The sequence below is a fragment of the Heteronotia binoei genome, chromosome 5, assembly GCF_032191835.1.
Source record: "Heteronotia binoei isolate CCM8104 ecotype False Entrance Well chromosome 5, APGP_CSIRO_Hbin_v1, whole genome shotgun sequence".
NCBI lineage: Eukaryota > Metazoa > Chordata > Lepidosauria > Squamata > Gekkonidae > Heteronotia > Heteronotia binoei.
Genome location: NC_083227.1, coordinates 92,969,203 through 93,113,381, shown reverse-complemented (window position 1 = coordinate 93,113,381; position 144,179 = coordinate 92,969,203). Strand labels below are relative to the sequence as shown.

Genomic DNA, 144,179 nt, shown 5'->3' with positions numbered 1-144,179 from the left:
AAACATCAATGGTGAGAGAATAGCTCTCAGTGGCACACCACACTCAAGTGGGTGTTGCATAGAGATCTCACTAAGGGCCACCCTTTGTTCCCGACCACGGAGAAAGGAGGAAAACCCCTGTAAGGCATTGGATGATCTCCCCCTATTGGGGGATAAGTTCCCCCCAACCAGCCAGCTGATCAGTGGAAAGGCAGTAGGGCCTGGCACCAGGGCACCCCCACGTCCACTGGGATGTCTGGCAACCCTATGTAAGGACCATATTATTCCAGTCTAGGCTCATCTACACTGGCTCAAAATTTCTTTTGGGTGTAATTCAATGTGCTGGTTTTTATCTTTAAAGCTCTCTATATGGTTCAGGACCACCATCCTGAAGGACCATCTGCTCTCTTATGAACCTGCGGTCACATTTAGCAGCCCTGCTCTGGGTGCCCCTGCCTTCTGAGATTATGCAGGTGGCAACCCAGTCAAGGGCCTTCTTGGTTGTTGCATCAAAGCTCTGGAACTCTCTCCCCAGGGAGATTTGTCTCTCCCCTTCTGTTGCCATCTTCCACTGGTAGGTGAAGACTTTTTTATTTTGTTTGGCATGCCTTCAGTAATCCTTTTTGCATGACCAATGCTTTAACTGCTGCCTATGTGCACATTTTAGTTCTGTTTTAAAAATGGGGGGGGGGGGGTTGGGGGGGATTTTAATGGTTTTAAAATGTCATTTTATCATTTATGTTCTACTTTGTTAGCTGTCTTGGCAGGCCTTGTGAGGGCAGAAAGGCAGGATATAAATTTTGTAAAATAAAGATGAAAATTTTTTAAAAAATAAAATTAGTATAGAACTGACTATAGCTGTTTGTCCATGCAGGTCCAGGGAAAATTCCAATTCCCAAAGCAAGAGCACTGCACACTTTGCCATATCAGTCCACTTGGACTGTTGAACCCAAAGGTCAGCAAAAAAAAAATGAATCTGATTCTTTTATCTTTCTAAAGTTTTATGCTGGCTTTTGATAATAAAACCGCCATAAAAACACATTTGATAATAAAAACACGTTTTTAGGCAGACAAAATAATCAGATTCAGTCTCTTTGTTCACATTTGCTCACTTTCCAGTTCCAGCAAACTGATATGGCAAAGTGCATTGATTGATTCATGTGTGATGGCATTGTTTTGGACAGTGAAAAGAACAAGGCCCAGAAAACCTTGAAACCATGAAATAACGGGGTGGGGGGGGGAGCTCTTATATATATGCCACACAATCAGCATCCCTGAAAATTCAGTGCTGTCAGCCATACAACATAAGAAAATATTTGGAATAATAATATTGTAATGGATCATACATGCTGTAGTAGTCATCAGTCAATCACAAACCTGCCACAGTAGCTCCTTTCCAAAACCCATACTAATGAATGCACAAAAGTGTAAGCAAATAGCTTTAATAGTGGGGCCAAGGGAAATCACACTGCCGCTACAAGCTGTCTACTTTCAAGTCACTGAGATGGTGCAAGCGAATGCTGAGCACAAAGCTGTCAAGTGGAACAATTGTGTTTAGCCTAGAGTCTCTTCCCATTGGACAATAAGAGAGTGATGATGAGCTGGGAGTTTTTTCCCTTTAACTTTCCAAAGCCCCACCCTCTGCCTGCTGCCTGGGGAAATGAATACAGACAATGAGTACTAGAATAAATGGTCAGATCAGAAATAACCCTGTTCAGATTCAGAGCACACACTGCATTTATGAACAGGTGTTGTTTGAGTCAGATCTTCAATTAGCAATTTCCAGTTGCACATCTTGATGATTTAGTTGAATAGGCCAATTAATTATAGAAGCCAAAATAATCATATAAAAACATAACTCAACCAATTAACCACTGTTTAATTTTATTTATCTATAAAGTAATTCTGTTGTCACCTTTAGGATTATTGTACCTTTTTTACATATTAAAAAAGGTTAAAGCCACCTGAGCTGAAGCTCATGAAGGGAAGGGAAGGACTCAAAAATTCTCTTAGCTAATATGTATTGCTCCTCTCTTTGAAAATGTTTCATTCATTCACTATGGTTTGTCTAGAAGTGTTGAGAGCCAAGTCTTTCTGCCAGTGTCACCAAGCGCTCTTTGCTCCCTGCCTCTTTGAAAATTCCCAAGAATTGGCAGCAGCACTTTACTAAGAAAGAGTAACAAACTCATTCGGGCTACATTCAGTTTCTGAACAAGAGGGAGAAAAACTGCAGAAGAATAGGAGGGAGGATGTTGTTTACTCTAAATAGTTGGGTTAAAAGAGTGCATTCTTACCCCTTTCATTTGCACACTGAAGCCAGCATATAAAAAGATATTTTCTCAGATTCAAAGGAGATACTGGGTATTGAGTGGAAGTTTGGGAAAACCCAGCTTATTTACATTCAACAAAGATTGGAGATGGCAAACAAAAGTAGTCAGTTCTGATGCAAAATTGCTTATCCTTCACCATTGCACAGCATAAGAAACAGTCAACCATTTGGCCATCCCTCTGCAAGGCTCAATTTTTTTTTCTGTTGCAGATACGGTTGCCAGGTCTAACTCAGAAAATACCTGGAGACTTTGGGGATTGAGCCAGAAGACTTTGAGGGTGGAGCCAGAAGTTTCCCCCCAAGTGCTAAAGTGTCCCCTCTCCACAATGTGGCCAATGCAATAACATCACTTCCAGGTGATGTCATCATGCTGGGCACATCACAGCACTCTGGTGCTGTTTGGGGACCAGGCTCTCCTCACTGGCCAGTTCCATGATGGCGGGTTGGAGGAGGCCACAAAATTAAGGGAAAACCCATTCCTGGTGGGAGGCTGGGAACCCTACTTCAGATTCCAGTTTGATGCTAGCTCTGTGCACATACATTCTGCATATATATATATATATATATATATGCATGCTGTTGTGTCTGGCATTCATCCTGGAAAGTACAGCACAGCGCACTTGTGGGCGGTGCCTGGAAGGGACGAACACAGCCCACCTATGACGATCAGCGGCAGGAAGTTTAACTGGCCAGGATTGGACCTGACTAAGAAGAAGGTTGTTCCGGGAAATGTATATAACAGGGGACTCGGCCCCACCAAGTTGTCTGTGTGATGTACTCGCTAATAAAGCACCCGACACTGACGAGTTCTGCTGCCCCCTTTGAGAGGTTCTCCGCCATTTCCAGAATGCAGGTCTCAAGGTGAAGCGGGAGAAGTGCTTGCTTGGGGTGCCAAGGGTGGAGTTCCTGGGGTTTGCGGTGGACGCTGCAGGAATTCACCCAATGGCCAACAAGACGAGGGCGATAGTACAGGTCCTGGCCCCCACGTGCAAGGTGGAGCCACAAAGTTTTTTTGGGGCTCCTGAACTTTTACCACTCATTCTTGCCCCACAAAGCAGCCCTGGCCAAACCCCTACACAGACTCCTAGATAAGGGCACCCCATGGGTCTGGAGAAAAAAGCAGGCTGCGGCCTTCCAGGCGGTCAAGGACATCTTGGTTTCAAATGAGGTACTCCACCATTTTGACAAGTCCCTCTTTGTGATTTTAGCATGTGATGCTTCCTCTTAAGGAGTGGTGATTTTAGCATGCAATGCTTCCCAACTCCTGGACGGGAGAGAGGTTCCCTTGGCTTATTACTCTCGCACTTTGACCCAGGCTGAGCACAACTACGCTCAAATAGATAAGGAGGCATTGGCAATCGTGGCGGGTATATACAAATTCAATGACTACCTATATGGTAGGTGCTTCACAATTGCCACAGACCACAAGCCATTGCTCGGCCTACTCACCCCAGACCGCCAGACACCACAGATCCTGTTGCAGCAGGTCCTGCGGTGGAACGAGTTCCTCAACTCATACACCTACAAACTTGTCTACTGTCCCAGCAAGGCAATGGGCCACGCAGACGCCCTCAGCCACCTTTTGCTACCGGAGGTGAACCCAGATCCGGCCCCAGCCCACCACGTGATGCTCCTGGAGTCTCTACCAGAGTGGCCCCTCCATGCAGCGGAGGTAGCCAGGTCCACCTTGCACGCGTTTCGGACTGGGTGGGGAGGGGTTGGCCCATGGGCAAATTGGATGCTGAATTCAGACTGTTTCCCACTGGAAAGATCTCTCCTTACACAAAGGGTGTATTCTTTGAGGCAGCAAGGTGGTGGTCCCTCCCCCACTCCAGAAGCAAGTGCTTGAAGCCTTGCATGAGACACACCCGGGGATAGTGCATATGTATGGTGACCGGGAATGGATGACGAGATAGAGGGGTGGGTTAGGAGGTGCCTGCCCTGCCAAGAGTCCCGGCCAAATCCGCCCGGCACCCCCATTCACCGCTGGGAATCCAATCGGGTGCCGTGGTCCTGGCTACACTTAGACTTTGTGGGACCATACCAGGGGCAAATATTCTTTATCTTGGTGGATGCTTACACGAAGTGGCTGGAGGTCATCCCAGTTGCTTCCACCTCCACTGTGGCCGCAATCAGAGCCTTACGGAGGGTTTTTTGCACCCACGGAATCCCAGACACCGTAATGATGGACAACGGCACCGCGTTTACCTCCCGGGAGTTCCAGGAATTCCTGAATAGGTATCTCATCCGCCACATACGGTCCGCTCCCTTTCACCCGGCCACTAACAGCCAAGCAGAGCACATGGTTCACACAACCAAGGAGGTCCTGGGTCGCATAGTCCAAGGGGATTGGGACCACTGACTGCCCGCCTTCCTGTTTGGGAACAGGATCAACCCCAACCCAGCTACGGGCATAAGCCCTGCTGAGTTACTCATGGGCAGGCAGTTAACCACCCAGCTTGATAGATTACATCCCGATCGGGCCCTGGACCTCTGCAGCTCCCCCAAGACCAGGGAGGCCACTAGGGGGTTCTTTCTGGGGGATCCGGTCTATGCCAAGGACTTTGCGAGCGGGCCGGAGTGGATACCAGCTCGGGTGCTGCGGCTCACTGGGTCCTGCTCATACGAGGTCTCGTCAGAAGGGGGGAAGCTCCTCCACAGACACATAGACCAACTCCACTGCCGGACCCTGCCAGAGGAACCAGCAGGGCCAGGGGGAGTGGGGAACGGGGAGATCATGGGGTCGTTGCAAGAAGCAACCCTGCCGAGCTTGCCGGGTTTACTGGCGGAGGAGCAGTACAGGGCAGGGGAGATACCTCCACAGGCTCGAGACTACGCTCTGCTGACCGCAGCCCAAAGCAAAGCCTAAAGCGAGGAACCAGCAGTTACAGAACCCCAGGCCACCTGCTCATTTGAAAGACTATGTATCTTGAACTAGGGGGGAAGGAGTGTTGTGTCTGGCATTTGTCCCTGAAAGTACAGCACAGCGCACCTGTGGGCAGTGCCTGGAAGGGCTGAACGCAGCCCGCCTATGACAATCAGCAGCGGGAAGTTTAACTGGCCAGGATTGGCCCTGACTAGGAAGAAGGTTGTTCCGGGAAATGTATATAACAGGGGATCCGGCCCCGCCATGTTGTCTTTGTGATGTACTTGCTAATAAAGCATGTTGCCATCTGAACATATCCAACTTCAGTACATTACACATGCTCATAAGAAAGTGTCAATACATGTTCACTTTGCTGTAGAAAGCCAGGCCTGTGCATTTATTTTTGATTATTTATTCAAATATTTATACCTTGCTTTTCTTTGGGGCTCACAGTGGTATTGTATGTAACATAAGAATTTACAATGTGTATATATATATACACACACACAACATACATGTCTGGCATGAACCAAATAAACATACAAAAGACTGTTGTAAGCAGTATTATTGTTTACTAAAATGCACTTTAATATATAGACAGCTGGTTGATTCAGACACGTTCTGTATTCTTCAGAGCTTTTAGAGATATTTACTGTATCCATGTATAGCGCTTTCTCATATGCTCACTGCACAATAGTAGCACACTACTAGCATTTAATTTTTTTATTTAAAATATTTAGATGCTCTCTCTGGAAATATGCACCCTAGATGGTTTATTATATATCTAGAATACAACCTATTAACCAAATTAAAAGTGAATCCAAGCAATCCTCAAAACTAATAATAACCATATAAGCCACAAATACAGCACATCAACCATGTAAAACAGCAATGGCAGTTTACTGCAAGCAACAAATAAAATAGTTTATGTTTCCTTTGGATTGGATTAATTTTCCGTCATCAGAACAGGGTGGCTCAATAAGGTTTGGAATTGGTGTCTGAGAAGCAATTGAGAGAAGAAGGATGAGTTCTTGATGTTGCCTTGGCTTTAGAAAGGCACAACAGCAGGGCTTAAAAGGCTAAGGATGGCTCATCTAATTGCAATGAATTTATCTTCCAACTCAAATCACATTGAGCAGTCATTTAACATTCACATGCCTTACTTTGCCAAGCAACCTTTCAAAATCCAACCTCATTTTAATTTTCTTGGTAAATTTTTGGATCTCTACACAAATCGCCTGTCAGCTGCCGCATCATTGGCTGCAGTGATTCACACTGCAGCATTTACCCCTGCCAACAAAAACACGACAATAAAACTCACTTCCTGTTTGGCCATTAAATCTTTCAGACGTGATAGTCTGTATCTTGAGGTTTTGGTGATGGTCAGTGACATTAACAGTGGTTGTCTCATCTTGGGACAATAAATGGTATGACGTTTGCCTGATTAATATATTGTTAACAATCAAGGTGGATTTTCCCAATGGAATGTATTGTTAGTAATCTCTATAAGGCTGTGCCACATTTTCTCCAGTGAAGTTTTGTTAGTTGGGCAAACAGATGGGGTAGGTAAGAGAGGGCTACAAAACTTTTTAAAAGCTTTCAAATATAATTTTTGTTCAGGAGTATCACAACTACTACATTCCCCTCTGTGCTGCTCCCAGAGGTGGCTTGTTGCTTACAGTGAAATTTGGCCAGTCATCAGGGACCATGTTGTGAAAATCTATAGCACATGTATCCAATCAGATTTGGTTGTATGGTGACATGACTGAGAGCAAGAGAGCATTTACCATTATTCTAAAGGAATGAACAGAGATCTAGACTATCTCCTTTGCTGAGGCAGTAGGGACATATTTTCTCCTGTTACCTCACGTAATGGATTTCCACTATCTTCTTCTATGAACTTCTGCTTAAAACATGTCCAAAGGGTGAGTGAAAAATATGCATAAGACAACTCTTATTTACTCATAGTGTTGTCAGCTGCCAGCTGGGAAATGCCTGGAGATATTGGGGGTGGAAGGTGCGGTTTGGGAACAGGAGGGTCTTCAGTGGGGTGTAACACCATAGAATACACCTTCAAAAGTAGCCATTTTCTGCAGGTGAACTGATCTCTGTCATCTAGAGATTAGTTGTAATCCCAGGAGATATCCAGCTACCACATGGAGGTTGGCAACCCAACAATATCATTCTGGCTCAGAATTAATTGTAACTCTTTACATTTCTATCTATAGAGGAATCTGAAGCACTAAGTTTTTGGGCAGGCAATTTCCATATTTATAATGTGCCGCTAATGCTTATTCTAAACAAGTTCCATTGGAGCCAATGAAACCATAACCAACTAAAAGTGTATTTTTTCCATTTATCTTGATGGCAGATCAGGCTGACTTTGATTTTGTTGCTCTGGTTCTTGGGAAAGACTTGTATGTACTGTGTTCAGATCATTTTGAACTAGGGTTGCCAGCCTCCAGATGGGGTCTGGAGATATCCTGTTTTTACAACTGATCTCAAGCTGGCAGAGTCAGCTCCCTGGAGAAAATGGCTGTTTTGAAGGGTGGACTCTGTGGCATTGTACCATGTTGAGGCCCCTCCCCTCCCCAAACCCCACCCTCTCCAAGATCCACCCCCAAAGTTTCCAGGTATTTTCTAACACAGATCTGGCAACCCTATTTTGAACTGGCACTAAACATTCCTATCATGACATTACAAGGAATCCAACATACAGAGAAAGAGGGATTTCCTGTGGTAGAGATCTTAAAGCATGAATGCAGGTTTGACAGCCTGGAAACAGAAGGCAGATTCATTCATTTGAAGTATCCTCTTGACTTCTGGCAGACTCAATTGCAGCCCCAACAGCATCAGTACCTAGGGTTGTCAATTCCCAGGTGGAGGCACGGGATCCCCCAGTTTAGAGGCCCTCCTCCCACTTCAGGATCATCAGAAAGTGAGAGGAGGGGAAGGAAATGTCTGCTGTGCACTCCATTATTCCCTATGGAGACCGATTCCCATAGGGTATAATGAAGAATTGATCTGCGGGTATCTGGGGCTTGGAGAGCTGTTTTTTTAGGTAGGGGCACCAAAATTCCAGCATAGCATCCAGTGCCTCTCTCCAAAACACCCTCCAAGTTTCAAAAAGATTGTACCAGGGGTTCCAATTCAATGAGCCCCAAAAGAAGGTGCCCCTATCCTTCATTGTTTCCAATGGAGGGAAGGCATTTAAAAGGTGTGTGGTTCCTTTAAATGTGATGGCCTGAACTCCCTTTGGAGTTCAGTTATGCTTGTCACAACCTTGCTCCTGGCTCCACCCCAATGTCTCCTGGCTCCACCCCCAAAGTCTCCAGGAGTTTCTTGAGTTGAACTTAGCAATCCTATCAGTAGTTGGCTTAAACCAGGCCCAGCATCAGCACTTGACATGGTCAGCCATCCACTGGGACCTGATTGGCAGGTATTGAAACATTTTTTTTAAATGGAGACACTAAGGAAAACTTTGTCTTCTCTTCCTCTCCAGGCTTTCTCCCTCTCTCCAGCCTGGATATTAAGAGACTTTCAGCGACCATGGAAGTGTGGCCTTGTTGGCTTGGCAATCAAGCTGAGACTTTGGCTGTATCACAGCCACTCCTTCTGGCTCTCCCTTGCAGGAGCACAGAAGCATGTCCCTATCACCACAACAACTGAGCCACTACCCTCCACCCCACCACAAATGCCTCTTCCTTCTCAACAGCCACAGAAGAATGCATCCTATTGCTATGGCGACCAGACTGTTCCTACTGACTTGGCTGCCTAGCAACAGTTCACCTTTCTCCTCCTGGAATGGTTCAGCCCAGAAAGTTTGACCAGTGTTCTTGTGGCACTGGAGTTTTACACTGCAAAGGCAAGGATAATTTGAACAGGGGCCCATAAAAGTATGGAACTGGCCCTGCTCTGAGCCAGTCAATTCCAGTGATTGTTAAGGATAAGGCCTTTCATTTAAAAACAGCCCTGCTGATTTTAGTAAGTTGTTTCATCCCGGAAAATGTTTTTTTGGAGTGAGGTTTACTTAAATTTGATTATGCATCTATCCTGTTTTTTTCTACCCTGCAACCCAAGTTAGTCAACAGAAGAAAGTTCCTAAACAGCCTTCCACAGACTAGATCCATGTGCCGCTAGATCCATTCTAGTCAGTAATGCATCTTAAGGGCAGGTCTATTTTCCAACCATACTTGAGGAGCCAAATCTGCTTAAAGCCAAATAATTGGACTCCATGGCATTGTGGCAAGCTTGCCATGACTCTGACAAGGGAAAATCTGGCAACAGTTTGCATGGTAGAAAGCTATAGTTTTAATATATCATTCAGTTATGAAAGCAAGGTCCCAATTCACCACAGCTGTCTATGCAGTTAAAGCCATCTAGTGCAATATTTAATCAGATTAAAGAGAAACAGCCACTTGTTTCCATGTTATGTTAGTAATCTTCAGTTCAATACATTTGCATTTGAGAAGTGCTGAAAATCCAAAGGTGTAAGCATTTGTATTCAGCATTTTATCTCCATTATTCTTTCATACATAGCAACATTCATACACACCCTACCCAAACTACTCCTTAAATCCTATGCATTAATGACTAGAAGGTTGTTTGTGGATAACTTTTGGGCCCTTTAAATAAAGCTATTTTGTTTAATTTATATGTTTATTTAGGTACCCAGCCTTCTGTTCTCTAAGATTCAGTGCTCAAAAAATTCAAATGCAGATATATAATTTATATCATTAAACATTCATATAAAGAAGTCCCACACTCTTTTTAGAGGATGCTCACATTAAGTCTCAGATGGTGATGATTTGTCCAAGGTAGGGTTGCCAGGTCTGTGTTGGAAAATACCTGGAGACTTTGGATGTGGATCCGGGAGAGGGCAGGGTTTGAGGAGGGGAAAGGCCTCAGCATAGTACAATGCCATGGAGTCCACCCTTCAAAGCAGCCATTTTCTCCAAGAGAGCTGACTCTGCCAGCTGGAGATCAGTTGTAAAAGTAGGAGATCTCCAGGCCCCACCTGGAGGTTGGCAACCCTAGTTCAAGATGTCTACTGATGTCACCAGAATGTTGTTGTCCATATCATGGACATATCATATAGGAGGGAGGAGCAGCTAACTAAACTTCTGATAAATTACTTGAGTCAAGCAAGCACATGGAAGCCAACTTGAGAGGGTAGATGAATTGTGAATCCTTTGAGACACCCATTCTTTGGCACAATAAACTTTAATACCATCTAGTTTACTAAAAGATACATTTTACAGTATGATCTCTTCAACGTATTCATAATAAATAAGTTAGTAAATTAAAAATAAATCACAAAACTTTCATTTTTCAAAGATAAATTTGAATAGTAAGATTACTCTGTGATTTTCAGAGCTCATGGTTTGAAATGCCTCTGTAATACAACACTTTATCAATGTTGATATACAAGCCTTGAAATATAAGCATGATGCCATTTCAATTTAACTGCAGTTTCTGTCATCTGGAAATACAGAACCTATGAGTTACAGGAAGTATGGCTTTTTCTGAGCAGGAATGCAGTTCCAGCTGGCTTGGCATCAGGGAGTGTGGCCTAATACGCAAATGGGTTCTTGCTGGGCTTTTTCTACAAGAAAGCCCTGTGTGAAACAATGGTGATGTCAGGGTATGTGGTCTAACATGCAAATGAGTTCCTGCTGGGCTTTTTCTACCAACAAAAAAAAGCCTTGGCAAAAAGACCTTAAAAAGATAAAGGTAGTTCCCTGTGCAAGCACCAGTCGTTTCCGACTCTGGGGTGACATTGCTTTCACAATGTTTTCACTGCAGACTTTTTACAGGGTGGTTTGCCATTGCCTTCCCCAGTCATCTACACTTCCCCCCCAGCAAGCTGGGTACTCATTTTACCGACCTCGGAAGGATGGAAGGCTGAGTCAACCTGGAGCCACTACCTGAACCCAGCTTCCGCCGTGATTGAACTCAGGTCGTGAGCAGAGCCTAGGACTGCAGCTTTACCACTGTGCGCCATCTTAGACCTTAGATGCCAGCAAACTGGCATTCCAGACCTATGTTTGGCATACAGAGAAGGGCAAACCAGTCAAGCCCTCTAAAAAGAATTCAACTGAGTGACAACAGGTGAAGAATTCACTCCTAGCTTAGGATCTAACTGACATTTGTTGTCGTATTCTGGCCCAGTTTTATGTTGCCAACTTACTCGTTGTGGCACCCCTCTGATCACATGGGGGGGGGGCGATGAGGCTCAACTCTACCACTTTGGCGGGGCCTGGGCTGATTCTAAGTTATTTGAATAGCATGCTGAAGGAGGCTTCTCCCCCCACCCCTTCACTTCCAGAGGTGAGGGAGTGGGCGAAACTCTTCCTCCTCCAGCCTGCTCTTCACACAACTTAGAATCAGCCCGGTTCCTGCCGAAGTGGGTAGGGGTGGCTCCGAGCCTCCTCCATGTGGGTGGGAGAGGGGAGGCGAAACACAGTGCGGCGCTGGGGAAGAGGGGAGGGGCACGCTAGGGTTGCCAATCCCCAGGTGGGGCAGGGAACAAGGTATAAACCTCCACGAAAAACCAGCCTCAATATATATATATATATATATATATATATATATATATATATATATATATATATATATATATATATAACAAATGATCAAAATGTTTATAAATATCTATGTATAGAGACAAAGCATATAAAGAGAAATTAATCATGAAATAGACAAAAAACACATTCACACTCAAGTTCCTTTATGAGCCAAGAAGATGAGAAGAGTAGTCCAAGTCGTGGCAAAGGTAGGTTCTTCTAGGGAATCCAGTGCTCCAGGACGTCTTCATGAATTTTAAAGATGAAATAATCCAGTGCAGCAGGGCACAAGAAACGCAACAGGGCCGTACTTGATCCCCTGTTTCACTAGCAAGCTTCTACAAGCTTTGGAAAACCATCATACATTTTACAATAGAGCAGAGCTTCATAAATCTTAACAACAATGTTAAGATTGTTTGTCATGACTTGGACTACTCTTATCTTCTTGGCGTTAATTTGGTTATAAAGGGACATGAGTGTGAACGTGGTCTTTGTCTATTTCATAACTAATTTCACTTTATATGCTTTGTCTCTATACTTGGATATTTATAAACATTTGTATCATTTTATATATATATATATATATATATATATATATATATATATATATATATATAGAGAGAGAGAGAGAGAGAGAGAGAGAGAGAGAGAGAGAGAGAGAGAGAGAGAGAGAGAGAGAGAGAGGGGCTGGTTTTATACGGAGGTTTATACCTTGTTCCCTGCTCCATTTTTCCATGAGTCTCTGTTGGTTGACTAATCCGCAGTTGGAGGCAGGGGATCCCCCAGATTGGAGGCCCTCCCCCACTTCAGGGTCATCAGAAAGCGGGGGGAGGGGAGGGAAATGTCTGCTGGGAACTCTATTATTCCCTGTGGAGACTTATTCCCATAGGGAATAATGGAGAATTGATCTGCGGGTATCTGGGGCTCTGGAGAGACTGTAGTTTGAGGTAGAGGAACCAAGATTGCAGCATAGTATCCACTGCCTCACCCCAAAATACCCGCCAAGTTTCAAAAAGATTGGACCAGAGGGTCCAATTCTATAAGCCTCAAAAGAAGGTGCCCCTATCCTTCATTATTTCCTATGGAAGGAAGGCATTTAAAAAAGTGTGCAGTCCCTTTAAATGTGATGGCCAGAACTCCCTTTGGAGTTCAATTATGCTTGTCACACCCTTGCTCCTGGCTTCTCCCCCAAAGTCTCCTAGCTCCACCCCCAAAGTCCACAGATATTTCTTGAATTGGACTTGGTAACCCTAGGGCGGGCCGTGGCGGCGGCAGTAGCAGCAAAACCGGTCCCTGGTGCTAAAAAGGTTGGGGACTACTGATGTGGTCTCTCAGAAATGCCATTACAACCCTCAGGAAATCTGTAGAACTCTGGTTAAGTGCCTTTATGGTTAAGTGCCTGTAGAACTCTGGTTAAGTGCCTTTATGACTTGTTAGGGAGCCCATGCTTCAAAAGTGGCGCCAACCTGAACTAGTGCCTAAAGTGTCAAAGGGCATCCAAGGAACTAAAAAAATAAATTCATTTCAGAACCCTGCCTCATCCACCCCGACAAAAACAAAAGGTTTGTTGTGCAATGTGACGTAAGCAATATGGCCCAAGCAGCCGTGTTGCTTCAAGGGGGGGGGAACTCCACCTATGTGCTTATCTGTCAAAGAAATTCACCCCCACAGAGCGGAATTGGCCAGTGTGGTAAAAGAAGTCTCCGCCATTAAATTAGCTTTAGAAAAGTGGCAGCACTATCTCGAGGGGGCTCGAGAACCATTAGAGCTATGGACAGATCATAAAAATCTTGTGTCACTAATTGCCACCTGGAAACTTACTGACAAACAAGTAAGGTGGGCAGGGTTTTTCCACAGATTCAATTTCACACTGAGGCATATCCCAGGGAGGTTGAATTTCCTGGCTGACGTCATCCCTGAGCCACTGCGAGCGGAAGTTATGCAACGAGCACACGACTCTAAATTGGAGCATTTTGGTTTTGTAAAAACCATCCACCTCATACAACAGCAATTCTGGTGGCTAGGACTCCACAAAGACATAGCGCAATATGTCTCTAGCTGCCCAACCTGCATCATGGCCAAGAAAAGAGTGGGCCTATGCCCCCCCCCCCCGAACATCTGCAGCCATTGGCCCCGGCCTCCCCACCCTGGGAATGCATTTCCATGGATTTTATAACAGATCTTCCCCCCTCTCACAGGAAGATGGTGGTGTGGGTGGTTGTGGACATGTTTTCAAAGCAAGCCCACTTTGTCCCGTGTAAACAATTACCAACAGCAAAAAAGTTAGTTTAGTTGTTTATACAGCATGTCTTTCGACTACATGCTTTTCCACGTAAGGTAATTTCCAACCGCAGCCCACAATTTCTGCCAACTTCTGGGCACATCTATGCATCTTGACAGGAATGGAACAGGGTCTTAGTTCAGCCTACCACCCCCAGACAGACGGATAGACAGAACACACTAACATGGTCCTCAAACAGTTTCTAAGATGCTATACTTCATTCCAACAGGACAATTGGGTGTCCCTCCTGCCTTTCGCAGAGTATGCTTATAACAACAGCTTTTACAGTGTGACTAATGCTAGCCCCTTCCTCATGGTAAACAGTTATGAGGGAAAACCCTTCCCGGAACTTCGATCACCTCCCACCTCCCCAGTAGACTTTACAGACTGGTGGACGTGAATCTCCAAGGGTTGGGAAGCTATACAAAAGCAATTGTTCAGAGCCCAAGAAGCATACAAAAAACATTATAATAAAAACATTCTAAGCTATGGGACCTCAAGTGGGGGACGTGGTGTATATCTCCACAAAACACTTCCCCAATGCACAGAACTGTAAAAAATTGGGCATGAAATATTTTGGACCATTTCCCATAAAGCAGATCATAAACAATGTAACTGTTGAACTTGACTTGCCTAAGAACTTAAAATATGTGCATCCTTGTTTCCACGCTAGCTATCTCAAGTGCAACCCTGGACCCTCTGCCTGGCACCCCCAGCAACAGCCTCCAGCTCTGACTCTGGTTCGTGGTCAGATTCATCATGAAGTGCAAGAGATCCTTGATGCCAAGACCAAGTGTGGGAAACTGTACTATCTCATCAAATGGACTCATTTCCCAATCAGCCAAGCAGAATGAGTCCGCATATCCGATACTAACTGTCAGAAGCTCATCAAGGACTTTTATCAGAAATACCCGTGGAAGCCGGGGGGAAAGAGAGCTTGGGGGGGGGGGGCAGAATGTCAAGAGTTATCCTCTCTGTATCCCTCTTGCCATAGTTCTTTGCTGTAACGTTATCATCTGGCTTGAATGCATTCCTGCTTAGCTCATCCTGCTCTCTGCATGCTTATCTGAGGAACTTATTATTGAAGCTGTTTCTACCAACCAAGGTCAGTCACTAACGAAGCACAGATAACCACCTGGACTCTAATACTTGGAGGGGAGTGGGTCCTGCCAAAAGTCGCAGTTGCTTTGCCACGCTTTGCACCTGAATTATAACAGTTGGGGCGAGGAGTTAAATAGAGAGTCACTGAGCTAAGACGTCAGTCTTAGGGCGTTTTCGCACTGACCTTAATCAGCAGCGACCCCCTCTTCACCGCGCAGGATCGGCGCGGATTTCGCACTAATTGCCGCGGAGCACCCGGAAGAGCCGGAAAGTCCCGCGGCTTTTGCGTCGCAAATGGAAACTGGTTTTTGGAGGTTTCCGTTTGCGCCGCAAAAGCCACGGGACTTTCCGGCTCTTCCGGGTGCTCCGCGGCAATTAGTGCGAAATCCGCGCCGATCCTGCGCGGTGAAGAGGGACGTCGCTGCTGATTAAGGTCAGTGCGAAAACAGCCTTAGCAAAGATGCTGTACTGCCGTATGATACCTGGAATAAACTGCTGAATTATTGGACTGTGTTATTCCTTGACTCGAGGTCCTGACAGTTTGGACAGGGCCCTTGGCCTTCACAAGAGATATACAATGAAATATATAGGATATGCCTTAAAAATTGAAATGGTGTGGGCTAGTTTTCAAGCTCCCAATGACAAGTAATTTTAATAGCTGTTGAGCAAATAATGGAAAGCAGAGAGTATAGCACACTCTGTATGTAAGAATCTCAGTCTGATACTACATTACAGCTGTTGTTAGAACCCAGCAAGTATTAATTCTTCATAAAAAGAATTCTTTAAGAAACATCACAACCAGTGATATAATGGAATGTTGACTCAAGGAAGTAATTACATATTATGCGGAAAAAGTAAGTTTAAGTGCTAAGTAATGTACTTAAGTGGTTCGCTTGACTTATGTGTTGTCTTGACCCAACAGGGCATAGTAGCAGACACTAACTTATGGTATAGCTCCAACAAAAACAGCCATCATCTATGTCCAACATAAATCATTAACTACTGTCTCATTCCAGGTGTACACAGGTTCTGGAAGAAATAGGTGATAAAATTTATGTTAGTAAACATAACTCTGTCAAAACTAATCCTGTTACTGGCAGATTAAGATGTTATCCATGGCAGGCTAGTAAGGGAATACACATATTTTCAAGAAATAATGCACCAAGTATATAATTAGTTTTAAATGGCAAAGTTACAGAATGCTGTGTTCACCATAATTGACATCTTCCACTCATCCAAATAACAGAAGACCTCAGTACTTCTGGAGGTCAGGAACACAGAGAAAGAAAGGATGTTGGCAGGCATCCTCTTCTAGAAAGGCACTAGGAGTTTCTACCAAACACCACTTGTCCTTTTATCCTTAACTTTGTGGTGGCAACCTTTTAGATGTTGTTGAAACTCTTAGCATATTGTATACTTTAAGAAACAGACTTAAATTTGTTGTCATAGAAACATCTAATAAATGCCAGCCTCTTCTAACTACTGCACCCACAATATGGGAAACCCTTTTGATTTTGAAAATAGAGTCTATGAATAAACTTAATTGCTCGAGTAAGTGAGGAAATTGAACTACTGTGCTTTGAAAATACATGTCTAGTTTCACTGTCACACAAATATAAAGCAGACTAACTACAGTAGGAAACGAGGGGGGGTTGCATAGATGTAACTGATGCATAATTTTGGGCAGATGAGAATGTTATCATCATTGAGTTAAACCAGTGGTTCCCAGACTTTGGTGGGGGAAGCTACCACCCCCTTAGTTCCATAAACCCATTGCCAGTATTCTCTACCTGACTGTATAAAAAATATTATTCAGAATAGTGCCCCTCTAAGGAAGATAACAGCAATATAATTTAAAACAGTAACAATTTATTGCACAGAACAAAGTTGGAGTCCAGTGACGTCTTTAAGACCAACTAAGTTTTATTCAAGGTATAAACTTTTCTGTGCATGTATGCTTCTTCAGATACACACAAAAGCTTATACCTAGAATAAAACTTTGTTGGTCTTTAAAGGTGCTACTGGACTCCAACTATGTTCTGCTGCTTCAGACCAACACAGCTACCCACCTGAATTAATTACACATTTATTCAAACAGTCTGAATCAAACTCCAATTAAAACGTCTTAGTGTAATTTATTCAATAAAACTGATGATCCATGGAAACCAGCTTTTCAAAGTTAGCATTTAGTCATTTAGCAAGCATTTAGCAAGCATCTTAGGCATCACATTTAGTAACTACTTCACTGTTCAGTAAATTCTTAATACAATTCTTAATAAAATGATACCAGTTTCCCAATTTAAAGTTGCTCAGCAGGAGCCTTAAATCACCATGTTCACCAATTTGGAGTAGATTTCTTTTCTTGGACAGAAGTTGAACAACACTAAAACCACATCCCACCAAATATGGTGCTGGAAATGCGGCAAGGAACTTCTTAACAACTGTCCAGAGTTCTGGATCGTGGTCAGAAATTTCCTTCTGTAACTAAAACTCTTGATATGATTTCTTAAACTTTGGATTCAGTTCAATGTCATTTTGGAACTCGATTGGTTCTTTCTCCACTACCCCAACTTCTTCAGTATCTGAAAATGAATTTATCATCCAATCTGGAATTTCCATTGAGAGAAGATTGTCAAATCACTCAGACATATCTTCACATAGCATATCCAAATGGTCACAAAAAAACCCTTGCAGGTCATCATCTTGTATCCCATCTTTCTCCTCTAGCTCAGACAGGTTTAGAAACTGGTATAGTTTGTGAAGGCCTATACTGTGCAACTGCAAAATCATTTCATTGAACTTTGCAAATCATTCTGATAAATAAGCAGTGTCATGCTTGATCTCTTGGAGTTCATCACTGAACAAAGTGTTCGCGTCTTCAGAAAACTCCACAGTTTCCTTTTGAAAGCCAATAAACCTCAGTATGAAGCAGCAAATACTCAGAATCTTCATCATTCTCAACACAGAGCTCCAGAATATTTCATCGTTGAGAGCGTGGGCTTTAATTTTATTAACTGAAGTAATGACAGTAAGTAATGACTTTTGCAGGTGATCACTGAAGGGTTTTTTTGCAATCAGATGTTGGCGATGAATGACACTGTGAATGGTAAAGACATTTAGCACTGCTTTTTTCAAGTAAGCAACACATCCACAGTAGCAACTAGTCATGGATGGAACATAAGTTGTACAAGGAAGTATGTTAGAAAGCAGAATTTCCTTGTCTTTGAGGAACTTTTCAAAAACATGAGAGATTGACTCCCCTTTAGTATCTGTTCTTAGTTGCCCTGCAAATAATTGCTTTTGAACCAAACTTTCATATTTTGTAAAGCACATATAAGCAAGAAGCAAAGATTCATTGTCTGGCAAGTTGACTCATTCAGCTATAATGCAAATTTCATTGTCCGTCGTATGCTACACAATGTTTCTTCACATTTTCAGCCATTTCTTCTATGCATCTTTGCACTAAATTGTTGCTGAGAGAAATTGCCTTAATTATATCATGTGCTGACATGCATAACAGTACTCAGAACTTCTCATAGGATGAGTTCTTCACCAACTGTATGTGGCTTTTCAGACTCAGCAAAACAATGAAATATTGTATGATGCGCATAAAACCATCAGTGTTTTGTTATGAGGCATCACAAAACATGCTTGACAGTGCCTGATACTTTTGAAATTTGTCACAGTGATTTTAAAAAGTTCTTGCCTGTTTTGTCAGGATATGCCTTCTTCAAATGTTCAATCAGTCTGGAAGGCTTCTGTGGGGAACCGGTCAGGGTCAGCTATGGAGGGTGACCACTAAGAATTTTTCCAGTCACCTTCCCTCCAGTACTCCAGGCACCCACACAGAAATCCTGTTGGAAGTATAAAAAATAGGCACCAAACGTTTTTACATTTCAAAAACCACAAAAGAATATTTATTGCTTCACAAAAGGCAAGAGAGAAGGATAAAGAATATTAATTAGTTGTATTAAAAACAAATCAGTTGGCAGACATGTGGTTGGCAAAATAATCAATCACTTAACACTAGAGGTTTGTCAGGCTGAGATACTAATATTATTATAAACAGGCAGGCTTTAAAACTATACAATAACTTTGGACAGGCAGGTAGTGCCTTCTTGGCACTAGGAACACTTTTGCAGAGTTGATGGTCTAGCCCTATTCGCAGGCTTCACAAATCATAAAAATAATAAACTGACATTCACTCTTTTCCACACACAATGAGGACTCCTGACTTGTGCCAGATAACTTTTTCCTCACAGACATACACACTAGCAGGGAACATTTTGTAGAAAAATACGTGGTGGGGCTCATTCAGGGATTGTTATGCAGCTGCACCTACTCTTCAATGGACAAGAAGGTGGAACTCTCAGAAGGAGGAGGTGGAACTTTCAGAAAGGTTCAGGAGCTGTGCTCCTGTGAGCTCCCACTGAATCTGAGGCCTGCACACTAGCATACAGGATTCACACCTTTGAGAGCTAATTTCCAGCCCCTCACTCCTGTGTGACCCACCCAGCTAGATTCCTAGTCTGAATCTTGGGATTCCCAGTCCTCCTTTCAGAGTGTTTGCGTGTTCTCATTTTAAGATAGGAGTCTGCCCTGTTGTGCTGACAGAACCCACAGAGAGTTTTGCCTCACAGAAGGTGCCTGGCTATAGCCCACTTCTGACCAGAAACTCTCTCACTGATTGAAGGTTTTATTTACTTCTCTCTCCCAAGGAACTCAGCCCCACTGGCTGTTCTCAGCTCCTCGTCCAGTTGCTTCACACAGCAACACTTCAGCTTCAGTATCCAGTCTCTACTCCATTGTTCAGTATACAAGCTCCAACTTCAAAACTCAAACTCTGAGGTGTTTTTCTTCTGCAAGCCTCTTCAATTTGCTACATTTTAGTTACCATGGCTGTATCCCAGCCAATTGTTAAAAGGCTGTTCCCAACTTCCAGGTTAAGTGCCTGAGTCCATTATAGCTTCATTGCTTCATTTAAAAATATCATTTCATGTATTATGCACATTGGCAGCTGCTGGTTTGTTGCCACTGGTATAAACTCATACTTCAGATATTACAAACTATATTGTCTTAATTTCTTCTTTGATTTTCTGCTTCTCTGAAACAAATACCAATTTTGCACTAGGCTTGTTCCAGGTGGAGAGCCCTTTTGCTCCCAGCTCTTTTCTCCATTTTTGTACAAGCTGCCCTGGAGCTGCGAGTTGGCGCACTGCTTTTCTGCAGTAAGCGAGATCCTCTTACAAGCGGTTTCTGCTTGCTGCGGAAAAGTGGTGCCCCAACTTGCAGCACGGTGGCAGTTTGTGCAATAATGGAGAGAAGTGCTGGAGGCAAAAATGCTCTCAACCTGGAACAAGCCCTAGTGCAAAATCAGTCAAAGAATATATTGATTAAAATTTAATGAACTTATGATGAAGTGAGTGTATATACATCATTAGCATCGCAACTTAAAAGTAAATAAACACTAAAATCAAGATAAATCTGGAGGACATTTTTTATGAAGACAAAACTTACACAGTTGTTGGCTTCTAAAGAAATCTTTGAACTGTTATGCAGTAAACTGATAGTTAAATGGGAAAATTTTGAAGATTTTCATGAAGTATTTGAATTTATTAATTACTTAGGTAAAAATTTTAATCAGAATGAGAGCTATGGTGCGTTTTCACCATCAACAAGTAATCGTTTGAAAAGATTGCAGCTCCTCCTCTGCAGCTTGCTGCTGGAGGGCAGAGGCAAACTTTAAGTTTTGTAATATTGGCATGGGTAGAGTCAGCCATTTTAAAGGCCTATACAAGGTTCAGATAATTTGTTGGATTTTAATTCCATTTATAATAATAATTTGTCTTCATACTAGAGATAAGTGATGCTCTTAAAAGATATGAAATGTTGATTTGATACCTTAGTAGGATTAAAATCAAGGCCATAGTAAAGAAATATGTTATAATTGCAATAAGGCAGCCTTTATGGAACTTTTACAATGTAATATGCTGTTGTGAAAAATTTGCTAAAGGGAAGAAGCACATTCATGCATTATGAACATTTAAAACAGAAGGTATTTTACCAAGGGAAAATGCTATTACTTAGGAGGAAGTAAAAGGTCCTGGAAGACTGGGGGGTGGAAGAAAAATAATGGCTTGAACATAAAGAGATAAAGAAGAATATCTTCATTTTACTTTCTTTTAATACTTTTTTCTTTCATTTTATTACTGCAATTCTGAAAAAAGATAATGTGTTTCATTTTCTTTATAAATGTCTATTTATATTTTTGCAAAAAAAATATTCATAACTTCCCCCAATATTTATATATATTACCATATTTTTTTCTCTTATTACCAGCATTTTTACCCTAAATTTCCCCAATTTTTTTTCCTTCTACTCCCTAAATTTCTCCTTAAATTCATTTTTCCCCCTTTTTGAAAACATTGAGAAATTTCAAATCACTATGTAATCCCACTTTTGGCCACCAACCCCAGTTGAGGGAATTATGGGACTTGGATGTGTTAATGGAAAGGGGGGTGGCAAAAAGAAAGCATATGTGCCTCTAGCTCATTGGGCTCCATTTCCTAACAAGAGTGAGGCCCAGTAGGCAAAAAAAAATTAATTAAAAAATCAAATGCAGCTCCCAAAGGCTCCAGTGACCTATACCCATACACAAGTAGATAGATCCAGGTGGGCAGCTGTGTTGGTCTGAAGCAGTAGAACAAAGTAGGAGTCAAATAATACCTTTAAGACCAACAAAGTTTTTTTCAGATTGTAAGCTTTCATATGCATGCATACTTCTACACAAGTAGAATTTAAATTAGAATTAGGGTTTAATTCAACAAAGTGGGATGGGGAATCAAAGAAGGAACTTAACAAAATTTACAACACAATTGGAACCAAAAGGTGATTAGAGTTTTCTAGGGCCTCTCTGGGGCTTTCTGCAGGTCTTTTACACTCTGTCTGATGTGTGCAGGCCTCAGATTCAGCAGGAGCTCACAGGAGCACAGCTCCTGAACCTCTCTGATGGCCCCCCTTCTTCCTCCCTGCCTACCTTGTCCATTGAATAGTAGGTGCAGCTGTATAACAATCCCTGGATTAGGAGAGTGAACAGCCAGCCAGCCACCAGGGGCCTTGCCACACCTCCAGCAGCCCTCATTAACCTCTGGAGAAGCTCCGGCCACCCTTTCTCCATTTCTTATGTGATTTTGACTGGCAGGTGGCTTGCTGGCCTTTTGACTGGGGGGGGGGCAGGAGAGCCCCAGGCAAGTGAGGCCTGCTTGGGTTGGCTGATCTCTAGCCAGCCCAAGCAGGCCTCACTCGCCCAGGGCTCTCGTTTCTTGCATTGGGTTGCTTTTGGCTGGAGGGGGAGTGGCATATGCTAATAAGCTTTGCCACCTATTTTTCTACAAAACAACCCCTGCTGACATGGTTGGGATGGCTCTCTGTAGTTTGTGGTGTTACCACACCCCCACAAACACATGAGCATACATTCAGATTAACATGGATTATCAGTTTGCATATTTGTGGAGGAAAGCTATAAATTGGGATCCTCTACCTGAAGAGGTTGCTGGGAGTAGCACATTTTAGCAGAGAAAAGTTGACAAGAGAGTCAGTTTTAAATACTTTAAAAAGAATATGGAGTTTATTAAGAGATTTGGTACAATAGTTGGGGGAACACCCTAAGCAAATAATAGCAGTACTAAATCAAAGCGCTGGCAAAGAACACATTATTTATTCTAACTAACAATAATGCAACAACCAAACATTCAGCAGGGCTATTCCAATTTGGAGCCAGAATTACTCTTGAGCTAAAGGTGTAGATGTAGGGAAATGGAGAATAGGACAAAGGAGAAGTGAAATCTTTTGGGACAAAAGTGGTCAGTCTTCCATATGTAAATCCTAAATAGCAGAGAGGAGCAAAGTGCCAACTCTCTGTGTGGTGCAAGAGTGGTTTAGAAAATAAAGGGAGACAGATCAAGCCAAGAAGCAAAGAAGAAATCAGATGAAAGAAGGAAGCATGCAGTATGTTGGGAACTTCTCTTGCAGTTGAGTTTGTAGTCCAAGTCAGACTCCCATCACTAGTTATGTTGTTTTGCCCACAACATAATCCTTACCCCCTGGAATCAAAAGATTATGACAGAAGATAAAGGAGTACGGTACTTGAGAAAAGGGCAATTTATCAGCAGAAAACTATAGAACTGACTAAATGGCACAGGGGAAGAGAAACAGGAAGAGAAGATTTGGATTGAATAATTCAGGATTACAAAACTGGAGACATGAAGCTGTGTCATATATTCAGCAGAAACTTAGGGACAATGGGAAGAGCTGAATTGGAGGTTCCAGACTGTCACAGGGCACTTAGCGGCCAAATTGTGTTAATGGTCAGTGATCACATATAATGTGCAGGAAGATGTATCTCTGTCTTTCAGCCTTGTGTGGTTTAATTGCTTTTGTCCTAATTGGCACTCCCTCATTTCTCCCAAAAAGGCCTCCTTGAAAGCATTTACAGTGGTCATTGCTGTAAAAAAAATCCACTCTTGTGTTCACCACTGCAAGATTCTCTATGAGACAAAAATTGGTGGTTGCTCCCCATGTTCTATGGATGCCTCATGGGGGGCTTGCTCATGATGCAATACAGTAGCAGACTGGCAAGTTGGCCCCGTTAAACATTACACATTACACAATATGTTAAAGATTAATGACCTTTTAGTAGCTTGAAAATATAATAGAAGTTCCAATATTATTACTGTAATGCAACTAAAATTTACATTGTATTACTATTTACGTTGTATAATTCTGATTTGGGTTATTATTTATTTATTTTAGTATATTTCTATTCTGCCAATTCCCCGTAGGGCTCAGGGCAGAGTACAACATATGATAAAACAATAAAATACAATAAAAACATTTTATAAACAGACAGCTCAACAGCACTCAGAAAACTTTATCATATCATCACATATTGCCCAGCCTGGTCATGTCACATCATGATATCTCATAGAGATGGCAGATTTTAGTCCATTTTATAGCACAGGTGACAGTGCCAGTATCTATAGGGGAGGCCAACCAGATCAAGAATAGACACCCGCAGCCTCAACTAAAAGCCTGGTGGAACAGCTCCGTTTTACAGGACCTACGGAAGGCTAATAAGCCAGGTAGGGCCCAGATCTCTGTAGGGAGCTGATTCCACCATATCGGGGCCAGGACTGAAAAGGCCCTGGCCCTAGTTGAGGCAAGGCGGGCGTCTCTTGGGCCAGGGATGGCCAACAGATGTTGGGAGGCTGAACGTAATGACCTCCTGGGCATATATGGAAGGAGACGGTCCTGCAGGTATGTTGGTCTCAGGTCGCGTAAGGCTTTAAACGTTAAAACTAAAACCTTGAAGCGGATCCAGTACTCAATGGGTAGCCAGTGCAGACTGCGGAGTGCCAGCCGAATGCCCACCCGTAAAGGTGGTGCAGTCAGCATAGAGCGAGTTACAGTAGTCTAGTCTGGAAGTGACTATTGCATGGATCACTGTAGCCAGGTCCTGGGGGGATAGATATGGTGCTAGCTGCCTGATCTGCCGAAGATAACAAAAGGCAGACCTGGCAACCATCGTGATCTGGACCTCCATGGAAAGGGAGGCATCCAAGGTCACTCCCAAGCTCTTCACCTATTGGGCTGGCACCAACGTGGAACCGCCCAAAGCTGGGAGCTGGATGCCCATACCCACCCCACCCCAACTCTGGTACAGGACCTCAGCTGGATTCAGCTTCAGTTGGCTCTGTTGTAACCACCCAGCCACATGAGGTCACATATGTGAGGTCAACACATATGTTATATAGGCTTGGATCTTTATGATTGCGACAATACAATGAAGCTTAGCTGGGAATCCCACCCTGAAATCGTGACATGTATTACATCATCTTAAGGCTAAGAAATTCACTGTCTGAGGAGAACTTGGAATCATACATGTTGCTATCCATTGAAAAGGAGTTGTTAGATGAATTGGATACGTCTGTCCACTCAGTCCCGGTTCTGGCTACCACAGACTGCAGATACCTCTCTTGTCCACTCTGATAACTATAAGTATTTTAAATTGGATGCAGAAGCAATTATTGACAGATTTGCACAACCATCTAGTGAATTCAAATGATTGCTCATAATATAATGGACTGCATGAAATATGCTTTTGAACTACCTGTTAATGTGTAAAATGTTCAGTACAAGCAAACTATTTAAAAATATCCACCATTTATTTAAAATTTCAAAAAAATAAAAACAATTATAACAATCTATATTTACATTTAGTATCTACTGTATGCTGCCAGTAATATGTACAATATATGTACACTGTAATTACTAAAAACATACATTTATTTCGCAAAAGTTTTAATTGTACCTTTTTTCAATTTATGTATTTTTTGAAAATTTTATTTATTTCTTATAAAAATTAAATGATAGCCTTATTGTTGTGGGTGGGCCCAGGCCTAGTGCTAGGGCCTCAGGTGTCCCAGGCCAGCACCTACCCTGTGCCCCACCACCCACAGCTGCTCTGCCAATGCACCCTTGCCCATGGAGAGGGGAGGCGCAGCAGGGGAGAGTTGAGGGAAGGCTGGGTGGGCAGTCTCGGAGCACCTCCAAGAGCTCACTGCTGAGGCATAGGTCACCTGCAACCCCCACTCAGCCTTCTCAGGCAGACCCAAGAAGACTAGGCTGCGGGCAAGCCGCGCTGACACTCCACCCAGCTGCTCTCACCTTCAAGACTAGAGCAGCCGGGCGGTGTGCATTCTCCTCTGAATCTGGCTTCCCTTACAAGGGAAGCCAAGCTTGGAGAATAACATGCTGACACCCTACCTGGCTGCTTTCACCTTCAAGGTGAGAGCAGCCAGAAGAAGAAGATATTGGATTTATATCCCGCCTTCCAAATCTCAGAGTCTCAGAGCAGCTCACAATCTCCTTTTCCTTCCTCCCCCACAACAGACACCCTGTGAGGTGGGTGGGGCTGAGAGAGTTCAAACAGAAGCTGCCCTTTTAAGGACAACTCTTGCAAGAGCTATGGCTGACCCAAGGCCATTCCAGAAGCTGCAAGTGGAGGAGTGGGGAATCAAGCCCAGTTCTCCCAGATAAGAGAGCCACTACACCAAACTGGCTCTCAGGCAGCACACATTCTCCTCTGAGCCTGGCTTCTCTTGCAAGCGATGCCAAGCTCAGAGGAGAATGCACTGATGCCCCACCCAGCTGCTTTTGCCTTCAAGACAAGAGCAGCTGGGCGGGGTGCATTCTTGTGCGAGCCTGGCTTCCCTTGCAAGGGAAGCCAGTTTCAGAGGAGAGCACACACTAATGCACCATCCTGCCACTCTCAGCTTCCCAGGTTGCAGACCCAGGGAGGGGATGTTTAGTGGCACCCCCATAGGCAAAGTGGCACCCTAGGTAGCCACTTACCTCACCTACTACCTACTCCTACATACCAGCCATGGGTGGGACTCCTTTGTCTCCTGACAACCAATATTTTTGGACCCAGTCTGCCACTGGTGCAGTATGTATACTAAGACTGGGAGGGAGGGGTGTGCTAGTGAAGGGGGGAAACCTGGCATCAGTAGTGGTGCTGCTCTTCATGCTTTTTGTGTTGATGTAGCTCTCTGGAGGTTGTATCTCTCTTGAGGCTCTTTCTCAACTCACTCTGTTCTCTGCTCTCAAACCCAGATGGCTTCTGTTGCCCTTTTTCTCCCAAAAAACTTCTCTTTTACCTTAGGACTCTATTACTTCCTCTTAGGGCTGCTTCAACTTCAGCATTTTTCAGGAACAAGATACCTTTCCCCACCAAACTCCAATAGATGGCCAAAACCACAGGGTTACACTTGTATAACTGAAAAATATTAATATTGGTTGGGCTGTGACAAAAATAACATTTCTATAGCTAAAAAGTGCACTTCATAATCAATAGGTCTAGTTATCAGAGAATATGGAAAAATAAATACTACACTCAATGCTATTATGTTAAGGTCTTCCCTGAAAAACTTGAAAAAACACACATGGTGACAATAGTTTCTCAAAATGCAGTGGAGTATCTAGCGAATGCACATACTGTTGGGAACTGTGGTAAAGCTTGGTGGTGGCAGCTGTGAGGGACCCTGGTAGGGATGAGCTGCACAGGGCTTGCTGCCACTGTCAGGAAGGAAAGAAGCCTAGTGGCTGGGAGCCGCAAAGGGCTCACTGCCATTGCCACTGTTGTGGGGGGGAGACGTCTTGGTGGACCCAGTGGCTGGGAGCCACACAGGGCTCACTGCCACCATAGTTATTGATGGGGGGGGGGATCATGATGACCTCAGCAGTCAGGGGGTTGCATGTGGCTTGCCACCATTGATGGTGGGAGACGAGGGGCAAGACTCATGATGACCCCAAGGAGACAAATTACCCCCTATGAGTATTGTGGGTCCCCACTTGTTTACTACAAGTTCCAATAGGTTCCATCAGATTTCAACATTATACAGAGACAGAAATTTGAAGTGCCAATTGCCAGCATCTTGGCTCCAACCTGATCAAGCATAAATAAGTGAACAATGTGGTCCGGTGCACCCCTGTTGCCCTTTGCCTCTTAGCACCCCCCCATTAATCCCCCAGGGGAACCACCTACTTTGGAACCACTGAGTTAAACTAAAGTCACTATCTGCTGTGCTGCCTGTATTTTATAGTTGGAAGATGTGGACATTGCATTTTGATTGTTGTTGACAACATGCCAACAAATAAAATATATGGCTTGGATACCAAATGCTCCCCATAGTGGTAGTCAATTTCCACTGCTTCTCTTCTACTCATTTAGTCTACAGCAGCCACACAGTATGCTGTTCTGCAGAGCCACTCCTCAGTGACTGTTCATGGAGATAAGAGGTAAACAGAAAGGGGGTACTAATGTCAGAGTGTATGCATGGAATATATGTCATTATTTGGATCCATGGGTTGATTTCCATAAGGTCCTTGTGAAAGTAGAAAGGCAGGATATATATATTTTTTAAAAAAAAAAAAATAATAAAGTTCCCTCTAAGCTGCAGAGTCTTGTGAGCAAAAATTCTACTTTGTGAGCTACTGGCATTAAAGTTGTGAGCTACTGGCATTAAAGTAGTGAGCTGCTGCATAAATTATTGTGCTCTGGGACCATTTTTTCCTGAGCTAAGACAAAAAGGTGTGAGCTGGAGGCTAAAAATCAGTGAGCTAGCTCATGCTAACTCAGCTTAGAGAGAACACTGATACACACTGTTGCCCATGAAAGGAGATATTTGGCCCGTTACAAGTCCTTATGTGGACTTCTACAACTGGTCAAGTAATTCCCACCCCCACCACATCCCTGCTGCTAGTCAGAACAGACAATGCTGAACTAGTGTGTATAATGTTCTTATATGCTTTGTTGTTGTTCAGTCACACAGTCGAGTTCGACTCTTACATGCTTAGTCCCAATCATTTATTAATGCTTGAAGACCAGCAGGTTGTAAGCGTACAAAAGGATTAAATTAATAAAGAGACCATAAATATAGAAAACATAGATACAAAATTTTACATTAGGAAATACTATTAAATGCCATAGACAAAAATTTTGCATCTGCTTAGTTGTTTGAAAGGAAGGGCATTCTGTGGGAAATGTCTATCCTTCCTATTAGAGTAGACCAGGCATTGTTCTATAGTACCATACATAATGTTGCTCACATAACCTTTGTCAAGTTACCAAATCTAAAATTGTTAAAAAGGTTAGCAATCAAAGGACTGCAAAACAAGTTCCCAGTGAACATGGAGGGCAGTGTACATGGCCTCATGCTACAGACTACAAGCTGCTCACTGGAAGCGTTATTTGTTCTCTCTGTTTTAATCTCCTTATATCTTTTCTTTTCTCTCCTGACCTTCCTAATGAATTCTTGGGGGAGGGGTATTTTTGAATCATGGTGATATCATGGGTTAACCCCCCTCTCTTTTGCTTTTTGAATGTAAATTCTTTTTTGACATTCTTACTTATTGCCCGGCATTGACTCCTTTTTGACAACAAAACCAAATGCTCTTTGGTTATGCATAGTTAACATTTTGCTAATGGGAAGCCAAGATTCTCTCAGCAGCTCAACAACATTTTCTAAAGCACACTGACGTTGTTGTAGCAACTGGTGGCTGATCTGTGAATAAAGCAGATGTCATTGTGGCAGGATAAAGAGAGAACAATCTATCACCCAGATACTGCCACTCCTCCTGCCCAAACAAGTCATCAAAATGACAACGTTGGTGCCACAGCCATCAATTAGGGTCTGTGCATCACCTTTACTCTTCTCGTTATGAAATAAATTGATGTTATGCTACTAATGTGAAGAATGCATCAGCCCACCACCAGTGGTTTTCCCATGGAGGAGGCTAAGGCACGGAATCTTTGCCAGCTCCTTTTAAGGCTTTGATTGATTTTGTACTTTCATCCAAATGGGCCTGGCCTAAATAAACACAATGTATATTTTCAGAAGTTTTTTCTCCCTCTCTTTCCAGAATTAAATTGAACATGCAATTAGAGATGGCAAGCTCTAAAATATTCTGATAATTTCCATAGTTAGTACAAAGTCAGTGAAAGAGCTGGATAAGGTGCCTTCTAACTTTTTGAAAAACCTCCATCTATCTGGGCATTCTCTTGTTCTGAGTACCTCACCTCTTGCTTTTAAAGTGTGCATAGCAGGTCATCATGACAGAATGTATCCTGTTTTCATATCTTAAAGGGTTTCCATTCGTGTACTGTGTTTGAACAATATGGAAATGTATTCCTCAGAACACACCTCTGCATGGAGATTTTGAAAACTCTTGTTGAAGGTTCCCTCTGTAAGAGAAGACAAAGGTAGGATACCTATTTTGTGTATATAAAAAATGAAATACAATCTATGTGCCTTGGGTTGTTGACTGTTTCCACTTCAAGAGGCTACTGATTCATTTTTTCTCCAGACAGCAGAAATTCTGCCTCAGAGCAGTTCTTAAAGGCAGTTCACAAATGGAATTCTTTTGTGGGTCACTTTTACCTACAACCATCTTGTCACAATCCCCAGCTGTCATTAACTTCATCTTTTACTGGGTGCCATCAGCTGTTGATGTTACATCCTGAAATGGCAGGAACACATGATAGATAGTATCCAGACAGGAGATACAAGTGAAAGGATTTGTTTATCATCTGTAAAGAATTAAACAGCATCCCTCTGGTATAATATCTCCAATAGCTCTACAGGACATGATGCTCTTAGAAGTATTGAACTGCTGCTTCAACTTTCATTTGGATTTCACTCTTTCATCCTCTACCCTCTGTATCTATCTTTTCTTTATTTCCCTTCTTCCACACCTGCCTGTCTCTTTATTTTCTTCTCTGCCCACCCTCTTTGTCGCTCCTGCCCTCTGTGCTTTCTTTTTCTTATGTGCACTTGTCATTCTCTCTGCTGGCCTCCACTGCTTCCTTAGTTTCTCTTTCTTTCCATCAGTTACTACCATTCCTTAGCTTCCTTCCAGTCCTTTACACTCTGTCCCCATGAGTGCATCATGTACCATTCTCACTGGCTCTCCCAATGGGCAGGGAGACTACTCCTGGGCGCTGGGTTATTGACGGTGTCAGAGTAGTCCACGTTTGGTGCCACTATACAAAGCATTAAAGGGGGGGGGAATTCAAAGCTTTAGGCTTCCTGTCCCAGTGTCTGCTTCTCTTTACATCTCATGTCAAATTCACTCTATGCTGATGATCTCCCGCACTTTATTTTGTTTGCATACAGCACTGAAATCTTTTTTTTCCTTTTCTTTTTTGCACTGAAGACATGCCGTTGGCCTCCTCTCTGATCCCCTTTTCAAATCAATACCGGTAGGGAACTAAACCTGGTGCAACTCCTTTTAAACTCCCCCCCCCCTTGTTATTCAGTGATCTGAGACTAGAGATAGTCTTAGATTAATAGATTCATGTCCTTGTAAAAAAAAATAAAAAATTGAAAACTGGGGGAAATAGAGCTCTTACACAAATGAAGGGGGGAGGATAGTGGAAGGTGCAGAGTGGGTGGAACAACCTTGATGTGGGTAGGGGATTGACCTTTGAGGGGTGGCGAAAGGGCAGGTGGAATATCTGAGGGAATCTGTACACTTTTTAATGACCTTCAGCTTGGAACTGAAACAAGGGAAAAATTGGCACAAAAGCACACTCAGAAACCCTAGAGAAACAGCAACCAAAAAATGAAGGGAAGAAAATCAATGCAGAATGACAACAGACATGCACTGTGTAAGTGATGGAAAACGCTTGTGCATAATAGCTCAGAGGCAGGCAATGGCAAAACCGTCTCTGAACATTTCTTGCTTTGAAAACAGTGGGGTTGCTATAAGTTGGCTGTGACTTGAAGGCATTTTCCATCACCACCACACACACAATTCATGTGTTTCAACCATCTAAGTGCATGTGTTTCAACCATCTAAGTCTGTCCTCTGTCTTCACCCTGCCTCCACCACTGAAACATATTTTGAAAAATGCATAGACTATAAACGGAATGTTTTTAAAAGCAAGCTTTTTTTCTTAAGCAGAATTATGTTCCATTTTCATGAAACAGCAGTATTTGCATAGTCCAAGTTGTTGAAAACACTGCAAGGAAAAAAAGCTGACCTCACCAAGGATTTACATGCAAGTGCTTCTTATCCAGGCTTTTCATGTCATTGCATACTTCAAGTATTTCTTATTACGTGTTCAAATGAATGGGGACAGTACATAAAATCAAAGATGACAAATGGATTTATACAGATTCATACAGCCCATGCAGTTAACCAACTAGATACTAGAACAGATTATTCAATTTTTGCAAATAGAGCATCTAAAAAGTGAATTGACCTTAGTTTGGATCCACCAGAGATTTCTGTCCATGGAGTTACTAGGGATGGTTTTAGTGTTGTCTGATTAGTTTTATCAAATTATTTGAAGTATTGCTTTTAAAAATATATTATTTTTAAAAATGTATTGTTTATCATTTTATTTCCTTATGTTAGCTGCCACAAGCAGATCTTAAAGTGACAGGGTATACAGGAAAACAACCTTGTGACTGAAGTAAGAAAGACAGAGCACTATTCTGAATATGCAGGTGTGGAACTATAACTAAAAATCTAAATTGTAACTTTAAAAACCTAAAAAGATATAACTGATGAAAGCAGAATTTACAAGACATCTGCAAATAGAAAACAGAAAACTTCTACAAATGGGGAAAGGTTAGAATTATAGACATTAAAACTTGAAAACATTCATACAGTTCCCATGATGATAGATATTAACCTAGACAGAGTCCTAAAGATTACTTATTGGTATAATTCTTTGATTTAGATCATTTTCCATGATGGTTACAGACATGTGGCTGCTTCAGGGTAAGGAAGCAGGAAGTTCAGTCATGTTTACTGAACCCTCCAAAGGGCTCTGAGAACATTTCTAGTGTTTATTTATAAATACACACACACTGCCTTTTCCACTGACCATGGTGATTCAAAGCAGTTGACAAATGTTTGACCAGCAGGCAACAGGTAGTAAAAACCAAACAATTAAATAAACTGAACAATTATCACCATACAGACCAGATTATTATTCACCAAAAATCCATATTAGAAGGACAACTTTCTTCCTTTTTTGAAAGGAGGATAACCTGGGCATTCTCAATATGACCTTAGTAAAGGCAGGCCTCAGATTTAGTGGGAGCTCACAGGAGCACAGTTCCTGAACCTTTCTCAGCATTCCTCCTCCTCCTCCTGAGAGTTCTACCTCCTTGTCCATTGAATAGTATGTGCAGCTGCATAACAATCCCTGGATGAGCTCCACCACCTATTTTTCTACAAAATGACCCCTGAGTAAAGGTATTCTATAAAGCTTGAGCTACCACATACAAAAAGTGGGCCCGAGCAGTGGTCAGCCATAGAATCTGAGCAATGTGCTCAGCCAATAAAAGGCTCTAGGAGGATCTCCAAACATGTCTGTTCAAACCACTGAACAAAGCAGAAATGCTACTTTAAAAACATGGGAACTCCTTGGTAAGAGAGCAAGCCAAGCATCCAATGAGATGTGGAGTATACAAACAAGATGCAGAAAAATGTGACTTTTAAGTAAGCATGTGAGAATTCTCGGGCCATTATATCGTTAGGCTCAGGCTATTGGCCACTTAATACCTGGGAGTGACCTATTAGGAAAGGGAAGTTCTACCCGTAAACTTAAGACCAAACTACTTGTGATGTCATCCTTGTGATTGCCACAAGGATGATGCTGCTATTTTAAACTAATTTCAAAATACTATGAGGGTATTAGGCCTGCAGTGCAGTGGGGTGAAGTTTTTGTCTATTTCCCATGGCTATTTTGGCACTTGAAAAGTTGGTGGGGGGAAATCAGAGCACCTGCTGCAGGCCAAATCAGGATTCAGTCCCCATGGCATTTGTAAATGACTTTTAAAAGGTATTGTCATCCTCATGGTGGTGGATGTACAGGAGCTGGGCTGTAAGCACAGCTTTGGAATGGCAGAGGAGGGTGATTGGTGCTGCCTGAACTTGGGAGGCAGTCCAAGGTGAGTGGCAGCCTGAAGGGCTATTTTGTGGGCCTTGCAGGAGGAGTCAGAATGGTGTTGACAGTGGAGGCCTCAATGATAGGGTTGCCAAGTCCAATTAAAGAAAAATCTGGGGACTTTGGGGGCGGAGCCAGGAGACATTGGGGGTGGAGCCAGGAACAAGGATGTGACAAGCATAATTGAACTCCAAGGGAGTTCTGGCCATCACATTTAAAGAGACAGCTCACCTTTTTAAATGCCTTTCTTTCATAGGAAATAATTAAGGATAGGGGCACCATCTTTTGGGGCTCATAGAATTGGACCCTCTGGTCCAATCGTTTTGAAACTTGGGGGGTATTTTGGGGAGAGGCACTAGATGCTATACTAAAAATTTGATGCCTCTACCTCAAAAATAGCCCCCCCAGAGCCCCCAATACCCACGGATCAATTCCTTATTATTCCCTATGGGAATTGTTCTCCATAGGGAATAATAGAGTGCCTAGTAGACATTTCCCCCCCCCCACGCTTTCTAAATGGGGGGGAGGGCCTCCATACCAGGGAATGCCCCCTCCCTCTCTCACACACACAAATACTTACTTGGTCTTCTTCCCTCTGCCTGCTGTGAAAACGAAAGCAAAGAAAGGGAGGGGCCATTCTCCGAAGCCCTTCCTGTTTCCTCCTTCCTGCCCAGCCTTAAAGGGGCAGACATTTTACAAACTGCTCAGGACAGACATTTTACAAACTGCTACACCAACATGAACCCTACAGCTATGTTCTCCCCCCCCTCCACCCCCCACCCCCCCGCTTCCTGATTTCTGGAGACCGGGGGATGAAGCTGCGAACCCAGAAGTCTCCCGCCAAAGCGGGGGGGGGGGTGGGAAGCCTACTCAATGACCTTGTATAGTTTGCAACAGAGTGGCAGGGCCCTGTGTGAAGTCTGCTAAGGGCATTTGTGTGAGAGAGAGGGGCTGGGTGCTGTTGTCGGCTACCTGTGTGGGCCATTTAGGGGCCAGCCAAGGTACTCACTGGACTGGAGGCTATTTGTGAGGATGCAGGATAGCAGTAGGCCATTAGTGAAAGGGGGGCTGTGCACTGTTGTTGGCTGGCAGAACCACATAGGTGTTGGTGACATGGAGGCACTTCTGGAGGATGCAGGACAGCGGGAGCCATTTGTGAGGGCTTTAGGGTTGCCAGGTCCAGTTCAAGAAATGCATGGAAACCTTGGGAGTGGAGCCAGGAGCAAGGTTATGACAAGCACAACTGAACTCCAAAGGGAGGTCTGGGCATCGCATTTAAAAGGGTTAAAATGTGTTCCCTCCATTGGAAATAATGAAGGATGGGGGCACCTTCTTTTGGGGCTCATAGAATTGGACCTCCTAGTCCAATCCTTTTGAAACTTGGAGGGCCATTTGAGGAGAGGCATTGAATGCTATGCTGAAAATTTGGTGCCTCTACCTCAAAAACCAGCCCTGCCAGAGCCCCAGATACCCATGGATCAATTCTCCATTATACCCATGGATCAGTTCTTCATTATACCATATGGGAATCTGTCTCCATAAGGAATAATGGAGTGCCCATCAGACATTTCCCTCCCCCCCACCACTTTCTGATGACCCTAATGTGGGGGGAAGACCTCCAAACCAGGAGATCCCCTGCCCCCAACTGGGGATTGGCAACCCTAGAGGGCTTCTGTGGGAGAATAGCTGCCAAAGTGTCTGAGATGTAAGCCTCAGAAACAAGAGTGTATGTGAGGGTTTTGGCAGTTGTTTCCAACATTCTGGGGCTAATGTGGGTGGGGGACAGGGAAATGAGCCAATAGGTGTGCAGAGGTGCAGGGTGATGGGTAATAAGCCAATGGTTATTGGAGCTCAGGTTTCAACCAATAGGAGAACTCTATTTTGCCAATACCATTACAGTTTTACTATTAAGGATATATATATAGTGGCTGCAGAATAAATACACTGGAGGAAAAAGAATGGTGTGTAAGGTGGCCACAGAATCCGAAGTCAAAATTTAAGGCTTACTACTCTGGAAATCTGCAATAAGATGCATGTGCATAATGGGCCTCTAAGTCACAACCCTGTATTCTTTGGAGGTCTCCCATCCAAATACTAGACAGGGCCAATCCTGCTTAATATCCAAGATCTGATGAGATTAGGCTACCTTGTGTATGTATGTGTGTGTGTGTAAAATATTTAAAAGTTATGTTCTAAAAAGCAGAAAAATCAAGAATGAATTTGATAATTTTGAGAAAGCTCAGTGCTTACCATTCTTTCTGCTTTTTCCAGACAGAATTCATGCTCTTTTGAACTATTGTTTGAGAATGTCAAGCTGTCATTTTGTAAGACATTTCAAATCTTCCTAATGTAGCTTAAGCAATTGGATAAATAACTTTCTTCAGTACAGACACACTCTATTTAAAATATGGTCTCCAGACATAAGCAGAATGACTACGTGAATTCAGCCTCAAATAAATTCAAATGTTCAGGAGGGGAGGAAATGCTAGATGTTTGGCTGTGCCCTCTCTGTTTTCTCTTCTTCTAGCAAGATATATATTTTGCCACACTGCCTAAGTTAACTGATCCCTGGCTACATTTTTGCCCATTAGGATCTTTTCTATTAGAAGTATAAGAGTTTCTGTACTAGTCTGCCTTCAGGAAGGTCAGTCTTGAGTGTGAGAGTTTAAAAAATGGACTATGTCCTTTGGTAGAATACCACTGAATATTTTCCCTGTCGCATACTATGGTGGTTATGAAGCCTATTTTTTTCCACACATCTTTTGCCTCACAACATTTCACCTTGGGCCTCATCCAAGAGTACACAGAGTACAAAGACTTCTGTTTTTCTCGAAGCTGCCTGCAAGTTGCATTGGAAAGCATAAACTTTCTGGTATACAAAAATTGTCTCTGGAATGATAAGGGTGAGAGAACTGGCAAACTGTGTGGCTTTGGCAACTTAGCTAGGAAACACAAGGCCCCCCCTCTTAGCGCAAACAAAACCATCTCTTAGTTACACTGAGGCTAATTTGCTGCAAGCCATTAACCTTTGTTTCCTGAATGTTCTGCTTTTTCAGCTTTAATATTATATTCATTAAAACAAGTGCATCCTATACAAGGGCTTGAAGGAAAACATTCCTTAATAGCTAATTAGGAATCCCTCTGTTGTGAAAATTGCTCCAAAGAAAGAGAAAATCTTTTAGACAAAATCTGTGCCAAGAAGGTCATAATGCCTGATGAAGCCCAAGCACTGGGTTAAATACTGTGAGCTACATGTTGGCATGTGCTGCATATAAATGTTCACTGGTAAACCTCTGGCCAGCAAAAGAAGTACAGTGTAAAATTTGTTTTGTGCTCAAGGTACGCTTACTTGTAATTAGTTCTTTTCATAACATCAGTAGGTTTTTAAATATATTCCTAGGCACCATGAAAGATACATTTTGGTAGCATCTACCTACTGCAAACTTGCAATGTTACATTCTTCCAAATAAATGACTATTCAGTTTCAAGTTTTTAATTTCATTACTTGTTTTAGGTTCAGTGTCAAAGTGCACACATTTTAGAATACAGCTGCTAGTTGAATAGCATTTATAAAATGGTTCAAGGTTAATTATATTATCTTTAGCGTGCCTTTCACAGGGCTATCTTATACTGACTGAATCAAACAATTGGTTGATCCAAGTCAGTACAGTCTATTCAGACTGGCAATGGCTTTTTGGCATCTCAAGGGGATGTCTTTCATATCACCTGCCACCTGAACCTTTTAGCTGGAGATGCCATGGACTGAACCTGAGACCTTCTGCATACAAGACAGATGCTCTACTACTGGGCCTGACACCCCTCTCTTCTGTCCATTAAGGAGCTCTAGGTGGTATATATTAGGTTCCTAGGAAATCTCCTCCACTTTCAGCTGCTGGAATGGCTTTGGGTCAGCCATAGCTATCACAGAGCTGTCCTTGAAAGGGCAGCTTCTGGGAGAGCTTCTCTCAGCCCCACCTACCTTATAGGGTGTCTGTTATGGGGGAGGAAGATAAAGGAGATTGTGAGCTGCTCTGAGACCCTGAGATTCAGAGTGAAGGGCAGGACATAAATCCAATATCATCTTCATTCTTTAAACTAAAACTGCAATCCCTTGCATGTGTAGAAAGTAAGTGCCACAGTGCTCACTGTAGATTACTTCCGAGTAACCATGGGGAGCAAGCCCAATGAGGACAGGCTAAGGGACTTGGGGATATTCAGTCTGGAGAAGAGGAGGTTGAGGGGGAAGACATGATTGCTCTTTTGAAGTATTAGAAGGGCTGCCACTTAGAGGAGGGCAGGGAGCTGTTTCTGCTGGCAGCAGAGGAGAAGACTGCCATAGGAAAAAATTTTAACAGTAAGAGTTGTTCAGGAGTGTAATCGACCACCTCACCTGGAGTCTTTAAGCAGTGGCTGGACAAACAGTTGTCAGGGATACTCTGGAAAACCAGAACAGCAGTGCAACAGTTCAAAAACAGCTAATCAACAATTTGCCTTATAGTCCCTGAAGCTTGAAAGAGCTCTGCTCAGATACTGCTATCAGAAGCATCGTATTTGAAAGCTAGGAAGCCTGCAGTTCCCCCCTTTCCACTCCTAAACCAGAGGTGATCCCGGCCGCTGTTTCTGCCAGATTACTGGGATCCAACATTTCCTGTAATAAACCCACATTCCTTCAAAAACACATGCTTGATTCAAGATTGTGATCTCTCCTCCCCCCTCCCCACACACCCATGTTATCTTCCCTTTGGCTTGGACCGTGCCACAACAGTTTTGAAATATGAAATGCAATCAGGTCTTGGCCACATGAAAACATGAAGCTGCCTTATACCCATCTCTCTACTGCAGGGGTGGCCAAACTGTGGCTCGGGAGCCACATGTGGCTCTTTCACACACATCGTGTGGCTCTTGAAGCCCCCACCAAAGAAGGCATTTGTCTCTTTAAATCACTTCTTCAAGCCAAGCCAGCCAGTGGCTTGGAGAATGTAATTAAAGTTCAAATTGCTTTCTTTCTATCTCTCCCTCCCACCATCTATTTTCCTTCCTTCCTTCTCTCAGACATCTGACATTCGTGTCTGGTGGCTCTCATACATCTGACATGTATTCTATGTAGCTCTTATACTAAGCAAGTTTGGCCACCCCTGCCCTAGTGGGTCCCATCTAACATCCTCCCTAAAACTGCAGGAACACCTGCAAGGAATTTTCCTCTTTGTGTTGTGCTTGGGAGCTGCATTATGGTTGCACCCTCCCCCCTGTCAGAATTCCAAAGGTGCCCACAAGCTCAAAAAAGTTGGAGTGCCCTGTTGTCTCTCTGAAGGAGGCCCAGTTAGCTTGCCAGGTTTGGGTTGGGAAATACCTGGAGATTTGGGGGAAGGAGTCTGAGTTTGGGGAGAGAAGGAGCTTTAATGAGATATGACTCCAGAATCCATCTTCCAAAGCAGCCATCTTCTCCAGGAAAACTGATCTCTTATCACCTGGAGATTCGTTGTAATCCCAGGTTTCCAGCCACCACCTGGGGGTTGGCAACCCTGTTTTGCACCCATGCTCAGAAGGGTATCATGCCACAGGGTCCATCTTCCAAAGCAGATATTTTCTCCAGACAAACTGATCTCCGTCACCTGGAGATCAGTTGTAAAAGCCAGCAACCTCCAGCTACCAACTGGAGCAGGGGTGGCCAAACCGTGACTCGGGAGCTACAGATGATTCTTTCGCAACTATTGTGTGGCTCTCGAAGCCCCCACTGCCCCATTGACCAGCTTGGAGAAGGCATTTTTTTTAAAAAAATACCTCTCCAAACCGAACCACTCAGAGCCCTCTCTGTGGGCACACATGCTCCCTCCCCCCCCCCCGCACATGAGGTTCGGCTCCCCCCTGCAGCTCCCCTGCGACCGCCCACTGCCTTCGCTTCCTCCCCAAAGCTGCAATGCAGCCGTGCTCCATGGCCCCCTTCCTCCTAAGTGGTGTGCCGCGCTGTGCCAAAGCTGGACCCTACCAGCTTCCATACGGCCGGCACACCTTCTAACTCTTTGAAGCCAAAAGTGAGGGGGAGCAAAGCCTTCTCCCATGCAGGCTTCAAAGAGTTAGAAGGCACACCGGCCACATCAAAGCCAGTAGGGTCCAGCTTTGGCGCAGCGCGTCTTGCCGCGTCTCTGAGGAGGTGGGTCATGGAGCGTGGCTGCATTGCAGCTCCGAGAAGGCAGGGGCAGCTGCAAGGGGGCCGCGGGGGGAGCCAAGCCTTGTGTGCAGGGGGAGCAAGCATGCCCACAGAAAGGGCTCTGAGTGTCGCCTCTGGCACCGTGCCATAGGTTCGCCACCACTGTTATATGGCAAGGATACAACTTGAATTGCTTTTCATTGCTTATAGTGGTTTTCTTTTGTAGCTTTGTTAACGTGAAGTTTTAATGTTTCTTACTATCGATATTGTAAGGCTGCTACAGAACAAAGTTTCTTCCTCTTCTTGCTCCCTTTACAGTTCCCATTATTCCATCCATCTATCTATCTATCCAGGGCTTTTTTTGCAGCAGGAACTCCTTTGAATATTAGGCAACACACCCCTGATGTAGCTAGTCCTCCAAGAGCTTACAGTAGGCCCTGCAAGAAGAGCCCTGTAGGTTCTTGGAGGATTGGCTACATCAAGGGTGTGTGGCCTAATATGCAAAGGAGTTCATGCTACAAAAAAGACATCATCTATCTATCTAGTACTGCTCATATGAATATCACCTTAAGCAGAAGTCAGAACCAAAAATTATTATAAAAGCCCTTTTTCAGTATTATTTTTCTTATTTTTGATTTTTGCTTCCATGAATTTTGCCACATTTCATATTATGATGCCTAACTCCTTATCTCTGTCAGAGGTTCAGTGGCCATGTTTCCAAAATACAGCTCAGCTTACAATACCAGTAAGCAAAACAGCACTGAAAACAAAAAGGGTTAACATAAGAACTTAAGAGAAGCCATGTTGGATCAGGCCAATGGACAAAACCCAGGTGCTATTAGGAGGTCTACCAATGGGGCCAGAACTCCAGAAGCCCTCCCACTGTTGCCCCACCACCACCACCAAGAGTACAGAGCATCACTGCCCCAAACACAGTGTTTCATCTATACATTATTCTTTGTTGAGTCTCTGTAAAGATTGGTGGTAGAAAGTGCCATCAGGTCACAGCCAATTTATGGTGACCCACCCCATAGGGTTTTCAAGGCAAGAGATGTTCAGAGGTGGTTTCCTATTGCCCAGCTCTGTGTAGTGACCTACTATTACTTGGTGGTTTCCCATGCAAATACTGGCCAGGAGCAACCCTGCTTAGCTTCCAAGATGTAATGAAGCTAGCCCAAGCCAGGCCATCCAGGTGTGGTCTAATATACAGGGCATCTGTAAAGATTAGGCTACTTGTTACTTTTGTCATATGGAAGGAAGTAGAATATCATATGATTATTTTGCTTGCCTGGAGTGTTTTCCTGACAGTTGTTACTGGTAATGATACTGGAGTAAGATTTTGCTGTTGTAATTAAAATAATCTTTTGATCTGTTTCTGGATATTAGGCAAGAAGCCATAATAAGGAGGTCATTTCCATTTCATCCACACGTTGAAAGTAAGTGTAAACTATTCTAGAATGAATGCTAAGAGAAGAACAGGTGGTACATGATCCATAACAGACCCTATATATTTTAATTATGATAGTTTTCAGTAAACAATAACAATCCAAAATGTGTGTGCCCAACTACCAAACATGCATCAAAATTGTATAGTATAATGGTTAGAACACCCAATAAGGAGTAGGAGATCTAGATTGGAATCCCCATTTTGCCATGAAGCTCACTGGGTGGTTTTGGATTAATTCCTCTCAGTCTCAGCTACTTCAAAGGATTTTTCTGAGGATAAAGTGTTAGAGTCACACAGTTGGAAGAAGGATTGTAGGTTATCTAGTCTAATGCCCTATTCAGTGCAGGGAATACAAAGCTGAAGCATTCCTGACAGGTTGACAGCCCAGGCTATTCTTGAAAATTTCTAGTGAGAGACAAGTCACCATCTCTTATGTAACTGGTTTCATTGTTGATCTGCTCATACTATTAGGAAGTTTCCTCCAATGTTCAGCTGAATTCTACTCTGCTACCACTTAACTGGTTTAATCTTCTTTTGCTTTGTGAAACATAGGTGGTGCCCTCAGTTCCCTGGAGAGAAGGTAGGTTAAAAATCTAACAAAACAATTCAATCTTAATTCCAGTATAGTTGTTCTTTCTTTGCAGCATGTTGTGGATTAACCGGTTAGGGTCAAACTAGGCATGGCAGCATCTTCGGGCCTGCCACATGGACACTGCCTCCATTTTAAAGTATTTCAAAAATGCCACAAGAGCCCAGTCCTGATTGGACCCACAATGCAGCATGCTGAGGCACTCGTGTCCTCCTTCCCATATGCCTTTTCAAGTGCCAAAACATGCAGGGAGGAAACAAGAGTGCCTCAGCCTACCATGCTTTGACCTAATAAGGACTTGGTCCTCACAGCGTTTTTAAATTACTTTAAAATGGCAGCAGGGTCCCTGAGGCAAACACAAGGACTTCATCACATCTAGTCTGGCCCTTAGAGCCTTCTATGGGAAAAATGTGAGAGAGCTCAGATTACCTTTCGTTTCATTTCAGTGCTTAATGGTTCTATGATTGCATGGCTACCAGTAGAGCCACTTGACCAGAATATGAGCATCAAGGCAAAATTAGGTGTTTAGAATCCCAAACCAGCATCATTATCCCAGTTTGTGAAAATAACAAGTTATCTAAATGCCCAAATTAATGCTTAATTCTCTTGTACTGATTTGCTGCCATAAAAACTCTCATCCTGTGAGCTGTTTGTACATGAGGTCAAAAGGCTGTAGAATAGGCAAAAATACCTTATGATCTAGTACACACAGAAGGAAAGGGTTGGTTTTTATACCCCACATTTCTCTACCTTAAGGAGCCTCAAAGCAACTTACAATCACCTTCCCTTCCTTGCCCCACAACAAGCACCTTGTGAGGTAGGTGGAACTGAGAGAGTGACAGAAACTGTCACTGACCCAAAGTCATCTAGCAGGCTTCATGTAGAGGAGTGGGGAATCAAACCTGGTTCTCCAGATTACAGTCCACCATTCATAACCACTATACCACGCTGGCTCACATCTCTCCTATGCCACATGAATGTTATCTGAATCCTGATAGGCACTGCTGGCTCTGGTAACATTGATCACCTGAAGAATGGGTGAGGAAGAAACAAGTATTTGACTTTGACTGGACACTCTCTTCTATATTGCTGGGATAGGAACAGAGCAGAATGGGAATAATTCTGACTCACCCACATGCATGTACCTGATCAGCAATACTATCAGGTGTCCACAACAATCTTCTCTGTTACATTTGTGGATTCTTGGACCAAACGTCCAAGACCAGACGGGGCACTAGGATCCAAGACCATATGGGGCACTGGAGCACTGGGACACTTTGGATCAAGAGCTTTGAAATACCATAATTATCTTCATATGAAACTAAGATGGTGTGAGCTACTTCATGTGTCATTGTAACCATGAGTATTTTTTTGGATGAGCTGGTCTACGATTTTCATATTCCTTTCCTCCTGTTTATTTGTTTGAATGGAAGTTTGTTTTCAGAATATCTACAAAGTTGCTCATGTGACATTCATTCAGCAATTCATTCAGCTGGCAAAATGTTGGAAAAAATATTTTCCTATGATACTGTGATTGTATGTATTTCAATTCATGTTGACCCTACTTAAAGAAGCCCAGAGAAACAAAGAACAATTAGTCTGACTCCACAGAAAGAATCCTAATGGTCTCTTTTTCTGTATATTTTTCAAGCTATCCAGGCGCATTTAGAATCAGTTCCTTCCCATATGCTTGCTGAGAGACCAGATTTCTTCATATGAGAAGATGTAGCCTGACTACCATCTCCTCATTGCTTAACTCATAAACCAGTTGGTTTTTAGACAATATGCCTGGCTTGAAATTCTGCTTCTTAGCAAGAGAGGAGATGGTTGGAAGCATCATAAGTACACATTATAAGATCCATTTTTTTATAAAGTTTAAGTTAAAACACAAAACTTCTGTAGCGACCTATTCAGTTTTCCTTAGGTCACTATGAGGTTCTTTAAAACTGCTTTTTTTAAAACATCCACTTCTTTATTATTGTAAATAAAACTATTTAAAGGAAACAGACGTTTAGGAATTACTGTGCTAGTGATACACTGGGTATCAACAACATACCGAAATATACAAAGAGCAGCAATTTTACAGAATGTTATCCAAGAATAAAAACATGCTGCAAACATAACACTTGTTTGTAACTGCCTGTAATCAATAAACATCAGATTTCCAAATGGGATGTATGTGAATTTCATTGTACAATCAACCCTCTTATAATCAAAAGTTTGTGTCATGAAGCCATATTAGCTGCTTCACAATAGCTTTTTCTAGTAGGGGGTCTGTGGAATACGTCTACAGTTCAGTTAAATTTGAGCATCAATTTTCCAACAAGCCAGAGTTATACATCATGGTTTGTTGATGATTCATCTAACGTTTTATAAGCAGCTACGTAAACATGTCATTCACCTGCATGGTCCTCTGTAACTTCTCCATTCCAGAGCTTTGTGACCTACATTTGAAAACTATAGCCAATAAAGTAAATATAAATGGTAGATGTTGTACAGCAACACTGTAGACCCAATCTGCACTACATCTCTGTAATTAGAAGGTTGCATCAGTGGAATTTCTGCATTAGCATTAGTGTCCACCCAATGATGATGACCATCCTGCCTTCTGCCCCTTAAAATCTATGAGGTACTTCACTATTCAGTTTTCCAGCCACTACAAAGTATAATAAGAAAAACTGGTCTTCCTTGAGTTCTTATAATATCAAAAGTCCTACCTGTCTAGGACCATTGTCACCCCTGCCCATGGCCCACACTTTCTTTCCCCTGCCCCTACACAGTTGTTACCTCCAATATGTGCCTTTACCCCTTGATTTAATACAAGGCCCAATTCATAAATAACCTGGGTAGTAAAGCTGTCATCAAGAAGTAAAACCATGTGATTCATAAATGGATATGTTGATTGTATACATAGCAGCCCATGCAATTCAAGCAATTTTCAGCCAGGGAAACACTATATATGACTCCATAAAGCTTGTTTCCCCGTGTTCATTTTTTTTTTCATTGCTAATATCACACATGTAATCCTTATAATGGATCATGTAAAAACAATTGTGAATTTGGTTCACACTGACGAGCAAACCTGTGTTTCTTGTGAATGTGTTTGTATTCTTTTCCACATAAATTATTTGTATTGCAAAGAGCTACCGAAGAGAACAAGCTATTAGATATGTATGCACTTCTGTCATTCTAACCCTAAACATATTTACTTAGAAGTAAATGTCATTTATTTTGATGGATTAGGGAATAAGCATCACATAGTTCTCACATGTGAAAAGCTAAAATTTGTAATGCAATACTTTAAAAAAAAAATTCTGCTCTCCTTCCTCCAAACCCTTGAGTGAGGCATGACAATTAATATCTATAGGCTAAAGTTCATATTTCATTGGATATCTATAGTTGGATCACCTGTGTTTTTAACAAGGGGTACAAGTTGGATAAGGGGCACAGTACTGAATAAGGGACAGTGTTAACTATTTCTTCTGGATGGATCTTCTAATGAGTTTTTTGACCCTGGAAAGCAAACACAGTGAGAACTCAGATCTGAACTGTGGCACTGGGCAAGAGCAGGTTTATCTCTTAAACTTGGCTCTTTTCTTGATCAAAACTAGCCCTCACTTTCGGGGTGGGTGGGGTGGGCTTCAGTTAGTCCAAGTAGTGAAAGAAGACAGGAGAAGACATGGTGTTATGGATGCCAGGTCTTTCACTATGGCGAGAAATTACCCAGCAACTCCCTTCATTGTCCAGTGTAGCTTCGAGAGGGGTGGGGGTGGGGGAGGATGAGAGAAAATGCAGTGGATATGCTAACTACTTGACTTCTGCTGAAAATGAGAAGTGATGTTATGACACCAGAGGTGATGCTCTAAAATTTCCCAAAAACTCTATGGTTTAACCATAGAGATATAGTGAATCCTAGAGCATCACCTCTGACATCATTCCATCATTTCAGGGGGGGGGGGGTTGTTGAAAGTGATGTCACATGCTGTCTGCAATTTCCAAATCGTTCCAGGATGCTAGGCAGAGCATAACTACATAGTGCCTGTTTCCCAACTGGAGCTATTCAGCATAGTGTAGACATTATAGCACTAGTATCTGGGAGACGTAGGTGCAAATACCTACTGTACTTAGGGTTGCCAAGTCCAAATCAAGAAATATCTGGGGACTTTGGGGGTGGAGCCAGGAACAAGGGTGTGACAAGCATAATTGAACTCCCAGGGAGTTCTAGCCATCACATTTAAAGGGAGTTCTGGCCATCACTTTTTAAATGCCTTCCTTCCATAGGAAATAATGAAGGATAGGGGCACCTTCTTTTGGGGCTCATAGAATTGGACCCCCTGGTCCAATCCTTTTGAAACTTGGAAGGTATTTTGGGGAGAGGCACTAGATGCTATACTGAAAATTTGGCACCTCTACCTAAAAAGACAGCCTCCCTAGAGCCCCCGATACCCATGGATCAATTCCCCATCATTCCCTATGGGAATCGTTCATGGAGGTGCATGATGGCTGTGGGGGAAAGGGGCTTCCCCCACCAGCCAGCTGGCTGGGGGAGGGGGGAAGTCTGTAAAACCGGGGGATCCCCCTCTGGGACCTGGAGATTGGGAAGCCTAACTGTACTGTGCAAGTTTGCTCAGTGACCTTGGGGCAGTCACACACCCTCTAAAGAGAACAGTGAAGCTGCTTTTGGTCTCCACTGTAGAAAAAGGTGGGTTATAAATAATCTTTTAAAAAAAATATGCAGCCTAATGTGAGGATCAAGAAACCAGTAAGGGTTAAGAGCAGGGCCTTTTTTGAGCAGGAGCGCACAGGAATGCAGTTCGGGCTGGCTTGGTGTCAGGGGGTATGGCCTAATTTGCAAATGAGTTCCTGTGTGAAGCAATTGTGATATCAGCAGGTGCGGCCTAATATGCAAATGAGCTCCTGTTGGCTTTTTCTACAAAAAAAGCCCTGGTTAAGAGTGTTTCATTTTTAAAACCTTTATCATTACTATGTCCCCAATGTGATCTGTTCTCGCTGTAGATGCTCTTTAGGATCAAAAGTCCACTGTGAGACCAATCACAGGTCTCCAATGCATAGCATATGTTTTGGCACTAACTTCCAGGTCCTGGCATGGATCCTCTGGAACCTTTCTATAGATGGAATGATTTCTGTCCATGAAGTGTGACTGTCTCACATATGCCTTTACACCAAATAACTAAATGCTGCTCCATCTGTGGAAACACTCTGGTGAATGCAAGCCCCTGTATTTTCAGCAATTAAGTCTTAGAACAAAGTTTGAGTCCAGTGGCCTAATTTAAAAAAGTTTAATTCAGTTTCTTCAGATAAGTGTGAATGTACATGAAAGCTTATACCCAAATTAAACTTTGTAGGTCTTAAAGGTGCCTCTGGACTCAAACTTTGTTCTTTTTCTTCAGATCAACATAGCTGCCCACCTGAATAAATCTTAAATGATTTATCTAAAATGCAGAAAACAGCACATTTATCACTTTGCATGGCTCCCAAAACTGCTCTTGAAAAGTAGTTGGCCTTCCAGAGTAACATTTGATGTGGCATGTGAAACTACAATCAGAGGGGGAAATCGGTAATCCATCCATGTGTCCACTGAAGGCACACATATGAATACATTGGGTGCTGTGGATCCCAGCCATTGCCCATAATCCAGAGGATTCTATCCTCAAGATAAAAAAATGCTCTTGCTTTTCCATGCAAAAGGCCTTGCAGGAGCACTTGGGCAGCATTCATGTAGCTGTGAGAAACAGTTCATGCAAGCAGAACACATTCATTAGGTGCAGGTGGATTTTTTGCAAAGTTTGGGTGAAGGATTTAGCCCATTGATTTTGACTAAGTATCAGGTTACGAGATAGGCAGCAATGCTAGTGGAGATCAAATCCTTAATGATCCTGGCAGGAAGGATGATCAGAATAACGCCAAAGAAGAAACTATTTAATTGAACATAATTGCAGGAGAAAATCTTAGGGATAAAAAAGGAAATGCCAAAGCATAGAAACCAATTGACACAAAATGAAGTAGGGGAAAAAATGGATAATTGAAAGCTAGTCTAAATGCAACTTGATCTTTTTCAGCTAAGAACTTTTGGGGAAGCAAACAGTAAGGTAAATGCCAAAAACCAGTTGGACAAAACCCGTAAGCTTTGTGTCTTATCTATGAGAATCAGACTATGCGTGTCATGCTAGTTTTTACAGTCATAGTCTACAGTCTTCCACTGATAAAATCAAATTTGACAGTAGCACAATATAGAGGTTTAACTGACAGCATACACAGCACATTTGCTAGTCATAACGCCACAGTTTAATGACTGATGCATCTGGGAAGCTAATTCAGATTTTTTTTTCTGAATGGGATAAAGGAGCATCCAGTTAATACCAACCATGAATTCAACCCATGTGACAAAACTGATGCTACATACCCTGTTCTTGTTCTGCACATTCTGCAAATTGAACTGCAGTAAAAAGCCACTTTGTACATACATCCGGAGAGAAAAAATCATTCTGTATTTTGAACATTCACCAGTGGTGGGTGAATGTGTCCCGAGTGCTACTTTCATGTCAACAAAGTAATCAGCCGTTATCTGTTAAATAGCCTAAGAATTACAAATTGTGTGCCTGTTTTGAGAAAAAGTACAGGTTATAGAATTATACAAGCAGACATAGTATAAATAAAATATTCATATAAAAATAGTCTCTTACAAAATATACTCTCTTATCCTATGGTTCATTTTCCAGTGATGGAAACTTGTCTGGACTTTTGCATTTATATGAGATGTATTGTTCCAACTGGATGTTTGTAATGCTCCTTTGTTTTTTAAACTTGAAAAAGGTTAGGTACTGGTAACTACGTGAAAATGACAATCGGTTTGAGATTCCAGACAACTAGCAGCAAACAGCCAAAAAAAATTATAAAAGATGCCTGCTTTTGTACTTAATATCTATTATTGCAGAAAAAATATTCCGCAATCAAACTAGTAGAAATATCTGAGTAAAGAATAATATATACAGCTCAAGGGGGTTTTTTTGCTGTTGTTCCCTTGCCATATCTACAAAATTATTCCACAAAAAGCAGGCTATCTACTTTAATTGCAGAATGGTTCCCAAAATGTTGGCAGAGTTCTTTTTTAATTAAATAAATTAATATTAGTTTTATCTGGATAAATTGTTAAATATTGCTATTATTATTATGCCCAGGTGTCCCAAATCCCTGTGCTAAAATCTGCAGCACGACAAAAGGCAGATAAACCAGTGTCTACATGGAAAACATCAACAATTCTACTTGCTGTAGCACATTGTCTGAAAAAAATGGAAAGACAGAAACAACCAGCAGAAGCTTTTCTCAAGTGTAGAAATCCCTAAATCTGCATAATCCACACTCTTAAATTGAAATTCACACTGGTGCATTGTTACCCCATCCTGTGCAAAGACCATGTTAAAGCAAAGTTTTGTTCCTCTGACCCTCCCTTTCTGCATGGTGGCTTATGTATTTCAAGATCTCTCTCATCCAGTCCCGGGGGCACATTGCCATGGTCTCAACAGGTATTTTTTTTCCCTTTAAGGCAGTCAATAAATTATGTTGTGAAGGCGCAGATTATTTGAAACCATTTTTTCCCTCTGCTTATTTTTTGGATCTTGTTTGTTTTTGCTTCCTTTTCAGAAAGTTGCTGTTGGTTTTGGCTTATTTCTATATGTTTTTGAAGAATATCCATGAAACGCTGATGTGTCAGAGGGAAAGACAGGATCCGCTTGTTAGCTTTTCTTTTGGAATCAGCATAGGTCTTTGCTACAGTCTTATATAGGTACACTGAGCTTATGTGCAAAAAAAATGTGTTTATTCCAGGGCCACAGATTCCCTCTCCCAAGCCACACTTTCATTTACAGGTGTACACTTCTGTTCGTTCACTGCATGTATTACATTTAACATAACAGCACCAATGAAATTTACAGTTGCACTGCCACACTCTTGAATACTGGTGAGTATTATAACCTCGTCCACAGCACATCAGATCACAGCCATTGGTCTGCTGGGCTGTTTTGTTGCACATTCTGCCTTGTGTTCCCACACTACCAGTAACAGGGTCCTCTTCACAGTAGTTAGGTGATTTCTCTATATACACCAGATCTGTATCCATGGGTTTACGGTAGGAAAGAGGTTTCTTTATCTTTAGGAAAGTTGGACGCTTATTACGACTTGCCCTTACTGGTTCAACCTGAACAGCTTCATTGTATTTGTCTTTAAGGATGTAGCCCAGCTCCCTGAATTTAGGTAGAGTTGTCCAGCAGGTTTTAGTAGTACATGATCCTGACACCCCATGGCACTTGCATTCCAATTTCATGTTCTCTTCAAGGATCTAGATGGAAAGAAAGAGAGAATGTTACACTTCAGACAAGAGAGGATAGGAAACAGTGTGTTGCTCTTACATTATATTAAGAACTAGTGATCTGGTATAGTTGTTCTAAAACCAAATACGCTGTGTATTTGTCCACAACTTGGTGGGAACTGGTGTGTCTTAAGAACTATTCATAAATAGATATGGTGCATGGTGGAAGTCTAGCAGGTGAATGGGCAGAACAGCTGTCTTGCAGGTGAAGTTAGAAGTGTCTTTGTCAATACTGCTAACATTATGCTATTCATATTTCAGCTAAAGAAACACAGTTATGCATTGATCAAAACAATATTTTATGAGAAACCTGTCTCCATCCCCTCCCCCCCTTAATCCCAGCTAAACATAATTTTATCTGCCTTTTTCTCACATGCTGACAAAAACTACTCTCCATTTAGTAAACTAGTTATCCAGGTTGCCAGCCTCCAGGTGGTCGCTGGAGATCTCACAGGATTTCAGGATTGTATGGCCCCACTAAGGTCCCTCCCCTCCCCAAACCCCACACTCCCCAGGCTCAGTTCCCAAAATCTCCAGATATTTTTCAACCCAGAGCTGGCAATCCTAAGGGGAACATCAGTAACAGTACATTTACTGTTACTGCATATCTCAGCTACCTGTTATCATATTGGATTATGGAAACAACATATCAAGGAGGCTTAATAGCTAGCTGTTCAAGTAACCAATGCAATAACTTGCTATTTTTTCAAAGGAGGTCAATATATACCCGTGGCACTCTCAATGTATAATTCTAATGTGGGAGCTCTGTTGCTACATGGTGCCCCAATCTGGATTTCTGGTTGCCACAATCAGCTTGATACCTTTTCTGCTAGATTCAAAGAATCATGGGAGTTCCATACTGTGTAGCAGGAACCATATTGAGAGCTGAAGTAGGTGTGCACGCCTTAGACGCAAGGGCCTGGGGATTGAGATTTTGGCTCAAGCTAACTTTTGCCTCCTCAGAAACAAGTGGTTTTAAAAAAAAAAATAAAAAACAGGATTGATGCCTTTAAAACAACCTGGAAGAAATTGGTAACCTCCCGCTTGGATTGTCTGGGATTTCCCCTAACAATGTAAATTGCCCCAGCCTGACCTCTATTAGAAACTTGATTTTTGAGACACCTTTATGCTTTGCATAAGTTTACCACCAGAATCCAGGCCCGTAGAGTTTGTTCTCCTCTCTACTTGTGAATGGTATATCAAAAATCTAGCCCAGCATATCCTGACTATCTAACGGTTCCTAAATATCAACAAGCCTTTATGTTGGCTTATTTTAATTAAATCTCACTGGCAGAACTTTCTGGCCATTTTGGAAGATTTTCATTAGCTGACAGACTTTGTTGCTGTGACATAGGGAGTCTACATACCTTGTTCTATTGTCTATTGGATTGTGCAAAATTCCAAAGGTATAGGTCCATGTTTGTGTCTTCCTTTTCAAAGGATCTGGTTTGTCTCCCAGTCCATTCAAAGTTACAGATTCTTTTGGCTGGAAGTGATCATAATATCACTCTTGAAGTTGCCCCCCCGCCTGTAATCAAATCTAATGAACAAACTTTTGTTGTTCTTAAAGGTGCCACTGGACTCAAAATCTGTTCTAGTATTTCAGACAAACACAGCTGCCCACCTGGATCTATCAAATCTAATAGACAGTCAGATCTGGACAACTTGGTGCTCTAGTTGATACGATGTATTTGTCACCAGTTGGGCATTATCAATGACAACTTGTTCAAATTCTTAAAGATGTCTTTTTCCCCCAAAGTTTGCCTTACTAAAACATTTGCAGGACCAGTGAAAATAGAGGTCAACTTGATGTACATTCCTTTGAAGTCTACATTTAAGATGGTATAAATTAAAACAAAATGTAAACACAAACATACACTGAGCTTTATATTGCAGATATCCTTATGACTTTGTTCAGAGCAGTCCACTCTTTAGAATGCTCAAGTTCCAGTTCAGTTCATGTACAGACAGTGACCATAGAGGGAATAAACAGCTCCATTGGAAAGTGCTGAGTAAGCTGCTGCAATGGATCAGCATGTGAAAGGATTCATGACATGTGTTGAGCTTGCTGTTCTCAGTTAAATATCTTTCTTGATGCCAGCTGGAACCAGTTTAGGGACCTTTCTTGTCCAAATCAGGGCTGGGCATGAGTTGGAGTGGGAGAAAACATCCAACAAGACACATTGATTCTTTCTCTCTCACTTTTTATAAAAGATCCTCCCTGCATTTTCTGTGAATGGCCACACATGAAAGAACAGATCCGATACCCTCCCCCATCAAGTCTAGTCTGGCCCTTAGAGGGCCTCAGATTACATTTATCAGGTTGTTGTTGTTCAGTTGCACAATCTGACTCTTTGCGACCCTATGGACAAAGTCACGCCAGGCCTTCCTGTCTTCCACCATCCTCCAAAGTGTGCTCAAATTCGTGTTTGTTACATCAGTAATGCTGTTCAGCCATCTCATCTTTTGCCGTCCCCTTCTTCTTTTGCCTTCTGTCTTTCTCAGCATCAGGATCTTCTCCAGTGAGTGCTCCCTTCTCATTTGGTGGCCAAAGTATTTGAGCTTCAGCTTCAGCATCTGACCTTCCAGGGAACAATCTGGGTTGATTTCCCTTAGGACTGACTGATTTGATCTTCTTGCAGTCCAAGGAACTCTCAAGAGTCTTCTCCAGCACCATAGCTCAAAAGCATCTATTCTTCTGCACTCGGCTTTCCTTATGGTCCAGCTCTCACAGCCATACATTACTACTGGGAATACCATCACTTTGACTATACAGACTTTTGTTGGCAGGGTGATGTCTCTACTTTTTATTATACTGCTCAGGTTTGCCATAGCTGTCCTCCCAAGGAGCAAACATCTTTTAATTTCATGGCTACAGTCACCATCTGCAGTGATCTTGGATCCCAGAAATGTGAAATTGTTGCTATATTAACAAATGCAGGGAAATGGTTGTTCTACTAACATGTGTAGCAAAAAAGAAAAGAAAAGAAAGGTTGGATGGATGGATGGATGGATGGATGGATGGATGGATGGATGGATGGATGGATGGATGGATGGAGAGCCAGTTTGGTGTAGTGGTTAAGTGTACAGACTCTTATCTGGGAGAACCGGGTTTGATTCCCCAGTCCTCCACTTGCAGCTGCTGGAATGGCCTTGGGTTAGCCATAGCTATTGCAGGAGTTGTTCTTGAAAGGGCAGCTACTGTGAGAGCCCTCTCAGCCCCACCCACCTCACATGGTGTCTGTTGTGGGGGAAGAAGATATAGGAGATTGTAAGCCGCTCTGAGTCTCTGATTCAGAGAGAAGGGTGATGTATAAATCTGCAGTCATGGATAATAGCAAATGTTCTTGCAATGGATGGAAGGGAACAGTAGAATCCCACAAGGATCTGAATTGCGGCTGGTGTTATTTAATCATTTGGAATTGGGGTGATCAATGTAGTAGCTAAGTTTGAAGACCATACTAAATTACTCAAGATGGTGAAAACCAGGACAGATTGTGAAGAACTATAGAGGGGTCTTTCTAAATCGGATTAGTGGGCAACAATGTAGCAAATGAAGTTCAACATGGTAAATGTCCAGTGATGCATATTGGAACAAAAATCCTAATTTTAAATATATACTGATGGGGAATGAATTGATGGAGACTGTGATTGAAAGAGATCTTGGGGTTGTAATGGAAAGTTCAATGAAAATGTTAACCCTGTGTGCAGCAGTGGTAAAAAAAAGCAAACTCCACGTTACAAATTATTAGGAAGGTGAGTGAAAATAAAACAACCAATATTGCAGTGCCCTTAGGATAGAGCTGTTAATTGATCTACATACTCATAAAAGTATATTTTATATCTCCCCTGGATTGTACCATTTCAGGATGAAGGTGGTAGATTGCTTGATATTTCCATATATACATATTTGTTTCAAAACTCTCTGCACATAGGAAACTTAGCATGTTTGTGAAGTCCTTATCTGAAATTAAATTTAATAGTTGATTATAGCGGTTGATAAATCATAGTGACAAAGATTACAGTGTATTATGAAACCTGAGAACTTTTCTAAAGATATAAGAATTCAAGTTGGGCTGATTAAACAAAACTCTGTAGCAGAAGGTTTATTTTAGGTGATTTTTACTGAATTATCCCAATAATCTCCTGACTTTGTATACTTAAGCATAACATATAGACAATATCATTAAAAGCACATTTGTGTTGCTTTGTAAAGTTTGGAGTTTTACATTCTTAAGAACTAGCCATTTAAACTGTCTGTTCCATGATATTTAAATCATGTATTTGTGGGAAAGTATGTAGGGAAGATAAGGTTTAACAAAATCTCAGATTCAGGAGATTCAGATTACAGCTGCACATAATATGTACACATTAGAGGTTGCCCAATGTTAGCCCCTCTAACCCTACTTTCAGTAGACCTATAAACAGCTGTAATTGACTTCCTGGAATGTTCTCAAACAGCCTAAGTATCCAGCAGGAAAATATTCACTTAAGAATGTTCATGAATAATGCAGCATCTGTAAGATTAGTGAAACCAAAGTTGAGAATAAAGCGGGAAGGACTGTGGATAAACCTCACACAGTCATTGGGACAGAAAAGGGTTGTTCAATTATAGAATAAGATTAAATCACCAAGAGGCTTTGGAAATGAAAGCCAAAGAAGCAATGAGGTGAATTTTATCTTCCAACTAATTTGAAAAGAAAGGCCAGCATGCCGGAGGCACTAGGGAATAGGAACAGTTTATCATAGTCAGGGCTTTTTTTTAGAAAAAAACCAGCAGGAACTTATTTGCATATTAGGCCATATCCTCTTACATCACCATTGTTTCATGCAGGGCTTTTTGGTAGGTAAAGCCCAACAGGAACTTGGAGCACTATCCTAAGGGGGGATAGGCGGAAAGTTTTTTGGGAGCAGACGATCCACTACATTGGCACAAGTAGCATTTGCGCCGGCGTAAATCCAGCTCTGCCATGGTGAAGGGGACTTACGTCGGTGTGGGGCCACCGGAGCGCCGCCCTGCCTGAAAGCAGTGGCCCCTGAGGGCTGCAACCGAGCGTGGCGGAAGTGCGGCGGAGCGAGGTGCTCCGGCGCAAGAGAGGGAGGAGTCAGGGCGTGGCCAGGTTTAGGCGGCTCCCTAAGTAGTTCAGGCCATGACACCCCCCCCCCCCGAGAAGCGTAAAGTTACATCTGCAAAAACAGCGGCGTATCCTATACACACTCACTGAAACAAAAAACAAAGGTTGCCCTCTTGCCCCGGGAGCTCGCAAACCCCTTAGGAAGAGGTGTAATTGCTGCACCAATCCCCTCGTGCCCCCTCTCCAGCAGCCAATCACTGTTCCCCACTCCTAGAAATATTTCCGCTCTGGCCTTGCACAACTCAGTTGTTAGGGACAGCCATGCGTGGCGAGGGGCTCTGCTGGGGAGCTCCCTGCCATGCAGACTTAGAGCGAGGGACAGGCATGTTGGTGACGGGCTCTTCACTGCGTGATTGCTTTGACAGTATCTTTGACTTGCGAGGGGGAGAGCAAAGTCTCTCCCCTGGGGCTAACTGCTCTTGTTTCCAGGTCTCCACAGGTTCCCAGCTCCCAGAGGCTCAACATGCGAGGACTGTCGCCCATGGCTGGGTAAGTGCAACTGTACACCCCCGCTGTCCTCCCCCTCCCCTCGCTCAAGACTGGGTGGTGTGCAAGCGTCTCCAGCACTTGAACCAGGCAGTGGGCTCAGGAAGGGGGCATTTGCTGGCCCCGCTCCCCTGTGCTGCTGCCTGCTCCTTTTCCTTGGTCTGTCCTCTGCCACGTTTCCACCCCAGCAGGGCATGGGGGGGCAGCTGCCCTGATGCGGGGAGGTAGGTCGGAAACTGTCCCTTTAAGAGAGCACCGGGCTGAAATGCAGCCCACTCCTCCAGCTGCCGCCCCTGCAGGTGCTCTTGATCTCTGTCTCTGTTTTGCAGGTGGGAATCCAAGAGACTTCCATGTGTGGTGCCCCACCCCCCCTCCACTCCCTCAGCTGTTCCTGCCTGCCGCTCTGAATGGAGGCCCTCCCCTGGTGAGACTGCCCAATGTGCACCGGGGAAACCATTGCACTCTGTTCTGGAAAAATAAAGTCTGAGTTGTGCCCTCTGTTGTCTCTCCTGCTTGGCATCTGTTGCACGTTCCCTGGGTGCCTCCCCCTTGCCACTTTGTCACTGGCCTCTCCGAGAGAATGCCTGTGAGGGTGGGCACACTTGGTTCTTGGGGGTGGGTGGGGAGAGGGCTATGAGCCGCCATGCTGCCCCCATGTGGCTGGACAGGGCAGGGAGGGTTGCCGCCCCTCAGCCTGGCTGGGCTGACGGCCTACCCAACCCCACAGGGTTGTTGTGCACAGGGCACAAAAGGGGGGGTCTGGTGAAGTGGATGAATGCCCAGCGGCTCAAGCTCTGAGTTGTGCAGCCCCTGGGGGAGGTGTTCCATACAGATGGCAGGGGGTGTCAGGGCAACACAGGGGGTCTTTGGGGGGGTGTCTGTTGGACTTGGTGATCTGCTCACTCCCTGAGACACATTCCAGCCACTGTCTATTGCAGCGAACTCCTGCACTATGTGCTTCCTGTATGTCTGTGCATGCCTCTGCCCGTCTGCCTGCCATTGGCAGAGTCTCTGACAGTGGAAGGATGTAAGGGGCTTGACAGCCTCTCAGACACAGGCTTTCCACCCCCTCTTCTGGTCACGTGCAAAGGGCTGACCAATTCCGTGGTCCCGCGCAACCCTGTCCCTCCTCCACCACCGCCTCAGCAGCGGGCCAGTAGCGTGGCATGGGCAGAATCACCATGGTGATGGCTTCTCTCCCACTTATCCACCCATGCTACCCCTCCCCGCCGGGCATAATGTCTCCCCTTTGGGAGCTGACTGCAGCCGCCTATGCTAGTTCTACGCTCGAGCACAGCTACACAGCAGTTCTCAGGATTGGGCTGTTATTTGCATATTAGGCCACACCCCTGACACCAAGCCAGCTGGAACTGCATTCCGGTGCGTTTCTGCTTAAAAAAAAAAGCCCTGGTCATAGTGCTGGTTGACTTGTGGAATGCAGAGATGACCTGGTGATAGTACATAAGTGGAGCTGAGCCCTCTCTTCCCTTCTGCAGAGCCTGGAATTTATTCAGGTTTATTGAGGAGCTTGATGAAATGGTTGGGTGATGGTTAGAGTGGAGGTAGAAGAAAACTTGAAGTGAATGCAACAGAACACAAGTAAGAACACATTATAATTTCTACTCCATGGTGATGATGGCAGTGAAGTTAGCTAATTTCTCTGCCATTATTGCATCTGCACAGTGTTATCCAGCATTGCTTTTTCAGATGGGAAGGGTACTCTTATTGAACTAAAAAGGCTGACCAAGAAAACATCCAGGCCCCACTGTGACTCCATGCAATGTAGTTTGTTGATAAAATTGCCCACATCCATGGCAACTTAGATGCCACAGCCAATTCAGCTATATCAGAAAATGGTACTGCACCACAGCCTGATCTTAGTTTTTGTTGTTGTTCAGTCGCACAATCAAGTCCGACTCTTTGCGACCGCATGGACAAAGACATGCCAGGTCCTCCTGTCTTCCACCATCCTCTGAAGTCTGCTCAAATTCATGTTTGTTACATCAGTAATGCTGTCTAGCCATCTCATCTTTTGCCGTCCCCTTCTTTTGCCTTCTGTCTTTCCCAGCATCAGGGTCTTCTCCAGTGAGTGCTCCCTTCTCATTTGGAGGCCAAAGTATTTGAGCTTCAGCTTTAGCATCTGACCTTCCAGGGAACAATCTGGGTTTATTTCCCTTAGGACTGACTGATTTGATCTTCTTGCAGTCCAAGGAACTCTCAAGAGTCTTCTCCAGCACCATAGCTCAAAAGCATCTATTCTTCTGCACTCGGCCTTCCTTATGGTCTAGCTCTCACAGCCATACATTACTACTGGGAATACCATCACTTTGACTATATAGACTTTTGTTGGCAGAGTGATGTCTCTACTTTTTATTATACTGCCCAGGTTCACCATAGCTGTCCTCCCAAGGAGCAAACGCCTTTTAATTTCATGGCTACAGTCACCATCTGCAGTGATCTTAAATCCCAGAAACGTGAAGTCTGTCACTACTTCCATGTCTTCCCCTTCTATTTGCCAAGGTGTGATGGGGCTGGATGCCATTATCTTAGTTTTTTTGATGTTGAGTTTCAAGCCTACTTTTGTGCTCTCCTCTTTCACTCTCAACAAGAGGTTCTTTCGGTCCTCTTCACTTTCTGCCATTAGAGTGGTATCATCTGCATATCTGAGGCTGTTGATGTTTTTCCCAGCAATCTTAATTTGGCTTGTGTTTCATCCAGGCCAGCATTCCGCATGATGTACTCTGCATATAAATTAAATAAGCAGGGTGACAATATACATTCTTGTCGAACTCCTTTTCCTATTCTAAACCAATCAGTTGTTCCATTCTGACAGTTGCTTCTTGACCCTTTTACAGGTTTCTCAGGAGACATGTGAGGTGATCTGGTACTCCCATCTCTTTAAGGACTTGCCACAGTTTGTTGTGATCCACACAATCAAAGACTTTAATGCGGTCAGCGAAACAGAAATAGACATTTTTCTGATACTCCCGTGCTTTCTCCATAATCCAGCAAATGTTGGCAATTTGATCTCTAGTTCCTCTACCTCTCTGAAACCCAGCTTGAACTTCTGATAGTTCCCAATCTACATACTGCTGAAGCCTAGCTTGTAGGATCTTTAACATGACCTTGCTGGCATGTGAAATGAGTGCAATGGTGCAACAGTTTGAACATTCTTTGGCATTACCTTTCTTTGGCATTGGAATATAAACTGACCTTTTCCAATCCTGTGGCCATTGTTGCATTTTCCAAATTTGTTGACATAATGTGTGCATCACTTTAACAGCATCGTCTTTTAGGACTTTGAATAGCTCAACTGAGATACCGTCATCTCCACTCACTTTGTTGTTAGTAATGCTTTCTAAAGCCCATTTGACTTCACACTCCAAGATGCCTGGCTTAAGGTCAGCGATTTCACCGTCATGGTTGTCAAGGACATTGAGATCCTTCTTGTATAATTCTTCTGTGTATTCCTACCACCTCTTCCTGATCTCTTCTGCTTCTGTTAGGTCCCTACCATTTTTGTCCTTTATCATGGCCATCTTTGCATGAAATGTTCCCTTGATTTCTCCAAATTTCTTGAATAGATCTCTTGTCCTTCCCATTCTGTTATTTTTCTCTATTGCTTTGCATCTTAGTTACATAGATGAATTTCAGTTCATGAGTCTTGAAAGTGGACAAGCTGCTTAGAAATGTGCAGCCCATCATATATAGACACAACTTTTTCATGCCTGTTGGTGTCAAGCTGGACTGGATTGGCTGAATGGGTCCAGAAGGTAATAAATGCCTTTCTTTGGAATATAGTTCTAGTCAGGGCTTTTTTTGAGCAGGAACACACAGGAATGCAGTTCCAGCTGGCTTCATGCCAGGGATATGGCCTAAAATGCAAATGAGTTCCTGCTGGGCTTTTTCTACAGAAAAAACCCTGGTTCTTGCTGCTTTTTTATTTAAAAAGCTGCAGCCGCTCACAAGGTCTTACATTTTCCTCCAAAGGAATCCAGTAGGCCTACAGTGGGGGATAAGCAATGGTATGTATCATGGTGCCTTAATCTCTTGTATAAAACTTCAACCTTCTGAACACATGAAAGAGCTGAAAGCCCAGAAAGAGCTAGGACAAGATGCCACAGCTTCATATAAATTGAAAGTAGAGGACAGCCAGAGTGAAGACATGGTCTTGCAAATTACAATTAGTGTGCAGACCAGTGTTCATATCACTTAATGTGATTTCCCTCTATTCATGCTGGGCTTTTGAAGAGATTTTCTGTCGAGTATAAAAAAGCAAGAGCCCAGTAACACCTTAAAGACTAACAAAATTTGTGGCAGGGTACAAACTTGTGAGTCACAGCTCACTTCTTCAGAGCAAATTTTGTTAGTCTTTAAGGTGCTACTGGACTCTTGCCCTTTTCTGCTGCTACAGACAAACACAGCTATTCATCTTGATCTGCCAAGTATTGTATAGTTTTGTTTTGTTTTTAAAGTAGAACAAGCATTACATACATCTTTGATCCTGTCAAATGGAAATTAAGTACCCAGGATTTCTGCATTTATCATTTGGGATGTTTGCACATGCATAGTACTGTCAAGTGATAGCAGAAATACTTAGCTCTTGTCAGATTGTCAGGGAGTTCTCAGGATGTGTTAACTTTGTTTTCATCCAGCACCCAAAGCTATTTAATATCCCACCTAATAATGTAGCATTCAGATGTTACAACCAACCAGTTTTTCAGGACAGGCAAAAAACCTAGCTTGCATGCTTCCCTCCTTCCTCCCGACACATACTGTTTCCATCATCAACAAATTTACTAAATATTTTTATGTCTTGCTGCAGAGTAGGGTAGAGGTTAACTGGTAAAATGATTAATAGAAGGCTAATAAGATATCATTGTTGCAAAACATTTTTTAAAAGGTATTTATGACTTGTTCACTATTCATCCATCTCACCCCCACCCCGCTGTCACTAGCAGGACAATTAGAACAATATTATCAACACTAATCTTCAGTTGTAGCCACAAATATTCCCATAGAACATGCAATGTGGTTGCAACCACTGCAATGTTATGACAGTCCATGGTACTTTAGTAACCACATCAAAAAGCTCTAGTGCATGGGTGTCAAACCCATTTGTTATGAGGGCCAAATCTGACATAAATGAGACCTTGTCGGGCCGGGCCGTGTGTGCACTTATTTAAGATTAGGTAGCAAAGATATAAACTTTATAAAGGACACAGACAAACACAAAGATTTTTTTAAAAATGTAAAACATTAGCACTTGGTCTTAAAGGTGCTTTCTTTGTATTTCTCCCATGGGATTCAGGGAACTGGGCAAAGGAAACTCTGGCTCTTTCCTCCCTTCCCCAGGGAACCAGGAGGGGGAAAAGTCTCAGCCAATAGAAGGAAGAGAGACTTGGCTCAGTAGCTCTGCTGTGCGATTGAGAGAGCCTGGCAAAGCAAGCTCTGCCCCCCTCCTCCCTGAGGGAGGAGCCTCAGCCAATGAACAAAATAGAGGTTTTGCTCTGTAGCTCCTGTGTGATTAAGCAAGCCTTGCAAAGCAAATTGTAATGCAGAAGGAAGCAAGAAAGAGGGAGAAGGAAGCAGATGACAGCCAGTTGCTTGAGGGCCTGATAGGAGCCCTCTGGGGGCCTGATTCAGCCCCTGGGCTGCATGGTTGACACCCCTGCTCTAATGAAGAAGAAAAAGAATTACAGATTTATATCCCGCCCTTCTCTCTGAATCAGAGACTCAGAGCGGCTTACAATCTCCTATATCTTCTCCCCCCACAACAGACACCCTGTGAGGTGGGTGGGGCTGAGAGGGCTCTCACAGCAGCTGCCCTTTCAAGGACAACCCCTGCCAGAGCTCTGGCTGACCCAAGGCCATTCCAGAAGGTGCAAGTGGAGGAGTGGGGAATCAAACCTGGTTCTCCCAGATAAGAGTCCATGCACTTAACCACTACACCAAACTGGCTCTCATTCAGCCACTGTTGCCACATTTGAGAAACCATGGCACAGAATATTGTTTAGATCGTTAGAAGATGCTTTGACAGAATATTGTTTAGATCGTTAGAAGATGCTTTGTCAGGAAAAATTTTTCACGTGCTCACAGAGATTCTGATATATAGTCTTTTTTCTTGACATGTACAAATTTCTGAAAGGTTTTTTCCAGCAAGCCCATACTAAATGTTTTTTGGGTTGAGAAAGCTATGAAAAGGCAGGCTAACATACCTTCTCAATTTTGAAAATTTAGATAGGTTTTTTGTGTGTGTGTAAATATTTTTGAAGTACTAGTAGCTACCATGACTGCATTGACTCTGGAGCTGTGACACTTTCCCAACTATTAAGAGGAAACATTATGGCACTAACTAGATGAGCTATCAGCTACTTACTCTGTGGATTCAGGTCCTGAGTGTGATTTATCTGGCCTTTTTTGGACGCAGGGGTGGAATTCTAGCAGGAGCTCCTTTGCATATTAGGCCACACACCCCTAATGTAACCAATCCTCCAAGAGCTTACAAGGCTACATCAGGGGTGTGTGGCCTAATATGCAAAGGAGCTCCTGCTAGAATTCCACCCCTGTTTGGATGTATCTGATCAGTTTACGGCTATTATGAAGTAGGTGGTGGTGATGGTGATGATGACGACAACAACACTGTAAATCCTTTCAAGCCTTCAAATTCTATTGATGATGATGATGATGACACTATAAATTCCTTCTAGCCTTCAAATTCTATTAACATGGGACAATTCTGGAGTTCTGCGCATGCTTCACTTAGAATAGACACCTCATACAACCCCTCCAAGGAAACTGGAGAGATAAAACTTAATTACAACCAAAATAGAGACAAGAGAAACAAGAGAAAAAACCAGACTGAAAGTATAAGGCTCGAAGAGCAGCAGCATGCTAGTATGGTGAGTTAATTTGATTTGAAATCATATAGAAAAAAGGTCTCAAGACTGAGACACGCCAGAGATAATGAAAAATCTTCTAGCTAATATGGAGAAAAATATCAGAGAAGATATAAAAGAACTTCGACAAACAATAGAAGCTTTATCTGAGCAAGTAATAAATATTCGGTCAGTTGCTGACAAAGCTTTAGAGAGAACAAGACATAACGAGGAAACATTAAGAGAGCTTAAAAGGAAAACTGCCTCCTTATCAGATAGGCAACGTCGACGGAATCTCTGGCTTGTGGGAGTCAAAGAAAACATTTTAAGTGCACAACTTGAAAAAACTATACTTGACTGGTTTCAAAAGCTGGGAATAAATGTTACAGAGAATGATGTGGAGCGAATGCACAGAAGTTTAAAACCCAAACCAAAAGCCGGAGAGAACCCACGGGATATTATAATAGCCTTCTCAAGAGAAAGAATGCAAGACAAGGTCTTGAAAGCATTACGGAAAATTAAATACCTACAACTTCAAGGTCAAAGAGTGATTCCACATTTAGACTTATCTCCTGAGTCTCTGCAAGAGAGAAATGAAATTAGACCATATGCAAAGGAACTGTTCAAGAATGGAATTCAATTCTCATGGGAATACCCGGCAACTATTCTATTCTTTAAGGATGGGAAACTGTTGAAAGCAAAAGACCCTTCAGAGGCAGAGAAACTATTTGAGAAGCTTAACATCACCTTCAACCCATCTTAAAGGAATAAGGAAGAATATGAAGGAGGAAGAACGAAGGAAGAAAGGGAGGAAGGGAAGAGGAAGGAAGAAAAAAGAAAGAAACGAAAAAGAAAGAAAAGAAATGGACTGTGTAATGTGTAATGAGAAAAGGGTTTTTTTGTTTTTTTTCCTGTTAAAGAGGGAAGAAGAACGAAAGTAATGAGGACATTGTTATCTTAAGAAAACAAAGATTAAGATAATTGTGTTAATTAAGAAAATGATTTTAGTTGAAATGGTTGTTAAATGGTGAAATGATTATGTTAGGGGGGGAGGAGTAGACAGGACTTCACGCAAGACCGAAAAGAGAGGGAGAAATGAGATCCCTTTCTGTACCCTTAAAGGGGAATGTTTCAGGCTATAGGGGAGGGAATGACCAGATAGCAGAAGATATGGGGAGAAGAGTAAAATATGATCACAAAGCACACCTTGATGAGCTTGATTTAACCAAGAAGTGGGGAGGGTGATTAAGCTACTCTCTTTGAATGTAAATGGGTTGGCCTCAGATGTCAAAAGATATAGATATAGCTTGAATAAGCTACTGCAGAGTAAAGGAATAGAAGTATTATGTTTACAAGAAATGCATAAAAGTAAAAAGGATTTGAAACCGTTACTTAACTCTCAAATATGGAGAATGCAAATGGAATCAAGAGGAACAAAAAAATCAAGAGGGGTGGCTGTATTCTAAATTAAATGTGAGTATAATAGAACAGTTAAAAGATAGGGAAGGTTTATTTTTATGAAATTTAGTTTGAATGAAAAAAAATATACTTCGGTGAACATATATACCCCTAACAAGGGACAAGAGTCTTTTCTGAATCAAAATTTTCAAAGGCTGCAGTCATTCTATGAAGGAGAATTATTGATAGTAGGAGATTTTAATATTGGTGTTAAGGGAAACAAGAATTTGAAATTTTAAAAATGAAAACTTAGAGAAGTATATGAGTTCCTGCAAAAGGAAAAACAATCTACTTATTTCTCTAAAAGGTTTAAAAATTCTCTTACTTAGACCTTATTTTAATAAAAGAATGAGACAAAAATTACTAAAATAGAAGTAGGACCAATATGGATCTCAGATCAGGCACCAATTATTATGGAAATGGAATTAGATGAGGAAAGGAAGATTAAAAGTCGGGAGGAATTAACAGAATTAAATGAGGATGTCACACAGCAATAAATATTAAATGTTATAAAAAACTTAAAAAATGGGAAGTCACCAGGATTAGATGGGTTTACAGCAGAATTTTATAAATTGGTGGGAAATTTGATAGCCCCAGAATTACAAAGGTTGTTTAATAAAATTCTGAATGAAGGGAAAGCCCCAGACTCATGGAGGAAGACAGAGATTATTACAATCCAAAAACAACAAAGGGATCCAGAAGATCCAAATTCTTATAGACCAATAAGTTTGGCAAACCAAGATTATAAAATTTTTGCAAAGGTCCTAGCAAACAAATTAAAGAAGGTTTTACCAAAATTAATAGGAGAAGACCAATATGGATTTGTGAAAGAGAGATATATATTAGAAATGTGATAAATGCTTTATACCATGGGAACAATAAGAAAAAAATTGCCTTATTAAAATTGGATATATATATATAAAGCTTTTGATACTTTAAATCATGAATATATGTTTACAGTGTTACATAACAGTGTTACATAAATTTGGTTTTGAGGGACAGTTTGTGAATGAAATAAGAGAAATATATAAGAATGGGAATGCCGTGATTAAAATAAATGAAGGACATACTAAGAAAGTTATGATTCATAGGGGGGTTAAGCAAGGTTGCCCCCTATCACCAATGCTTTTTGTCATGGCTATGCAACCTCTGGCTGATAGAGTCAAGAACAGTAGTAGAATACAGGGATATAAGTTAGGGTTGCTTACCTGTAACTGATGATCTTCGAGTGGTCATCTGTGTAGTCACATTGATGGGATTAGGTGCCGGCGCTGATCATGATCGGTAAACTTAAAAGCTGTGGATTTCCACGCCCACATCACAGTGCGCATGCCCAGAAACCCCACTGTGCATGCCCACTGAGACGGGAGCGGACATCCCGCCAGTTCCTTCTGACCGCTGCAAGATCCCAAGGATGGACCGGCAGCAGAGGGGAAGGAGGGCGCGTAGTGTGACCGCACAGATGACCACTCGAAGATCATCAGTTACAGGTAAGCAACCTGTTTATCTTCTTCGTGGTCTCTGTGCATCACACTGATGGGAGATTAGCAAGCCTGAATCCTACCTGTAGGAGGGTGCAACGATCCATCAGCAGGTAAGAGACCGAAGAACAGCACGGCCCACTGAAGAGTACTGGTGTACACATAAGTCCAGCACATAGTGCTTTACAAAGGTATGTGGGGAGGACCAGGTGGCAGCCTTACAAATGTCTTGGAGAGAAACACCCTTCATAAAGGCCGCTGAGGTGGCCATAGCCCGAGTGGAGTGAGCTCTTATGAGCCCTGGAAGGGGTTTCTTATTCAAAAGGTAGCACAGCTTTATAGCTTCGGTTATCCATTTGGAAAGTCTTTGGGACAAGATGCGCTGCTGCATTGCTGCAGAAGCATAAGAGATAAAGAGTCTAGAGTCCTTCCGAAAGGGTTTCACACGATGGAGGTAAAAAGCAAGCGCACGCTTCACATCCAAAGCGTGCAGTCTCTGTTCAGACTCTGAAACTGGATTTGGAAAATAAACGGGCAGGTAGATTTCCGTATTCAGGTGAAAGGAAGAGACCACTTTTGCATGGAGGACCAGAGAAAGGTCCCAGGCTGGGGTGGGTTGTCTCGTAGAAGGATACAACCTAGAGAGGCCCTTAAGAAATTTCTTGGTGTCGGAATGTGTGAAAACAGAACGACCGTCAACCTGTGCGTGGTTAGCAGATATAGCTGCCAGGTATACTCGTAGAGAAGAAACTGACAATCCCCTATCCAGTAGGGAAAGAAGAAAATTGAATATGACTGGTAGACCCGCTAGAGGTGGATCCAGGGAGAGAGTGGACGCGAACTGCATGAACTTCGACCACTTACAGGCATAAGACTTGCGGGTGGATGGCTTCCTGCTGTTGAGGATGACATATTGGGCTCTATCAGACAAATGAGTCACTGTAAACGCCAGGCTGTTCGTTTCAGATGAGGCACATCGTGATGCACTACTCGACCCTGGTGAGTGAGAAGAAGGTGTAGAGCCAGAGGAAGCTGATGGAAAATCCCCCTGGATAGACGAAGGATCAGTGCGAACCAGGGCTGCCTGGGCCACCACGGGGTCACGAGGATCCCTATCAGTTGCTCCCTCGATATCTTCTGCACTACCTTGGTGATCAAAGGGATGGGAGGAAACATGTATACATGCTGCTGATGCCATGGGACGATGAAACCGTCGCCTAAGGACAGAGGGTCCACCCCCCCCCCTGCAAAAAGGAGATTGCATGTTCTGTTGTTGCGAGTGGCAAAAACGTCTATATCCGGAGTTCCCCAATCTAGGAAGATGGACTGTGGGAACTCCCAATTTAGTTCCCATTCGTGGAGAGAGGCTCCCCCCCAACTGAGGAAGTCTGCACACGCATTCTGGTCCCCTGGAAGATGTGCTGCCATAAGTGATGCACCCATAGCCTTGCACGTCTCCCAAATTGTCAGAGAGAGGAGACATAATTTGTGCAAAACTGTGCCCCCTTGTCTGTTTACATACGACATTGCAGTCGTATTGTCTGTCATGATGGCTATCATTTTGTTGATGAGAAGAGGTTGAAAGGACTGTATGGCATGGTAGATCACTAACAGTTCCAAGAAGTTTATGTGATGATGCGCATGATGTTTGGGCCATTTGTCCCCTACACAAAGACCATTCATGTGTGCTCCCCAGCCCCACAAAGACACATCTGAAGTTATTGTGACTGATGGAGATGGTTTGTGGAAGGGTGCTCCCTCCAACAGATGATGCCATTGAAGCCACCAGATGAGAGAAGCTAGCACCTCCGGAGGAATGGTCATTAACCGTGATGGAGGATCTAGGTTGCACTTGAACCTAGGATCTAGGTTGCACTTGAGGAACCACAGTTGTAAGACCCTCATATGGAATTTGGCCAAAACTAGCACTGACGTCGTGGCATTCATGAGGCCGAAGAGACGTTGAATCTGATGAGCTGTGACAGTGGGACTGTGCAGGAAAGACTGTACAAGAGCCATGATGTCATCCGCTCGCTGCGGTGGAAGGAAGGCTTTGCAAGCACATGTGTCTATTATGGCTCCTATAAATTGGACTCTCTGAGAGGGTTGCAGGTGAGACTTCTTTTGATTGATTTGCAGCCCCAATTCCCGAAGGAAGAATAGAGTGACGGTGATGTGATGCAGGAGGAGAGGTTTGGTCTCCGCCACGAGGAGCTAATCATCTATGTATGGGAATAACGTAATGCCCTGAAGCCTCAAGTGGGCTGCTATAACCACCATTGTCTTCGCGAAAACTCTGGGTGCTGTGGAGAGACCAAAGGGCAGGGATCAGTATTGGTAATGGGCTGTACCAATGGTGAATCTCAGGTACTTCCTGTGAGACGGATGAATGCTGATGTGGAAGTACGCGTCTTGTAAGTCCAGAGTGGCCATTCAATCGCCTTGATTGAGAAGAGGCAGGATGTTGGGTAGAGAGACCATTCTGAATTTTTGATATGTGATGAACAGGTTTAAGGCTCGAAGGTCCATGATAGGACGAAGACTTCCGTCCCATTTGGGGACCGTGAAATAGTGAGAATAAAAGCCGAGTCCCGCCTGGTTCCAGGGAACCTGTTCTATGGCCTGCTTGTGTAGTAGTGATTGGACTTCTTCCCACAGTGCAGTTGAGAGTCTGGTGGAAACGAAGGAGAGAGTTGGTGGATCCTGATGAAATTTGATCACATAACCCAGCCAGATTATGGAAAGGACCCATTGATCTGAAGTTATCTTGGACCATGCCTGGAGGGAGGGGAAGAGGCAGGTATGGTCCAAAGAGGGGTGGCGGGAAGGGGTAGAAAGAAGGAGGCAATCAAAGTCCCTATTTGGGCTGTTTGGAGCCCTTCTGATGAGTCGATTGTGACGATGTAGGAGAGTACTTGGGTTTGGAAGTATATGGTGGCTTAGAGAATGATGATGTGGCCTTCGGGCGCCAAGGCTGGTCCGTAGGTGGCTTAGAGTAGGGTTTCTTATTCCATGGTCTGGACCATGGGCGTTTATTTTGGGAGCGTGATGAGGCGGGGACTCCCAAATTCCTAGAAGTATGGATGCTCTTATCCATCTCCTGTAAAGCTGAATCGGTGTTGGAACTGAAGAGACCATTGCCATCAAAGGGTAGGTCCTCTATATATGCTTGTGTGTCTGGCTGCAGAGCTGTAGAGCGTAACCAGGAGTGCCGTCTCAGGGTAATGGCCGTAGTCAGGGTCTTAGCGCATACGTCACCAGAGTGCTTAGCCGAGTTAAGTTGTTGCTTGGCTAAGGACATCCCTTCTTTTTGAAGCTTTTTGATTGCATTCCTGGCTTGTTCTGGAAGGCTAGGCAGGATGTTGGAAATCTGTTCCCAAAGGGCATACTGATAACGACCCATGCAAGCGGAGTAGTTAGCAATCTTAACTCCTAGTGAGCCAGCGGAGTAGAAACGTCTCCCCAGGTTATCTAACTTCTTCCCTTCCTTGTCTGGTGGGGAAGAGTGAGTTTTCTTTGCTTTTGATGCTGAGGACACCACCACAGAGTTGGGTTTAGGGTGGGTGAAAAGAAAGTCTGCGCTAGATTCCTGTATTCTGTACATATGTTCGAGTCTATGTGATGAGATGGGTGTAGAAGCTGGTTTATCCCATGAAGACTTAGCGGTGTGAAGCATAACAGTAGTCAATGGTAAGGCTACTGCTGTTGAATTGTCCATTTGAACTATATCAAACACAGTGTCTGTAATTATAGGCTGTGGTTGGACAGTAGGAAGAGGCAAGGATTGAGCCATGCGCTTGATGAGATCTCCATATGACTTTAAATCTTCTGAGGGTGAAATAGGTTGTTCCTCTGATATGTTTTGGGGGGGAGAAGGTTCCTCGGGTGATGAAGAAGCGTCTTGGTCTTCCGGCAACGATCCCCCAACAGATCTAGGTGAAGCCTCAGGGGAGTCAGAGTGTTTCAACAAGTGAGGTGTCGGTGACCGAGCGGGTTCCACTATTACAGCTTTCGTCAGCTCTGTAGCAGCCTGGTGCATGGACTCCCTGTGATGCCGAGTCGGTTCGGTGTCAGGTGTCTTCGAAAGTGATGCCGACGGTCCTCGCTTCGGCGTTCTGTAGGAGGTTCGGGACCGACAAGAGGATTCAGAGTACTGGTCCTACTCCCTTGGACACTGGGGAAACCAAGGAAAGGATAGCTGCATAGGGTATGCCCCATAAAGGTATTGCCACTGGCATTGATCCCAAGGGATCTGAGGGGGCATGCGGCGCGAAGGAGAGCCTTCTCCCACTCTGTATCTGGGTGAATGACTACAGGGTGATCGGTCCCTGTACAATTCATGCTGTCGACCTCGAGAAGGCGGGCTTCGGGATTGAGGAGTCTCCGCTACCACCCGAATCCGATCTGGAGGGCTCCCTTTGGTACCGGAGCGCTGAGCCAATTCTATGTCGCAGTCGGAGGAAATCACCAGTTGGGTCGACATCAAGGCGAGGATTGGAGGGCTTAGCCGACGACCCGGAGAACCGAAAAGCTTCAAAGGAGGAACGAACGGTGCCGTCGGGTCCGATGACGAAGTCAGGGAGGCTGGAGAAACGGGTTTGCTGACCTTCGGCTTGTCCGTTTTCTTAGCCTTCTTCTTCCCCGAGTGCAATTCTTTATCCTCTCTGTGCCGTTTTGCCGGCGTGGAGGACTCCTACCTGGTAGCTGAGGCTGCCCGTTCAGTAGGGCGCTTGGCGTCGGAGAGGGGGCAATCGGTATCGACTGACTTAGAACCCATTGATCCGGCGGATGAAATCGGCTGGTAGGGCCGATCAGCAGGAGTTGACGAGGAAGACCTGTGCGGGGACAACGCCTGCTCCATAAGGGCCACTGCGAGATGGGCCGCTCTGTTTTTCTTAGTTTCTCTGGAGAATTTCGCATAGTGCACACAAGAGTCAGTCCTGTGGAGTTCCCCAAGGCATAAAAGGCACAAAGTGTGGCCGTCCGGTGGAGCGATCTTACTCCCACACTTAGAACACCTTTTTAAAAAGCCCCAGCATTTTTCCATACAAGCGACTCGAACATCTTATAGAGAGGTTATGAAGTCCTATGAGATGGCAGTCAAGGCCGCAAAGAAAACTTACTTTGCGGCGGAGATTGCGTCCGCAATTTCGCGCCCGGCACAACTGTTCAATACAATCCGGACCCTTACAACGCTGCCACAGGGCAGACCAAATTTTAATGAATTGGAAATTGGCTGTGAGGCTTTTGCGGATTTTTTTGCGGATAAAATCGCATCGCTCCGTTCCGACTTTCCTGCCATATTAGATACAGTTAGCGAACCTGAGGCTCCGTGCCTGTCTTCGGATCGCGTCCTGGACGGCTTCGGCGCGCTCAGCCTGGAAGAAGTTGACAGGATCCTCCTATCTGCACGCCCAACAACTTGTAAATTGGACCCATGCCCCTCCTGGCTTATTAAGACCTGCCGGAGGGAGCTAAGATATCCTATACGGGATATCATAAATAGATCCCTACTGGAGGGGCATTTTCCATCAGCGCTCAGAGAGGCGGTGGTCCGTCCCCTCTTGAAGAAAACATCGTTAGATCCGACCGAATTGGCACACTATCGGCCGGTATCGAATTTGCCCTTTTTGGGCAAACTTATCGAGAGGGCAGTGGCGTTGCAGCTACAGAGCTTCCTGGAGGACGCTTCTATCCTTGACCCCTACCAGTCTGGTTTTCGCCCGGGCCACGGGACGGAGACGGTGCTGGTCGCCCTGGTGGATGACCTTCAGCGGCATCTGGATCAAGGCGGCTCGGCAGTGCTGATGTTGTTGGACCTATCGGCAGCGTTCGATATGGTCGACCATCGGCTTCTGGCGCGCCGCCTTGCCGACGCAGGGATTCAGGGGTTGGCCTTGCAATGGTTTTCCTCTTTCCTTGACGGTCGGGGACAAAGGGTGGCGATTGGGGAGGAACTGTCCCGGAGACACACGCTTGATTGCGGGGTGCCTCAAGGGGCGGTGCTCTCCCCGATGTTATTTAACATCTACATGCGCCCCCTTGCCCAGATTGCCCGAGGGTACGGGCTTGGGTGTCACCAATATGCTGATGACACCCAGCTCTATCTGCTTATGGATGGCCGGCCCGCCTGCGCCCCAGAAAATTTGGACCGAGCGTTACAGGCAGTGGCTAGGTGGTTTAGGCTGAGCGGGCTGAAGCTGAATCCGGCGAAGACAGAGGTCCTGTGCCTTGGTCGCTGCGGCCCGGGAAGGGAAATCCCCCTGCCAGTTTTTGACGGCGCGCCACTAACAGCGTCGGGCAGGGTTAAGAGCCTGGGGGTGCTGTTGGAGCCTTCACTGACAATGGAGGCCCAGATAGCAGCCACTGCCAAGTCCGCGTTTTTTCACCTTCGGCGGGTGAAGCAGTTGGCCCCCTTCCTGGAACGTGACGACCTGGCAACAGTGATTCATGCTACGGTCACCTCGAGGTTAGACTACTGTAATGCCCTCTACATGGGGCTACCCTTGTGCCGGACCCGGAAACTGCAGTTGGTGCAGAACGCTGCTGCCCGGCTGTTATTAGGGCTCCCAAGACGGGAGCACATTCGGCCGGGGCTCCGGGATCTGCACTGGCTGCCAGTAATATTCCGAGTCCGGTACAAGGTGTTGGTTATTACCTTTAAAGCCCTATATGGCCTAGGACCTGTCTACCTTAGGGACCGTCTTTCCCCACACGTTCCCCAGAGAGTACTACGCTCGGGTTCACAAAACCTGTTGATAGTCCCCGGGCCAAAGGAGGCCCGTCTAAAATCCACCAGGGATCGGGCCTTCTCAGTAACGGCACCTTATTGGTGGAACCAGCTGCCGGAGGAGGTGCGGGCCCTGCGGGACCTAGGGCAGTTCCGCAGGGCCTGTAAGACAGCCCTCTTCCGGCAGGCCTATAATACTGACTGACAAGGAAATCTTTTGGATGGAACAAAATGCATCTGTAGACCGCCGGTTTTTATCTATCTTGCTTTTATTAATTTATGGTTTTAATTTTACTTGTAAGTGTTTTAAATTGTAGTATTTGTATTATCATGTTGTAAGCCGCCCTGAGACACTTCGGTGCGAAGGGCGGGGTATAAATCCCAATATAAATAAATAAATATAAATAAATCTAGGGAAAGGTGTAAGGGGGGAGAGAGGGTGGGGGAGGGGGCGGAAAAAGGGTGGGAGAATACCTTCTTGCCTTGTACTCCCCAAAAGAAAAAAAACTACGCTAACTATATAACTAACTAACTAACTAACTATATAATACCAATAACTATATAAAAATGAAGTAACAGTCTTTTTAGATATAAGTTCACCGACTGGAGCGAGAAAAGATCGACTGATCTGAGCGGCAGTCAGAGAAGAACTGGCAGGATGTCCACTCCCGTCTCAGTGGGCATGAGCAGTGGGGATTCTGGGCATGCGCACTGCGACATGGACGCGGAAATCTGCAGCTTTTAAGTTTACCGATTGTGATCAGCGCTGGCGCCTAATCTCATCAGTGTGATGCACAGAGACCACGAAGAAGATCTAATAATAATTTTGAAAGACTTTAAAGAATGTTCAAGACTGGGAGCAAACATTGAGAAATCAGAAATAATGTTCAGTAAAGTACATATAAGAGAACAAAAAGAAATAGCAAAGTTAACAGGCATGAAATTAGGAGTTTAAAAGTTGAAATATTTAGGGGTAATTATAACAAGGAATGTTAAGAAGTTAATGACATTAAATTATAAAATAGTTTGGAAAAAAATAGAAGAAACTTTAACTCAATGGAAGGATAAGTATATGAGTATATTAGGAAAAATAAAAGCAATTAAAATGTTTGTAATATCAAAGTTGATGTATCTGTTTCAGGGTACTCCCAGAGTGGGTGCCCAAGAAAAGACAGGTTGCTTACCAGTAACTGTAGATCTTTGAGTGGTCATCTGTGCATTCACACTCATGGTATAGAGTGCCTGTGCCGATCCCCGAATCGGTACCTGAAAAGCCCAGGATTTTTCTGCGCTCAGTGCCAATGGGCATGCGCAGATGTCCCAGTATGCATGCTCACCAGCACCAGCGCGGGGATCCCCACCAGTTCCTTCCTAACTGCTGGAAGCCCCTACTGGAGAGAGACTATCAGCAGTGGGGAAGGAGGGTGGGTAGTGTGAATGCACAGATGACCACTCGAAGATCTACAGTTACAGGTAAGCAACCTGTCTATCTTCTTCGTGGTCTCTGTGCTTCACACTCATAGGAGATTAGCAAGCAAGACATACCTGGAGGCGGGAAGACGGTCGACCGGAAGAAACAGCTTGCAGCACCGCAGTTCCCAACCGAGTCCTCTGCTGAGCATGCATGTCCAGCACGTAGTGCTTCATGAAGGCATGCGGAGAAGACCAGGTGGCAGCCTTGCAGACGTCAGTAAGGGACACGCCTCTCAGGAACGCCACTGACATGGCCATCGCTCTTGTGGAGTGTCCACGAACAGGTCCAGGTAACGGCTTCTTTGCCAACAAATAACAGAGTTTAATCATCTCAGTAAGCCACTTTGAGAGTCTCGGACGAAATCCTGGAACCTAGCTTGGGTGCAGCATACGAAACAAAAAGCTGTGTGTCCTTACGAAAAATCTTTGAACGGTTCAAATAAAACAACAAGGCACGCTTAACGTCCAAAGCATGCAGCCTACGTTCCTCATCCGAAGAAGGAGTAGGGTAAAAGGTGGGTAACCAAACTTCTAAATTAAGGTGGAACTGAGAGACCACCTTCAGCAAAAAACTAATGTCCAGAGCCAGGGAAACCCCAGCCTCTTGAAAAACAAGATAAGGATAATCACAACGCATCGCCGTGAGCTCCCCAACATGAAGTGCTGATGTGATGGAAACCAAAAATGCAGTCTTCCATGACAGGAGCTGCAAAGAACACGTGGCCATAGGCTCAAAGGGGCGCCTAGTTAGTTTGTCCAGCACCAAAGTCAAGTCCCACAACTGTGGGGGCCATCTTGATGGTGGATGCAGCCTAAACAACCCTTTCAAAAAAATTTTGGACTGAGGGTTTGCGAAAACAGAGTACCCCTCCACCAGGTCGTGGAAGGCAGATATTGCCGCCAAATATATCTTGACGGAAGAGAAAACTAGGCCCGCATCCACTAGGGATAACAAACATTCAAAAATTGCTGACAATCCCACCCTGCTAGGTGAGACTGAAGGATCAACTAGGAACCCAGTGAATCTCCACCACTTCCTGTCATAGGAAGCGTGGGTGGACAGTTTTCTGCTGTTCATAAGAACTTGCTGGACCCTGTCAGAGAAACCTACTGGTCGATGAACCACACTGTCAGCTTCAGATGGGGCACGTTGTGATGGAATACATGTCCGCCCTGAGCTGACAGAAGGTCCAGTTCTGCCAGGAACTGGTAGAAGACCCCCTCCCCCCCCCCCGACAGTTGAAGCAGGATTGAGAACCAGTTCTGGCGGGGCCACCAGGGAGTCACCAGGATGCAGCATGGTCTCTCTTTCGCTATTTTGTTGACCACCTTCATCAACAACGGTAGAGGCGGGAATATGTAGAGGAACTGGCCCTCCCAAGGAACCAGGAGCCCGTCTCCCAGAGAGGCTGGATCCGCTCCCCCTCTGAAACAGAACATGGGAAATTTCTTGTTCTCGGCCGTGGCGAAGATGTCCAGCTGCGGGTACCCCCAAAGCTGCAATACAGGCTTCAGAAAATGCCACTACAGTTCCCACTCATGTGGGGACGCCCCACCTCTGCTGAGAGAGTCTGCCTGTATATTGAGGACCCCCAGAAGGTGTGCCGCCTTCACAAAGATGTTGTATTGGAGACACTCCAACCAGAGATCCATCGCCAATGCACAAAGCCGACGAGACACTGTCCCTCCCTGCCTGTTGATGTAATACAGGGCAATGGTATTGTCCGTAAGTAGCGCTACAGTCTTCCCCGCCACCAAGGGGTGGAAAGAGCGTAGGGCAAAGTGAACCGCCAGCAGGTCTAGGTAGTTTATATGGAACTGAGTCAGTTTTGGCGGCCACTGGCCCCACACACACAGGCCTTCCATGTGGGCCCCCCAACCCTACAAGGAAGCATCTGTTGTGATAGTCACAGTAGGAGTCGGGAGATGGAAGGGAGCTCCCTGGCAGATGTTGTTCTCCAACTCCCACCACTGTAGCATCTGTAGAACCCCAGATGGGATGACGAACCTCTTTCGAGGTGAGTCTCTGAGTGGGCGAAACTGGCGAAGAAACCACAACTGTAGACCTCTCATCCTCAGTTTTGTGAAAATTAGCACTCTTGCACACTTGTCGCCACCATCAGCCACAGCATCCGCTGAAGCTGCTGCGCTGTGCCCCACTGTTGCCTCTGTAGCAGTCGTACCAGACCAATAATGTCCCTCGCTCTCTGTGGAGGCAGGTATGTGCGATGGTGGTTTGTATCCAGCAAGGCCCCTATGAGCTGCACTGTCCTTGACGGAGTAAGGTGAGATTTCTCCAAATTGACCTGCAGCCCCAAGGTGTCGAGAAGACGTAGACTGATGGCAATATGCGTTGACAAACTTTCCCTCGACTTCGCCACGAGGAGCCAGTCGTCGATGTATGGAAAAACGACAACTCCCTGGAGACGAAGATGGGCAGCCACAATGCTCATCATCTTCGTAAACACCCGAGGTGCAGTGGACAGGCCGAACGGAAGGGCTTCGAACTGGAAGTGTTGGGAACCCACTGCAAACCGAAGGAAATGCCTGAACGCTGGATGGATGCTGACGTGGAAGTACGCATCCTTGAGGTTCAGGGTCGCCATCCAATCCTCTTGATCAATGAGGGGCAGGATTTTTTGCAGCGTGGACATTCTGAACTTCTGGTACAGAATAAATTTGTTCAGATTCTGAAGATCCATAATAGGTCTTAAGCCCCCGTCCCTCTTGGGGACCAGGAAGTAGCGAGAGTAAAACCCTCCCGTCCTGGCCTCCACCGGAACTCTTTCTATGGCTTGTTTCTGTAGGAGGTTGTTCACCTCCGCCAGCAGAGGTGGGGAAGGGGAAGTGGTGATCACCACGGATTGGTTCGGAATCTGAGCAAACTATTTTGTAGCTCTCTTTTATGATGGACAGAGCCCACCTGTCTGAAGAGATCAACTCCCAGGCAGGTAGAAAAGGGCGAAGGCGGATTGATGTTGAACCAGTAGGGGCGATGGCGCGTGCCACGAGAAAGTCAAAGGCCCTGCTTTTGAGGGCGGGCACCCTTGGATTTGCCAGTGGCCTGAGAACCATAGCGGTTCCTGTTGTTGCCTGAGTACGATGGTCTGTCAGGCTGGGTGGAAGGGGGCGCCATTGTTGTTCAGGCGAGAACTTCTGATAAGGCTTCTTGGCCCATGGTTTGTGCCACTGTTTCACCTTGGGAGCTCTGGAGGTGGCTTGCACACCCAGGTTTCTGGAGGTCTTAAGGCTCCTATCTATTTCCTGCAGTGCACTGTCCGTGGTGGCACTAAAGAGGCCATCTCCTTCAAAGGGCAAGTCCTCAACAAAGGCCCTAGTGTCTTGCTGCAGGGCAGCTGACCGTAGCCGTGAGTGGCAACGAATGCACACAGCAAATGTGATGGCTTTTGCCGACACCTCCACCATGTGCTTTGCTGCAGCCAATTGTTGCTTGGCCACAGCAAAGCCTTCTTTCTGCAGCTTCTTAGCAGCAGCCTTTTTGTCCTCGCTCAGGGAAGAGAGGAGAGGGGTGAGTTGTTCCCATACGGAGTATTGGTATCTAGCCATGCGAGTTGCATAGTTAGATACCTTTACTCCTGGGGCCCCTGCGGAGCAGATCTTCCTTCCCATATTGTCCAGCTTTTTTCCCCTCCTTGTCAGGTGGGGATGAGTGGACCTTGCGTGCTTTGGAGGAAGAAGAGACGACCACTGAGTTCGGTTTCGGATGGGTGAAAAGGAACTCAGCCCCCATCTCCTGGACTCTGTACATGTGGTCCAGCCTCCTGGATGATACCGGTGTTGACGATGGTTTCTTCCAGGGCTCCTTGACTGCCTGCAGAATCACTTTGGTGACCGGCAAAGCAATTGCTGTGGATGTGTCCCTTTGCATAATGTCGAAGACATTATCATCCACGACGGGTTGCGGTTGCATCACAGGCAGGGAGAGGGTGGTTGCCATCCTTTTCACCAGGTCACCATAGGACTTCAGATCCTCCGATGGTGAAATAGGAAGATCTTCGGCCATCTGGGACCCTGGCGAAGACTCCAAAGCACTTTCCTGGGTGTTGGTACCGCTCTCAGAATCCGATGAGGAAGACTCCCGGTGTACGGAATGCTCAGAGAGGATCGGCGTCGATTCCTGGATTGGTGAACGGGTCAACGTCGATGGTCGCCAACGAGTTTCAGCCACTGGGGCGGTGCGCCTCTCCGGAGGGATCGATACTGATGGCCTTCGGGAGTGTTGCGAAAGCCTCGGCGTGCAGGATGCCTCTGACTGCTGATCCCACTCCGCAAACTCCCTCAGTGGATATCACTGGTATGGAGGGTAAGGATACGGGTAGGTGGGCGGCCACTGACGCTGCTCCCACGATGGTAGTGGTGGGAAACGACGTGGTGCCATGGAGGGCTCTAGCTCCCGTCTGCCTCTGGGTTCCATCGGGGTAGACGGGTCCATCGGCGCCAATGCCTCCACTTCGGAGATTGAACCGCTCCCACTATGACGCCGCGACCCGGATGACGAGGATCGCTGGGTGAGATTGATCTCCTGCTCCGTCGCCGAGAGACGGAATTGTTGAGTACTGCCTCTCGATGCCGATGGGTTATGGCATGGGGACGCCACGATCTTCTTCGGCGGAGCAGAGGTCATCGGTGCCAAAACGTCGCAAGAAGGCGATGGAGTGCGGGACCTCTTCCGCTTCTCCTTGGAGTTGGCCTTCTTCGGGGCAGATGCTCGGGTCCCCGAGTCATCCTGACACTTCTTGGCGGGCATGTCCACTGATCCGTCATGGGATCGTTTTGTGGAGGAGCCTTGCTCGATCGGCATTTCGGTCACTATTGGGGTCACATCGGCCGTTGTGACCGCTGGGGCCGGAGTGTCTGCCATGGTCAATGCCGACGGGCCCAATGCCAATTTCTGAGGGCCGAGGGCCGATTCGGTTAAAGCAGCCCAAAGCCGCGCCACCCGGTTCTTCCTCGTTTGCTTGGAGAAGCGGAGGCAGTGTGGGCAGGACTCCACACAGTGCGTTTCACCCAAGCAGAGAAGACACAGAGAATGGTCATCTGGGGGGGCAATCTTCTTCCCACAGGAGCGGCAGCATTTGAAAAAAAACCCAGCGACTTTCCATAGACGCCAGTCACCAAAAAACCCGCTCAGAGTCCTCTGAGGGGAAAAAACTTTGGGGGGGAAACAAACGGAGGGAAAGGCCCCGGAGGGCAGTCCGACAATCACACACACAATTTTTTTTCTAAACTAACTAACTATCTAACTATCTACGCTAAGAAAAACAACAAACGGGCTATTTACACGATAAAGGCAAAAAGACCAAAATCTCACCGACCGGGGAAACGAAAGGCAAACCTCTCCGGGCGGCGGTCAGAAAGGAACTGGTGGGATCCCCATGCTGGCGCTGGTGAGCATGCATACTGGGATGCCTGTGCATGCCCATTGGCGCCGAACGTGGAAAATCCCAGGCTTTTCAGGTACCAATTCGGGGATCGGCGCAGGCACTCTATCCCATGAGTGTGAAGCACAGAGACCACGATGAAGATCAACTGACAATATGGGATAAGGTACTTAGAAACTGGGTTTTTGGAAAGAAAGAAAATAGAGTCTCAAAGAATGTGATATATACTTCAAAAGAAGAACTTGGTTGGGGTGTACCACAGTTGGAAGCATAGTATGAAGCATTCCAAATAAAAATGTTGATGGAACTGGATGGAAATAACAGAGATAAATGGGCAAGATGGGGAGATAGTATAAATAAAGGAGAAGGTAGATTTGGCATATTTACACAAGAAATAAAAAGGGACATAAAAATACAATAGGACAAAGACAAGTGGGACTAAACATATGGGGAAAAAGAAGGCAATATGGATGCCTACAATTTCAAAATGGGCACTGTTAGAATCATTAAGTAGGGAGCCAAAACAAATTGAGAGAACCTTTGGGATAAACTGAAGGAAAATGATATAAAGAAAGTGAAAGATATGTATGATACCCGGGGTATTTTAATACCAATGCAAGATTTATTAAGGATAGTAGGGGGTCAATAAAAGCCCCGTGGCACAGAGTGGTAAAGCTGCAGTACTGCAGTCCTAAGCTTTGCTCACGACCTGAGTTTGATCCCGGTGAAAGCTTGGGGTTCACGTAGCCGGCTCGAGGTTGATTCACCCTTCCATCCTTCTGAGGTCGGTAAAATGAGTACCTGGGGGAAAAGTGTAGATGACTGGGGAAGGCAATGGCAAACCACTCCATAAAAAGTCTGCTGTGAAAATGTTGTGAAAGCAACGTCACCCCAGAGTCGGAAACGACTGGTGCTGGCACAGGGGACTACCTTTACCTTTTTTAGGGGGTCAATATTGGTTAGGTGTTAATGGTTTATATAGTATGCTGAAACAACAGAAATACTCTGGAATATTTAAGGATGATACCCTGATGGAAGAACTGTATAGAAGTAGGAAAGATGACAGAAAAGGTTTAACAAGAAAGATATAATATTATGAGGGGAAACAAAGATCATATGATAAGTATAATACAGTCAAAGTGGGAGAAAGATGTGGAACTATCGGAACAGGAGATAAATAAAGCAATGAGAAATATTATTGATATAAAATTGGAAAAATTTAGAGAATTAGAAAGGAAATTAATTTGAAAATGAAATAGAACACCAGCTCAATTAGCATATATGATTAAGGGATTGAGATCCAATTGCTGGCATTGTATAAAGGAGAAGGGACATTATGTGCGTTTATGGTGGGAGTGTTCAAAAGTGGCTGAATTTTGGCGGAAGATTTTGGGAAAGGTGCAAGAAGTGTGTAAAGTTAAAGTGAAACTTTCAGGAAAGTTGTTATTTATGGGAATATTGGGGAACCCTAAAGTGGATAAGCCTTTCCAGGAGATTTTTAAAACCATGATTTTGGCAGCCCAGGCTGTCATAGCATTTGGTTGGAAAGATGCCACGAAATGGACTTTGGATAAATGGAACAGTTATTTATATGAATGGATTCAGTCAGATATATTATCAATACTAAAACAAGAAAAGCAAGGAGAGGACAAGATTGAAGAAATTAAGAAAAGGTGGTATAAATATATAGGATGGGTAAAAACAGGAGGGGCCAATAGTGAAATAAGGCTTAGGCTTCAAAGGTTGTGCACGTGGTTGAAAATATAAATGAGTTCTGTAATGGTCAATTTGGGAGGGGTGGGAGGAGGGAGGGGGAGGTAATTGATGGATCTGTAATATGAATGTTAGATATTGAAGGAATGTAAGATGAAGAAATAACATGAGTTATATTACAAAATAAAATAAAAAAATATTCAAAAAAACCCCATGGGACAATTGTAAACCAATTTATGTCCTTCTATGCCTATTAACTTCAAGTGACAAATGGCATAACTACACTTAGGATGGCACTATTATAATACCAGTCTAACCAGATCTGCTCAGAATCCTACTCAGGTCTCTTCAGTGGGAAAAAGGATTGTACTGTTAATGTAATATGTCATTTAACTGGTCCCAAAGAAGGTATCTGCAAAGAGGACATTTGGTAAGTTTGCAATTGTGCCTACCTGAAAACTTCCACTGCAACCAACAAACATCAATAGGAGCAAGCTCTCTAATAAAATTCCATTTGCTGCAACAAAATGGATATAGTATCCAAGCTCATTTTTATGTGGTGGTGGAGGAAAGTATCAAGTCGCAGCTGACTTATGATGTCACTATAGGGTTTTCAACATAACAGACATTCAGAGGTGGCTTGCCATTGCCTCCTTCTGCATAGCAATCTTAGACGTCCTTGGTGGTCTTTCATCCAAATGCTAACCAAGGCCAACACAACTTAGCCAACCCAACTGTTATTTGGCAAGTTTTGTCTAGTCTGGGTAGGGTTGCCAAGTCCAATTCAAGAAATATCTGGGGACTTTGGGGGTGGAGCCAGGAGACTTTGGGGGTGGAGCCAGGAGACATTGGGGCGGAGCCAGGAACAAGAGTGTGACAAGCATAATTGAACTCCAAGAGAGTTCTGGCCATCACATTTAAAGGGACAGCACACCTTTTTAAATGTCTTCCTTCCATAGGAAATAATGAAGGATAAGGGCACCTTCTTTTGGGGCTCATAGAATTGGACCCCCTGGTCCAATCGTTTTGAAATTTGGGGGATACTTTGGGGAGAGGCACTAGATACTATATTGAAAATTTGGTGCCTCTACCTCAAAAAACAGCTCCCCCAGAGCCCCCGAAACCTCCAGATCAATTCCCCATTATACCCTATGAGAAGACGTTTCCCTCTCCACCCCCCTCCCCCGCCCCCCCCCCCTTTCTGGGAAATCTAATGCAGGAGACAGAACTCACTCACCTCCGGAGGTGCAAAGGCACATGGTCCTTTGGGGGCGTGGCTGGGCTCCCCTCCCTTCACCGGCCAGCTGACTGGGGGCGGGAAGCAGCCTGAGAAAACGGAAGAGCTCTGGCTGCTGCGATCGGGGCTGGGTGGGAAGGGCTGCCGTTCTCCCCCTTCCCCCCCCGCTTTCCCTTTTATGGCCAGCGGGAGGAGGAGGCTCCAAATCGGGGGTCTCCAGGCCTAGCGGGGGATTTGGGACCCCTAAGTCTGGGCTATGTTAGTCAGGGCATTATTTTTTTTAAGGATCCATTTTTATGTAGCATCCTTCAAAAGAAGAAAGGTCACAAAGCAGTTTGTGTATCTGAGGGAGAACTACACACATATCCAGGAACATCCTGTTTTCTCTCTCTAGAAATTTAAGGGCTGCAGGGGAGACTTCAGATAAACCTCCTGCTACAAAAGCAGTTCTCCCACATGTATGCACATAGCTTCATTGGATTGTGGCCAAAAAATGGAAGGCTTGGAAAGCAAAGATCAGCAATGTTAATCAAATGACACCAAAGTCAGAAAACATTTAAAATTGCATGATTAACATCTGAGTTTCAAGGCCTAGGTGGCTTTGCTGCTGATACCATAATATCCCTTGATTCCATAGGTATCAGAGCAGCCCCAGCCAGTTTATAATTATTCAAAGTAGGATGTTCTTCTAGACTTCCTGGAGTCTATGGTAATTTTCAAAAGATCCAGACATGTGAGGGCATTTAAAGCTTTTTTTGCTGGCATGACTTGAGATAGCTGGATGCCATGCCACATACTTTTGGTTACCTTACATGTACAACAGGTTTTTTCCCCCTCTCTCTCTCTGTTCAAAGCTCAATGACTTAAAGGCCAGACTGAAGCTGATGCATGTAGAAAACTTTCTTTCTTCTTATGGAGTCATCTGTACAAATATATCCCACAATAGCATAGAGGCAACTGCTTGGTGGCATCTGTCTTTTAAAAATATGTCTCTTTGAAGATGAGTATTTTCCATTGGAAAATAGTAGATCCTCACTCCTAAACAGTTCCTCCTGGAAATTTAAAACATGAATTAAAGAAGGAAAAGTAGGATGGCAGATATATCTACAACCATGATTGTGAGGCAGTCACTTGCATTCACAAGTAGAGAAAAGAAAGTAAGAATTCCGGTAAAGGCCAAAAATACGTGTATTCCCATCTCATATGAAACCAACACATTTTGAATTTCAGAATGGAACTTTTAGCAACTTCTCCATTTGTAGACCTATTTGTAACTGCTTTGACATTTTGACCATTTACTGTCCCATTTCAGTTTATCTTCTTTGGTATTATTTTTGCTCCTTACTGATTCACTTTATTCCTACTACAGATTAGTGTAGCATAGACCTGCCTGGATGCATACGAACTAGAGTAGTGTGACCTGCCCTGTCTAAATATCCACAAAGCACATTCACAATGCAAGCTGAAGGTCTTTGTCAGTTGCATGAAAATAGAAACTTGAATGGATCTCATGAAAGGAGAGATAAGTGCATATCAACAAAATTTTGTTTCTAAGATTCAGTCCTTTACTACCAAAAAAAAGGAGAAGCCAACAAGGACTCTGGGACAGGCTTCCTTTATTCTTGTCATCACACAGTTCTTTGGGAATTCAGATGCTTCCTCTGATTTTATGTTTTACATTGCCTTTATAATAAATAATTATTTTATTGTATTCATTTTGTAAACAATGACCTCATATCCAATAGCTATAGAAGATTTTGTTATATTTTCTCTGAATTGCTTTGAGCCACAAAAGCAAATTTCAGTTCAAGTACTGAAGGTAAAGCAAAGCACTACCAAATAGAGGACATGATAGGATTACTAAGTCAGCACACCTATGTTCCTCTGTGTAGAGAAACATCAAATAAAAATCCACCTTGATGTGCCCTTGGTTTCCAGAGCCTACTAATGCGGCCCGTGTCATGATTTATAACAATGACTCATAATGTGGTGTTATATTTAATATGATGTAATGCTGATGCAAAATGCCATTCAGTGAATTTCAATGTCACAAAGAGAGAGCAGGAGGAATACAATTCAATAGGTTGCTTGCCACAACCAAAATGTTCTTTGAAAGGTTTTGGGTTTCTCTTGAACACTCATTATTATTCAGTAAGACCACCTGAAATGGATTTCTGTTTTTTTTAATAGAAGAAATAACTGGTAAGTTTTATCTAATGTGATCATAGGGCCTGTGTACAAAGGATGTTAAATTTGTGAAGAGTCTATTCATAGATATTTTCTCAACCACAAGGTCACTTCCCAGCAGCCACCTTGTGGCAGAGATCTGCATTGGAACCAACTGGCTCTGCTTCCCACTTGGCTACTTGACCATCTGTCCTGCTTCCTACTTGACTACTGCCACAGGATGTGGCAATCCACAAAAACAGATTTGATTTGGAATTGTACAGATATTATATCTTGATGGCTAAACAGACATGCAAACTGACCTGTGTGGTTCATGATACAATCAGCCGCCCTGAGCCTGCTCCAGCGGGGAGGGCGGGATACAAATAAAATTATCTATCTATCTATCTATCTATCTATCTATCTATCTATCTATCTATCTATCTATCTATCAATCAATTGTCCCACATGACAGAATTCTTACTGCTGCTGTGGAAGAACCAAACACATTACCTACAAGTTATGAAGCCTTTCTTCATTTTTATGGCACACCTCTTACAAATTCTGTGTTGTGTACATTTCAGCAATGACAACTAATATTTCAACATGAGTTGAAAGTGAGCAAACAAAAACTGGTGATAGCAGCGAAGGCCACTCTGGTGTGGTAAACAGTATGTTAAATCTTGGCTGTGTGGTCCAAATCCCTGCTCAAGCAGTTTAACAATCTATCTTGCACAGCTCTTGTGAGGATAAAATGTAATGAACCCTCAGAATACCACATTAGTCTCCTTCACAGAAGAGTAGGATACCTACATAAATAACATAATAACATAACCTAAATAAAATACCCTGTGTGTTAAGGGCCATCAAGTCACATCCTATTTATAGCAACCCTATGAACTAACGACCTCCAAAAACTGCTATCTTGCAAACTGAAGGCTGTAGTTTCCTTTGTTGAATCAATTCATCTCATGTTGGATCTTCCTCTTTTCCTGCTGCCCTGCAACTTTTCCTAGCATTATTATCTTTTCCAGCAACTCTTGTCTTCTCATAATGTTACCGAAATATGATAGCCTCAGTTTTGTCTTCTATGGAGAGTTCAGGCTTGATTTTATCTAAAGGTAAAGGTAGTCCCCTGTGCAAGCACCAGTCATTTCCAACTCAGGGGCGATGTTGCATCACATTATTTTCACAGCAGACTTTTTTACAGGGTGGTTTGCCATTGCCTTTCCCAGTCATCTACACTTTACCCCCAGCAAGCTGGGTAATCATTTTACCAACCTCGGAAGGATGGAAGGCTGAGTCAACCTTGAGCCGGCTACCTGAACCCAGCTTCCACCAGGATAGAACTCAAGTTGTGAGCAGAGGTTAGGACTGCAGTACTGCAGCTTACCACTCTGTGCCACGGAGCTCATATGACTTTATCTACAACCCACTTTTTTGTCTTTTTGGTGACCCATGGTATTTCTAAAACTTTCCTCCAATTCTATGTTTAAAAGGAATCTACTTTCTTCCTGTCAGCTTCCTTCATTGGCCAACTTTAACACCCATACATAGTAATAGGGGTGGCCAACGGCAGCTCTCCAGATGTGTTTTTCCTACAACTCCCATCAGCCCCAGTCAGCATGGCCAATGGCTGGGACTGATGGGAATTGTAGACAAAAAGCATCTGGAGAGCTACCATTGGCCACCCCTGCCCTTGGGTTATGAATTACCATATAACTATGGTATGAATTATCATTGTCACCACAACACATCCTTAAGAATCTCTTATAGCTCCTTAATAGGCTTTCTTATAGCCTTTTCCAGTATCTATTTCCTTCAGGTTTGATTCCCCACTCCTCTACATGAAGACTTGGACCAGTCACAGTTCTCTCAGAATTCTCTCAGCCCCATTTACCTCATAAGGTGCCTGTTGTGGGGAGAGGTAGGGAAGGTGATTATAAACCACATTGAGATTCCTCAAGGAAGAGAAACATGGGATATAAAACCCAACTCTTCTTATTCATCATCCTTGTCAGATACCTTTGCCAGTTGGAAACCATTCTGTATCTCCATAGCCTGTCCTAACAGTAGCCTTTTGGCCAGAATCTAGGTTGCACATCAAAACAGTCAGATGCTGTAGTACATCCATTTATTTTAAAACCAATCACAATTAGGGATGGGCATGAACTAGAATGTAATTCATGGTTTCTGGTGTGCCCCATTTGCAAACCACAGACCATCACAAACTTTAAGCCACCTTACGAATTAGTTTGGTTTGTGAGATTTTTCAGGCAGTAGAACGGTCCCCTAGGGTGCTAGAAACACCAGACTCACAGGGGATATACAATTATGGCAAAATTAAGAAACTATATTAATCAAAGACCGAAAGATTAATTTGAAAATAACTAGTAAGTTTTCTATGGCTATTATAATTGATCTTTGTAGTCATACATTTGAATGGTTTAATATTATATGATAATATTATATGACAGCTTCAATAAGAAATAACAAGTGTGTGGTTTTATGTGATTACTACTGTAACAAATTGTCGTATGAAAATTCTATGGGAGGGCTTCTAATGTCCTGGCCGCATTGATGGACCTCCTGATGGCACCTGGGTTTTTTTGGCTACTGTGTGACACAGTGTTGGACTGGATGGGCCATTGGCTTGATCCAACATGGCTTCTCTTATGTTCTTATTCTATAAAAACTTTCTATGAGGCTATCCATATTATTTCATATAGTAGATAAGATAGATGAGATAGGATACAAAAGATAATATATCATGAGAAAAAGAGAGAATATTTTGAATAGGTTGTTATATTGATTGTTTAACCTATTATGTCATATATAAATTTAATCTACGATGACACAGATAATCATAAGTCATAATGCCATATATATTATGTCATATATTTAAAGCTATAATGTTATACCTTTTTGTTGTTGTTGTTGTTATACCAAGGACTGTAATTTTAAACATTCCATTTCTCATTTTACATGACCCTGGTAGACTCTTGACAGTGTCTAAACATCTGACAATATTGCTCTTAGCTTTGCTGACAGTGTAATATATATATGACAGTGCTTCATTATTAACAACAATGGTTATGACAGAGTAAGATTTTGTGCAAATAGAGAAATTTAAAACTTATAGTTTAAATGACAAATGTCCTTAATGCTTGTAAAACTGCCCTTTGCACTGTATCTTTGATTATTATATGTGTTTTCCCCCGTCCCTTTTTTTCCTATTCTGTATCCCTTTAAAAACTCAAATGAAAAACTAAACACAGAATCTCTCAGGATTTCCAGCTGACCCTCCTCTACCTGTTCTCCAAGTTTCATGAAGATTGGATTAATGGGATCTGAGTTAGAGTACCCTAAAGAAGGTGCCTCCAGGTAAGTCCTAACTGGGGAAATGACAGATATCTGATGTGTGCTTGCACATGAAATCTTATGCCCAGAATAAAACTTTGTTGGTCTTAAAGGTGCCACTGGACTAAAACGTTCTTTTCTTGACAGTGAGTATTATAATAGTTCTCTTTGTCTCTATGTGCAAGTTACTGGAATGCTGCATTTAGACCTCTACTATTTCTGTCACCTTTTACTTTTGCTTCTTGTCCCGTTTCATCAATCATTCGTTGAGGCTTTTCATTCAATTTATTTAGTTACAGGAATACTCATTGTGCATCCTTCCTTGATATTATCGCATAGTTCTTCTGGTTCATGTTCACTTGAACCCATAATACAAATCTGTTCTTTACATGGTCTTTAAACTCTACAGGAATGATGCTTAGACTGTATTTTGGCACTATAAATGCTTGATGTTTTTCTTCAACTTTATTCTCATTGTAATATTACCAATTCATGGTCTGTACCACAATCTGCTCCTGATCTTATTTTAGCATAAAGAATACAGCTTCTCCATCTTCTGCTTCTTGTAGTCTATCTTTTTTGTATTGGACAACTGGTGATGTAAACAGATATAGTTGTCTGTTTTGTTGCCTGAAACATCTGCTTGCAAATAACTATCTGTTGTCTTCACAGAATTCTATGAGTCACTCTTCTGCTTTATTTCATGCTTCTAGCCAAGTGCGCTGACAATATTTGATTCTGCTTTGTTTTCTACTTTTGCAATCTGGTCTCCCATGATCATCAGCACATTTTGTTTAGGTCTGTGATCTATTTCTTCCTGGATGCTTCATCATCTTTAGCTAGGGCATAAACTTGAATGGTGGGTATGTTGATACAGCTTTCATGAAGTCTGATATTATTTGATTGGGCCTTGTTTTAGAGCCCCTAATTGCTTGTGCTACATCTTGGCTCACTATTAGAACTCAATTTCTTCTGTGTTTGCCATTTCCTGAGTAAAACACTTCGTAATTTTCTGACTGAAAATTACTGCAAGTGTCCTTCTTCATTCAACTTTAGCTCACTTACTCCAAATACTGTAATGTTTAAACATTCCATTTCTCATTTTACATGACTCTGGTAGACTCTTGACAGTGTCTAAACTTCTGACGATATTGCTCTTAGATTTGCTGACATACACAAACCCCCTCACCAAGTTGAGTTCTGTGCCCAAGAGGGATGTGTCCAATAAATTAAATCTGTACTTAGTTCTGTCTGAGGAATGGAGAGGTTTCATCACCTAGGAGAGGAAGGCCTAACAATGAATTAAGGCTTGTGATGGATTTCCACTGTATATGAATCATATGAATCCCATCAAAATGCATTGCTATACATAGTCTCTGCCTTAAGACATCATAGACTAGTTGGTACACTGCCTTTCCATCCAAAGAATAGAGAGAGATAAAACCTCGATCTTATTTCATGAACTCTATGAAATCCACTAGCTATCCTCACTGCAGATTTTCAGCAGGGTATGTGTGTGTGTGTGTTCCTATCATACAAAGACTAGCTTTTAACACTATGAGAATTCACAGAATTTCTGTTCCTGCTTTGGAATGGGTGGGGGGTTTTTTTGGGGGGAGCATCTTTATAAAACTCTCTCTCTTAGGACAATGCTTCATTTTTAATAACAATGGTTATGGTTATTGCAGAGTAAGATTTTGTGTAAATAGAGAAATTTAAAATGTATGTTTTAAAAGACATATTTAATATTCTATGGCTGTGTGCCCCAATTTTGCTTTGAACTCTTAGAGAATCATGGCCTGCTTTGTTTTGCATACAATGGTATTGGAGATGTTGATATCGGTAAAGCAAGTTTAAAATTGCATTTAACATATATTTGTTTCTTCATATGCATTCCTTGTAACTCTTCTTTCCTCCCTCCCATCTTTTTGTTGTTCCCATATATTTTAAATTTAGATTCCTATTTAAATTTAGATTCCATTCTCCTCACAGATTTGCTTGTATTAATGGGCTTTATTTTGAGCAGGAACACACAGGAACGCAGTTCTGGCTGGCTTGGTGTCAGGGGTGTGTGGCCTAACATGCAAATGAGTCCCTGCTGGGCCTTTTCTACAAAAAAGCCTGGTGCTATTTATTTATTTATTTTTGCTGATTTCTAGTCTGCCCTTTCCCAGGTCGGGCTCAGAGCGGACTACAACATAATAAAATAATTAAAATCACATCATAAGACTATTAAATTTAAACAGTTAAAACCATTAAAATGAAATAAAATAAGGCAGCATCTGTGTACAGATATGCACATCCTTCACAAATTGAAACACAGGATGCAGTCAGTGCAGGGAGGCCAATTAGCTGGTGTGAGAACGTATATATAATCTGAAATTATGTTGACATTTAATAGCGTAGTGGCTAAACCAGTTGTTTAGGTGACTTCCTGTTCCTGTCTTGCCTTTATAGTAAGCCTTTGAGGTTGCCTGGCTTAGGTCCTACATATGAGAATAACACTGGCCTGCTTACAGGGTTGTAGTGAGGACAACAACAGGATAATGAAGCATGTGAAGCACTCTGAACACTGAAAACACTCTACCAATGCTAAGTATTATTATTATTCTATTCTAGCAGCACCTCATGATATTCGAGTCAATGTGATAAAGAACTCTCATATTAATGTTACTGATTATTTTATGCCAAGGAAGGAACCAGTTTTCTGTATATCCTGAGTCAAACACAGGCTTGTTACAGCAGTTAGAAATTTAGATGTCAGCAGAAGAAATTATACTGAGGGTTTATAAGAAATGGACAGCAATGCTTTCTGTCATGAAGAATTTATGATGTAAAAGGTCCTTCATATCACCTTAACATACTGAAATAGCTAAAATAAGCAACATATTAAACACATTCGTTAGTGGCCTTTTCTCTGCTTCTCTACAGTCATTCAGTAATATCTGCCAGTCCTGTGTAGTGCTAAAACATCAGCAATCCTGAAAGCAATGCAGCATTTCCACAATACACAGCCATGTAAATATTTCCACATCAAAGCAGTTTATATGCCTGCTGCAGAACTGGCAAATGACCAATGAAAGCACAAGGACTATGATTCCAGATAATGCCACCAATAGAGAGAAAGCTATCATGCTCAGATTATTAGTGCTGGGTGACTGTTGAGTAGGGCTGCCAACTCTGGGCTGGGAAATTCCTGGAGCTTTTGAGGAGCTTTTGAGGAGGATGAAGAAGGGGAGGGGAGGGATCTAAGCAGTATTATGTCATAGAGTTCACCCTCCAAAGCAGCTGTTCTCTACAGGGGAACTGATCTATGCAGATTGGAAATCTGTTATAATTCTGGGAGATCTCCCACAGGGAGGTTGACAACCCTTTTCATGAGTATCTATGAACCAATTTTGTTATAGTGTTTTTCTTCCATAGGATGATATAGGAATAGTGCCAACTTAAGCATGAATGTTTAATAATGGAATGACATGCATGATATTCAAAGATAATATTAGGAGATGAAGCTTGAATCCTGAACTTCCGGGTTTTGGTCATGGCAGATTGAGCTGCTTCTCAGCTGAGAAGCAGACCAGAACCTCTGTTCTGGACAGAGAAGGTGATTGCAACATCTGCTGCCTACTTCTTCCAGGCAGGGAGAAGGCCAAGATATGCATATTAAGTTCTGAGAGGATTTACTTTGGCTGACGAGGGACTCCAGTGGGGTTCCTTTTTTACTTTGAAGAGTCCCCGGAGAAGGACTGCATTCAATCATCTACAGATGATTTCTGAGGTCATTAAGTTGACTTAAATTCACCAAGATTCAAAGCTTCTTTGGGAGTGATTAACATCTATTTTTGAAATAGTGTGCAGAAGGATATCGGCATTGAAGGTAAAGATCTATATCTATCACTCCGGGACTAATATAAGACTAATTAAAAAAAAAAAGGTCTGGATCCAATTATGTCATCTTAAATTAAGGAAGATAAGGGAGGGGGTAATATTGGGATTGGAGAAATTGGAGGAATAAGATTAAAAGAGGAAAAACAAATATTGTTTTGAATACCTGTGGTCGGGAGCAGACAACCCCCTCCGAGGCAAACTGCTGACTTGGTGAAGACAACACAGGAAATGGCATCATAGAAATAACGTGAGACTTCTTAACCATTGAAAATGAGACTTCGTGGCAAGAAAGGAAGGAAGGAGCCATTAAGAGAAGGGAAAATAGCAAGCCCCCCAGCCCTCTCTAGGACCTCAAATCATAGAGAAGTACTGGTGGCCATTAGAAGGTCAAAATTTTTAAAATTAATTAAAAGAAAACGGGACATTAAAAATTTTGGAGCAGGCAGATATCATCATTAAAAGGTGAAATCTATTGGATTATATGTTCAAAATCAACTTTGGTGCAGTTTAGGAGAAAAAAGGGAAAAAAAATTAAAAGGACAGAAAAGCCGCAGATGCCATTTTGAAGGAATAATTTTTTTTAAAAAAAAAAATCTGGATTTAGGAGCATCAGGGAACAGCGATTTTGGGCTTATATAAAAGGGCATGGTCCAATCTATAGGACTGAGTACTTGAAAATCGAGTTTGAGAGGTCAGCTTTAGAGCCTATTTAAGCAATGGGCAAATAGTGATGTCTGTGCAAAAATCAGTAACAAAGCAGATCTGAACGAGGGCTGGGTTACTTGAAGAAGCAAAAATGGCCAAATGGCAGGATGCAATTGATGCTATGGAAGCAAGATTGGTAAAGATAATAAAGGAAAGAAAGAAATAAAAAAGACATTGAATCCAGTGCAAAAGAAGTTTAGAAAGAAATTAAAAAAGACATTGAAGATCTCAGAAAAGATTCTCAAGCAGCGTTAAAGAAAGTTCAAGAGGTGGAAGAAAAGGTGAAAGACCAAGGTATAAAAAAAGACACAGTGGATTCCACTATTAAAAAAATGCAGGAGAAAGCATTACTGCTAGACTGTAAACTAATGGAAAATCAGATATGGTTAAGAGGGGTGCCTGAATCTATTGAGATTGATTTAAGGACATATATAATAAAAATTATTGCTGAATTTTTAGAAGACCCAGATGAAACTAACCATTTCTATGACTACATCAGAATATGCCAGAAGAAACAAACTACCAAGAGATGTGGTAGTAAGATTTGTGACAAGAGATATGGTGGGAAAGATCCTGAGTAAACAATTTAAGAGCACACTAGAGGTGGATGGCAGTAGTGTAAGAACCATGAAAGAATTGCCAAGGAAAGTCATCAGCGACAGGACACTTTATAAAAAGTTGACAGAAAAGCTGAGAGAAAAAGAAATGAGATACAGATGGGTACTCCCAGAGGGTTTAAGTTTTGAATTTAAAGGATAGAGATTTACCATCACAAATACTCAGGAAATGACAAAGTTTTGGAGGGAGCATAAGGATTTTGGGGGAACAGATCAAGAATAAAAACTATTATGGATTACAAATTAATATCTTGAAATATAAATGGACTAAATTCACCACAAAAAAGAAGGGCAACTTTTCATTGGATTGGGAAACAAAAATGTAATATAATTTGCCTGCAAAAAATACATTACAAACAAACGGATTATAAATTTTTATGGAACAAACAACTTGGCATGGAATTTTGTTCATTGGTCAAGGAGAGAAAAGGGGGTGTAGTTTTTTACATCAAACAAGAATTAGACCCAAAATTAATTTTTAAAGACGACAGTGGTAGATATATTGCAGTGGAAATGATGTTGAACTACAAAAGAACTTTGTTGTTGGGAATATATGCCCCAAATGGAGCAAAAGACTCTTTTTTTAAAGATATTATGCAACAATTAGACCAAGTGGTGTATGAACCAATTATTATAATGGGAGGTTTTAACGGGACAGTAGAAAATATTTTGGACAGGTCTGGGAAAAAAATAATGAAGGAAAATTACCAAAGTCATTTTTTGAGCTGGTAAAACAAGAGACTTTAGAAGATATTTGGAGGGAACTAAACCCCAAAGAACATGACTATACTTATTTTTCATCAAGGCATAATTCTTTTTTGAGAATTGATATGATATGGACTACAAAAGACCTTGGACTATTAACAAAAAAAATAGAGATACTTCCTAAAATAAGGGCAGACCACAATCCAATAATGTGGTCGGCAAAATCAGGGAAAAAGACTCCAAGATGGCGGATAAATGAGGATTTGCTACAGAAACAGGAGATAGTGGTGTCTCTGGAAAAGGAAACTAAATGCTTCTTCCAAATAAATGAAAATGAGGACACTCAATTCCAAATCGTGTGGGATGTCTATAAAGCGATAATGAGGGGCATTTTAATTACATTGAATAATAAAGACAAAAGAGCCAAAAATAAGCAAAAAGGAGAAGGAGCTTAAAAAGTGACCTGGGAAAAAGAAAATTATAAGAGAGATTACAACATTACAAAGCCAATTGAGTCATTTGCTGAATAAAGAAGTGGAATGGAATTTAAAAAGACTCCAACAGAAATCTTTTGAAGGACCGAATAAACCTAGAAAATATCTGGCTTGGCAAATGAAAAAAAGAAGGGTGAATAAAGTAATTAGCAAAATCATGTCGGGAGGAAAGGACATTGTTGATCATGAAGGAATTAAAAGGGTATTTTATAAATACTACGCCAAGCTATTTAAAAGTCAAAGTGTGGATAGAAAAAAAATTGATGTGTATCTACAGAAAATTAAGGTGTTGAATAAACAGAAAATATGGAGAAGGTGTTGAATAAACCAATTGAAAGAGGAGACATAGAGGAGGTGATTAATTCAATGAAGTTAGGAAAAGCACCCAGTCCAGATAGCTTCACGGCAAAATTTTATAAAGTTTTTGCAGAGGCGCTATTATCAAAACTTCAGAAATTGATGAACATTATAAGAATAGATGGGAAAATTCCTAACACATGAAAAGAAGCAGTAATTTTGTTGATACCAGAAGAAGACAGGGATGCTACAAATGTAAAAAACTATAGACCAATTTCATTACTTAACAATGACTATAAAATATATGCAAGAATTCTGGCAGAATGCCTTAAAAAGCATTTGAACAGTTTTATTAAAGAAGAATAAGCAGGATTTCTTCCCAGGAGACAAATTAGAGATAATATCAGAACAGTTATAGACATTATTGAATATTATGAGAAACATCCTGAAAAAGAAGTAGCATTATTTTTCGCAGACGCAGAGAAAGCATTTGATAATGTGCATTGGGACTTTATGTTTGCAATGATGGAGAAACTGAGACTGGGAGAAAATTTTATAAGAATGGTAAAGGTATTTTGAACAACAAGCAAGGCTCTGTATTAATGCAAATTTAACGGAAAAAATGATAATAAGTAAAGGAACAAGACAAGGTTGCCCTCTATCTCCACTGATATTTATAATGACTTTAGAGGTTTTGCTAATGCAAATTCAAGAAGATAAAGAGATAGAGGGACTGAAAATGAAAGGTTTTTTTATAAGTACAGAGCATTTGCAGATGATATAATGTTTATAAATGAAAATCCCACTCATGTAACACCATTATTGCTTCATAAGATACAAGAATATGGAGAATTGGCAGGCTTTTACATAAACAAAGAAAAATCGAAAATTTTGCGCAAAAATATGTCAAAGAGCAAACAGGAAGAACTACAGAGGTTAACAGAGTGTGAAGTTACCTCCAAAGTAAAATACTTAGGTGTGGAAATAACAACAAAAATATTGATTTGTACAAAAATAATTATGAGAAACTCTGACGTAAGATCGATGGAGATTTGATAAAATGGAATACATTGAATTTGTCCATGCTGGGCAGAATTTCTGCAATTAAGATGAATGTCCTACCGAAAATTATGTTCCTGTTTCAAACAATTCCAATAGTGAAAAACAACAAACAATTTAATAAATGGCAAAGGAAACTTTCAGAATTTGTATGGGCCGGGAAAAAACCAAGAATTAAAATGAAAATCTTGACTGATGCGAAGGAAAGGGGAGGATTTCAACTGCCTAATTTAAAGCTGTACCATGATGCAGTATGCCTGGTGTGGATTAAGGAATGGATGACATTACTAAATTGAACCCGGCGAAGACAGAGGTCCTTTGTGTGGGTCACGGCGCTCTGGGTGGGGAAATAGCTCTTCCGGCCTTCGATGGCACGCCATTGAAATCAGCGCGCCAGGTAAAGAGCCTAGGTGTTTTACTGGAGCCTTCACTATCAATGGAGGCCCAGATAGCAGCCACTGCCAAGTCAGCATTCTTCCATCTGAAGCAGGCAAGGCAGTTGGCCCCTTTCCTAGAGCATCGCGACCTCGCAACAGTGATCCATGCAACGGTCACCTCAAGACTAGACTACTGTAATGCCCTCTACTTGGGGCTACCTTTGTGCCAGACCTGGAGGTTGCAGCTGGTGCAGAATGTGGCAGCCAGGCTATTGCTAGGACTCCCGAAATGGGAGCACATGCGGCCGGGTCTGCGCGGACTGCACTGGCTGCCAATTACATACCGAGTCCAGTACAAAGTGTTGGTCATTACCTTTAAAGCCTTGTATGGCCAAGGACCAGCCTACCTGAGGGACCATCTCTCCCCATATGAACCCCAGAGGGCACTGAGGTCAGCCGGAAAAAAATAAAATGACTATCCCTGGGCTGAAAGAGATCAAGCTCCAGAATACCAGAGCACGGGCCTTTTCAGCCGCGGCCCCTGCCCTATGGAATCAGCTTCCTGAGGAGGTGCGGGCCCTGCGGAACCTTGATCAGTTCTGCAGGGCCTGCAAGACTGTCCTCTTTAAACGAGCATATATCGACTGCTGAACTATTGTGAATTGAAGATCTGCCAACACGGTCCTGGTTTAAGGACCTACGTCACCATGGAATTATTTAAACTGGCAGAAACCAGCGTCAGAATACCACCATTGCTGCCAGATCAACTTAAATTATGAACTTTTAAATATACTAACTGGTTTTTATATAACGTTTAAAGTTTTTATTGGTAAATTTAAAGTTTTTATTTATTATTGTATATGTATAAATGTTGTCAGCCGCCCTGAGCCTGCCTAGGCGGGGAGGGCAGGATACAAATAAAATTTATTATTATTATTATTATTATTATTATTATTATAGAAATTACTAGCATTAGAAGGTCATGGAAATGTTTTTGGATGGCATGCCTATATGTACTATGGGAAAAATAAGATGGACGGTTTCTTCTCATATTAGAGGAATGCAGTGGTTAGCTGAATAAGTGTGGATGGGGGGGGAGGTATACAATACCTAGATCTTGCAGGGTAGGCTCAGTCAGAGGAAACACAAGGCCTCTAAAGGAAGATTTCTCTTGAGAAGAAGGGGGGTGAGGGTAGGAAGGGATGGAGGGAGGAGAGGATGGAGGAATTCCCTTTCTTTCCGACTCTAATCTTGACAGGTGGGATTGCCTGTTTTCTAGGGTAAATTACGTCACATCAAGCGATTCAGTTACCCAATGAGGAAGCAGAGTGTCACACCAATGGAAAATCAGAGTGTCATATGTGGAATATCCAATCAGAGATCATTGTGTCATAGATCCATACCCCAATGGAGGAATTTTAATTACACTGGCCAAAGGACTTTTTATGGCCCTGTTTTTCCAAAGTGATTCCTTTGAAGCTCCCCAAAAGTGATAGATTTCTCCCTTAGTGTCAAACATGGATAGGCATCCATCAAGTGTTCAGGAGATTGGCTGACTTTGATAGCCTTAGCAATAATTAAAGAAAAATAGAAACTTTGTTCCCTGTCAGAAATGTAAGACCAGTTTACAGGTATACCACACATTCACAACAATATGACCACTTAACCTTTAGTCTTTGTGTTTCTGCTGCCTTGCCCTGAAGAATAACAGAACATATATATACAAGTCATTTATTTGTGTTGCAGGAGTCCTGGTAACCCTTATTTTTTTTATGTGAACCAGACTTGACATCATTCCAGCCTGACTAGGGCCTAGAAGGAGCTGGATTTTTCTCCCTTATGCGCAAGAAAGACCATTCCAATTCAAATGGGCATTGCTGTGACATATTAATATTCTAGGGTTACATTGCAATATCACCTTCCAGGGGTGCATGGCTTGGGAATCAGTACAGGGGTGTCTTTCTGGATATCAGAATAAGACAAGAACAAACAGAACTGGAGAGAATGCTGTTTGGGGAAAATGAAAAGCTGATTTCAAAGATATACAAACTATTATTGAAATGGTCTATGGAAGATGAAGTAATTAAATCACAAATGATAAAATGGGTGATAAATATAAATAAAGAAATACAGATGGAGTCATGGGAACAATTATGGAAGACCTCTGTGAAAATATCTACATGATATAAAATTAAGGAAAATTGCTTTAAAATGTTATATAAGTGGTACATGACATCTAAGAAATTGGCAAAAATGAACAATCAGGTGTCGGATAGATGTTGGAAATGTAAAAAACAAGAAGGATCTTTCTACCATATGTGGTGGACTTGTGAAAAGGCAAAACAATTTTGGCAAATGATTCAGCAAGAGATTTCGAAAATGTTGGGATATAATATTAAGAAGGCACCAGACATTTTTCTGTTGGGATTACAAATGGAAACATTTTTAAAACAAGATAGAACGATAATTTGGTATATGCTTTCAGCTGCACAGACATTATATGCGCAGATGTGGAAACAAGACAAAATACCAGAAATGTGGGAGTGGACTTTAAAAGTTATGCATTAGAGTGAAATGGACAAGCTTACAAGAATCTTAAAAGAACAAGATTTAGAGAAGTTTAAAAATGAGTGGGGAAAGTTCCAAAAGTATGTTGAAAAACAACAGAACGTTAAAGGATATTTGGCAATTTTTGACAATGGTTAATCTATAAAGAATCTTTAAATGGATTATAGTAAAAAAGCAAGATTATTGGAATATATCTTTTTTTTGGGGGGGGGGTTGTTAATGACTAAAAGACTACTATGAAGATGGATTACAATTATAACCTATGGTTTTTTATTATTATTATTCTTGATGGGCTTTTTTAATGAAGTAAGATTCTTTAATAGATAAAGTTTATTACCTTTTTAACAATTTAAATAAAATACACTGCCGAGGGTCACCAAAAGGGGGGAGGGATGGAGAAAATGTAATGTATATGTATTAATTTTTAATAACAAATGATAATGTGTTATTACAATATATTACAGTATAATAAATTGTTTTAAACAGAAGATGAAATTTGAATCCCTAAAAATCCAATTCATGGAATCATCTTTGAGCATATATAAAGGACAGCCATGCCTCACACAGCAATCATTCCATCAGTCAAGCTGTGGGTTCAGAATACTATAACTGAATGTTATCTAATCCATGTACACAACCAGGGTCCTCATTTCTTTCTATATATCACTCTACAAGAAGTTTGTTCCTTGAACATATAATACTGCCAGTGCACATTGTGTGATTGTGAGCTCTCATATGGGCAATGGAGCCATTATTTCATATAGGCATTATGATTCCTATTAAAGTGGTAACTAAAAAGGGGGGGGGAATTACTTGTCTTCATATGCTTTGCTTTATAAGCCTGTCCCAGTCATTTTAACAGTGTCCTACATTCTACACATTTGTAGTTGCATCTGATTAACTCACTCCAAGAATTAATCTAAAATGTGGGCTAAAAATCTAATCAAATAAACATGGGCAAGCTACAGGGCACTGTAAGAAACAAACTGAAATAAAATGCATCTAAGCAAGACATCAAAAATACAAATTCCAACTCCATTTGCAATTTGTATGTGACATGGGCTTTTTTTGAAGAAAAGGCCCAACAGGAACTCATTTGCATATTAGGCCACACCCCCTGATGCCACCATTGTTTCACATAGGGCTTTTCTGTAGAAAAAGCCCAGCAGGAATTTGTTTGCCTATTAGGCCACACCCCCTGACACCAAGCCAGCCAGAACCGTGTTCCTGTGCATTCCTGCTAAAAAAAAAAAAGCCCTGTATGGGACACTGATGCAAGAGAGTAGAGGACAGAAAGCACAATGCCTCACACAGTGACCTCCCTTGTCACCCCCTGCATCATTGCATTTTTCCACCCCCAGACACAGACAGGGTGGAGTCAGGAATGCAGAAGAACAACATCAGATGAGACAGAAATGGAGGACTACAGGAAGACTGAAAAATGAAATGCATGTATTTATACTTCCCATTCCTACATGAACATCACACCCAAAGCCACCCTGTGATAAGACAGCAGGCATATGCATAGAGGCAGTGCATATGAGTAACCTCTAATGGAACTGCAAGTGAGTGATAGATAATGGAACTCACTCTGATTAACTGCTTCTAACTGTCAAAAGAGGGTGGCAGACAGTTGGAGAAAACAGTTACTGAGTTGGAGCAGTGACTGCAAAAGAGATCAGTGGTCTTTGTGTGTGTCTCCAGTGTATGACAAGACACACAAAGCAGAGTCTAATTCAGAGCCCATGTGGGGTGGCTTTGAAGAGTGGAAACTCTGGTGGGAGTTGTTCTCAGGAATTAAGAACACTCTCTGCATGTGTAAAACACAGAATCATATAATGAGAAGGAAAACAGTTTCCTGTATAAAACTTAGTGTCCAAGGGGGGGAAAGACTGGAAGTTTGGTAGATCAGGCTTTGGCAAAAGGTTTTGAGGTGGCAGTGGAAGGCCCTCAATAGGTCCTTATCTTAAAGGGAAGTTAGTAATGATTGTGCCAGAGAAAGAGGTCTAGTGGAGAGACCTCATTCTTATAACCAAAGGGACAAAGCAGGATACACTCAATACTGTGTGATTAGGAAGTGAGAAAGTTAACTGGAAGTCTAGAACAGTTAAAAAAAGATAAACCTTTAATTCCAAGTATACCTCTAGTAAAAGTTAAACTAACTGAAGGGTAACACTGCATCTTGTGAAAGCCGTAACTTTAGACATAGTTCTGTGTTCAGTTTTAACTTCTGCCTACATCTTCTAGATACCAAAAACCTATGTAAATATCCCAACCCTTCCCTGCCAGTCTGTTTAAATAAACCAAAACTTGTTTTAAATTGCTATCCGTGCCTACTGTGCCATTTTTTGAAAGGTAAATTTTGACACCTGAAGCAGCAACAAGATGATCATTCTAGGGGGAGTGCTTAGTAAGACAGTCTCCCCTGTTTTTCCCCTGTTTTTCCATTAGTTACAGATCTCCAGTGTTCTTGTGGATATCTGGAATGACATATTGATACCAGGTGGTTTACATGATCATTCCCAGTGCCCTTTCTCAGGTGTTAGAAACCAGGTAACCTCTTGGTTTACTGAAGGGCAATGGGAGATGAAAAGGCAAGAAAGATAGCTAGATTAACAGTGGAGGAAGGACAGGGTGTCCAATTCTACGAACCCCTACAGAAGGTGCCCCTATCCTCTGTTATTTCCAATGGAGGAACGGCATTTAAAAGAAGTGTGGTCTCTTTAAATTTGATGGCCAGAACTACCTTCAGAGTTCAATTGTGCTTGTCAAAATTTTGCTCCTGGCTCCACCCCCAAAGTCCCCAGATATTTCCTGAGCCAGACCTGGCAACCCTATCTGTAAGGTAGTTATTGCCTCCTTGAGGGAGGGGAACGTTGTCCCAGCTTTGAAACAGGCTGTGGTGCATCCACTTATAAAGAAGCCTACCCTGGACCCAGAAGATCTCAATAACTATTGACCAGTCCCAAATGTTCCATTCTTGATTGAACAGATAGTAGCTGGACAATTTCAGGCTTTTCTAGATGAGGGAAATTGTTTAGATCCTGTTCAGTCTGGTTTTAGGTCTGGTTATGGGACTGAAACAGCTTTGGTTGCCATGGTGGGAGATGAATAGAGGGAGTGCAAATCTATTGATGCTCCTGGAGTTCTCAGCAGTTTTTGATACCACTGATCGTGATATCCTTCTGGACCACCTTTCTGAGCTGGGATTTGGAGTCACCATTCTACAGTGGTTCCAGTCTTACTTGGTTGGGTTCAGAAGTGAGGCTGGACAACTGCTGCTCAGACCCTTGGCCTATGGGATCCCTGAAGGTTCCATATTGTCCCCTATGATCTTTAACATCTACATGAAACTGCTGGATGAAGTCATCCAGAGATTTGGGCTGGGTTATCACCAATATGCAGATGATACTCAGTTTTATCTCACACTTCTACAGTCTTTCCTGGGCAGGAAACATCTGGTTGCAGTGGTACATGCCCTGCTTGCATCTAGATTAGATTACTGAAATGCATTGTATCTGGGGCTGCCCGTTAAGAGTGTTTGGAACTTTCAATTGGTGAGGAATGCCACAGCTGAAATGTTGACTGGGGTGAGTCATAGAAACCATATCACTCCAGTTTTGACCCATCTACACTAGCTCCCACTTTGTTTCTGAACACAATTCAAGTTGCTGGTCGTGACATGTAAAGCCCTATATTGTTTGGAACCAATATACCATCTGGAAGCACTGCCTATTCCCTTTTAAGATAAGTTTTTAAGATGATATTTCAATTAGTGTGCTATACTTCGTTAGCTGCCTTGGTGACCCTACAACTGCAGAGGGGCTGGTAAAAATCTTGTTAAATGATAAATGTACAGGCATATGTGTGATCAAACTACTTGTAATATTTTGCCCATCTATTTCAGAAATTTATATCAAAAATCTTGAGTACTGTCCATACATCTTTTAGCTCTACCGTATTAATATTTTACTCAGTAATCCTTTAAGCCAACTTATGTTTTGGCACAACTTACACTTTTTAAGCATTATTTTCCTGCTAAATGAAAATCTGCCAGTTCATCCAGGTATCATAAATAGGAGCATCATCCATTTTAAGCTAATTACTGTCCTAAATTATTTTTAATTAATCTGACTAAAGGACAAGATGGAATTACAGATGTGTCTTCAAGGAGCCTAAAGTCAGGTTTCTGATTCAGTGCACAAGAACAAAGTAGCACTTATTTAAAGTACATTTAAACCAAACCACAAAAGATGCTAGAAGGACATTCATATTTTATTTTTGGAACCAGAAAGATGATCATAGGAATGCCAGACCAAAGCATTTAAGCCACAAAAATGAAGTCTGAATATTCCTCTGTTATTACCACTTTGAATATTACCACCATTAATATTGCCTTTGTTTGAGACTAAAAGTGGCTTTTCCAAAGTGCAGATACTTGGAGAATGCTAATTTTTGTTAGTATATTAGAGATATAAGTGTTCCAAAGCTACTTGCCAAACTCCTTCAATCAGTTCTGAATCACTCCAAGACAATACCAGGGTGGGGTGGGGGGAATCCACAAAAATTACAAAGAGTCAAATAAGGTGCAGGTTGATATGCAAAAATATTTTATTTTCCCAGACATATCAAGGCTCTACGTTCAAATTCTCTTCTGAAAGCAGCAATATCTACCAGCAATACAATTGTTTACTGATTCCTAGCACCAAGCAGAATATGAAATATACCACCATGTACCCCAAACACTGTGGTCACAAATATAAGTATTTCTACCTAGACACCACATGACAAGTCAGAGACTTCCGAAAATTATATGGGCTGAATTTTAATATTATCATTTCTGATGATGAAATTTGTACCAAAGCAGCTTTATTATTGGGTGTATAAAGTGCCATCAATTTATACAATTTACAGTGATCCCAGCGAGGGGCTTTCAAGACAAATGAGAAACAGAGGGTAGTTCGTCATTGCCTTCCTCTGCAGAGTCTTCCTTGGTGGGCTCCCATCCAAGTACTGACCCTGGTTAGCTTTTGACATGTTAATGGCTAGCAAAGTTATCAGAAGTTTGTAGCCTTGGGACAAAGACAGCCTGGCCATTTGTGGCAATTTGAATTCCATTTGCTGCACATCTTGATAACAAAAAGTCATGTTGCTTCAATAGATAGAGGAGGTCATATGGAAAGAGCCAAAGATGTGGTAAGTTCCTCATCTGTAATGCAAAGACTTGACCTAAGAGGTTACCACTGAAGGGGCACTATGTTGCAATTCAGTGTAAAGCTGCCACATGGAGCATATTTCTCTCTTCACATTTCCAGCAGAGTTACCATTTTTAAAAGCAAAGATTAACTTTTGAACAGGATCCCCCCCTTTTTAATGAATAATCTAAATTATTCTAAAAATTAGAAGAAAATCTAATTTTCAAGCTATGAGCTAGCTGGGAACATTTTAATCTTAAAACACAATTAGAATATTATGGCCTGTTTTGTTTTCATTTGGTGTGCTAATACTGCACAGAATCACTGTGGGACAAGCATTTGCAAAGAAGGATAGCTCTACAGTGTGCAAGTATGCATATTCATAAATTGTTAAGTGACATTAGCTACAATGTTCTATGCACCTAGATGTTACTGTAGACATGGGATGGCCACATTGAGAGGTGAGCAAAGGTGCCTACCTTTCGCCCGGCCTCGTTGTTGTGCAAGTTCATGAGCGTCCTTGCATTCTGCTTAATCTCCCTGGCATCCACAAACACTTTGGCGAATCCTATTCCATAGCGGATGTCTGCAGAGCAGCCTCCCCATTTCCATCCTTCATCTTTGTGGTACTGTCCCTGTTTTTCCTTGTCACAGCCACAGTCGCTCAGGTTCCCCTGGGTGCAGGCGGCAGTGATTGCATGTGCTACTCCCGCAGCAATGATGGCATAGGTGAATGCTGCTTCTCTACTACCTGAAATTAGGATACATGGCTCAGTAAAGGATACAACATTCAGGAAAAAAAGAAAGGAGAAAAACATGCAAGCCCATGCAGTGAAAATGCTGCAAGGTTATTATTAGACATGCTATAAATATGCAGGCATAAGCATTTCTTGACAGTTCAAGGGTCTGATCTTTTGTTGATGTTCAGGCACTTTAAAAAGAACCAATATACATGCTCTAGTGAAGGCAGTGCATTTTGCCATGTTCATAAATGTGGGGTCACCATAGTAGATCCTTAATGTAATCAGGCTCAATGGTGCAGGCAAGACTGCGATATCAAATGGAAACCTTAAGAGGACTTCAACAGGATTTTGAAAAACTCAACAAGACAGCTTCAGATCAAGCCAGCCCATGGCTACACAAGTTAATGTTGTGCTGTTCAGGTAATAATCAGCATGATGGATGCATATTGATAAAATTCACCCCAACAGAAATCCAGAATGAATTTTTCCTTTATGCCATTTGGCCAGTGATTTACTGAGAATGCTACAATGTCACAAAACTGATTGCATAAACCCTGGTTAATCTATCAGATCTACATAACAGAATATATTTTGTTCATAAATCCCAGCTAGTCTGCTTTCATCTATTCATTTTTATTCAATATTTATATCCCACATTCCCCATAGCTCAAGGAGGCTTACAAATTCAAATGTTAAAATATATATATACAAAAAATACATTCCAACCTCCAGGCAGGATCCCTCAATAATTTCCCAAATTTCCTTGCATTTCTGGCAAAGTGTCACTACATATGCAGTTTGCCCATTACTGTTTGGTTTCTGTAAATGGAACGAGAATGAGTAGGAGCAAGTCTAGGCTGAACCAAACTTCCTCAGAGTTTTTGCAGTGTTCATGCCTAAGGTGACCATCACCCATTTTATTCCTTTCTATCTTTCTCCCATCTCCCTACATTCCCTAAACATTTTACCTTTGAAACAAAATAGAACTTATATAGCCTGCACGCACACACACACCTTTCCTCCTCTTGTTCATTCATTCCATCCCCTAAACTTGTTTTTTAGCAGAAAAAAAAATGAAAGTTTGGAAAGATACACATGATCACTGTTGGGTCACTTACTCCCTCTCTCCTGGGATATTAAGAAACCTTTGAAGTACTGAGTTTTCTTTACAGGAAAGATGGTATGGCAGTAGGCTGACTGTGAGCTGATTTTGATTGTAACTGTGGTATGGGTGGAAGAATAGCTACCAAGTGTAACCAAATAAACATTTTTTGCAGTTATTTCATAATTCTGTTCCAAATATTGGTTGTTGAACCTCATGATTTGTGGAGCATGTATCTGATGTGCCTGTGCATAAGAAAAAGCAAAGAAGACAGTATCCTACAGAGCAATCCCAAGCAGAGTTACACCTTTTTATTGAAGTAAATAGGCTTAGAGGGATGTAAACTCCGTTCAGGAAGATAGGCACTTGTTCTCCACAGCACCATTCTCCGCAAGTGATCTATATATTAATGCTTGCCTCTTAGTGGTTCTCTTACAGAAAATACCTACTTCCTTACTATATGCCACAAATAGCTAACAGCATAATGGACACAGATGACATCAACAAAATCAGTTAATAGGCATTTTCATGACCACTTAGCTACAGGATATGTATTGATAGAAGTCCATACTATCCTTTTTTGGTTTTTAGTTGTTAATGTTTATGTAACTGCATACACAATATAAGCATCTTGTACTTTCAAAAACTATAAATATCCTAGAAACACTAAACTTTCTAAGGGGCTCCTTTGAAACACTAAACTTTCTAAGAGGCTCCTTTGTCATAAGCATAAGTTAACTTATTGTAATCCAAACTTAAGGAATCGACATTAAGGCCCTGTTCACACAGTGTGTTGAGTCTGTGTTAAATTGACCTGGTTCTGTTCCAAATATCTTTGTTCCAGATATTATCGATCAGACTGCCATACTGCAATTCGAATCACTCTACGGTGAAACCATCTTCTGCCATCCACATGATGGCACCACGCTGTTCTCTTTTTTTGTTAACTGCACTATTAGGCACATAAGAGCATAATGCGTATGCACACATTATGTGCACATGCACACATGTGCATAGGTAAAACACTATGTGGTTGTGTGGTTATGCACATATCGCTAAGTAGTAAAAAAAAATGGTGACCGTAAACTGGATGTCTGAGGCTCCTTTTGCTCTGGGACAGCCTTCAGACATCTGGAAGTTGGTTAATATCACAGCAGAACTATCCAAACACCACAAAGGAACAGGTAACAAAACAATCCAGTTTGGAGAAGGATTGGAGGGGGGCAACAACGATTGACTACCGGGAGACAGATGTTGCTGTCTGATCAGCCACTTTTAATCCGGTAGGAAACAGCAGCAACAACTGATTAAACTGTGCGTCTGAACAGGCCCTAATATACATCTATGAAGTGTTGCTTTGGTATAATTAATCTCCAAAGGACGTCTTACAGAGTTGTTAAATTTTGATTTAATAGATGAAGATGTCTCATCACTACTTACTAGTACATACATGAACTGTGAGCATATTAGTTTATCAGCTAACAACAAGCCACAAAGGTACTGCAGTCTTACTGAGCTCACAACAGTGCAATCCTAAACAGAATTATACCATTCTAAATGCATTAGACTTAAATGGGAGTAATTCTGCTTAGCTTTGCACTATCTATTTACAGTGCCGGCACTGGGGAGCTAGCGCAAGGCTGGCGCCCAAGGCCACATGCCCCCCGCTGCCCCTCGCTTCCTCGGCGAGGGCAAGCTTGGTGGCAGTGGCAACAAGGCTTCTGGCCTCAGCAGGCACACAGGGATGGATGCCGTTGCTCTGCTGAGGAAGAGTAGATGGGAGCTCCGAAAATGGTGCTCTTCCCCCAAAGCTGTGCTCCAGGCAGCCACCTCATGCTGCCTAATAGACGCGCCAGCTCTGTTCACTTACCACCTTCAGACCCAGGGCCAGATTAAGGCCAACTGATGCCCTAAGAACAGTCCAATCATGGTGCCCCTCAGCTCTTCCACTGCTTAACTGACAAGACATTAAGACTCAGTAAGTCCTGAAGGTGAAATAATAGATTAAAAGTTCAGTTTTCTTCCAAGCCATCCCCTACAACTATATTAAATATCTACTTTTTAAATTTTTATTTTATTTAACACTAAATAGAAGCAATATAAGCACTTTTAAAAAAACCCCTCTGTGGTGCAAAGTGGTAAAGCTGCAGTATTGCAGTCCAAGCTCTCTCCTCATGACCTGAGTTCGATCCCAGCAGAAGCTGAGTTCAGGTAGCTGGCTCAAGGTTGACTCAGTCTTCCATCCTTCTGAAGTCAGTAAAATGAGTGCCCAGATTGCTGGGAGGAAAGTGTAGATGACTGGGGAAGGAAATGGCAAACCACCCTGTAAAAAAGTTAGCCATGAAAACATTGTGATGCAACGTCACCCCAGAGTCGAAAATGACTGGTTCTTGCACAGGGGACTACCTTTACCTTTTTATCAATTTTAACTTTGTTAAGGCCATCAGACCCAAAAATATCCTGTAATAACCTTATAGTTATATCTGCAATTCAACTAAAATTAGTGTGAAAATGAATGCCTCCATATTTTTGTATGTGGGAGCATGAGAGAGAACAGCACTGATGCTATGACATCACTTCTGGATGAGCACCAGGAAGTGCCATCACAGTTTTTGTGATGCTCTAGGGATTTCTCCCAATCTCTGCTCCATCATTTGGGGATACAGTGCAGGGAGAGAGGTTGTTCCAGTGTATGTGTGTGTTCCTTAATCTAGCAGCAATGCTACTGTGCTGCACTCTAGGGGAAACTAGAGATTTTTACCTATCTCCTTTTACCTATCTTTTACCTATCTCCACAAGTTCATTGCATATGAGCAGGATAAAAATCCCAAAAATTACTGGTTTTGGGGCTGCCATTATACGTTACATTCAGGAGTTTTCAACATCACTAGGAACATGAACCTGTTTGTTCAGGTTCTTCCTTTAAGAATATCTTAATGCAGAACTCTGGAAAGGTAGCATTTAAAAAATCCTAAATAAAAAATGTAGAAGAGTTTCTAGGCTTGCAGATAGCAATAAGCTGAATGCACTCAGAAACAGACATACATTTTAAAAACTATACACCCAGGATCAAAAATCCAAAGAACTCTTGGGATCCCTTTGTGATATATAACCAATGTCTCTCCTTGATGGCAGAATTGGATCAGATTGCATTAAACGGTACACTGTAATGCACATAAAAGACTCTTTTCTTCTTCCTTGGTGAAAACTGCTTTTCATCTCTAAAATACTAAAGGACAGAGAGAAGGACAGCAAAAAGACAAGGACCCAAAGCAATTTACCACCCTGGAGTTATAAAAAGCTTGAGTCCTGTATTGATGAAATATCACATCCTTGCCTCATTTAATTTATATACACTGTGGTTTCACTGATGACTCATGATCCAGAGCACCCAATTGTTCTTTAGAATGTAAATGAAGTAGAAAATAGTCTGGCATTGGTGTATGTAGTTCAGCTTTCTTATTGTGTTATTTTAAGACTGTTTTATCCGGAAGATTAATTTTACCCTTGAGTATTTGTTTTGCCCTGAAGTAATAACTGTGATCCTGAGCTCAGTGCATGCACATGGCAGACAGCATTCAAAGAGAAAATAAGAGGATGCAATTTGGAGGAAGAATTACTAGGAGAACAGCAAAGGAATTTATAATTTGCAGGTTTATTAATTATTTCAATTTTATTATGTTATTCCAAGTACTACATTATAGACAACATAGGCTGCTCCCAGATGGAAACAATACTGCATGTAAGCATTCACAGTAAAAATGGAGCACCCGCGTGGCAGTCCCCATGCCTCATCCCCTGCAACTGTCATCCCTCCTCACAAACCCCATGATGACAACACAAGGTTTTAATTATTTTTTTTTTAAAAAAATAGGAATTAGCATATTGTAGCATTTTCTGTGAGGTCTACTGAACCCTCCACTTTCATTTAAAAAATAAATAAAAGTCAGTCTCTGGTCAGGAGACACATGGACTGAGGTAGGTCAGCAGTGCTGTTACTACTCAATCTGACAGCAGCAATTGACACAGTCAATTATGATCTTACAGCCTACTGCCTCACCAACATGGGGATATGAGGGACTGCTTCGGGGACAGAGGGTGGCACTTAGGGAGAGGGTTTCACCATGTTACCCTTTGGAAGGCATCATCCCTCAAGGGGCAATTTTCTCCCCTATGTTATTTAATATCTATATGTTCTCCCTTGTCCAACTGGTATGGGGGTTTGGGCTGGGCTATCATTTGTTGATAGATGGGTGGATGCCTCCCCAGATGAATTGGCCTGGGCTTTGGAGGCTGTGGCTGACTGGCTGAAGCAGAGTCAGCTGAATCTAAATCCATCAAAGACAGTGGTCCTGTACTTGAGCTATGGGAGGGGAGTGGGGTTGGGAATCCAACTCCCATCCCAACCCTCAATGGAGCATTATTAATGTCAACACCAATGGTGAGGAATTTGGTGTGATTCTGGATGCCTAGCTTTCAGTTGAGGTCCAAATCACAAATGTTGCTGGATCAGCATTTTACCATCTTTGAAAGGTCAGGCAAACTGGAGATCCCTTCCAACTCTATGATTCTAATTGGTTTCCTTTCTCTCCCCTCATGACTTAGCCACAGTGATCCATGCAATGACCACCTCCAGGCTGGACTACTGTACTTTGTTACAGGTTCAGAAACTTCAGCTGGTCCAAAAATGCAGTGGTGCATATTCTCACTGCGACACCTGTAAGAGCTTACATACAACCAGTGCTCTACCAGCTGCATTGGCCCTCAGTCAAATACCAGATCAAGTTCAAGGTCATGGTATTAACCTTTAAAGCCCTGTGCTGTCTGGGACAAACATATCTGCAGGACTGTCTCTCCCTGTATGTCCCTCCTCAAAGTGCTTTAACAGTCTACAGATCAACATCTGTTGGTAGTCCCTGGCCCAAAGGATGTCTTCTTAGCCTTAAATAGAGCCAGAGACTTTTCAGCTCTAGCTCCAGCCTGGTAGAACACTCTCCCAAGTGAAATCAGGGCCCTGCGGGATTTGTTGAAATTCCACAGGGCCTGTAAAACAAAGATGTCCCACTAGGCCTATGGCTGAGGTGGCAGACGTCTAACTACATAGACCTCCCCTATCCTGCTTTGTACTATTTATTTTGTACAACTTTGTGGCTTTTTGCCCACCTACCCAGTATCTGGTTTAATCTTTGGGTAAATATATGGGCCAAATGCTATTGATTAAAAATATATAACAAATATTATCAGATATATGAAAATACATGTATTTATTACAAATTAGTTAGAAACAGATATAGGCCCAATAGTAGCCTCAAAACAGAATAAGTCATACATAGATTTCAAACAGAAAACATATGTGACCAAGATCATACATGTTTCAGCCAATTTTGCCTTCCTCAGTGGTCAAAAATATATTGCACAATATATATTCTGTTTTGAGGTTACTGTTGGGCCGATATCTGTTTTTAATCTAATTTGTAATAAATATTTGTAATAAATTCTGCACTAAACCTTTAATCCAGGTTCAGCCCTGTCCCCAAAATGATTTTCTACACTAGAATCATAGGATCATAAACTCAAGAGTTGGATTCTATGATTCCATGATACAAGTGGAGAATGTCAGTTTGGGGACAGGACTGAACCAAGATTAAAGGTCTGGTGCAGAACTGGTCTAAGACTATAAATCCAAATGCACAAAATGATTGTAGGTATACACACCACTAAAAAATTAAGCCTGTTGATCCATGTCCCATTGATTTCAGTGAAGGAGACTTAAATGAATTCTTAATTCTCTTCCACTGGAGTCAGTAGAGCTTAAATGTTCTTAGCCCTGGTTATAACATTTTTCTTCATATCAAAATTATTTATGACAAAGTTTGAGAATCCCAGCAATGAATTTTATTTGTATTTCTTAAGAGAGTTAGTTAAAGATATCTTTGTACTTACTGAAGTCTTTGCTTGTTTACTTAAATAAGTATTTATAAGTATAACATCATAACAAAGGAAACAATTCATAAAGGTTAGCATTCTCCTGAAATAATGTATTATACAGCATAACAAAGACCATTTCTCTGATTGTCTATGTTTTCTTAGTTGGATAGCTGAAGTTTGGCCATTGTTGCTGGTCCCCCTGGGCTATTACAAGTGTTACATCCCATTTTATTTCTGTGTTTGGCTGATTACAGATAAAAAGCCTATGAATCATAAAGGTGTTAGAGAAGTACAACAAAAACAGAAACAGAAAGCTATAATCTATTCTAGAGAACATTTTCATGAAACAGGAAAGATATTGCCACAAATCCCCATTTAAGACAGTAGGAAAATGCCATCCACCCAAGAATTCACCCCAATATTTCAGTCATTGTTATTGCACTTTTGTCTGTGTGTTGAAATCTGGGCTGCAAATTAAGAGCTGCAGAAAAGAGGGGAGTAGTAGATGAGCCCTCAAGCTCCAAACACAGAGTACTTTAGGTTTTTCAATGTTAATAGCTCTGGCCTAAATAGGGCATGGTCTACCATAGCATACCCTGCTTAGATTGTCACACCCAAATGGACAAAGGAGTCAAAAGGCTAGTTAACTCTTCCTCTTGAAGCAGGAAGGGCTTGATTGAACATAGAGAAGCCATATCTTATGGCTTCTCACCAATGAAGTACATAGCTCAAACTTTTAGCAGGGACTCCATCTTGTCCACACAGCAAGGGACAATGGGGAGAAATCTCAACCATGAGAAGATAATGTTGAATTTTAATTACTGCAACTTCAAATAAAGCTAGCCTGTCCTATATAGCATCATTTAGCATAAGTGCCAAGTGTAGGAAAAGGAAGCTGTAGGCTTTGACTTTTTCTTTGTACCCTTATTCAGCTGGAATGCCTGTGAAGTTTTTTATTCATTTGTTAAACTTTCTTATATTTTGTTGGAATGCTCTAAGCCTGATCATCACAATTATCTGGCCTTGCTATCTGAAGGGGGTACCAGGGAAAGAAAGCAGGAAAGCCTGCTGCAGTAGTCCCCTGCCCTAGCTTGTAAGAACAAAGCAGGATTCATGGCAACTAAGTGGAGACTCTAAATGGCAATGCAGGCACAGTGTGCTAGATGTGTGACTCCATTTAGACGAGATACTCTCAGAGTCACTAGTTCCAGTTGAAGAGTGAAGGGAAGGAGAAGTGTCACCAAGCAGAGACTTGTGGGTGACAGCCAGGTTTTCTGTTCTCCCAGGATTCAAGCCAAAGGAGCATGGAGGGCTTCCAACTCTATTTAGGGTTGCCAAGTCCAATTCAAGAAATATCTGGGGAATTTGGGTGTGAAGTCAGGAGTCATTGGGGGTGGAGCCATAAGCAAAGTTGTGACAAGCACAATTGAACTCCAAAGGGAGTTCTGGCCATCACATTTAAAGAAACTGCACACATTTTAAATGCCTTCCCTACACTAGAAATAATGAAGGATAGGAGCACCTTCTTTTGAGGCTCATAAAATTTCACCTTCTTTTGAGGCTCATAAAATTGGTTCAATCTTTTTGAAACTTGGAGAACATTTAGAGAAGAGTCATCAGATGCTATACTGACAATTTGGTGCCTCTACCTCAAAGAACAGCCCCTCCAGATCAATTCTACATTATATCCAATGGGAATTGATCTCCATAGGGAATAATGAAGTGCCCAGCAGACTTTTTCCTCCTGCCCCACCCTCTTTCTGATGACTCTCAAGCGGGGGCCTGCTCCCACCTGGGGATTGCAACCAAATAAATCAAAACCACTCTGTGAAAAATATATTTACAAAATATGATTCATACAAGAAAAAAAGTGCCATTCAGCAACCTCATCATTTTACATACCGCATGTGCATATTTATGTACACATATATCAGTCCAAATCATAAATAAATCCAAGACATAAATCGAAAAAGAGCTGTAACAGATAGCTAGCCGTGTAAAGTCCATTTCTGACCGCCAGGTCCTTCCTCCAGGAAGCGTCTTGCAGAACTTGCGGTATATGTGTAGAGAATTTCACAATGTTCAGATCTTTCACAAAATTATGCCCAAAATTGGAACGCTGCTGCCTCCATCTGGTCAGCAAGTTAATTGCATCCCACCTGAGGATTGGCATCTCTACTCATGAGTTGCTGAACTTCCAACTTCTTCAAAGTAATGCAGAGCAACCAAAGGTTCAAATTTACCTTTCCTATGCAAACCACCTCTGAAAAGATTGTGCAACCAACAGAGGGTCTGGGCTGCTTTCACAGCCACTGGGAGTAGCCATGTTCTTCTGCCTGCTCCCCCCCACACACACACACACCATTCAGCCTTAAAGACACAGACACACCATTCCAAGAGGAAGCCTTTCCAAGTGAAGTCTGAAGCCTCCAGAGGTGGAAAGACACATGGTGGCTGTGGTGGCAGGGCTCCTCCCCGCCCCCCCTGCTGGCCAGCTGACTGGGAGCAGGAAGGAGCCTGGGAAAGCGGGAGAACCCTCGCTGGGACCTGGGAATTGGCAGCCTAACTCTATTCCTTCACAATATTTTTCCCCGTAATAAGCCTTTACAAACCTTCAAAAATCACTGCATAAAAGAAATCTGAAAGAAACTTCAGAAATGAGCTCAGTACTAAGCGGTCAACATAGCTATTTGGGACAGAAATCTGAAATGACTTGAAGATCCTCTGGAATTTGCTCATCTTTTTTCCCTACTAGAAAAAAGCTACTGGGTGGGGTGGTTATATCTGGAAAACAGTGCAAATGAGAAAGGGTTAAACCCTGCCCCCACACTTTTTACCTGCAATTGCTTTTAAATGAAATTAAAGTAGGGTTGCCAGGACCCCCTTGACCAGTGGTGGGGAATGGGGGTTAGGGCTGCCAGATACAAGTTGGGAAACTCTTGGAGATTTGGGGGTGCAGCCTGGGAAAGACAGGGACTTCATTAGGGTACAATACCATAGAAAGCCCATCCTTCAAAGCATCCATTTTCTTCACAGGAATTGATCTCTATAGTGGGTTAATTTGTAAATGAGCTGAAATTCCAGCGGATCTCTAAGTCCCACCTGGAGACTGACATGCCTAAATATTGCGATCACAGATCTCTCACCTCTTGTCTAGTTAGGCCTCTGCACACAACTTAAGTCAAAATCCCAATGAGGAAAGTTTCAAAGCAATCCTCTTTGAACACATCATCTGACTGAACAAAGCTGAAGCAAAAGGAGCCAGCAGAAGTACAGCTGATAGAAAAGGAATTGGTAGGTAATTACTTGGTTCCTTTTCCTCACTGCAGCTCTCCAGATTTTGCTTCTGTGTGTCCCATAACTTCCAGTATCAACAGTTTGGAAGTCTCAGGGGGCTACTGGGGGAGGGGGGAAGATGGGAAAGAATTGTGTTATGAGTGTCTTTAAGCTTCACAGATTTCAAACTACTGCCATTTGTACCATAGGAGCAAGAGCAGGGGTCTGAGACAAAATACAGGCTAGCATTAGAACAACGAAATCTATCTAATGAGAACCAAAGGGGAGATAGTCAAAGTCACAGTACAGAAATCATGCAGTCAAGGCATAGGGATGTATGAGGCCAGAGGCAGGCAAGATGAGCTAAGCTTAAGGAGGCTGCAAATTGATGAGGAACCAGGTGAGCTAAGACTAAGTTAGGGCAGGTAAACAAAAGGAGGTATAAGAAGAAGAAAAAGACCTGATTTACGGTATACCCTGCCCTTTACTCAGAGTGGCTTACAATCTCCTTTCCTCTCCCCTCCCCACAACAGACATTATGTGAGGTAGGTGGGGCTGAATGAGCTCTTTCAAGAACTGCTCATGAGAAAATAGCTTTTTTGAGAACTGTGACTGATCCAGGCGCATGTGGAAGAGTGGGGAATCAAACCCAGTTCTCCTGGATTAGAGTCTGCGCACTTAACCACTACACCAAAGAGCCAGCGTAGTATGGTAGTCACACTAGGGCTTGAGAGAACCAGGGAGGGTTCCCCAATCAGACATGAGGCTTGCTAAATGACCATGACCTTTACCTCAGCCAGGATTGTCATGACAATGAAACAGAGAAGTAGGGTTACCAACTATCTGAAGAAAAACCCCTTTAATGGAGGCTCGATAGGGTGTTATTCACCATGTGATGTTCACTGCCATGAAAAATTAACTGCCCATTTTCACTCATCAAGGCTTTTTAAAAGGGACAGAATATTTTTCTCCTGATTCCTTAATAATCGGAGGACTACCATGTGTGTCACCCTATGTTTCTTGGAGGAAAAGTGGGATAAAAATGGGCAGATACTAAGAGCCAGGGAGGAGGAGGAGAAAAAATGGGGGGGGGGGCAATGTCATAAATGTAGTACCACAAACTACTGACCCATAGACAGCTGCTTCCTGTGACCCTTTTACAGACAGCTGAAGTTACACAACATATTAGATAACCAAAGTTATTTCAGATGAGTCAAGAGTGATTTCTACCTTGTAAAGATCAATTATATTCAAAATAATAATAATGGGAAGAGCAGTCCTAGACTGCACTATCTGGCTGACACTAATAGTGGGAGCTATGTATGCCATTTTTCTGACACTATAACCAAAATATGTTATGTATAATTTCGACAGAAATAATTCCAAAAACAGCCTAAAATCCTAGAGGGAAGGGCAAGCACTGGAGCAAGTGGACAGATCAAACTTTTTCCCCTCCCCCATTATACTACCATTTAGTCACATCAAATGAAGTTGATGGACAATAGATTCAGGAGCAGGACCATCAAAAAGAAATGTGTCTTTTCTCAGGAAAATGAAAGGTCCCCTGGGCAAGCACCAGTCATTTCCAACTCTGGGGTGACATTGCTTTCACAACATTTTCACGGCCGACTTTTTACGGGGTGGTTTGCCATTGCCTCCCCCAGTCATTTATGCTTTCCCCCCAGCAAGCTGGGTACTCATTTTACTGACCTTGGAAGGATGGAAGGCTGAGTCAACCTCGAGCCGGCTACCTGAAAACCCAGCTTTCACCAGGGATCGAACTCAGGTCATGAGCAGAGCTCAGGACTGCAGTACTGCAGCTTTAATACTCTGCGCCACGGGGCTCTTGTCTTTACACAGCATGTAATTGTAGAACTCACTGCCAGTGGATGTGACCAGAAAACTCACAGAGGATAGCTTAAACAATAGCTACTAGCCATGGCAAGTTAAAGAAACCTCCATATTCAGAAGTAGTCAATGCTAGGAAGGAGCATCAGGAGAAAGCTTTCGCCTCTATGCCTTCTTTGTTCATCCTCTGGGGTAACTGATTGGCCTCTGTGTGAAACAGTATCCTGAAGTCGATGGACTACTGAGCTGATCCAGCAGGGTTTTTATTGCTTTTATATTCACTGTGTTCAACTGGCTCATTACTGTTAAAAAAGATAAAAGTTAAACTATTTAGAATGTTTCTAAGTACTACAGGAGACACATTTGGTGTCAGGTTGGACTAGATTTTCAGCCCAATCCTGTTAATCTTTTCTTGAAAGTCAGTCCTAGTGATTTCAGTGAATCCTAAAATTTACTTCCACATAGAAAGCATTGGATCCACTGTTAATCCTACTCACAACACAAATAAGTGAAGGGAAATGGGGGGAGGGTTATGGTGGATTAAATGTTTAATTAGGGTAGACATTTTAAACAAATATTTTGTCCTACCAGCAGTATCACGAATTAGTTATTTTGGAAAATAAAAAAAGGAAAAATTGTATTTATCTGACTGGAAAACATATGTTGCATTTTCTGTTATTTAAAGCCAAGAGGTCAGGGAGGGAGTTATCTGAAGAGGCATGTGCTGAATAATATGTTGACTGTGATAATATAAAGATGGAAAATACAGTAGAGCTTGCCAATTATGTGCCATAGGCTACATTACTTCACATCTCTATAGCAGCCATAATTCATAGAAAGCAAATTGGAGAAAAGAACCCATCTTCTCCCTGATTATCTGGATTTGTCTGCTTCTATTCCATCATCTAGTACAGACAGGATCATAAAACCAGGCCTACGCAATGAAAACTGGAGGCCTTGGGAGTTACAGAACATGCCAGTTGTTCAGATAAACAACCTGATCCTGCAAGGTGCAGAGTACCCACCACATTTCACTGATGTCATCAGAGGCAGCAGAAGAGGTTATTCTCCAGCTTGTGGAATCGGAACCTCCTGCAGCCCGCAGCATCGCAGTGTGGCTGCTGGGGAGGTTTTGCCCCCCCCCGCCCCCGAGGAAGAGTAGACGATTTGGCGCGCTTTTAGGCACATCTTTAGGGGGCAGGGCTTCAATGTGCATACAGAAGCCTCCACACCCCTCTTCTCAGTCCTCCTGCAGTGCTCAGTTGGGTAGGAAGGAGTGTGCTCTCATGCTCGCAGCTGGCACCGGGGGAGGGATTACGCCTTTAGAGGCCATTCCGCGCAGAGTGGTTGCAGCATCGGGGATTTTGGAGTGGGTGTTGGGACTGGCTTCAGAGAGGCCATTTCAGTGTGGCTGGGCATTCTCCTTTCCCCCTCACTGGCGGCCCCTTTTTTACGTCCTGCACAGCGTTGTGCTGGATTGGGACCTACATCTTCCCTCATTGTTGGTGTTTTAGGGGGAGGGATTGAAGGGGCGCTTTATAGGGGCAGCGGGGGGCTGCCTCGTTTTGAGGGCAACATTTGTCCAATGCCCCCTTTTTTAATTAGTGAGCCTCTCTCTTATGGCCTTGTGGTTTTGGCGGCCATTTTAAGTTGGGCCGAGGCGGCAGTCAGGGTGTGGTGAGCTTCGGCCATTTTGTGAGACACTGGGGTTGTTTGTTCTTCATTCTCACCTCTGGTCCTTGGTGGCCATTTTATGCTGTTCTTCCTCCTCGTCTCTTGTCCTTGGCGGCTATTTTAAGCGCTAGTGAGGTGGCAGCCATTTTAGGTGTGGGCTTTGGCCTTTTTTTAGGTGAGGAAACTGACTGGTTTTGGGGGGTGTTTTTGGGATTCAACCCCTGGCACAGAGTGGTAAAGCTGCTTTATTGCAGTTCAAACTCTCTTTAATTTTGTCTCATGCCATGATCCCTTAGGGTGGTGAGCATGTCAGGGCTAGGGTGGCCAGACCGTCCCGGGAGCCCGGGAATGTCCCGGTTCTGGCCACCCAATCCCGCCTCCCGGGCTGCCTATACCGGGACCATTAAAGGGTCTTTAATGGTCCCGGTATAGACTGCTGTTCTTTTGAGGGGTTATAGAGTGTTTCGAGCCCGTCCCTGTGGCATCGGTCCCATCGTTGTGGGGCCCAGGGGGCCGGCGCAGCGGCACGCTGAAGCAGCCTGTCGGTCACTTCCGGGTTCCTGTCCTGCATCTCGACATGTGTTATTAGTGACAGGCTGCTTCGGCGTGCCGCTGCGCCGGCCCCCTGGGCCCCACAACGATGGGACCGATGCCACAGGGACAGGCTCGAAACACTCTATAACCCCTCAAAAGAACAGCAGTCTAGCTCGCTTCCCCCGAGCCCTGCCGCCATAAGCCTCAAGGGGGCTCATTTTGCGGCATCTCCCGGCGGGAGGGTGGCACCCGCACGGGACACATATCAAATGAAAGAGGGGGCGCAGGGCTATCAGAAACAGCCGGCGGAGGGAGTCGGGAGACCACCCCACTGGGGGATCCACACCCCGAAAGTGATGAAGGTGGCGCAGATAGAGCCAACAGAGCAAACAGGACAAAATAAATAGGCTGCATTATGCAGCACAGTTGAGAAAGTGCCTTATCCCATATACTGATGAAGTATATACAGGATTTCAGAACAAAATTGTTTCCGGCGGTGATATTTGGGGGATTTTTGGGGATGTCACAGGAAGTGCTGTGAAGTCACTTCCTGTTTCCGGCAGTGGCATTTGGGGGAAATGATGTCATTTGGGGGAAATGATGTCACAGGAAGTGATGTCACTTCCCATTTCCGGCAGGTGACGCGGGGAAATGATGTCACCGGAAGTGATGTCACTTCCTGTTTCCTGTGGTGGCATGACGTCACCGGAAGTGACGTCACTTCCTGTTTCCGGCGACGCGCGCGCTTCGCGCGCGCGCACCCCTACCTCCCCCCCCCCAACGTGTCCCTGGCTGGCCTTCAGACATTATGGTCACCCTAGTCAGGGCGTAAAGGTGGTGGAAAATCAAAGGGTAAGAAGCCTGCACATAAGGCTCCTAAGCCACCCCAGAAGCATCCTCCACCCCCCCTCTTCTTCAGACAAGGAGGGAGAGGACGAGGTAAACGCAGTCACTTTTCAGAGGCTGCAGGCCCTGGAACGGGCATCTGGGTTTCCATGTTCTCAGATGCCAGGGAAATGGCAGGTTCCTAAGCTGGCTTTGCAGGCCCGTTTCTCTATTTTGGAGGGCAGGTCAGCTGCAACTGCTAATGGAGGAGCTGTTGGGCTGGGCAGCTCAGATGCTGGATCGGGCCTGTCGTCCGGTGTGGTTGGTGCGGGAACAGCATTGGTGCCTGCTGTACCTCCTGGTAAGTTGGGGGATGGTTCTTTGCCCTATACTGGGCCTGTGTGGCCCTGGGGGTCTTGGGGATCTGCCGCACCTAATGGGGCTAGTGCTGCTCTAGGTAGTTCTGGGACTCCTTCAACTTTGGGCGTGGGACAGCAGAATAACTGGATGTGGTCACAGAGTCAGTTTGGCCCATTTGGTAATTGGCCTGGGGCGGGGCAGCAGGGGGCAGCTGCGGATTTGACTGGCGGATGGGGTTTCCCATCTCCTTACGGGGTGGTCCCTTTTGGCGCTATGCCTTTTGGTGAGGTTGCCTTACCTTTGGGCGATCACCTGCTGCCTGCCACGAGAGACAAAATCCTTAAGGGGGAATATGTTGACATATTCTCCCTTTTATTTAGGGAATTAGAAAAGAAAGACAAGGAGGAACTTGATGATAAAGAGAAGGAGAAGCTTAAGAAGAGAAAGGTTGATCGGACCAGGGCCAATTGGCTTCCAGGGTTTTTTATATATGCAGGAGTGATTGCGCGTGCTCAGCCCTGGCGGGCAGCAGCGCTGATCCAGTACATGGACATCATATACAAAGGGTATACGATGTTCAGCGGCCCGGCCTGGATTCAATACGACCAGGAATTCAGGATGAAGGCCGCTTTGTACCCTTCCCTCACTTGGGATGGGATTCACCAACAGTTGTGGCTGCAGGTGATGTCACCTGCGCGGCCCAATCTGCGGGACCGCTCTGACAGCGATCACTTAGTGGCTAAGGGTTCCTCTTCTCCTTCCATTTCATCATCTCCTTCCCGCAGCTCTGCGGGGCAGGCGGTTCAACCCCGCTTGCTTTGCTGGGAGTTCGGTCTCAGGGGGCATGCAGTCGGAAAGCTTGCCAGTTCAAGCACAATTGCCCCCTGTGTGCTGGCCCACACTCATTTAACAACTGTCCAAGAGTGCGGCCACGAAGGGTCAGAAGAGACAGGGTGGGGGTCCTTCCCAAGCTGGAAAAGGGCCCCAGCCCAATAAAGCTGGGTCCTCTTGAGCAATGGCTTCGTAGGTACCCACGTAGGGCGGACAGTTTATATTTGTTGAACGGTTTTACATCAGGTTTTAGAATTCCTTTTCGGGGTTCTCGGGTACCAACTTGGTCTCAGAACCTCAGTTCAGTTAAGGGTTTAGAGCACGTAGTGGAGGCTAAGATTGCCAAGGAGCTGGCAGAGGGCAGGATTTTAGGCCCATTTGCCAGTCCTCCAGTGGTTAACCCTAGGGTTTCCCCTTTAGGGGTGGTACCAAAGAAGGTGCCTGGTGAATTCCGTTTGATTCACCATCTTTCTTACCCCAAGGGTTCTTCCGTTAATGATGGGATACCTGAAAAGCTATGCTTAGTTAGGTATACTACCTTCGATCAAGCCGTGGGCGTCGTCCGACGCTGTGGTCAGGGGGCTGAGTTGGCTAAATGCGATATTAAATCTGCATTTCGCCTTCTCCCTGTCCATCCGGATGATTTTGAGCTTTTGGGTTTCTCTTTTGCAGGGCAATTTTACATGGACAGGGCTTTGCCTATGGGCTGCTCTGTATCATGTGCTGCTTTCGAGTGTTTCAGCACATTTCTCGAATGGGCTGTGCACGAGAAAGTAGGTTTACAGGATGTTGTTCATTATTTGGATGACTACCTGTTTGTGGGCCCTGCAGGTTCTGGACGCTGAGCTCAGTTGTTGTCCGGCTTTATCGAGCTGGCCGCTGAGTTGGGAGTGCCATTGGCCGAGGAAATAACAGAGGGCCCGGCCCATTGCCTTGTGTTTTTGGGGATTGAGCTGGACACTTTATTGCAATCATCCAGGATTCCTTGCCAGAAACTGGAGGATTTGAAGGAAAGGATTAATACTCAAAAAGAAGGTTACGCTTCTTGAGCTGCAGCAATTATTTGGGCATCTTAACTTTGCTTGCAAAGTGGTTGCCCCGAGTAGGGCTTTTCTTCGTAGGTTCTGTGACGCTATGGTGGGCCTTCGCTTGCCCCAGCACAGGACCAGGGTTACTAGCAGCATGAGGGAGGACCTGCAGGCGTGGCAGGAGTTTTTGGAATCCTTTAATGGGATTTCTTTTTGGAGAGAAAACATGAGGCTTGAGGCGGAACTTCAGGTCATGTCCAATGCTGCTGGGTCATTAGGTTTTGGGGTCTACTTCCGTGGACACTGGTGCATGGAGGTGTGGCCGGATTCATGGGAGCAGGCCAGTTTGAGCCGGGATCTCACGTTTTTGGGATTTTTTCCCATTTTGGTTGCGGTTTGGTTGTGGGGGAGTGATATGGTCGATCGCACTGTTCATTTTTGGTGCGATAACATGGCTGTTGTTCATGTTATTAATTCCCTTTCATCCAAATCACAATGGGTTATGAGGTTGGTGAGGGCCTTCACTCTGCGTTGCCTGCGACTTAACATTTTGTTTTTGGCCAAGCATGTTCCGGGGGTGAATAACAGGGTGGCTGACGCTCTCTCTCGTAAACAGATGGAGAGGTTTTGTCAGTTGGCCTTGGACACCGATCAGGAGGCGGCACCAATGCTCCAGGAGCTATGGCTGATTGGAGAGCCGAGGCCTGCAGAGTGATAGCCCTAGCCATTGCGCCTAGCTCCAGGAAGTCTTACGAACGTGCTGTGTGGCAGTTTGAAGACTTTAGGGCTGAGGTAGGGTATCGCATGGTTTGGCCCTCCCGGTGGAGCAGTTGCTCCATTATTGTGTTTCCTTAAAAGGTAAGGGATTGGCCGTGTGATCAATTAGAGGACGCATGTCTGCACTGGCCTTTGCTAGCAAGGCATTGGGGTATAAGGAGGAAACAGCAGATTTTCATATTTGAAAGATGCTGGAGGGGTGGTCCAGAGAGGTTGGGCCTAAGCCTGATACCAGGAGCCCTATGTCTCCTGAGATTCTTAGGGGTTTGAAAGGAGTGTGGAGAGAAGTCTGTGCATCTCATTTTGAGGCTGTTTTGTTTCATGCAGCCTCTTTGATGGCCTTCTTTGGGGTGCTGAGGATTAGTGAATTGGTGGCAAGCTCCAGGAATGATGTTTCTGTCAGGGCCTTGTCACTGAGGGATAATAATAATAATAATAATAATAATAATAATAATAATAATAATAATAATAATAATAATAATAATAATAATAATAATAATAATAATAATAATAATAATAATAAATTTATTTTTATATCCCGCCCTCCCCCGCCAAAGGCAGGCTATTAGGTTAGTGGGGGGTAAGGCAGCTCTTACCATCCGCCAATCCAAGATGGATCAACAGGGCATTGGGACCGTGGTGGAGTTTGGTCAGTGTTCGGAGGCATAGCTTTGCCCAGTTTCCGCATTGGCCGATTATTTGGCCATGTGGGGAGGCTGCAAAGGGTTATTGTTTTGTCATTTTGGAGGCAGCCCTCTGACAAAACATCAGTTTTGGGCAGTGACGTCTAGAGCTTTAGCTTTATTGGGGCTGTCTGGAGTGAGGTTTGGTACTCACTCCTTTAGAATTGGAGCGGCCTCTACAGCCGCGGCCTTGGGTTATTCTTCTTTGTCCATCCAGCGACTTGGCTGTTGGCGGTCTCAGGCTTATAAAGGTTATATTCGCCCTTTGCTCCACTCTTTGTTTTGTTATTGGGAGCTGGGGTAGTTTAAGGTTTGGGTTTTATAACTTGTCTGTTTCTCTTTTTAGATGCTGTTGTTCCTGTGCTCTGCGGGCACAGTTATGTGTTTTGGGCGGCACATCAAGCTCGGAGAACTGCTGTTGGCTCTCAGCTGGGGCTCAGCAAATATGTTATGGTTGAATGGTGGGGGTGCCAGGGTCTTCAGTAGCCCGGCTTGCTACCACTTTTATTTCATGGGTGTTAATTATTCACCTGGGGGAGGGGAATGATCTCGGGCTGATTAAAGGCAAGGCTTTGATCTTGCAAACTCAAGATGATTTCAAGTACATTAGGAAGAGATGGCCCGGTACCATTATAGTTTGGTCAGCCATGATTCTGCGCTTGGTGTGGCACTGTGCTTGGAATCCAGCTGGGATAGAGAGGGCTCATTACAGAGCGAATAAAGAGATTCGCAAGGCACTGGAGGGTGGTTTGGGCCACTATTTGCCTCATCTGGATATTTCTTCAGAATGTCTTGACCTCTACAGAGGGGATGGGGTGCATCTCTTGGAAAAGGGTAATATGCTTTTCCTGAGGGACCTTCGGCAAGGGCTTGTGTTGGCTTTGGGCCTTTCAGTGGGTGCTAAGCCCTAAGTAGAGACTTGGCCTTAGTTGTGGCAGGTTTTGCTGGGTTTATGGCGCCATGCGGCCTGGGGAGGACTAGTTAGCCTCCCCCTTTTGGGGAGTTAGGGGTCTGGCAGGATCAACTTTTTGGTATTGGTGGCCCAAGGTGTGTGAATGCAGACTGTCCTGGAGACTCGATTGGATGGGTGCCTTTCGCTGAGATGCGCGTCTGGTGTCTGGGCCCTCCGGTGCGAGCCTCCCTGCTGGGCCTGCCTGGTGGGAGCTGTGACACACAGCTCCGGCTGGGGGGCTGGGTCTCTCACCTGCTGAAAAAAGGCAGGGGAGCGGTCTGAGGAGACCCCTGGCCCTGACCTGGCTGCAGTTCGGTTGCCCTTGCCGTTGCTGTGTTATTTAATAAAGTGGCCCATAGTTTTATCAATTTAATTGTGCCCGCCTCTTTATTCCAACTTGGGGGGGCAACAAGCTGAACTACCATTGCTCAAATAACTTCACAGGCAAAAATGGTGCTTTTTAAAGGTGTTAGCAATGCAGCACTTCCAAGCTTTATGACAGCATGAATTAATTTTGTCCATTTCATTACGTTTCAGGAACAAAGCAAAATTTGAAAGAAATTCAAGCTACAGTTCCCAAGGTAACAGTGACAATATATACTTAAGTCCATTCATTTCATTGAACTTAAGGCTGCAGTCCTGTCCGCTTATCTGGGAATAAGCCCTATGAAACATCATGACATTTATTCATTCAGAATAACGTAAGATTTATTTACCATGTGGGATCAGGCTGAAAGTGTTGTATACTCTGCTGGATTGTGGCCCAAATACGTTAAAGGTTTCCATTATCATACATAACTATCACAACATTATTGTGCATTTCAGGAACAGGGCTTCCTTTTTATGTCATTTACCTTACCTATGACACTGTCAGATATGTTTTATATGATTTCATTTTCTTTTTGAGAAATCCATACCCTGAACTTTTAGTAGGCGTTAGTTACCCTACTCCAACATACTGTAATGTAATCTTTTTGTTTCTCTAAAACATGTACTCACAAGATACATTTGAAGGCAGGTATGAAAGCCTTGTGATGCGAATTCCTGCAAAAGTGACCTTGGGGCAATGTTTTTATCTTACCATGACAGTCACTGCCTAGAAAGATTGACTCTTTGGCATAACACGTCATGCTGGTTTTTAGATTCTTGGTGCCAGATTTCCAACCCGGCTCCTGTTTTTGCAAGAATACTTTCTTGGCTGCAAAAATAAAAACAAATAAAACCCCTGCCTGTGCCTCTGTTTTTATAGTTACAGAATGTCACAAACACAAATTATTTACAAATGTGTATTGATCCTGCTGAAGTCAACAGCAAATCCTCATTTGTTTTTCAAGGACTTAGACCTTCAGTGACTCAGAGCTGGGGCAGACATTACTAAACCCTTGTGAATTATTGGTTGCGTGTGTGATCTACTTGCATGAGCGGAATAACATCAGAAGAGTCTATTCAGAAAGGGTTGTCCTTTCTCTTCCACGAGCTAGGAAGTCACAACTTGCCCCCCTCCTCCAATTTATAGAAAAGGAGAAGAAGCTTTATCACTTTCCCCTGGCCTACCTGAATAAAATATTCTGTAAAGAATATATTATCCTAATGGTACAAACTGAGCCATTGCAGAAGAGTCATTCAATCAGTTTTCTTACCCATGAGGTGACATTCTATAGTGAGCTTATAATGAATGGTCAAGTGAATCCCAATCTTGTGATGATTCCAAGACATTTGGTTCTTCTTCGCTATATCATATAATATTAATTGTTTAATTTTCCCAGGGAAATGATGGTGAGGCTGATTAATGGCTAGATGGCTGACAGCAATGCTGATTCTGTGATCATGAGGAGGGCAGAAAGGGTTGCATCAGTGCTTAGTTCTCATGGCCCTTTCTTACACATCCAGAGAAATGCTTCACCACTTTGGGGTCAGGCAGCAATTTTTCTCCAAGCCAGTTTGGCCAGGGGCGCTAGAGGTTTTGGTCATCTTCCAGGCATGGAACAACAAGAAGAAGACAACTATAGATTTATACCCCGCCCTACTCTCTGAATCAGAGTCTCAGAGCAGTCAGGACTGGCGTGTGGAAGTCAGCAAACTAGGCGATGGCCTAGGGCGCCGACTCCCCCAGGGGTACCTCCCTCCCTCTGGCACAATCGGCTGTGCCCCTTGGCCCCTTCCCCACCGCCACCCTCCTCCACGCTCTGCTCAGCCCCCCCTTCCCCCCGTTGCCACCACTGGAAGCCAGCACCGCACTCCACTCAGCCCTCCCTCTCCCTGCCACTGAGCCTAGGCTGGTCCTTACCAGCTTCAATGTGGCTACATGTGGCTTCTAAGCCTTTGAAGGGCCCGTGATAGGAGAGTTCGCGCCCCTCACTTCCAGTTCCAGGAAGGAGGGGGAGCGAACTCTCTTCCCGCAGGCCCTTCAAAGGCTAAGAAGTCTCACGCAGCCACATTGAAGCAGGTAAGGACCAGCCTTGGCAATGGCAAGAGCAGGAGGGGGGAATGCGGCCTGGCTTGCAGTGCCGTGATGGAGGGAGGATGGGGGGAGTAAGGATCAGCCTGGGGGGTGGGCGATGGAGGCTTTGCAAGCCTTTGCAAGATGGGGGGCGGGGAACAAGCATGCTCAGAGCCACTGGCTCTGAGTGCGCCTACTGTCTTTTTGCTCTTGCCGAGGCTTTGCAAGCCTCGGCAAGGGGGGGGGGGTGCTTCAAAGTGGGAGAGGGCTGAGAATAGCGGGGCCCACACCTGCCGTGCACAGTCTGATGATGTCATCATGATGTCGTCAGGCTGTGCACACTCTGCACATGAAAGTTTGTGAAAAACAGAAAAAGGAGCGGGCGGGGGGCTTCGGCCTGGAGCGCTGGAAACCTCAGCACTGGGCCTGAGAGTAGTTTACAACCTCCTTTATCTTCTTTGCCCACAACAGACACCCTGTGAGGCAGATGGGGCTGAGAGAGCTCTCACAGAAGCTGCCCTTTCAAGGACAACTGTGCGAGAGCTACGGCTGACCCAAGGCCATTCCAGCAGCTGCAAGTGGAGGAGCAGGAAATCAAACCCAGTTCTCCTAGATAAGAGTCTGCACACTTAATCACTTCAGCACACTTAACCACTACATCACTACACCAAAGGATCACTGGGGGTGTGTGGGTGGGAGGTATTTGTGAATTTCCTGCATTGTTCAGGGGGTTGGACTAGATGACCCTAGAGGTCCCTTCCAACTCTATGATTCTATGAATAGACAGCAAACCCATTTTTCACCCAGTCACACATGAATATTCATTGGCCTTAAAGCAAAGACTTCCACGATTATTACAAAGGGGTACCTTTGTTAATCCAGTGCTAATTTTCATATGAGCTTTTGTGAGTCACAGCCTGCTTCTTCTGCAGTTATATCTTGAAGGGACCATTGACACAGCATCAGTTCCTCTCCCCTTTTGGTGTGGTCATGGTCAAACCATATTACATCAACAATTATGCAAAGGATGAAATTACAGACTCATGCTATTTTAACCATCCATTCAACAGCATTGGCAGCCACATAATCTCACAGATCTTCAAATGCCACTGAATAGTAGGCTGGGAATGTAGGAATCTGTAGTTAAAAGATATTGACTCTCACATTAAATAATTGACTTTTGGTGGGAAACCAATTTTGTGAATCACCCCAAAGTGGCATGCAGCCTTGCTTTAGTGGAGGACAAGGACAATTAAGATTTTTTTTTAATGAATGAATCATTTTTTCACATCATTAGTCAACTGCTCTAATAAACATAATGGGAATCTTTCATAATTGCTGAAACCATTTCATTAAATAGGAATATGTGCTGAGGAAAATTTCATTACAGTTTCAAATCCAGGTGTCTGGAGGGTAAATGTTTCCAAGATTACTTAATTTTTGATAGGGTATTAACAGTTCAGATTAAAAATCTGTGCCATGTTTTTTTGTTCTAGATTTTCTGAAACATTTCCTGCACATGCACACTGCAGACACCTTTGTTTTCAATGCACAGCCAATTTGATGTCTCCCACATAGCAGTTATTGCATATAATACCACCAAAATTGCATGGAACACAGTTCCCCCCTCTCCTCTCTCCAGACTCTCCCCTCAAATCTCAACCACATGCAGCAAAGTAGTTCCATATTACCAGGCCCCAAAAGTAGCTCATTTCTGCACACATGTGCTGACAGCTACCTTAAAAATTCCCTCCTTTATGTTTGTTGGGAAAGGTGTTTGGATGAAAGCACTCTGTGTGCCCCTCTTGCCAAGATCAGATTAGAAGGAAGGATGCCGTTGCTTGGGAAATGAGCAGAATCAGAGAACAACAGGTACATACACATGCTATGCATTTCCTCTTCACAGCTTTCCAAAGGTGATTGGTTGGGAGTGCTAAATCCTTTATAGGATCTGAGTGGTTGGAAGGATGCTGCTGCCTGGATAAACAAGTAAAATAAAAGAACATGGCAAGCTCATGTATGTGCTCCTGCTGGCCTGGTAAGAACCTGAATTTAAAATGGCATGGACTTTTAGGGAGATTAGTTTCATTTCACTAAGAATCCCAGATTCCTAATATTGTTCTAGGAAGCTGAAGTAATGATACAAAACAGTAATCTTCAGGTATAATTTCATTTTAAGAGTTCCGTTATGCATACACCAAGGTATAATATGAAAAGCACTGTTACTTAATTGGTCCAGTTTCTTCAGTGTCCCTGGGCAACTTTATAAAAGCCAGTGTCATTTACAGCTGTGTAAAATTTAAGTCATTGTTTCTGCTAATGTGTGCTGGTATTCAGTACTGAATAATGTATTTTTAAAGGGCAATATATTATAATTGCTTATAGTCTATGTTGGATGATGATTTAAGCTTTAATTCAGGTGCTCGTTTTCACAAGGTTTTCCTAGCTACTGAACATCAATACATAGATGTGGCTAGAGCTGCTTAAATCCAAGTATTTGAGCTAAATTGATCTTCGGATCACTCTGAAAATCCACTTGGGTTTTTGGGCATTACTACGGATTGTAGGGACTTTACAGAGTCATTGTATTCATTTGTAGCTGAGATCATGAGTACATTTTACTGGCAGTGAATGGCAGGGATAGGTATCCAAGATGAATATAAGATGCCTATATATCAATAAACATAAATGGACTCTACATCCATTACAAGTTACCATCTTTATGTCATATTTCTCCCACACCTTCAAAGAGATTTTTCTTAATCTGTATAAAGCAGATATTTTATTTAAGATGTGAAATCATAAGAATGGTTTTGTGTATTATGATTTTATATTTGGGTACCTTGTATTATAGTCCATTCAGCATCCTAGGCATCTAATTTTATAAACCCATAACTACATAAGAATAGAACTATTGCCTTACTAAATCAGACCAAAATCTATATAGTCCAGCGCTTCTAGAAGTTCATGAGTAAACTAGGACATAAATGTTAGTTGCCAGTATGCTGGACAGTTCTCACAGTGGAAGGAAGTGAGAAATGGATTCTAACAAGGATTGACATTGGGACTAGTGCTATTTAATTCATTCATAAATTATCTGAAGCTGATGATTAGTAGTGTAGTGTTCAAGTTTGCAGATAATGCAAAATTGTTCAGGATGGTGAAAACCAAGAGCTATGGGAAGATTTCTCCAAACTGGGTGAAGGGATAGATAGCATTAAGGCAAACAAATCTCAATATACATAAAAATAGCAAAGAAATTGCCCTAGGTAGTAGCCATTAAGCAAAAATTCCTGACTTTAAATGTATGCTGATGGGGTCTGAAGTGTCAGAGACTGTCAGAGAAAGAGATCTTGAGACTGTAGTGGAACTCTTGTTGGAAATGTCAACTCAGCATGTGGCAAAAATGAAAAGGCAAATTCCATGCTGAGGATAATTAGAAAAGGGCCGATATTGTAATGTCCCTGTATAGATCTATCATGTGTCCTCACTTGGAATACTACATGAAGTTCTGGTCACCATATCTCAAAAAAAGATGGAAAAAGCTCAGAAGCTGGCAACCACAATGATTGAAGGGACTGGAGCACCTTTCTTGTGAAATCCTAAAGAATTTAGGGTTATGCCATTTAGGAAAAAAAGACAACTAATTGGGGACAGGATAGTGATTTAAATAACTCTGCATAAGGTGGAGAAAAGAGATAACTCCCTCCCCCCCCCCCCCCCATCCCACAATACTAAAATTCATGGGCACTCAGTAAAGTTTATGGGCATTATATTCAAGATGAACAAAAGGAAGTATTTCTTCCCTCAGTGAGTAATTAAATCGTGCAATTCACTGCCTATGGACACAATGATGGCCTGTAGTGTAAATTGTTTTAACACATTCATTAGCCATGGTGAGTAACTGGAACACCTATATTCAGAAGCAGCAAGCTTCTGAGTATCAAGTGCTTGGAAGCAACATCAGAGGAAATCCATGGTCTCTTTGCCCTGTTTGTTGGTCCTCCATGGCTACTGGTTGGCTGCTGTATGAATCTAAGTTCTAGTATTATCAGAAAGGGAACATCTTTATCTTTTATCTTTCTACTGTGTTTAAGACCATTTATAAAGTCGATTCCATTGAAACCAGTGGGACTTGCTTTCAATGAAATATGTTTACAACATTAGTGTTCAAGGTGAGCCAACCTGGAGGATATATAGGCACAATTTCCATCAACACATACAATACATAAGTGAAATCTCACAAACCAAGTGCAAAACATTCTTTAAAGCGCATAGATACACCTATGATCTAATGTTGCAGTCATGTAGCAACTTGGCCAGGGGCCTGCTTATCTATGGACCGCCTTTCCCCACATGTTCCCCAGAGAGCACTGCACTCAGGAGAGCAAAATCTTCTCTCCATTCCCAGGCCAAGGAAAGCTAGACTGAGCTCTACAAGGGCCAGAGCCTTCTTAGTGGTAGCACCAACACTATGGAACACCCTCTTGGAGGTTATATGGGCCCTGTGGGATCTTTCCCAATTCTGCAGGGCATGTAAAACAGAATTATTCCGACTAGCCTATGACATCTGAGTAGGAGGATGCTGCCACCTAACTTAGCAAATACTATGAACAATTAGATAATATCTCAGGGACTACCAACAGATATATCAACTAAGATATTAACTGAAATTAAATCAGCCTACTGAAGACGTTGTGAACCTCCATGGAAGTTATGATTAGCACCATAGTGATGTATTGTGGTTTTAGTTTTGCACTGTTAGCAATTTTAATGTAATCTTTGTCAACAAATGTAGTTTTTTAGCTGTTTAATATACTTTTTAGCAGTTGTTAGCAACCCTGAGTCCGCTTGCAGAGAGGGCAGAATATAAATTTAAAGTAAGTAAATAAATAAATAACCCCGCTTCGGTGGGGTAGGGCGGGAAATAAATCGAATAAAATGAAAAATGAAAATAATGATACTACAAGGATATATTGCAGTAATATTGTTTGATATTAAATCCTGATTTTAGCATAATCATCACAATCACTCTAGAGTCACATTGAAATAACTGAACAATGTGCTTCTCAGATTTGTGGCCTGATGGTTTTATTGCAAATTGGAGTGTGAGACCACTGGTTTCCTGTAGTCTTGCAAGACAGCAAGACTTTAAAACAATCAGTCTACCCACATTAAGCAATGTTCATAGCTTACTGCCCCATTTTGATTAGCTATTTCATTTTATAGCAATTATAAGGTCAAAACTGGAGAAACTAAGAAATAACAAAAAGGAAAATGGCAATTTCAAAAGGTTTCATTTCTTATCTTAATATAAATAAGCCCACTGTTGATCATCCTAAAGAGATCTGAACATTCCTCCACAGAGAAGTTCTCTTCTACAAGCCTCACTGAGATAAATGGGACCTGCACAACAGCCATGTTCTTGCATATACATGCACAACTCACATTGATTTCAAAAGAGTTCTTTACAAGAAATTTCCAGTGGGCATAACCTTCATAATGAGTTCTAACAAGGATTGACATTGGGACTGGTGCTATTTAATTCATTAATTATCTGAAACTGATGATTAGTAGTGTAGTGTCCAATGTGTTCCTAATTCCTATCCTAGCAATTTGTTCATAAGAAAAAATGCTTTCATTATACCAAATATTTACTGGAGTATTGAATCTGGATGCAGACATTAATATATACTGACCATTCAAAGACTGAACCATTGTTGATTTAGCTCTGATCATTGTGCATCAATGTATACAAGCAGAGCTTTTTTTTCTGCCAGAGCCCACAGGAGCAGAGCTCCGCCTGGGCTGGCCAGGGGTCCGGCTGGCCCAACCTGCCATGTGGCAGCCACAGGCCAGTGGGTGTGGCCTAATATGCAAATGAGTTCTTCCTGGGCTTTTTCTATTTAAAAACCACTGTATACAAGCAGTCATTTTTACATAATTTTATACTGTTCCATTTCACAGTACTGAAGACATGACAGAGGTGTTCCCCCAAAGGAGTTCAAGTTGGTTTGAGGTCACTGCTTGCTGCTACACTTCCCACTTTTGCCTCTGGAAAACTGGTAGGGCCTTTGTTTAGCCAGAAACAACAGTGAGAAAAATTAAATATATTCACATCACCAATACTGAAATCTCTATCAAACAGTTCATTATCCTAAAAATTATTTCTGCTTCTAGGTTGATCATTATTCCCTCCCAGTCAGGGGCCCTACCTACTCCCTGCATTGCTTCCATTTTGCCCAGATTCAGCTTTAATCAGACCATATTGATTCACTGGGGATATTTATTTGCCCCCTCTGCAGAGCAACACTGCCTAAGTTGATTTACAACAATATTACATCTTAGCCTGAAACCCCACCCCACCCCCCCAAGCCTCTCTGGACTCTCAACTCTCTTTGGAAAATCCTCTGGATTTATTTATTATTACATTACATTTATATCCCGCCCTCTCCACAAGCAGACTCAGGGCAGCTAACAAATTTTTATTTTTTATTTTTTAAATACTGGGTTTAATACACAAGAAGACTCTCTGCATGGTGATCAGCCTTCTTTATTAGTGATTACAGCATTAGAGTCATGAAACTAATGAAAAAACTGGGCCGACTATATACAGTTCAAGTTCCCACGCTAACGCACCATCGGACCGTTTGAACCAGCAGGGGGACTCCTGATTGGTCCAAGGAAGTGAGGGTTTGGATGCTGCTTCCTATTGTCTCTATGTCCTGAGCTCCGTCCTCAAGGCTCCAATGAGCCCGGCAGGAACTGCATAATTACACACACAACTCCACTTCCCCAGACATAACATTTTTCTACACAGAAGACCATTGAAAGGGGACTAGTTGGGAGTATCCCAGGATGAAGCTGGTAATGTTTGTTCGTATGCAAATAATTTCACTGGACCACAACTGCTGATCTAGAGAGCAATCAGTAAGACTCATGCCAAAGACCAATGAAAGCCTGCTTACTCTGTACCTCTTCGAAGAGCACTTAAATGAAACCACTGAGATAATAAGGGAACAGATAAGAATGACAACGCTAACTAAGCAACCCCTACAGCCTAACTTAGAGACAATGTAGGAGGAAATGGCCCACCATATATCAGGGGTGGCCAACAGTAGCTCTCCAGATGTTTTTTGCCCACAACTCCCATCAGTCCCAGCTATTGGCCATGCTGGCTGGGGCTGATGGGAGTTGTAGGCAAAAAGCATCTGGAGAGCTACCGTTGGCCACCCCTGCCATATATAAATGCCCACTTCCACAGATCTGCGTAGTTGAGCAAAATAATATCACAAAGCAACCCATACAACCAGGTCATCCTTTCAGATTGCAGGGAAGGGAAAGAAATTAGGGAGCCAGCACTCAGCAAGATTTAGCTATGCCATATTCCAGGTTGCAAAAAGCAGAAAAGATAATTTGCTGTTAGGGTTGCCAGGTCCTCCCTGGCTACTGACAGGGGATAGGGTTGCTAGATCCAGGTTGGGAAACTGGAGATTTGGAAGTGGAGCCTGCAGAGACCAGGGACCTCAGTGGAATGCAATATCACAGAACCCATCCCCTAAAGCATCCATTTCCTCCAAGAGAACTGATCTCTGTAGTCTGGAGATGAACTGTAATTCTGGGGGATCCCCAGGTCCCACCTGGAGGGTGGCATCCCTATTTGCTATGCTTATTGTTCAGATGTGTACCCATGTTGACCTAAATCAACAGAATAAAGTTTGAGTCCAGAGTTGTGGTTATTGTTGGTTTTATAAGCCACATCTACAGTATTCTTATCAGATTAGGACAGCCTCTCACTTTAAGAAACAACCCTTTTAAGTAGATTTGTGCCTTTGGCCAGTTTATGTAGCACTAAGGTAACTTCAGCGCTTGCAACAATAGTCAATCCATATTTAGACCCAGTGAGCTAACCCAGACAGAAGTACTCCTGGCCATGATGAACGATCACATGTGGTCTGAAACATACAAAGGCAAATAACCTGTCCTCAATATTCTGGACTAACTCCACAGAAACAGGAGTAACAATGGGACACATTATGTTGTATAGGATAAGTTATATTATATACCTCTGCTGTTGGTTGTTTCGTTTGAAAGATGGAGGGGAAATTCTTGAGACCTAATGTTTCCAGTATAGAATAATAGAGTTGGAAGGGACCTCCGGAGCCATCTAGTCCTGCTCAGTGCAGGAGATTCACAAATACCTCCCCCCCACACACACACACACACAGTGACCCTGCTCCATGTCCAGAATACGGCAAAATAACCTCCAGGATCCCTGTACAAACTGATCTGAAGAAAAATTGCTGCCTGAACCTAAAGTGGTGATCAGCATTTCCCTGGGCATGTAAGAAAGGGCCATGAGAACTATGTACCAATGTAGCCTTTCCTGCCCTCCTTCCTATGATCAGCCAAAGTTCACAGAATCAGCATTGCTAGTACTATCAGCAAAATTACTTTTCAGTGCAATCCTAAGTAAAGTTTCAGCCTTCACAGCCTTCTTCAGATCTTCAGATGTACTTCTGGCACCTTGGAAATACACAACATACCTTTCCTATGCGCTTCAATTGTTTTAGAATAATGGAAGTCAATTTAAAATTGCATATTTATTCCAAACTATCTCCTTAATATAGACTTGCAAACAATGTGTCAAGACTATAGCCTTATTCTCCTATTCCAGACTGCTCTTGGCTGTCTTCAGTCCATAATTTAGACCCTCTGCTGACTTTGAAGCACAAGTAAGCATTGATGGATTAAGTCTAAATGGATAACCACTCCTAACCTATCAAAGAGCCTTGCCCAGAAACGCCTTAGGCAATCTTGCCTCTTTGTGTTGGCTTCTTCTTCTGCATGCCCCCTAAGGCTACCACAAGAGTCTATCAGTGCTCCTGCTTCCAAAGAGTCTTTGAACTTTGACTGGCTCCCTTCCAACAATCTTCAGGTCTGGAGTCATAGACGCATGCATTCCTCCTCTGAAAGTGGAATTCATGCCATTACACATATAACAATTTTGACTGTGGATTAAAAATACCATATGATCACATGCCTGGAACTCTGCCCTTAACATGTCTCGTTGTGTTCAAATATTGTCAAAGCAATGAATAACCAGAGGTGAGGATAAGGAATGATGCTAGAAATTGTGCAAGGGAAGAACATCAGAGTTTTGTTTCATTCAGAGAGAAGGCATTCTGAAATCACTATTTTGCCTCAACTAAATTGAGAGTTATCAGGAAGATGGCTAAGTCATTATACATGGAAATAAAAGATCCATGTAGCATGAATGTTACAGAGGCTCCCAACCAGTACACTGGACATGCTGTCTTTGTTATTTTGATATATGGAAATGATGACTGAAATCATGGGTAGCAAAATTAGAACATTGCACATCTAGAAAAGAATATGGCTACTGACAAGTGACACCTTACCTCAGATGTACTCCCAAGGGGGCTTTGTTATATAAGCACAAAAAAGGATAAATATTAACAATGTTAACTTTTTAAAATAAATTATAATGTAAGGGCTGTGGAAGATGCTAGACCTGTATTGTTTCATTATTGGATTTTGATTCCACAATTCTCTGAGCATAGTATGCCCAAGGAAGTATCCCATCCTTATAATTCATAGGTAGTAGAAAAATTACTGATATTTTATTTGTGTAAACAAATCAGCTATGAATAGTTGCATTCAAATGTATCTCAAAATTTATTGGCAACAGTCCAGCATACATGGCTACGTCCAATAGTAGGCATGTTTATACCCAATAATATTAATGGTCTTTAGCACAATGAACTGTTGGATTGTGGCCATCAACTGTATGAGAAATATCTGTGAAACTTTCACTTGTATGATAAATAAAACCATAAAATAGAGATAAATCACACTTGGGAGTTCAACATGGAATTTCCTTAAGCATCGATTTAGTTCAAATATATATGTAAACATCAGTATAATCCCTAGAACAGCCTTGAACACTGGATAAAAGACAAACATTTGGAAAAATATAATGTAACTAATAGTGACATTTACTACAGAAAAGCAGAGATGGTTATTTAGATTTTATCTTAATTTTGGGATTTTTTTGTTTATTTTAACCCATAAAAGTGAAGCTTTCTTAACATCTTGTGCAGCATTGATTTTCAGATGTACCTCTGGCACCTTGGAAACACACAACATACCCTTCCCACGCACCACAAATATCCCATAATCCACTAGTGAGCCTTGCCTGCTGATTTATGGTTCAGAAATCACTGCAACAGAACTGAAAGTTCCTTAAACACAACACATCAAATGACAATTTCAAAGACTTCTCAACTGAATAAATAGTATCCTATTGGGATGAATGAAAAACACAGTTGTAGTCTCACATCAATGAAACAATTAAGAAGTGAAGGGAACAATCCTAAGTAAATCTACTCAGAAATAAATCCCATGTTAGTCAGTGAGGCTTATTCCAAAAAAAATTACCTTAGTATAAAAGCCAATGAGAACATCTCAGATATGTAGTTCTTTCTTGCACCATCACTGAAGATTACATCACCATACAACATGTTAGCTAATCCAAGGTTAAAACTGCCCTTTGGTGATGAAAAGTTCTGTCAAGTTACAGCCAAATTACCCCCTAGGCTTTCAAGGCAAGAGCTGAACACAGGTGGTTGGCTATTGCCTGCCTCTGTATAGCAACCCTGGACTTCCTTGGTGGTTTCCCATCCAGATAGTAGCCAAAAAAAATGCCCTGTTATTGTACTCAAAATCAACAGTAAGATCAGATCCCCCACTGTACCTATAAACGTATTTTGAAGTGTGTTGGTGGGGGCAGGGGGACAGTCTAACTACTTGAATACGCTTTATGTTGTTTTCCCATTGTGGACCTTACCAATGTAATCCTAAAAACAGTCTATTAAACTCAATAGATTTAGTAATTTGTAAGCCCCCTCCCATTGGTTTACAATGAAATTGGAAAAAACAACACTGGCCAGAATCTATACTCAGGAGTAATTTTTGAAAGCTGTTTAACTTGGCATTTGTGATGTTCACACATTGCACAAAATAGTGCAAGGGCTCAGGGACATTTTTAGTTGTGTGTGAAATCCTGAAATAACAGTGAGCATGTTTACTCAAAACTGAATCCCATTGAGTTTCGTCTTTAGTGGGACTTTTACCCTGGTAAGGCCATTTACAATTGCAGTCTTGCAGCCCAATACATGAACTCATAGTTAGATCAGAAATCCCATTCGTTTCAATTAGGTCTTTCTCCTAGGAAGTGTGTTTACTGTAAAGAAATGTTTGTGCCTAGAATAAGAGATGCTAACAGATATATATACTCAGTAGTAGGGATACCAGTGGAGATAACAAGTATACAGATAACAACTACAGTGCACAGGCCTCTGTTAGTTCCAATACTCCCAAAGGCAAAGCAAACCAGCCTACATGAAAGGTCATGAACTTCCGCTGACGCACTGCCTCCTAACTATTATTGTTGTGCTGATGAGGTTATACTCTTATCCTATCATCCTCCCTTCTTTTGGAACCTCTTTGATGGACTTCAGGTTTCACCTAGCAACAGCTCTGTCTCTGTGGTAAAGAGATAACATACCCACTTTCAGCTCTTTCCCAAAGACCGTCCTCTCTCCCAAGGCCGAGCAATTCCACCGTCCATTTCGAAACTGAAATTGACACTCGTTGATTCCCATTTGGGAGCCTTCTCCTATCACAATGATGGCATCAGGTCTGCTCTGACAGATCGCCCTCTGTCTAGGAGCTAAGCCGGGGATCTTGTTACAGATGATGCTGGCACCCAGAGCCACCACGGAGGAAAACCCCCTAGAAGAAGTAGGGAAAAAATAAAGAGAGAGAGATTGATCTGAAGGGAGCGGATCACCAGCAGAAACGCCCACGCCGCTTTGATGTCAATCGATCGTCTAAGAAGGTTCTTAGCTGAGCGCCCTTCTGAATACGCGGGAAGTAGCAGGTTTTGCACTTCAAAGCAGACCCCAGTGCCTTTTAAACCCCTTAAGGCCTCTGATCTGCCCATCGAGACGTGACAGTAGCTTATCATTATGGACAAGTATAACGTTTCACGAAGCCAAACGGTTTGTAACTTTGGTGACATCCCCACAATAGTCCCAGGGCGAGGGGTGTTGAACCAGAGAGAGCACGCGTGCAGCTTCCCCTCTCGGAGACATTCACAACAATCCTCACCGGGTGTTGTTTGCTAATGTCAACTGGCAGGTTACAGCACATACTGCAGCCGAATCGAAAACAGCATTTTACTCAGGCAGCCGGTGGCCAAGACAAGCCCAACGCTACTCTACTTGTCTGCCAGCCCTGGGGGTGACGATCAGAAAAGGGTAACGAGGAAGTTCGATTGGCTACCAGAGCCTCGCTATATCCCGCTCCCCTCTTTATATAGTTTTGTCGGCCTATAATTAAAAGAGTGATAAGGGGCACGTGGGCTTTGGCCAAAGTGTGACCCAACTTCCTGGTATATAAATTAAAGCGCACAGCAATTCACCTCCTGAACAAAATGCTCATTCCTAGACAAAAGGGTGGGAGCAGGATCATGCTGCTATTGCGTTTGAAACTCCGAGTGAGTCAGAGTTGCAGGAATTAAAATCTCCTCGCTTTATTTAAAAAAAAAGTGTGTGTGGGGGGGGGGCTGTCGCCTTCTTCCATGCTGCACTCTAGTACCAAATCCGTGGGTCTGGCGTGTTAGGGAGATGTATAGGTGAGCATGTATTCTATACTTATGTGAATACGCACAGAAAGGTACAAACACAGCAGCTTCACACAAGCACCTATCAGTTTCAAAGAGCGCCGAGTCTACCTGAGAATCCAAGAACGCGATGGCTGTCTACAGCTTCACAAAGTAGATCTGGATTTTAATCCCCTGGTGCTTTTAGCATGTTTTAGGCACAAAACTTGTATAAACAGTTTCAGAAATGGATATCCTGAGCACACTTGGAGACAGGTTCCCTTGGAAAAATCGAGACCTGTTTGGGATGGACTTGTTTAGGATGGCGTCCCTCCCCCATCGCTTTCTGTGCGGCCAGTGAGCGCGCTTGGGCGCAGTAAACTGCGTTGCAGAGCCTACTTTGTCTGCCGGTGGTGACAGAGGAGCTGCCATTGGCTTTCGGGCTCGGGCTGCAATCCACAAGTCACTAACGTAGTCTTACATTAACCCGTAGGCAATTCTACAAGATCAGCAGATTGTTGCTGAGTGAGCGGGCGAAGATGCCATGCCTTTGATAAATTAGGCTTGTGCCCAGCCGAAAACGCCCAGCACTTCATCAGTTCAGTGGCCTTAGAACTTGTGAAGATACGATGTCTCCCAAGCATGTGCAGAGTGCTTTGCTCATAGAAACCACTTGCGCGGAGAAAGCCAGTTTCCCCCAAGAGGCGAGCAAGGCAGGTATAGCGCTTTGCCTGCCTCTCTGTCCGAACCCATACAAGGGCTGGTTTCTGCGCACAGGCAAAGTAGAGCCTTGAGGGTTCTTTTTCTCGGGCGGTCCAGCACAACTTGCCATTCTAGGCATGCCTCACGCCAGGGCTTTCTCTGTATTCTTCCCCCCTGAGCCACACACTTAGAACTCCACGGAGAACAACAGCAAAGGGGGGGGGGGGAGAGAGAGAATCATATCGTTGCCCAAGCTTTAAAAAGAAAACCTCTTCCAGACTTTCCTTAGGTTGAATACTAACAGGTCTGGACAGGTTAGGCACACTGCGTTTGCGTTTAAAGAGCGGAGGGCGAGAGGGGGGGAGAGACAGAGAGAGGGAAAGAGAGAGGAGGTGACTTACCCAATTTTGATATAGACAATCCCTAGACTCAGAACGATGTGGAATATCCAGCGCCTGGTTTTCCTGTTCATATTCCTCGTTTGCGCTTGGCTTTCAGATCAACATGCAAAATTCTATCTTTTAAGGGAGGGAAAAAGTGGCTACCCCCCTCCCTCTTTCACACTCTTTGCGCGCTGGTTAATTTCTCAGACAGTGCAACGCCAGGTCAAAGTAATGCAGACAAAACAGACCAGCCCTCCTGCGATCGGAGCCAGCCGGAGCGAGCGGTGTGTGTTTGTAAATCCCAAGAGACAATCACCATAGCCCTCCACTGGATCTCTTTTCACTCCCTCTCTCCCTCTCTATTCCGGATTTGTATGCCTGTCACACGTAACACTTGGGAGCGCGCTGGGGAATGTATAGGCTTTAATAATCTCTGCCTCTCGCAGCACGCCGCAGCTCTGGAGGATTTCCCCTCAGGTTCAATGTTACTATCTATCTTTTCTCTCTTCTTCAGCTTACTTGGGCGTGTTCTCCAAGGGAGGGAGTAGTCCAGTCAGGGTGGGGTGGGGGTGGGAAGGAAAAGAAGTGAAAGATGGGGGACGACGGTGGAAGAGGAATAAAGAACCACCTGCTTGGACCCCCCCCCCCAAAAAAAATCCTCCTCGAAGCCGTTGTAAGTGTGCTTTCTCTGCGGTTCTGCTGAAAAGAAGGATCTACAGAAGGCAAACTCCAGCTGTTAGAATGGCAGTCCAAGGCACACGATCAATTGATCAATTTCCACTTCATAGGCTTCATATTTGCAGAGAACCACATGGGGCATTCGTATCCCTCCTGCTGCTTCCTAGGCTATACTCTGGTTTATCTCCCAGTTCTGACTGTCCGCTTCCCTTTATCCTGTTTCTCCTCTCTCCCAGTTCAGGTCGGCGTGTCTTTTTCGCTGCGTTTTTTTAAACTGTCCCCCAAGCTGATCGATTGTTTCGCGCCCTGTCAGGGAGCTAGAGGAGCTGAACTTTCCGCGTGAGAGAGAGAGAGATATTATATCGGTATTCCTGTGCCATCCGTATATATACACGTGTGTATATTTTGACTTCACGGGATTTCCCGTCGACTCCAGGTACCCCCTCCTCTTCCTTTTCTCTCTTATTATGTTTTCGGTTCCCTCCCCATTTGGGGTTTTCTTTCCTCGATTTTAGCATCTGCTTGAGAGCAGCCCTGCAGTAGCATCTCCCGGTTAAAAGGCGGTACAGGAACAGGGGCAACCGGCAGCTGCAAACAGGCGCAGCCTCCGCCACAGCGGCTGAGGAAATAGATCCCTGTTTTGTTCAGCACCACTAGCGAAAAGCCTCGAGCTCAGGACAATTTAGATCCTATCGGCAGCTATTGACGGCTGGGCTAGACTCTCAGACAGCAGCCCCAAGAAGAAAAGCCCATTGTTGCCTCACCACTTTTGCCTATATGCTTGGCTTGCCTTTTTCCACTTCTTGTGATTGATTTATTTCAGGACAAAAGAGGGTGGAGTGGGGCGGGGGGGGAGAGATCTTGCCGCTCACCCAGTTCGCAGTCAGGTGTCCTGCTAGGGGCTTCTTTGCGGCGGAGCTCGGGGGACTGCTACGGATCGGGTATCACGGGGATTTTTTAAACCAATCCCCCACCTCCTGCGCCTCTTCTCTTCCCAGTCGGGCGAAAGTGCCGAGCAAGGATTTCAAGGCGAGAGACTTTCCAGCCAGAGCGCTTCTAGACACTCATTTAACCCTCTCCTCTAGATTCCAGTTGCTCTTGACTCTGCTCGGGTTGGTCCCTCTCTGCCAAGCCCCACACCGTAGTTACCTGCTTAATCACCTGCCTCTGGAGGTTATGGTCAAAACCCAGCTTTTCCCTCCCCTTCTTTCCTCCCTCCCACAGACCCGACAGTTTTCGTGTGGCTAGCGGGACTTTTGGATGCTGTTATGGGCGATGAGTTTATTATTATCCCCTTATCACATATACAAGGGAGGATTCCTAAAATGATAACAAGGGTGTGGTGTTGTTGGAAACCGCTCGGCTTTGGGCTTTTTTCTTTTCTTTTTTTAATGCACTGTTGTCTGCTATGTCCCCACAGAAACAGGTGATCCAGAATATAACTTAGCACGTTTGACAGAGTTATGAGTAGACAAGCAATTTGCAAATACTTTTAATTCCACTGATCTGACAAAACGCCCGAGCACGGATCTGCATCCCTCGAGGGCAATGGTAGCTATTTACTACGGCAGAGCACATTCCAAACACGAAGGGCCCTTCTGTCTTCTCTAGTCTGAACGACCGGGGGGGTGGGGAGGCGCATCGACATTCCATTATTCTGAGCCGCTTACGTCAGGAAATAGTCATTTGGACGGAACGATGCCAGGGAGGTTTATTGATTTACTGGTCCCTCATCTCCCACCCCCTCCAAGTTTTTGAGCTGACATGGAGCAGCGTTCCTGCACCCAGGTAAACACGTGGAATGCACATATACCCCGGGGGAAAAATCCATCCAGGTAAGTAAAGGAACAAGGGTAGATCAAGTGAAGCTTTTCTCTTCAAGACACTAGAAAAACAGCAGTTTTCTTTGTAAATGCGCCATCTAGTGGAATTAAAAATGCCCAGCAGGACCTGGGGAATTGTTAATAAGGTGACTTTTAAAGTAAAATGCTTTCGTGGAAAGGTTGTTTTAGTTTAGGTTAACCATGTTCTATAACAGGTAGAGCAGCATTTTGTCGGGAGGCATCCTCAACCTCAAACTAATTACGATAATGACTCTTCATTCATATAGGTTGCTCTGGGGCCATTTTTCCTGAGCTAAGACAAAGATAAGTGAGCTGGTGGCTAAAAAACTGTGAGATAGCTCACACTAACTCAGCTTAGAGGGAACACTGGTTACAACTTAGGCCCTGATCTGTTACAGTACATTCTTATTCCAAGTTAACAGTTAGAACTTAGAATGCTGTGCAAGTGTGTAAACAATCAGTTTTCCCCAGCATTTGATTAATATGTGGCTGGCTCTCCCTCCCTCCATGGAGAACTTAAATGGAATAATTTAAGGGGAAACAGGCCCTCCCACAAGAAGAACTGCCAAGGATGAAATGACCCATTGGCTGGGCAGCAGCACTTCTGAGAAAGCTAACAATTTTTTTTTAGTTTTAAAGAACTTTATGAAAGCTATAACTACCAAATACAGAAAGAAAAAGTGTACAGCAACAGGACAAGTTAAACAAAATTAATTCAAGAAGAATACAGATGTAATATACTGCTGCATGCATTGCAAAAATAAAAGATACACACAAAATTGAATCAAGAAACAGTGCAATAGATACATTACTACCAGGGAAAATAATAAAGCACACTTCCTCAGATACTCACAACATTTTTTCCCTATATATATATATATATATATATATATATATATATATATATATATATATACACATACACACTTACTTAACAAGGACCTAAAACAAAACAAAAATACTCGAATTGATGAAAGTTAACAAATGGAACTGAATACCATGCCATATTGCAGTTCCAAGGGCTAATGAACTGGCTATCTGCAGTACTGCATTCCCACTTTTGACTACCATAGTCCAAGAAGTTGAGAAAGATTCAGAGGGAAGTCAGGAAGGGACACAAAAATAGGGTTCTTGAAACAGAAAATCAAAATGTCTGTGCAGGAGAACCCCGGTTCTGGTATCCTGATAAAATAACAACTTGCATCATAAGCCAGGACAAATAAATACTGCAGTCTTCAAACCAT

General features: G+C 43.1%; 1 protein-coding gene across 1 annotated transcript; it reads right to left on the bottom strand.

The window, feature by feature from the left end:
• Nucleotides 1–48,112: 48,112 nt before the first annotated feature.
• Nucleotides 48,113–140,972, bottom strand: WNT7A (Wnt family member 7A). Its single transcript, XM_060239823.1, has 4 exons — nucleotides 140,432–140,972; nucleotides 138,231–138,457; nucleotides 104,119–104,390; nucleotides 48,113–50,185 (listed from the first exon to the last, which is right to left on the bottom strand). Exons 1-4 carry the CDS (start codon nucleotides 140,500–140,502, stop codon nucleotides 49,706–49,708), a joined length of 1,050 nt encoding a protein of 349 aa, XP_060095806.1. The 5' UTR covers nucleotides 140,503–140,972; the 3' UTR covers nucleotides 48,113–49,705.
• Between the last annotated feature and the right edge of the window lie 3,207 nt (nucleotides 140,973–144,179).

What these genes read in the sequence shown, in the direction of transcription:
- WNT7A (XM_060239823.1), bottom strand. Translation starts at nt 140,502, where the DNA reads ATGAACAGGAAAACCAGGCGCTGGATATTCCACATCGTTCTGAGTCTA. An exon ending in TGGGAAAGAGCTGAAAGTGG is followed by an intron (nt 104,391 to 138,230) that starts GTATGTTATCTC and finishes TCCTAATTTCAG; the next exon opens with GTAGTAGAGAAGCAGCATTC. An exon ending in ACAACGAGGCCGGGCGAAAG is followed by an intron (nt 50,186 to 104,118) that starts GTAGGCACCTTT and finishes CTTTCCATCTAG; the next exon opens with ATCCTTGAAGAGAACATGAA.